General features: G+C 29.0%; 2 protein-coding genes across 4 annotated transcripts; both read left to right on the top strand.

Annotated features, from left to right (window-relative positions):
- The first annotated feature begins 3319 nt into the window (after nucleotides 1–3319).
- Nucleotides 3320–14948, top strand: LOC107450614 (uncharacterized). The gene is made up of 2 exons (XM_043055024.3): nucleotides 3320–3540; nucleotides 12734–14948. The coding sequence occupies exons 1-2, from the start codon at nucleotides 3510–3512 to the stop codon at nucleotides 14824–14826; spliced, it is 2124 nt and encodes a 707-aa protein (XP_042910958.2). The 5' UTR covers nucleotides 3320–3509; the 3' UTR covers nucleotides 14827–14948.
- A 12729-nt stretch (nucleotides 14949–27677) lies between these two features.
- rad50 (DNA repair protein rad50) lies at nucleotides 27678–132136 on the top strand. 3 transcript variants are annotated; one of them, XM_087169343.1, is made up of 38 exons: nucleotides 27678–27814; nucleotides 56042–56192; nucleotides 61336–61422; nucleotides 61510–61611; nucleotides 63835–63897; nucleotides 66917–66958; nucleotides 68053–68126; nucleotides 69418–69523; nucleotides 70892–70960; nucleotides 78456–78545; nucleotides 81560–81620; nucleotides 91229–91383; nucleotides 91545–91646; nucleotides 93675–93854; nucleotides 93942–94046; nucleotides 95862–95963; nucleotides 96849–96961; nucleotides 99158–99256; nucleotides 99463–99549; nucleotides 100520–100612; nucleotides 101269–101394; nucleotides 104163–104298; nucleotides 104424–104537; nucleotides 106711–106806; nucleotides 108019–108166; nucleotides 108252–108309; nucleotides 110119–110320; nucleotides 112221–112250; nucleotides 113053–113133; nucleotides 113732–113790; nucleotides 114314–114461; nucleotides 117984–118111; nucleotides 119968–120139; nucleotides 120537–120675; nucleotides 122216–122358; nucleotides 126077–126210; nucleotides 127984–128112; nucleotides 132003–132136. In XM_087169343.1, the coding sequence occupies exons 2-38, from the start codon at nucleotides 56064–56066 to the stop codon at nucleotides 132046–132048; spliced, it is 3948 nt and encodes a 1315-aa protein (XP_087025469.1). In that variant the 5' UTR covers nucleotides 27678–27814; nucleotides 56042–56063; the 3' UTR covers nucleotides 132049–132136. The 3 variants fall into 3 exon arrangements, with proteins under 3 accessions (XP_087025469.1, XP_087025470.1, XP_087025468.1); XM_087169342.1 differs by lacking the exon at nucleotides 27678–27814 and adding an exon at nucleotides 55745–55963; XM_087169344.1 differs by lacking the exon at nucleotides 56042–56192 and having other exon boundaries at nucleotides 27713–27814.
- Nucleotides 132137–134744: the final 2608 nt, after the last annotated feature.

Raw genomic sequence — 134744 nt, 5'->3', positions numbered from 1 at the left:
CAATAATAAAAGAAATTTCTACAAATTACCACACTTATAATCTTTTGCAACTCATAATGAAATTCACAAAAAAAAAGGTAGAAAATCTTCTTTAAAAAAAAGTATGTATTTTTGGAAACCTCCGGTTTATTTTAAAAAAAATAGCGGTATGGTTGTTCTTCGTACACTGTAAAAATGTAAATAATCAATAAACGGTATTAATCAACACTGCTTAACCATGCGCAGAAGTGAATACCATATACCGACACATTTATTGAAGATTAAATAATTTTATTTTTTCTTTAATTTTTATTTTATTAATTTTAATATATATTTACTCTTGGAGCTTCCCGGTGACTTAGCGTTATTATAAAAAGCAGAACCAGCTTTTAAAAATTCAATATAAATATTAACTATATTCAGTGTCATTTGACATTGTGCAGTTGCCGAAAGACTCACTCATCATTGTCAAAATTTACCACATTAAAGCAATTTTATCCTTTATCCCTTTAGAAAAGTCTTAAGAAGCTTATTATACTAAGCACTAATATAAGTAGATTTAGATCCCATTACCACACTGTAAGTAGCTCATATTACTAAAATTAATGAAGCAGCATTGGCAACAGTATTGGTGATTTTTGGGAATCCAAGAGTAAGTACGTTTTCTCTATGTTCGAGTTCTTGGCCAAAGGATACGCCTTTGTTCGCCAAGTTCGGGTTACTAAGCTGGAGAGTGATGTTTAATACGAAGGATGCCATTACGTTTGGACTATTAAAGGATTACATTTCTTGTTTATGATAACCCATGCAGAGGTTTTCTATCTTCTAGGAGGTATTGGAAGAACGCAACAAACTCTCACCAACACTTACTGGCGATATCAAAATGCGCCAATGTCAGTATTCTTAGATGCAAAAATAATTTAATGCATCTGGTAATAATTTGAAGCATCTCATTCAGCAGTACAATATCGAAATAAAACTTTTGCATTTTCTTTTCGATTGCTTACAAAAATATATCTTTCGCTTGACGGTTTCCAAATGTATGCCAAGTTTGGCGAAAATGTTTTACAAATGGTTTAAAAGCATCTCAGCTTGATGTAAGCTTAATTATTTATTGTACTTCACATTTAACTACTTGTATTAAGGTGTGTGCAAATACTCCATTCGGCATTACCTTGAAATAACAGACAATATTTCATAGTTTTTTAACTCATACGGATAGGTATTTTGTGAATTAATAACACTCAAATGGGTAAATAACATTCTAGAGTAATATTTTATTTGACTTTTTTAAATGTGTGAATCAGATATAAAAGAGCATAAAATCTATATCATGTTTATATTTCTCAATAAAAATGTACAATTGGGTGACACTTTTCGTGTTTTTTTTTTTCTGAAGTTGGTTTTTCTTTTCTTATGTTCGTATACGGAAAACAGGGAAAACTGTTTTAAATTGAGATTTTTTTAGTTTTCGAGAAATAGAGCAAAATAGAAGTTAGGAATTGTGAATAGAAATGACTGGAAAATGGCAGATTTAACATTCAGTATAAGCTTCAGATTGGAGTGCCCAATCCACAAGCGGTACCCAATTTTATACTCTGAGTTATTTTTCCCTCCGAATTTCTATTTGAACATTTCTTTATTTTTTATTTAATACAGTGGTGCACCAAAAGTTAAATTGGATCACCCATTTTAAAAAGAGAAGTTTTATTTAATTATCCATAAAGTTGTTTTTTCAATTTAAGACAAAAGTATGATTTATAAAATATGCTCAAACATTTTTTGTCAATTTTTTTTAATGCTTACGAAATTTTCTCAATCTTCATTAAATGTAGGTTTCAGGGAAAAATTTTGATCACTGTAAGGAAGTTTCATATCTTTTTAAAAATATTCTAGGTCCATATGAATAAATAATTAAAATTTTAAAAAAAATATTGAGAAGTATGTTTTTATACTTACGATTAGGTCGGGGATACTTTTCCCTTTCCTTTCTCCAATGATTCAAAAGAGCAAAACGATATAAATCGCTTTTATCCATAATTCTCACTTTTTAATTTCACAATAAACAACCAGCATTTGAGAAATCTCAAACAAGAATGAGTAAAAACACTTTTTTAACAGATGCATCTTTTGCAACAATGTGAACCATTGTTTAATTAATATAACGCATAAAATATTTTATATAACTCTATTAGTTTATTGTTGAAAAAGCTTCAATATTAAGTATTGTTGAAAATGTTTCTAAAAGTTGGTTACTCTAAACTAAATGCTGGAAAAAATAATATTAATGATCTATTTCAGAATTAAGTTTTAAAAAATTGATTTCTTCCATACACTTTTATTTATTTTAATGATACAAGTAACGTAGGAAAAATTATTTAAACTTTTCAAAACAGAAAGGAAATTATTATTTTCTTTATAAGAAATTCACTTTTTAAGAAATTGATTCTTTAAATGAAAGCCTTCTCAAGGAGTTTATCTATACTTAGGGCAAATATGTGGGTTCTACTTCTTCACTACACTATACTGATCTTACATAATTTTATATATTAATTTATTTCATTTATAAATTAATTTTATTTATAAATTAATTTTATCTATCGTTATTTTTATTCGGTGTTGCGAAATGAACTGACTCACTTATTCATGTACTTATTTAGTGGTTTTGAGAAAAAAATTAAAATATCAACTTTAGTAAAAATTTGAAAACCGATAGTAGACTGGTTAAAGCACTAAGCTGTCATTATCAAAGTCTGGGTTCAATCTCCGGCAGCAATTAAAAGTCTACACAGCTTCAAAACGATGGGTACAAGTTTGGTTGTGAAGTAAAGGTGGTCGATACGCAGTGCTGAACGCATTGCCGCTATTTTGGTGTTTGTCTAAAAATTGTGAAGCTTCAACCTTTTTGACATTCTATAACACGCAATGGGATGTTGCTGGAATGTTTAATGTTTTTGGTAAAAATTTAAAACCAATGGTCTCTATAGCAACGAAATACATTAAATGAAAACTAGTTAAAGTAGTACACCAAATATTTTTAAAATAACATAAGTGCAAAATAAAATGTACAATTGAAGCTTAAGATAAAAGCTAAATAACACATATATTCTCTCATTGCGTGTGTTGAATGTTTTTACTCTTCGCAAATCAATAGCCGCCATAGCATTAGATATCAACACAGTCTAATAATAATTTATTTTCTCAAAATTTGCCATAAAAAGATTCTTCTCAGTTACAGCGTCCATTTCTCAAAAGTAATCAAACTGAATGTGAATTTACTAGTAAGCAGGTATTGTTGTTTTAGAATGCAGCGATGGAAAAAGTAGATAAGAAACGATTCACTTGAGAGCCAGGTGTGGTTATTCAAGGAAGTGAACAATTCGCATTCGACATTGATGAATGGGCAACATATGCACTTAAGAATGAACTGCTCTGGAATGTATGGGGGTTAGTCCTATGAATGCAAGGTTCCTCAAAAACAGAAATATAGTTTAGTGTATTCAGACGAAAGTGAGTAGGAGTTTAAAATTATGAGTAGGTGTAATCCTATTGGATATTATGGTAAGTACTTACACCCACTCCATAAATAGTTAACTGAATTATAATAAAAAACTAATAAATAATTTTTAATGTGAAAATTTATTTTTGGAAATAAAATTAAATAAAATAACCTTTAAAGTTATATGTGTGAACACTAAGATGTATATATATATATATATATATATATATATATATATATATATATATATATATATATATATATATATATATATATATATATATATATATATATATATATATATATATATATATATATATATATATATATATATATATATATATATATATATATATATATATATATATATATATATATATAATTTTTATTATTTGCAACAAATTTTGGTAAAATAAATCATTGCTTTATTGCAATCGGGAATGCCAATTAATCTTTTAATGGTCTATGAATACATTGCAAATCTGCATTTGATGATTTATTCACACACGCCATCAATATTTTTATATATCAGCCATTGCTACTAGGTTTCAAAAAATTGTAAGAAATACAATTAGATTAATTGCACTGAAAGTAAATATATTATAATAATATTTCAATTTTTTAATAAGCGGTAAAAAGCAAACTACTTGATTGCCTTTAATTATTGGATATGAACCTAAAGTCAAAAATGATATTTTAGAATATCACATAAAAAAGATATAAGTCCAATTTCATAAGAATTATAATGTAAATAGTTTATAATTCTTGATTTGTGGATTTAATAACATTTCCATCATCAAGGTTTGAATATATCAGCGATTGCGACGAGTTTAGGAAAATAAAATAAAAACATTTCTCTAGAAAATCTAGTTTTAGGCACTTTTTTAAAAACTTCAAAACTTTTTTTCAAAAAAGAATAATTGTTGCACAAATTGCTCTAGCTTATCTTTTATTTTTATTAATTGCTATTTTTAAGGGCATTTTTTCTTTTTGCAAAACATGCTTTTTTGGAAAATATAAAAATTTATTACTTAAGAGCAATTATTATTGCATATTTTACAGCCTTTCGATTTTTTTTTCTTTGCTGTTTAAATAACTAAATGCCTAAAACAATTTTTTCAATCCTGAAACATCATCCGTGCGTAGTTTTTTAATAAAACATTTTTATTTTTTGTTAAACTTTCGACGCAGTTATCTTATGCTTCCAGTACTTGAGAAGAGAACTCAACATTTAAATTTAATATTTATTTTGAATAAAATAGCTTATGCAGGTGTGTAAGTATTAAAATATGTTTTTTTTTTCTCAGAACGCATGGTTACATTGGAAGAGTATAAAAGCAACACGTTATGTTATTTATATATTTTTATGCTATCACGTTGCTCGTGTTATGCATTTATATCTTACCTTTTCCTGTTACCAATCAAATTAAAGATACATTTAATTTCTTTTATGACATAAAAGAATTTTTAATCAAATGCCCCATGAATCCTCAGAACTTTTATTAATTACCGGAATGAATTATAATTTGTGACGTAAATTTATAATTAACTAATTAGTTTAAAAAACAAATGCGTATATTTTGTTAGTGATGTATACCAGGTGTTAGGTGTTAGTGATGTATACTGATACCAAAATATCAGTACACTAGTACTGATGGTTACTATATGTAATAAGAAAATGTGGTACAACTACTGCTAATAATATTAGACTAGGGGGCTCCGCCCCCTGCTCGCTACGCTCGCCAACCCCCAGAACTGCTTCGCAGTTCCATTGCATATTGCTTCGCAATCTTATAAAAACATTTTAACAAATTTAAATTTTTAAATAAAAATGCCAGATATTGAAATCAATTACTTAATGAAATTTATACACTTCTCTGCCCCCTTCACAATTTGATTATCTTTTCTTCATGTAGCTGAGAAATTTGGAGCTGTAGCAGAGAATATATCTCAATAAGAAATGCTTTCCCGTTTAGAATTCCGCCATTCATTTCTCTGACGTCTGCCAGAGATATTTCGACGCCTGATAGCAGGCATTTTATTTAGGCAGCAGGCACTAAATAAATAAAAATAGAACTAAATAACTAAGATATCGTTTTAAATCTCAAATCAAAATAATTGTTTGTTGAAAGTTTGTTTTGGTTTGAATAATCGCACGTTTGTTTTGGTTTGAATATTCGCACGATGCCATTGTCATTCTATTGTAACGAAACAAAAAATTTATCATGAAACTAAAAATTTATCAAAGGAACTAAAGATATTGAATTCTTTTTTTAAGAAATTCAGTTCCGTTTTTTTTTTTATCCACTCTTATTTTTGTTTATCAATCTATTAATTCAGAAATGCTTTAAATCAAACGATGCTTACGGAAACAATGCTTATGCGAACCACCCGAAAATCATTTGTTGAATTCTCATTGGTTGAAACTAAATTATTAATTTTATTAATTAATTAAAGGAAATTTTCATAATTTAAGACCTTATTGCACATCTACATAACAATACCTTTAAAACGACACTTTATTTGTTTAATTCTGTTGCGTAGTTTGGGAGTTTTTAGCGAGACAAAATATTGCTAGCCTATTAATATATAGATACCAATTCAGTAGCATAATAAGATCTCGATTCTACCAAAACCAAACGCTAGCTAGAGGTGCTAGTAAAAGAGCTACTAAAAAAAGTAGAGGTGCGTTCTTCGCGCTGAAAGCACTCCTAAATAAAAATTCAAAGCTAAATGGTGTCTCATTCTTTTCACCTAACCCATTTCAGACCTAAAAGGTAATTAGTGATGTGCGCCTGTGGCACCGAGGGTCCGTTTGTAGGGGGAGGGTACTGTATCCATAGAGGGATTTTATATAGGGGACAGAATCCTTTTCTCCAGGAAAACAACTTGAAAGGCTTCATGACGATTTCTTTGATAATGAAAAAAAAAAACAAAACTAAAGTAGTTTCTATCAAACTAAAGAGGAAAAATGAAAGATGTAAAAAAAAAGAAGTTATTTTCAGCAAATATTGAGCAAAAAAAGTTAATCCATCAAGTTTAAGTTAGTATTGATTTTTTAGTTACTAGTGGGTTAGTTACTACTTTTAGTTACTAGTCACCCCTGCTCGCTAACGCTCGCCAACTCCCGAAAATTGCTACGCAATCTTATATGGTTTGCTTCGTAAGCCAAGCTCATTTCGCTCGGTACATTGCAACTTAGGTACAATGCAAATGCACAAAATTCTAAGAATTCAAAACAATCAATCAAATTCATATAAAAACTTTTTTTTTTAATTGCATCTTTTTAGTAAATACTTAGTCATTAAAATAAATTTGAATTCAAATAAATGACATGTAATTTGCTAAACTTATTAGAAATGTGCTACAGTATAATTCATGATATAAATAAAAAATCATCAAATAAAATCGTAATATATAAATTCGTGAAAAAAAGCGCTTTCGACAAAATGCTAAAATAGAGATCTATCGACAAAGACTACTCACTTCTGTCTAGCTTAATAGTATGAGATTGCCGCAGCTGATGCTCTCTGGTTATTTCAGTTTCCGTTTTTGAAATGTATGTTGAGCCATCTCAGCTAGATTTGGCATGTGACATTTTTAGCGGCAATCACTGGTCGATTCGCCGTGTAAGAGAAATAGTAACGTAAACAAAACAAAGCAAACGTTGCCACTGGCAGAAGAGAAATACAGCAAAATTTGGGAGCCACGTAAGAGAATTATATATATTAGATAGTTACTCATCATTAATATAAAAGTGAAAATAAAAAAAACCTAAAATTGGAAATCATAATAAAATTTATAAATTTTTTAAACTATAAGAATTAATTGTCTCCTTAAGAGTGTTATACTTAAGTTAAAGATCAGTTTTATACTTAGAACAATTTAAACTTAATTTTATGATAGATTAAAAAACTGTTGAAGTGTCCTATACCAACTTAATGTTTGCATTGAATTTAACGAACCTTTTACAATAATTATGCCTAGAATTACTGTTAATCCATTGTATTCTTCGCAAATAAAAATAGTATATATTTTACATACTAAATAATGGTAAGTGCCATTACTAAGGATGTCTCGTAGACAAAATGCTTGAGGCATTTTTAATTAATATCAATTATGCAGAATTTATGTTTACATAACTTATCAGAAAAATATTAAGTAAATATAATTTAAGAAATGAGCCTAAATTTTTTTAATTAAATATTGTTTTTTTTTCCAAATTTTCAAAAAAATATTTGCATTTTAAATATTAATAGATAATTACATAAAATTTAGAGTAATGATGATAGAAACATTAATATTTGAAGTTATTGAAGTATCAATATATGGATGTTTGTATTTGCAATCATTTAATATAGGGTACTTTTAAAAAATTGAACTAATTTTAGTGAGTAGCTCATGAATGACAGATGGTTTAATAAAGTTTCATACCATATATTTTTTTTCTTCATATTCAGCAGATTATGAGCAGATTCTTCATATTCATTACAATTTTAAAATAAAAATTGTTAATTCATTATTAAACTATGCTTATTTTTTTCAGAAAGGAAAATAAGTAATAGAAAAAATTTAATGAAAAGAGAAGAAGATTATTAAAGAAATTTTAAAAAAATTGTATTTTAACACGGAATTTTTTATCATAAAACTAAAAATATAAATTTATGAAATTTGGACCAAACTGTACCTATTTATATAGGAAAATAATTAATAATTTTTTTTACCAAGTTAATAAAAATAAAGATTAAGTAATTACTAAGATTTCGTGCAAAACTACAAAAATTGCTTCACATTAAAAGTGAACGGTCCCGAAAACGCATTGCACACACGTGTGCAAATGCCTAATATGTGAATTCTGAGTCACGGTGGCTTAGAGGATAGAACATTCGCTTTCCAATGAGGAGAACTGGGTTCGAATCCCAGCACTGCCTGGTCGATATGAATTCTTCATCCGGCTTGCACTGATCACAGTGTTGACGTAAAATATCCTCAGTGGTAGACGGATCATGGATTAAAGTCCCCTTGTCGTCAGACTAACCTTGGATGGTTTTCGTGGTTTTCCAAGTCATGTAACGCAAATGCAGGTTAGTTCCACCAAAAAATCCTTCTCGAAGGCAAATTTCTCCAAATACTTTATCCAGGAATTCCCTTGTCTTCAGGTTTGGATTCAAAATTAATGAATTTTGTTACTTTAAGAAAGCTTTTATTATAAAAGTTTCGAAAAATCCTCTCTTTCAACGAAATAAACTCAAATTTTTACGTAAAATACGATTCATCATTTCAACTTGTAAATGTGTAATTATACAATGTGAAAAATAAAATTTCGTTTTGAAAAATAATGTATTAAAGTAAGCTGAAATATGAAAAATATACTATACATCAAATAGGTATTGAAGTTCGATTTCTTTCCTTGAAGTTGCAAATTTTTGTATTTTTTTGAAGCCCAAAAGTTTAATTAATAACAATTCTGCGTATTTTCGAAGTGAATATCAATGTGTTTATTTGTTTAAAGTATAATTAAATCTGGCAAAAATATTTTATATGTTAAACAAGTAATATATAACTTCGAATATTATCTTTCAACTTTTGAATTATGCCATGTTCAAAAGCGAAAGAAAAAAAAGTTAACAAGCAATGAAAATAATTATTAAAAGAAAGAAAGAAACATGAGAAAGAAAATTTTAAACAAATTTTGCTTACAATAGAGATGTTAAATATTTTCCAAAGATGCCTAGAAGTTTCTTTTTAAGTATAACATGTTTATAAATAAATAGATCCTCAATTGAATCAATTTTTGAAGTGTTCCAATGCAGATAAAAATCTTATTTTTTATACTTAACTCACTCTTTCCCTTCTCCTGTTTCCCCTATTACAAAAGGCAAGATTATTTTCTTACCTCTCGATTGTGATTTACTGGTCATAAATAAAGAGCTTTAAAAGTGATAACTAAAATTTGAAATTCACGCATCATAATTTTGTCGAAATAAAAATATTGGGATTTTTAAAATTTCGTTCGTCAGAAATTTGTTGTGATAACCACTGAAAAAAGCGATCGAAAAACTGCATTGAATTAGATTTGGCAGTGCAAAAATTCCAATACTTTTTTTACTTTCCAAAAAAAATTTATAATTTTTCGTATTATATTCTGGTGCTACCGTGGGCCGCAAATTGGACACTCCAATCATAGTTGTATATCCTTTCCGGATCTTCCCTTCAGTGGACTGATCGTTAAGACACGGTTCCCAGCAGATCACCGAAGTCATGCATCACTGGCTGCGGTCAGGGTGCGGGTGGGTGACCACTTGGATCAGTCTGCGTAGGGTCCGAGGGTGTGCGGTATTGGCCCTCGTTAAACTGTGGTACCGTAAAGTGCTCGACTTCGCTCGCAGGTCGTCGGGCCACCGAAGCGGGGGTGCCATCCCCTCCGCAGAGGATCAAAATTGTGATGGCATGTCTTCGGATCATCCTCAGGGATGTTTCCCAGACCGTCGCCAATAGCCCATTGTGCAGCTCTAGTGTGACGTAAATTAACAATAACAATTAATAATAATAACCTTTCTGGATCATACTCCCCCTCCCGCAACTCGGTGGATGCGGGTTTATTATCTACACTACTGTCTATAAACCTTAGATCAAGAGGCGTCCAGCGTGCAGTTTTTCTAGATTGCACACTGTATATAAAATTTAAAGCTCAATTTTATTAATAATTTGAATACTTAAACGTAATTTCTAAAATTTATCACTTCAATTTAGCTATGTTATTTTTTTTATATAATTAGAGATGATAGTTCTTAAAAATAATAATATTAGAAGAGATAACCATCGATAATAAGAGTTTTAATAAAAAGAACTAGAAAAATCACTAGTAAGAAGAGTAAAATAAAATAAAAAAAAAAAAGAAATTTATGAATGTATCATGTATTTAAAAACTAGACTTTACTTTTATATATATATATATATATATATATATATATATATATATATATATATATATATATATATATATATATATGTAATATGTATGTCAATAATTTTCCTTCATTTTTTGGAAAAATAGTATGCAAAAAAAAAAAAAAATCTACTGTTGCGCATCGAGTAATTTAAATGCAGCAGGATGTTTTTAAATTTCGTAACAAGTTTGATTACTCACAATTCTTAGCTTTCTTTTATTAAGAGGTTGATGATAATTTAAAAACAGCATTTCACTTAAAATAAAACCTGAATTAAAATATTAAAAAAATAGTATATTATTGAAAAAGTGATCTACGTGGTAGCGTATAAAATAAAGTTTTGAAAAAGGAAGAAATATAATTAATTATTTGGTAAAATGGTCGTGTGAGAAACGCTCTGCCCAGTTATTAAAAATTTTATTTTAAGATTAAGACGATATATAACATGCTGAGAAACTTTGAGATGTTTAAAAATCTTGGCATGATTCCGCAATTCTATTTCCTTAGTAGAAACATGGAATATCAAAATACGATTAAACATAATTTTCAATGATATTACATTTTTATCCGATATAACGATACGTTTTATAGCTCTTTTATTTTCATTTAAGTTGCAATTGCTTGATAATTATTAAATATTTTATTCCATATCAATTTATACTTATGTATATTAAAATTGTATCAATTATTCAATGAACTTATTAGAAATTTCTTTTAAAAGCAAGCAGATGTATAACCTCATTTTATCAGAAACATGATTTTATAAAACTCAACATTCGTTAAATATAATGTTTCATTCGAATGTCTTTGCTAAATTATGAGGAAATTTTCAGATGACTTAAAAAATAAGCATCGTATTTCATAATTTAAAAAAAATTAGCATTCGGCTCTTAGCGGAAAAAATATGAATTAAACTTTACGCTACGCATGCGTGCGTTAACCACATTTAAATATTAATCTCCCCATTTAAATATTTCTACATTGTCACCAAATCATTTTTTTAAAAAGTAATTAATTTTAATTTATCTCGGCTTCTACTAAATAAAGACAGTTTGAACTTTAATTTTGCTATAGCAAAATACGTGGGGTTATATAATATAAAAAAAATTTATACCTCATAATTCATCCACACCACAATTTTTTCATCCACAATTAAATTAATTAATAAATAATTATTAAAAATTATAGTTTTAGTGAAATAATCTTTCGGTAGATGGATTTTATAAGGGAGTGCAAGTTTTTTTTTTATATAAATTGCTCATTTAATTATTAAGATATGACTAGAAACACAACAAGATAAATTAACATTAAGGGGACCAAAATTTCACCCACTCTCCAGGCCTAACTATTAGGGTCACAATTTCCAGATCGGAGCTACCCCCTATATTTTACAGGTCAAGAATGCAAATATGTAAAAAAAAAATTATGTTTATTCATGTTTGAGATTACCCCTAGAAACCAAGATTGAAAACTTAGTTCGTGAAAATCCGACCATTTGAGAGAAAGTTATTCAGGTTTTTTTTCTTTTTTTCCTTACGTACTATGCAGTTCGTAAAAAAGAAGGTAAAACGAATCACACTGAATAACTTTTTAATAGTTCAAGGGAATGAACTTAAATATGCTAATCAATTTGTGCAGTCTATATTTATAGTAACGAAATCAGACACTAAAACGTATTTTCTCTGAATTTCGTACGAAAATTATGTACTTCTGAACACAAATGTGCATAGTTCATTGACTTCAATTTCTTTTTTTTTTTTAAATTATTAATAGCATTTAGTATAACTAAATACGACTAATAAAATTTCTTAATGCGTATCACTTTTTATGTAATGTCCATAGCTAAAAACTGAAATCTTTCATCATACTGCAAGTTCAAGCAAAATATAGACTCAATGATACTGTATATCTTACGTATATCAATATACGACCACTCATATTTTATGCTAGCCACCTGCAATTACCAGTTGATTGCACTACACGAAATTGCCACTGCGCGATACCGCAAAGAAGTAGTTAATAATTGGTATTCAGAAATGTATTCAGTAACTGATTTGTTAAAAATATCTTAATTTAAAAAACAGTATACGAATTTGCGTTTTAAAGCAAAAAAAGAAAGAAAATCATAAAATAGTAACTAAATTGCATTAGAAATAGCCTGAGTATCGTAAGCAATACTTGATTTCTTCTTAACCAGTAGATTAAATATATGACTTTGGATCGTGATAAATTATGTATGCATTATGTTCTTTCTTTCTATTCGAATCTTTATTTCAGAACTAAATTTAAAAATTGTATTTTGCAGATAGAGAGAGGTCTAGAAGCTACAATTTTTCTGAACCTCCTTCCCTGAAGCGTATGGCAGTAGTGTCGTTTGCAATTGGGCTATGGACGGCTCCTGATATAAGGAATGAAATGACATCTTCTTTCTTATCTTCTTTCTCAAACTATAGCGGAGATAATGCTGAGTTGGATAGAAGAATATTAAACAAATTGTCCGATAACTCTTTGCCCTCATCGCTGAAGACTGAAGTCTCATACGTTATTCGACCCATTAAGTTGCAGTTGTCGAAAGCGCTTCGTAGTTACTGTAGATGGACAGGATATCAAAGAAATCTCTGTGAGTATTACATGAAGCATGGTACAATTTATTGGACAGTTGAGGGGACTGTTGACAAAGTGAAATCCCTTAAGGAACTATTCGATAATGGAAGCTTAAGAAGCTTAGATATTTGTGATTTGTATGAGATAGCCTGCTCTCACTGTTTAGGGGAATATGCTTCAATTTTGTGGGAGAAAATTCCAGAACAATTTAGAAACAGCTTTAGAATGCGCAGGGATTATTTGATAACATATTGGACATGTGTCCTCGACAATAATTTAGGGAGTTTTTTAACTAGACTCATAGATTATGAAAACATATACGACAATAACTTTAGTATTGATGTAAATATGATTGCTGTATCGATTCGAATTGGCAACATAGTTGCCCTAAAGTATTTTTGGAAAAAATTGTCGGAGCAGGAGAAAAACGATCATTTGAGTAAGTGGCTTTTGCAAACTTCTCAGCGTATGAGAGTTCTAAGTGATATACCTTATCAGGATTCTTCAGAAATTTTAGATGTTTTATGTTTTCTATTATCTCATGTCAATCGTAAAAATCAAATAACCGAATTTTTTCGGAATCATTCTCGAGTATTAAAGCTTTTGTTCCAAAGTTGGCCATATCAAAGAATATTCCTGTCCACTATTTTGGAGCTATTGGATTTACTTCAAGAAGACATTTATTCGGGTATAATGCTGAATATTAGTCTTAATGGAAATAAAATGGGAAATGAAATGATGATTTTTAAGGAAATATGGAGTGCCAGTCCTTTAAGACTAAGACGATCATTTTTGAAATATGAATTTTGCGGCGTAGTGTTGTTGCGTTTGCTGGAATTAGAAAATCTAGACATGGCTGTTAGGATATTTAATGATGCTTCCAAAGAAGAGATTAAACTATTTATCTGCTTTATGTTTGGTCAGCCTGAATTTAAGCGTGCAATTTATTCAAGCAATCTGAATTCATTCCACCTCTTATTATCAAAATCTACCTTGCCACTAGAATGTTATCCCTATAAAATCACTTGCAACGAGATGATAATATCGTGGCTTAGTCGACTTAGCGATTGGCATATTTGTATTGAGTGGATATGCGATGGCAACATCCAAGCAGTTGAATCTTTCTTGAGATGGGCTTATCAATATGTGCGAATTGAAACATTTAAGAAAGCTATACGGTCTCGATATGTTATGTATTTGGCATTAATATTTATGTCCAACTATGAGTTCGTGGACCAGTTTATGAATTGGTATTTCGAGACGAGAGAGAAATTTCGACAATTTAAAGCAGACTTTTTACGAAGAGAGGATAATTATTTTTTCAAGCGATTCATAGACATGCCATTCATTGTATCAAAAAGAGAAGGGGATGTGTTACAAAAATTTATAAACTACAACTTGTCTTCTCTAGAAAACGTTGCAGAATTTCGACTTATTTGTCGTAATTGTATAGAGTATGCACTGAGTAAAGGTTTTCTTGAAAGTGCCACTTTGCTTTTGAATGCATCTTTTGATAATATCATTGAAGTAAAGCGATACAAAAACGAACTTATACTATCTGAGAAAGGAATTAAAAAGGATTTAATCTTAAAGCAATCACTAACTGATGCTGACTGGAATCATGTGAAAGAAATTGTATTGTGGTCTTCGCCTCTAACCTTAAATACAGTCACCAAATTAAAGTCACTAATTCTGGAGCAAAAGACTAGTCACTCTTTCCAAGATGAATTGAATCCACAGATTTCAGCTCTCCTTGATTTACTGGAGAATGTTGTTGAAAAAGATGATAGTTGAACATTTTTTTGCGATCAAAAACGAATTTAAATAAAATCATGTTCACCGTCAAAAGTAAAATCATGTTTACTGCACAATCACTGTCAAACTATAAATTGTCTTATAATAAATAGATGACTCCATTTTAGAGTGTTAGTTGTTTAATGTTAATTTCCTTTATATATTATTTGTCGCAACTTTAATAATTAATTTAATTGTCACTACTTTACTTTTTTTATTTTCGTTATATCTAAAGAAAAATCAACAACTTTAAGTGGTTTACTTTTCCTCACTATTCCCAAAAACCAGTCACTTGGAAAATATTTATATAAGGTAATAATGTATTGTACTGGGTGATTCAATGTTTATAATTAATAAAAAGACAAATTTTTTATACAACATTTTTTCCGATGATTTTTATCGAAATGAATACCATTTGTTGAATAATATTAATTTTTTAATTGAATATTTGAGCAGATTATTGGTTAGTCGAAAAATCTTTAACCACGGATACAGCTGAATATATATACACACACACATATATATATATATATATATATATATATATATATATATATATATATATATATATATATATATATATATATATATATATATATATATATATGTAGTATCTAAAATACTAGCTTTATAAAATTAAAAGGATCTTTTCAGACTAAACTCAAAAAGAATTATATCTATCTGCAAATAAGCTTATCTGGTCTCTGAGAACATTAAATTTCTCTTTCACATACTTAACTTGGCTCTTCGCGTATACATTTAGTCCCGTTGAATAGCGATGAAATCTTTATTTGTAAAATGAATCCACCCGCGCAATAAAATATCTCAAAGAAACCAAATTCCCATGAAAATGAAGACTGTTGAGATATTAGTTCATCTCCATCTGGTCTTAAGATCTTCCAGACACCGGCTCTAACAACTGGGTTATATAGATCACATGACATGAACATATGTTACGTTAAAGAAGGTACACTTATATTTTGGAAATGAAATGGTAAAGATGTGTCCCGGAGCCTCTGCTCCGTTTGTATATAATTTGTAAATAGATTTCCTTATCCTTTATTCAATAAATTCATGGAAAATGCATTATGTTGTCATCCTTATATACAGGATATTAAAAATAAAAAAATGACTGCGAAAATTGGAATCAACAAAATAATGATTCAAGAATGAAAGCGACTGCTAAAGAGTTTACGAGAAAGAACGAGAACGAGCACTACATATATATATATATATATATATATATTAGGATTGAACTTTTTTTCCGCTCCCTCTCTCTCTCTCTCTTGTACACACACAATTTTGAAAAAAAGTATACTACTCTATAAATGACATCAAATAAATTAAAAAATTATAATTCAAAATTCGTGAACAAAGAAGAATAGTCAAATGCTTCGAAAAATTGGCACATCCTTATCTTGACGCAAGACATAATTTTGAATGATAACCTTGTCCGCTGTGATAAGCAAAATGCAGTTTCACTTCCTCTCGTATGTGTAAACTTCCTCTTTTGTGCATCTGAGGTGATTCCTATAATTTATTTTGTTTATATTTCAATGTAGAAGGAATGTGTTTTCTCTCACTTACTTAATGCGCAAATTTACATACTGTATTCAGGTTAGGCGGACATATTTCTTTTATCTTTCATTTTCATGTTTTTATCAGTAAGTAGTCGTTTGGTAATTTTTAGTTTTTACTTCCTTTTGTTTAATTACTCCATTTGGTCTTTTCACTAACTCAACTTCAAAGTTGCAGTAACCATTTTTTTTATCTCAAAAATTAAAACCCGTACTTAAAACATTGTTATTAAATTGTTTTTGTCATACAACCTTTACATCATGGATATCGTCAAATGTTTGCTCCCGAGGGTGACATCAATAAACTCAAGAAATCGAGGGCCACATGTTGGCTCGACAATATAATGCTCAAAGGGAGGTAGCAGTTTATATTAGGGTAGGTTACAATTTTTTTTTTTTAGATTCTTCCTAGTATGTTGGAATTTAGTTAAAGTTTGGAATAAAATTTGGAAGATCCATTTTATTTTACAGAATTTTGTTAATGACTGAGATACTAAACAAATTGAGATACAAAACACTGAGATACTAAACATGTCTACTTGACGTACAGATCTACAAACGAATTTGTAAACAACTATATTTTATTTGAAATTGCTGTTAGTACGCGGGCTTTCTTATCGAACAATTGTTTTAAACTGAATTATATCCCAGACAGCAAAATAAAGTTTATTTTCACCCAGAAAAAAAAAACATTTTAATGTAAACCTAAAAAGGCTTGTCAAGCGGTTTACGTGCAAACCTTCCAACCTTGAAACGAGATCTGTGACAACCTGCTCTATTCTACGCATATTACCCTAATCCAGAACCATAGAAAACAACCTTCTATATAAAAACCTTAAATCGAGGTTGACTTAGGGTTTTCAAGCGTGAAAAAAGTCTTTTAAGGAAACTAGTCTCAAGGTGAAAATAACCTTATATCGAGGTAATTATAAGGTTTCTTTTCGCAAAGTCTTGTATGCTCAGCTAAGATACACCTTGTCATGAAATTTTAATGGAGAATGCAATTTGATTCTATTGCTAGCGTAACGTCATCATGAACCTGAGTAATCATTTTTCCTAAGTGACAATACTTTTTAAAAATAATTTTTGATCCTTTTAGTTCGAAACTGCAATATTTTTGCTTTATTGAAAAAGGATTTTTAGTACAAACATTTTCGTGACAATAAACAGATAATTCCGACGCAAGGTTGTCGTAAGGTTTACATGCTTTCTGGGATAATTCAACGGGACAGTTGTGATCATCAGAACATGCGTTGATGATACGGTACATGCAGTGCCTGGTTACAATATGGCACACACTGAAGATCTTTCGTTACATAATAATGAGGTGGCAAGAGAATGTGTTGAGCTGGGTAAGAAGATCTTTCATTGCATAATAATGAGGAGGCAAGAGAATGTGTTGAGCTGGGTAAGAAGATCTTTCGTTACATAATAATGAGGTGGCAAGAGAATGTGTTGAGCTGGGTAAGAAGATCCTTCGTTACATAATAATGAGGTGGCAAGAGAATGTGTTGAGCTGGGTAAGAAGATCTTTCGTTACATAATAATGAGGTGGCAAGAGAATGTGTTGAGCTAGGTAAGAAGATCTTTCGTTACATAATAATGAGGTGGCAAGAGAATGTGTTGAGCTGGGTAACTGCTATTTGAAGCAGCATAGAATAACAGACGCAATTGCTAAGTATGATGAGGCAATTGAATACCGTCCTTATTATTCGATTCCCCATTTTAATAAACGTATTGCAAAAAATTTGATGCAGAGCCTTGAAAAAGAAGTCGAGAGTAATGTTGTGACATTGAGTGGTAAAATGGAAAATTTAAATTTACAAAAAACTGATTGTAGTAATACTTATTTTGTTTGCAGTGTAATAGTTTATGTCCCAGATCATTCATCTAGCGATGATTCTTCGGATAAAGAAATTGAAGAGGAATTTTTCAAGTTATTTCAAAATGATGAATTCCCTTACACTACAAGTTCAGAAACAGCAAAAGAAAGAAAAAATCTACAAAGAATACATAGACTACATAAAACTAAGATTTGGGGACATACATTGGTCAATTTAGAACAACGAACAGAGGAAGAACGGAGTATACAGAGCATATTTTTAGATAAATTATCTAAAAATGGTTTTGAAGAACAAGATAAAAACAAACTATCTTCGATTGGTGTAAGTTTGTGCATGAATCGTATGCAATATTTAAGCAAGAGAAAAAATAATTCTTTAACTTTAGAATTAGAAATCCAGGAGAATAATAATAGTGGGGTTGAATGTGAAAAATTTGGTTGCTGTTGGACGTGTCCGTGGTACAGTTGCCGTGATGGTGAAATTGCTAATTATGAAAAAGTAAAAAAATTCTATAAACAACTAAAACGCAGTGATCCAATATTGGCAAAAAAAATTTTAACTGACGAAGAAGAGAAATTCGAAAAAAACTGCAATAATATACCTTTTCAAAGTATTCGTGAATATGCAAAAAATCATGCAAAAACACAGCATTTAGTAAATAAATTTCAAAAAGGTGGTGCAATAATATATCTTCATTTCTTTGATGCAGATATACATGATTTCAACGGTGTTTATAGTGCTTATCTGCGTATCCTGAGTGGTTGTTGTAAAAACCCCACTATTATGTCCACAGGATATGAGTATCCTAAAGATCCTAAGCCATTTTGTTTGTTAGGTCATTTGGAGAGAATGTGTAGGGTGATCACAACACATTTTATTCCTCTAGGAACTTATTATCCAGAACCAAATCTGTGCGTTTTAGTACCTCAGGACTGTAAAACAATACCTGAAAGTTTTAAGGATCCTAATCGAGGCAAAGGTAAAATTTATGAATCACCGATCTTATTGACAGCTATAAAAGAAAGGCGAAATGTTTCTGCCATTTTCAGTGAAGATAATCCTATTATTACTACAGTACCAGAAAGATGCAAATTGCAAAAAAACAATAAAAAACCGTTTGAATTCTAGCAGGAATTTAAAGAAGGTCCTTGCAGTCCGACAAAAAATGACATAAAACAAATGAATAATGTATGTCAATCACATACTAATCCACGTAATTGGGTCGATAGCTTAATTATCAATGGTGCGGTCAAATTCGATCCGGATTACAAAAAAGTAACGGAATACTTTTCAAGGATTATTTCCAATTTAATGCTTATAATTTAGGCCGAAAATTAATACATGACATTCGCAACAATAAAGGCGACGTGAAAAATAAAAAAAAACTATTGGGAAAACTAATAATTAATGATGATGATGATAATGATATTTTAAATAATATCGTAGATGCAATTGAAGCAATAAAAGCATGCAAAAATTTGTCTGATAACAAATATAAGAGAACAGAAGAAGAGCAAGAATTTAGTACTATTTCATATCGCTTTACAACACATGGTTTTAGCCCTCTGGTGGGAAAGACTTTAAAACAAAACTTACAACAGTTACTTTTCTCAATAACTGAAATTTAGAATAGTGTGATTAAGAAAAATATGCGAACGGTTTGCAATTTCAAATTAATATTGAAATGCACAGGTTTAGAATTTTCTACAGTGAAAAGATTTCGGAACTTCAGTGTTCAAAAAAGTATACAAAAGCTAGACGTTAAGAACGTATCCAATGAGCGAGCAAACCGAACATCGGATTGCGAAGCAATCCGAAATGAACTGCGAAAGCAGTTTCGGGGGTTGGCGAGTGCCAGCGAGCAGGGGAGAAGCCTCCTAGTCATTATGTATAATATCTTAAATACCAAAGAAAAAAAGAACAATGCAAGATGAAATAGAAGGTATTAAACAATATAAAATTGCCTAAATTATATGAATTTATATTTCCAATTTTCTGAGTTAAAGTGGATTTTTTGTTTCTTAAATCGCTTAGTTAAACTTCACATAATTTTTTTTTTGCTATTTTATTCCTTTTTTTTATTCCAACATTAATGTATTTTTAATGACTATATATATTAATTTTATTTTTAATGTAATAAAATTGATTTTTTTAAAAAAAAATATCATCTAATAATGAATTAACAGCAATTATTTTTTTATTTTAAAGTTAAAATGCTAGTCAATCCTACACAGTTTCTTCAAATCTATCAAAATGTAAAAATAATATACTACTATGAAACTTTGAGACATTTTACGCAATTTACCAAAATTAAGGAGTAATAATTTTTTTAAAAATAAGTACCCTATATTTAAAAATGCACTTTGAAACAACCATTTTTTTTTCTTCATAATAACAACTCCAAATATTAAAACTTCATAAATTTTTTAAAATTTTATGTAATTTTTTACTGCTTTTTCAAAAACAAATAATAATTCCTAAAAATTTGAAATTTGTAAAAAAAAAAATCAGAATTAACTATTCTTTGGTTTATTTCTGAAATTATATTTAATTAATATTTTTACGATAAGCTGGGAGAAAATAAAATCTGCATTAAAGATATCTATTTAAAATATCTCTAACATATTATCAATGAGTTATTTCCAGGTGTGATTATCTTACGTTAACTGTTTTAATTAAAGAAATTTATTTTATTTTGATTTTCAATTTTAGGTTTTTTATTTTCACTTTTTTTCTTTTAATATTTGCTTGATGGTTAGTTTTTTCATATAGAAAAAAATTTCCATGACTGATAATGGGTATATGAATTATTATGTCCTTATATTTAAAGGAGAAAGTTTTACAAATAACGTTGCAAGGAAATAAACAAATTGCAGTACCATAAATTATTCATGGCTTTACTACTTTTTTAAAAAAAAGTTTTCTATACAACGCTGGGAATAATTCCAAAACTTTCTGAATAAATCTATTTTATGTTGAATAAACGTTTGGAAAATTTGTAATTAAATTCCAGAGAGTTTTTTTTCAATGACTTTCATAAATTAACAAATTCTATTTTTAAATTTACTTGTAAAAATTATTATTTTATTGGTGTAAAAAAAAATATTCTTAAATTAACAATTTTCAACATGTTACTTTAGTTTAAAAACACTGTCTCTTGTTTATTGCCTTAGTCAAATAAGGGATTTTTTTCTTCAAATCTTCAGTTTGTTTCTATAATTAAATCAAATATAGGTAAAATCAAAATTATAAGACTCAAGTATGGACTTGGAATAGCCTCAGAGAACTCCGTCTCACACCTGCTTTTCAATTTGTTGTAAAACGTTTTCCTGCGAATTTTATGGAAATCCGGAGCATGGTTATGTGTCTCTATAGCTTTTCTCAAAAAACCATTTATTGTAGTGAGTTTCGCTGTGCAGTTTTTCTGTTCACATTTCCAATAACTAGTTTCATTTTTATATTTACTGTGCAAAGTAAACAAATAATTTTTATACAGTATCAAATAGCCCCCTCTTGAAGATTTTAAGTAGCTTATTTCCGACATTATTTAAAATGGCTAAAAAAAATGTCGTTGATTGAATATATGGTTAAGCGATAGTAAGAGGAAAATCTATTTTCCCTTTCAGGTTGATTTTCCCCAAAAAAGGAATCTGTATAAAATCCCTCTTTACCCTTTCCTCCAAACGGACCCCTGGAGAACTCCAGTGCCCACAGGTGCACATCATTAATTATCTTTTGGGTCAGCTTTCGTTTGGGTGAAGTTTCATATACACGACAAGAAGTGAGCTTCGCTAAAAATTCTGCAACAATTTGCAAAATCGCTCTTTTTAAAAACTGAAAGTTGTAGTGTATCTACCACTACAAAAATACAATTCCAATTCACTAGTATAAAAGAGAAGTTTACTCGATTCTATGTTGGGGCACCCTTTCATAGATGAAGGTTGACATTGTCAATAACTACTAACCCCACATTGGTGACCCAGACGTGATGTGAACACGCCTACCTTGACAGAAACTCCCACTTCATTTTGAAGACGCCTACTGCGATAGATGGTCCACATTGAACAATTGACCTGCTACTTGTGACTGAGACATTATCCAACTCCTCGCACTGTGGCTGCTCAGTCTCGATCGTACACAACGTCGACTTGTATGCACTCGACTGCTAACAGCAACAGAGGAACGACCACGATCGTGAATTTAATACAGCTCTCACGTTCAGGACTCAAAAGTACGGTGATCTTAATACAGCTCTCCCAGCTTCGCACAAAACAACAATGAATCAACTAGTGGTATCCCTTTCGTCGAATTCTATAACAGATAAAATTCTGATGGGGGAATACTGTAGTGTATCTACCACTACAAAAATGCAATTCCAATTCACTAGTATATAAGACATGTTAACTCGATTCTATGTTGGGGTACCTTTTCATAGGTTAAGGTAGACTTTGTCGATAACTACTATCCCCACAAAAGTATTAGTAATACTTTTATTAATTAATAACCCTTAAAGTTATGGACGGATGACCGTGTAAAGCCAAGCGCAGATGGCGCTACGTTCAGAACTTCCGGGCTACTACTTCCGACTGATTTTTACACCTGAACTTGAAAAAAAACGCACCATCCAATACTATTATATACTTGCAGTGTTTACAGTATAACGCATTCTTTCATTCAAACTTCCAACGAAGCAAACAACAAATGAATTGGGAAGACTCCGTAAGCTATTAATGATACTACCCAAAAAAAAAACCAACGGCGGATATTTTACACAAATATAGCCAAATAAAGGATAACACACAAAACGTGGCAACCCTTAAACTTTATTTATTCTGCGATATTAATTTTGTTAAATTTCTTTGAAGCTCATGAACTTTTAGAATTTACAAATTACAGAAAACTCTTGTGAATGGTAAAATTACGCGTAAATTTAAACACAAATCCCAATAATAAAACTTCCAGAATAGTAAGCCTGTTCACACATCTCCTCGTAATCATAACATAAGCGGAGGGATACACCTAAAGTATTCTAAATTTCTTCCGGTTGCTATTGTTTACATTCAGTCAACCGTCCATATATAGCTTGTCTAACATGAGAACTCCCCCAGCCATTCGACTATGGTAATAAGGTATAACTATTTCAAGTATAAGGTCACTTCAAGTATAAGGTCAAGTGTAAGGTCACTGTTTAGGACTTGTTTTGGCTCTGGTCGGCGAGAGAAAGGGAATATTCGATCTATTGTGTTAGTCCTAGAATGAAGAGAAGCTACACTCCCTAAAAAACGCGGTTCTTGTTTCTAAAGCAGCAGACAACCTCAAACTTTGCGTCGGAGGGAGTTTTTATCGTAGACAAACTATAAGAAACCATTAAGATGTTAGGAATTAAGAATTAAAAGTAGCATCCCATATAAATATAAGTGATGTTGACCCGGACAAACCACTGCAAAAATATAATTCTGGTGGGGGGAGTACTGTAGTGTATCTCCCACTTCGATATGAACACGACTAACTTGACAGTAACGCCCACTTCGATCTGAACACACCTACCTCGATGGATGGTCCACATTAAACAGTTGACTGCAACATCATCCACCTCCACACGGTGTCGCTACTCAGTCTCGATCACACACAACGTACACCGTATTCACTCGACTGCTAAAAGAAACACAGGAGAAACCACGACCCTGAACTTAATACAGCTCTCACGATCAGCAAAAGTACGGTGATCTTAATACAGCTCTCCCGGTCTCTCTCAAACCAGCAATGAATCAACTAGTGGTATCCGTTCATCGAACTCTATCACAGCTATAATTCTGGTGGGGGAGTACTGTAGTGTATCTACCACTTCGAATATACAATTCCATTTCACTAGTATGTAAGACATGTTAACTTGATTCTATGTTGGGGTACCTTTTCATAGATGAAGGTTGACATTGTCGATTCTACTCTCCCCACAATACAGTCTACGCTCTTTAGTATGACCTCCCATTGGTTCAACCCATAAATTACATTATGGTAAAATTGACCGTTACGTAAATAATAATGTCCTGTTTGCTATCCCACTGACCCCCTTTAGAACTTAACTGTTCATTCCAATAAAGAGATCGAAATTTTGTTTTCTTTTTTTTAATTCCCAGAAAAGTACTCCAAAAACATGAGATAAATATTTTTACACTTTCAAAATTGACATTTTAACATTGACATTAATTGTCATTAATAATATAATAAATGTCATCAATGTTTGAATGAATGTCAACTGACATTTATTCATTTAATAAACGCAGTACCATCGGGTAAATTGACATGATAATTGACAGATAACTTGACCTTTGTTACTTAAATTATTTCATCAAAGAAATAAATTATTTCATAATAGGCTTCACTATTAGTAACCTAGTATTTCTTTTATTACTGTATAATGTAATCCTAGTATTTGTAATCCTAGTAACTACTAATTCATTGTGCAATTTATATAAATGTTTGTAATAAATAAGAGAAAATTATGTTTTTATTTATTTAGAAGCGACGGGTTAGTTTAAAAGGAGGACGGGCGCATTGTTGGACAAGCCGTCCTCGGGGACGGGTAAAATTTCTGAGTTTTTTCGAGCCCTGACTTAGAGTAGAAACAACAATTTTGGAATGAAGTGGTTATTCGAGAAGCAAAATATCAAAATCTAGAAAAAGCACGAAATTATTGACTTTGCCAATTGCACTCCGATGTCCCCATGGAGGCATCATCAACAGTTAATTAAACATTAAATTAAATTAAACATTAAATTAACATTAAATTAATTGTGCATTTTAAATGCTGTAGTGCCGATATTAGATCAAACAGCTTTTAAAAGTGCTCGGAGTGCAAAGGGTTAAGTAGGGTAAACCAACCAGTGAAGGAACACTACCCAGTGAAGGAACATTTCATATATATTGATTAAAAATAAGAATTTGAAAGTTTTTATTTGGATTGATTGGTAACAATAGCTTACTGCCAAGCAATAGGAAGTCATCCAGCAATGTTTTGGATTACCTGGTCAGATAGACTTCTCTGGAAAAATTTTTGAACTTGTTATTATCTCTGCAACACCTTGTTTCTTTCAAAAAATTATAAGGTGGGTGTTTGTATTTATATGTTTGAAGTGGAATTAATTGCATGCAATAGTTTTAGTTTTCTCATTGTGAAAAGGAGAATTCAAAATATAGTTATTGAAGTTACGTTTTATTTTTTTTAAAGCATCATAGCATAATAAAGTACTGAGATAAGGGGGTGTTTATTCACTGGATCACCAAACGATGAAAAACCAGTGAAGGAACAAGTGTTACTTTACTGGGGTTTTTTTCTAAGTTAATGAAAATAAAAGATAAACTTTAATTTTCTTGAACCTTTAGTGATGTTCCGCATCAAAAGTATGTTAAAAATACGAAAAACAACTTCTAACCAGTGAGGGAACAGGCATGTTTCTTTACTGGGCATAGATTTCCCAGTGAATGAACAGTATGTGTTAATATGTTGACATTTTTAATTTTCAGTTCATGATTACAAAAAGAAGTTAAAATTTTTCAAGTATTTATATGCTATAATTTCAAGAATAGGCTTGTTTGTAAATATTTGTGTGGCTTATAAATTCATAAAGAGCATTAAAAAATAACCAAAATTAAACATTCCTTTAATGGGTGTTCATACACTGGTAAGAGCTGTTCCTTCACTTGGTCTTCTTACTACTTGTTATTTGAACCTCCAAAACTTTAATACAATATTATGTAAGTTCTCTACAATTTTTTTACATAATTTGCAATTTGTAACAAATATGCTGACACTGTCATTTAACTAAAATTACGAATTTTGAAATTAATGTGATTTTTTAAAAGGCAAGCGAAGCTTAAGTGTTCCTTCACTGGTTAGTTTACCCTATATGAGGAAATTAAAAGATGTCAGTTGAAAAAAATATAAAGGTATTTTTTACCTCTTATTAAATATTGCATTTACTTTATCGACATTAAAAAAAAACTATGTATTAGTGAGTTTCATAACTCTAATTGAATGTAGCATGTTTTTGCTAAAATAAATCCAGTATTTATGAGATAGAATAAATATTTGCACTAATTTCATGTAGTCGCGTTATAAAGTATCTTTTCGTTTGGACCACATCATGAAACTTTTTCTCACTTTTTCAGCAGATATGATTCAGATTTGTGAATTGAGGTTGAAGAGAGGGCATGATGAGTACGACGAAATTTTTTTTGGAGTTGTTCGATTTAAAATGTCTTTTTTTTTTTATTTATGAAAGATACGTTATTTTTAAAATAATTATTTGAAAAAGGGACTGAAACTATTTCTTGCATTATGAAAAGTTTTTCTCGCTATTTTAACAGATATGATTCTTATTCGCTAATTGAGGTAAAAGTAATGGGTTAGACCTTCACGGTCGAAACTTCGCCGGACAAAACTTCGCGAGGGCAAAACTCGCGCGAACATAACTTCAACTGGACACATTTTTAAGTAGAAAAATTCTGAAATTAATAATTAACATTAAATTAAATTATAAATGATTTATGCATTAATTCAAATAGGAAAAAAATTTATCTATTATATAATATTAATAAATTCAAATTCATAATTATATTAGAATGATCCCCATAAGTGACTAACATTAACCGTTATTTATGATTTGTTATTGAATTGGAACAATAATTATGATATATCTGTCTTTAATACGGTTAAAATATAAAATAAAGCAAAATTATTTATTGGATATTTCATCCTGTTCTTTTTCATCCTTTTTATTTTTCATTCTTCTTTTTTTTTGTTCGCTTTTTACTAGCAAATTTGGCGTCTATATAAATATTACTCGACTTTTTATATGTAATCAAATGCCAAATTATACTTTAATCAGTATTATTCTAATTATTGCAAATAGTTTTTGAATTAACTAGTTTTGATAACTATTAATGATTTTTTTCCCTTTAAGATTGAATAATAAATCACACAGTCAAATACTAAACTACTCATTAAGTAAAATATATTAAAATCAAATTCAATAGCAATTAATTAATTAGAATTAAATGAACTTTAACCTTAAAAGGAATCTTAATTTCTTCTTCAAAGTTAATTTTTTTGAATTCCATGATTTATTAATTAAATTATTTTACTATTTTTCTCGTGTTTAATTTGCAAAAAATGAATTTTCACAGTCAAATAGTAATTAATTATCTGAGAATTTGAAATGAAAAGATTATCCCCAGGTCCTCTTCTCAGAAGTATTCAGAATGAATGTGAATTTACTAGTAAGTAAGTATTGTTTTAAAATGCAGGGATAGAGAAGGTAGATATGAAACGATTCGCTTGAGAGTTAGTAAGGTGTGGTTATTCAAGGAAGTGAACAATTCGTAATCGACATTGATGAATGGGCAACCTATGCATTTAAGAATGAACTGCTCTGAAATGTACGGGGGTTAGCCTTATGAGTGCAAGGTTCCTCAAAAAAAAGAAATATAGTTAAGTGTATTCAGACGAAAGTGAGTAGGTGTTTAAGACTGTAAGGATGGGAAGTTATGCTATAGGAAATGATAATGGTAAGTACTTATACCCATTCTATTAATAGTTGACTGAATTATAATAAAATACTAGCAAATAATTTTCAATGTGAAGCTTTATTTTTAGTAATAAAATTTAATGAATTGTATTGCGAAATAGATAATGATTTCCTCATTAACTTTAGGAAAAAGAACTTTTTTTTATGTATATATAAATCGGAAATGTTGTTTCTTTCACACATATATATATATATATAATCCATATTTTCTAGCTATTGAGACCAGGTTAAGAAAAAAGGTAAGAAACGAAAGCAAAAATTTTTTATTAAAAAGTATAATGCAGGTTACATAATTATTTTACAACAAATTTTAGTAAAATGAGTCATTATTTTATTGCAATTGGGAATGCAAATTCATGTTTTAATGGTTTGGGAATACACTGCAAATATGCATTTGTTGATTTATTCACACACGTATACAGCATTTTTTTATATCAACCATTGCTACTAGATTTTAAAAAAAATGTAAGAAATACAGTTAGTTTAACTGCATTGTAAGTAAATATATTGTAGTAATATTTTAATTTTTTAGTAAGAAGTAAACATAATTGCATTTAATCATTGAATATGTCATAAATCACATATGTCAGAGTCATAAGTGATATTTTAAAATATTACGCAATATGAGGTATATAAGTCCAATTTTATTAGAATTATGATATAAATAGTTTATAATTCTTAATTTGTGGATTTAATAACAGCGATTGCGACGAGTTTAGGAAAATAAAAACAGTTTTTTTTTTAAATCTAGTTTTAAACACTATTTTAAAAAATTTTCCTTAAAAAAAAAGAAAAAAGAATTATTTCTGCACAGATTGCTCACGTTTATCATTTGTTTTTATTAACTGCTATTTTAAAAAACATTTTTTCTTTTTGCAAAGCATGTTTATTTGGAAAATATAAGAATGTTTACTTAAAAGCTACGATGATTGCATATTTTACAGTCTTTCAATTTTTTTTAGAGAATTTTTAGAAAATATTTCTGTTTAGAGAACTAAATGCCTAAAACAATTTCTTCAATCCTGAAACATCAGCCGTGTGCAGTTTTTTAATACAAACATTTTTATCTCTTGTTAAGCTTCCGATGCAGTTATTTTATACTTCTTGAGGAGAGAATTCAACATTTAAATTTAATATTTATAATCGAATGCCCCATCCTAAAAACTGGGATTAAATACCGGAATGAATTATAATTTGTGAAATAAATGTATAATTAAACTAATTAATTTACAAAAAAAATACGTATGTTTTGTTAGTGATATTTAGACCAGGTATTCATTAGAAATAAATTTCTTAAAATATCAGTACACTAGTACCTATATGTAATAAGAAAATGTGGTGTAACTACCACTAATAATATTGAATATCAATTCAGTAGTATATAACACTTGTTAACTTTATTCTATATTGAGATACTGTTTGATAGACGGAGGTTGACATAGTCGATCAAACCACAAAACTTTAACATTACATTAATTTCAACATCCTGAAAGCGATGTTGTTAGATGTACTAAAAATCCAGCTAGTTACAGAACCCCTTAATAGTTTTCTTTATTATCAATTCACAAAAAGGTATAGGTAATCTTTTCATATAATTTCATCAAATGAGTAAAATTCGAATAGTTAAACTAATGGCATAGTTAAACTAATGTTTAGGGCTGGCACCTGATCCCTATTGTTCTCTATGCATGAGCCAAGCTGTTTTGGATGGCAGCCACATCCTGTGCTGCAGGGCCCTCCGCGGGTCGTCGTCTACCGAGCGATATTGGGAAGCAAGAGCGCTCCTAAGGAAATGACTTTTTACTTTCTTGTTTTGTTCCTATGTTTTTGCTTTTTCATGTCAATTACCTCTGCCATTTGAAATAAATAAACTAATGGCATAAAAAATTTCTTCAGAACTTTTCTTAGTTAGAACTTAGAATAACTTTCCTAGACAGATTTGGTTTATTCCAGGGTTCGTGATAAGCAGTCGATGAGGTTGCAAAGATCTTACTTGCTTTTAATACATGAGATAAATACGGTTCTTGTTAACTTACTCGAGAGCTTGACAAATAGCCCTCGTAAGATCACCCATGACAACTAAACAGGTGGTCAACTTACTAGAGTGATTAATTTGATATATTTTACTGTACTGTACTATGTATGATAAAAAGTAAAAACAAAGCATCTTGAAACACAGTGTTTGTACAAATACATTTTTTTTAGATTCAGACTGTTCTACATGTTTTTCTTTAAAACTCTGACGGAGAAAAGCAAAATCATGTTAATTTTAAAATGTACATATATGCTTCTTATTTAAAGTCAACATATTAAAATCAAGTATTTTAAACATAACAGCCCTCATCGAGGTAAAAATGAAGATATAAACTTTGTTTTATTTACATTCTAATCATATTACATGTGGATCATTAGTTCATCATGTACTACGGATATGATGACGTACACCACTGAATTTTGTATTATTTGTACTCTATTCATACTTGCGTCGTCACCATTGTCTTTTATGAGCAATGGGATACCAGCAAGTGACGTAATGTGAGTGTCTTGATCCTGATTGGCTGTTCAAAAGTGGCATTTATGACTGGCAACTGTTCGTTACATTCTATTTCGAGAAAGCCTAGCCCGTCAAATATCAATTCTTTTAAGTGACACATTCTAAGTTCTTTCACTGTATAGTTACACAGAGACTTAACAAAAAGACAGGCACAAAGCTATGCGGAACATAAACAAACTAATTATGCAAAGAAGTTTGACAGGTACTCAAAACAAAAATATATCACGGTTAGAATAAAATACATAAACAAACAATAAATCTAAGTTAAGTAAAAAAAATAGACGAGAAAGAATTATATTTCAACTAATTCGATGTGCGATACAATTCTATATTTAATTAACTTAATGATAATTAACATTCTACCTTATGTATAGCGAAACTTAGCTCATCTTTAATACACCATTTTGTTGAGAAAAATTTGCTGAAGTTATAGGTCACATGTGTAGGTATGGGAAGTCTTCTTCCTCCTAAAGTGCAAGAACCCAATTGAAACACTGATAAACATTTGTAATTATTTATACAGGCAGAAGTTTAAAAATTACACCAAACCAATTAATATTGTACCAAATTAAAATAATTAGATTTTATATAGTGCAAAATAGAAGTATTATTACAATTTGATACACAAGACTTCTAACTATTGTAAAGATATATTTAATGATCACCCCGTTGCTGCCTGTTATGATAATGATAATGAATGTTCTGAAAAGGAATGGCCATTTGCTGCATTTATTTCATTTTTAGCACCAATTCTAACTTATGCTCATAGAGAAGTATGTATGATTGGATTTTGATCAAGCACACATTGATAAAATTTAAACTAAATGTATTTTTTAAAATTAATTTAAGAGGCTCCGATCTTCAATTCCCGTAGTTGTTTCTCCTTCATCATTGTTTTTCTTTTTTTTTGGGGGGGGGGGCTTAAAAGTCGATAAAAAGACCATTTGGTTCATAAACTATGTAATTATTATAATTTTATGCAAGCGCAGTTTATTAACATGTTAATTACAACGAAATGAGTAGATGGCTAGATTTAATAAAAAATAATCAACTGTACCTGTGAAAAAAATTATACTTTAAGAATACCGAACGATAAAAAGTAATAAATAAGAAGTAATTTTACTTGCTAAAAATATATAGCATGTGTACATAATAATATGTAACGATTACTCTAAATCACATAACAATTCAAGTAGGAAACTGTTTTTTGTGTCTGTTTTTGCAGAATAAAACAAAATGTAACTTATAGCAAAAAGAGCGAAAAATTAGAGAGAGAAAAAGACAATTGCAAAAACTTTCAATGAATTAGAATTTCGAAAATAAATAGATAAATTTTGCTCGTCAAATTTGTATTTTGCAGTTACATTCCCTTTTGTTTCAGAGTAACCAGCCTGGTATTTTTTACAAGTTTAGCAGTTCCTAAGGAATGTTCAATTGTTTTTTTTTTCCATTGTACACCTTGTACATATTTTTTTCATACCACTGTAATTTCAAAATCTTAGTTTATTTCTCAAGATCTAGCTCTAGAGGTCATGAATACTTATCACATTCTTGATAATGGACTTAACTACCAAGATCTTTGAGTCAAAATTTAAAAGCGCGTCTGCTTTGTCCGATGTAGCCCATGTTGGACTAGCAACGCATTCCCTGTTTCACTCTTGGCTACCGCGATTTTTCTAATTTTGTATCTCACTTTTATTTTTCATTTTTTCTTAAGATATTTTGCTGTTTTTTTTCCAGGTTATTTTTGCTTTCCTTATTCACGTCTGGCGAATCTTGAGAATGGGGCCCTATTTTAGAGTGCATGAAATATTTGCTTCAAACCGAAAATGGTAATAAAAGTTTACAGTTTTCGAGTGCTTAAAAATAAGCGCCCATTCTCCAGGCTTGCCATACAGGAATGACTTCGTGACGTGAGCACTTAGTACCAAAGTATATTAAAGTAAAATACTGAACGCGGTATTAAAATAAGTTATACCTAAGAAAACGGTTATAGCTTTTAGATTGAAAAAAAAAAATAACAAAATTAGTCAAAACTATCTAAAAAATCAATGCAAAAGTTTTTAACTGCTTATCTTAAAAATCAATTTTTTTAAGGATGTCAAACAATTAGGTTTACAATTGAAATTTCACTAAGTTGAATGAGACAGTAACTCTCGAAATCAAAGTTAAGTAGGTCAGTTATTTCGAACAAATTAACGTCTCCGTTTTACATGAAATCTTTTGAAAATGTATGTTTTATTATCGGTCCAAACTAAAATCTAATTTAATACTTCACAGCATATTTCAATGGAGTTTATTTTTTGCACCCTTTATGATTTTCATTTTTTGCTTACAATTACTAAAGTTATGTGATTTAGTGCATAAAAAGTACGGGGATTTTAAAAGTTACGGAGCCTAATAGTACTTTATTTAAATATAGAAATAGTACTTAATCTTAAGCTATAAAATGTAGAAAATAAGAACTAAAAAAATTAACAATTAATTTAGTTTTCAAGCGTGTACTTTGCGTCAAATGAACGGGGTATGAGAACTCCACTTTTGCGATCATATTGAAACAAAACAAAGTTTAGAGTTGAAACTTTACTACTTTATTTTAAGCAGTTTATTCATTATAAAATGAAAAAAGTTTAAGAACTAAAAAAAGGAAATATTAATTTAGCTTTCATGCGTGTACTTTGCATATTAAGTATGAGAACTCCACTTTTGCTATCATATTGAAACAAAACGTAGTTTAAAGTTGAAGCAAAGTTTAAAATAAAAAATGATTTTTGCGAAAATAAAATTTTTTTAATAGATATATTATATGGTAATTAGAAAGTGTAAATTGTTCGATCTGAGGCTTGTAAGAATTTTGTACTTCATGAACCACGCATATGACATTATAAATAGTTGTTTGCATTTCTTTCCGGAATATTCTTTATTGATGAATCCATACATTCATAAAATTCAATTACGTAGTTTAAATAAGAAAATTAAAATCCTCGCTCTACGATTGAAAATCAAAGATTTTCAATCATAGTTAAAATGAAAATCTTCGAGCCGCAGTAATTAACTATGTGAAAACTTCTATTTTTATTAAGCTCTCTTATGACATATTGTATTTAGAGCATTTTACACAGATATGAAATATGGTCGAAGAGGAATTTTTTGTTTCTGGAAAGTCATTTCTTGATGCTTATATGGTATTTTTTAGAAAGCTGGAACTCGAATTTATTACCTTTTAATTTTTCTAAAATACTGTTTTTCTAAAATAATATTTATGATTTTATATTTTTGTACTTGAGCATACATTCAAAGCATATGCCTGAATGAGATATATGTCATGTAGAAAAACCATTTAAAGTTCCTTAAACCTTGAAGATGTAAAAAAAAATTTTTTTTTAAAGCAACCAATAAAAGATACATAATAATGAAAATAACTCATACGTAATGTAAATTTTTTTATACATCTTTCTTCATTTATTTTATTTATTTTTCTATACTAAAATTTTGAGGAACCTTTTTTTCAATATGCATTCACATTTAAACGGTGTAGCCTAATATAGTTTCTGAAGACTTTCTTCTAAAGAGTTATGTTGTTGTTCTCATCCCCATGACCAGCGGAGCTAGATCGGGCCCATGAGCTCTCAAGAGTTATACTATCAATTATGATATTTATATAATTTAGGTGGTGTAGGGACTGTCCCTGATAATGATACATCAGATATTAACCAAGTTCTTTTTAATAACTCGAAAACAAATTTCAACAACAAATTTGTAGTTCGATGAGTAACAAATATGCTAAATATTTATTGAAAGCATCATTTTGGAATATTCTTCACTTTATTAGACTTAATGTATTTGAATAAAATCTTATGCACTTTAAAACCGTACAATTGCTTTTTTCTTCTTCCTTTTTTTCTCTTTTGGTCAGCATATTAATCGCTAAAATAGTGTCTATAAAATTATTTGTTTCGTAATTTTCTCATATTTCTATAAGACTAAAAGAAATTTTATTGTTTAACACATCCATTATGGTTAAAAACTATAAATTTGAATTTTAGATTAAAATTTTAAATTTTTGTACGGCTCCCGAAGACAAAAAGTGTTAATACAATAATGTAATATAATAGTCCCTTGTAAAAAGATAATAAGAATGATAAAAAAGCACTTCGGCCTAATTTAAAATGTAACCGAGACTTCAGCATTTAAAGTTTGTATCCAATAAGAGTGTGACATTTGACTTGCTTACAGTTCTATTTCATCAAGAAAAGAGTGCGCTATTGCACGTACTTTATTCGCTATGTCAGTGCAGTTTAAATAATCACCAAATAGTAATTGATAGTATTAAAACTATGCTCAGTTTTAATATCGATACTGTGGAAATAAGTATGACTAATGAAAGAGATTTATATATATATATATATATATATATATATATATATATATATATATATATATATATATATATATATATATATATATATATATATCAAAGAAATTTACTTGATAATAGTAAATTTCACCCCAAGTGATGTTAAATGTAGTTAATCTATACGAATTCCTCACCAAGCTCGCACCTACGACAGTGCAGACGTAAAATATCCTCAGTGGTAGAGGATCATGAGTTCTCTTGCCATCAGACTAAGCATGAGAGGATTTCGTGGTTTTCTACTCCATATAACGCAAATGCGGGAAAGTTTCATCAGAAAGTTTTCCACGATAGCTAGTTTATCCAGGAGCTCTTTTATTTTGTGTTGGGCTCAAAATTGCTAAGGTACGGAGCTGAATATTAGTAGGCGTAAACCTAAAAGTGCGTCGGCTGTTCAACGACGGTTATAAAATATGTTTAGATTAAAATGTAAGCAAAAAAAATTGTGCTTCATATACCTTACCCATATTGAGGCAACCAACTTCTTATTTTCCCTGATTCTTAAGTACCCCTAAGAATGTCACTTACCTGGTTCTTCCACTAAGCTCTTCAATAGTGTCAGTATTCGCGGTTCAGATTTGTGCATGATTTCGTAGTGTTGTTCAGTACTAATTGTTATTTTTTACTCAACTCGTACGAGGAAGGTGCAATTCAGCATAATTTAAGAGGTACAAGTTTCATAAGTAGTACAATTTTCTAAATTCAGAAAACGGAAATTTTGTGTAATAAATACCTTTGTTAAGATGTCAAATGTGGTTATAATGCATGCATTAAAAAGATAGGGATTTTAAAAGACACGTGAAAATCCGATAATAACCTCGTAAAACATGTCAAAAGTCAATTAGATTAACAATAAACTTGGCGCATATAGAGAGCTTTCGAAGTGATTACTAAAATTTGTATATGTAATTTGTATAACACGTATCATAATTTTGTCGAAATAAGAAAATTGGGATTTTTAAAAAGCGATCGAAAAATTGCATTAATTTACATTTGACTCGTTAAAAAATGACTTACTAACTAGAATACTTTGAAAAACTAGACTTTATTTCGAAATTACACACCTATATATATATATATATATATATATATATATATATATATATATATATATATATATATATATATATATATATATATATATATATATATATATATATATATATATATATATATATATATATATATATATATATATATATATATATATATATATATATATATATATAAAGTTCAAAATGAAGAATAAAACAAAGAAAAATTATAGACATATGAAAAAAGGGGGTGGGAAATAATAAGTAAAAAAATAACAAACAACATTTTATTTAAAAAAAAAAATATATGAAATGTTACCGGAAAAAAAAGATATAATCTTTTCTTCAGCCCACACGATTATATCCGCAAAACAGAGTGCTTTCTGATATTGTATCAATAAAGCCAAAGCAAAATATATTAATACAATAGTGTGAGGAGCACTCAAAAAATTTTTTTATAATATAACTACAAAAAAATAGATCATAAAAAGTAAAAATATCATGTAAAAACAAATAATAAAAAGTAAAAATATCATGTAAAAACAGATAATAAAATAAAATAAAGAGAAAAAACATTAAAAAGGGGGGACTATAAAGCGAGTAGCAAAATCATAACAACTTACATGGACGGATATTTTTCAAGAATGATTTAAAAATGTTTTTGCAGAAAGATTGCCAGATTACAAAATATGATACAATATCAGAAAGCACTCTGTTTTGCGGATATAATCGTGTGGGCTGAAGAAGAGATTATATCTTTTTTTTTAGGCTTTTTTTCCGGATACATTTCTTTTTTTTTTTTAATAAAATGTTGTTTGTTATTTTTTTACTCATTATTTCCCACCCCCTTTTTTTCATATGTCTATAATTTTTCTTTGTTTTATTCTTCATTTTGAACTTATCTAATGAGTACTGTTTACTTGCAGCTTAAGCGCAATAAATGATACTTATTGTTTTTCTTAACTTTCTTAGTGTTTTCTTGTATTTATTTATTATATATATATATATATATATATATATATATATATATATATATATATATATATATATATATATATATATATATATATATATATATATATATATATATATATATATATATATATTATATGTATATATATTTAATTTTATGTAATCGCTTGATAATTATTAAATATATTATTCCATATCAATTTATACTTATGTACATTAATATGTACATTGTGCCGGCCAGGTGGCCGATTGGTTAGCGCGCCTGCCTGCGAAGTCAATGGCTGCGGTTTCAAATCCCGCTCTGTGCATGGATGTTTCTCTCTTCTCTCATGTGTTGTCCTCTGTTGTGTGTGATGTGTGAATGTGGCCCACCCTATGAACAGGTTTGTGGCAGTGTGGCATGGGTAATGTTGCTCGCCTCCGTGACTTTGGTTCACAGGTTCCCACAACGTAAAATGAGTAACAATTACGGCATCTTCTTAGGCGAAGAATAAAGTTCAGTGCCTGCCATTTGAGAAAAAAAAATATTAAAATTGTATCAATTATTCAATGAACTTACTAGAAATGTTTTTTAAAAAAAAGCTGACCTCATTTTATCACAAACATAATTTTATAAAACTCAAAATTCATTAAATATATTTTAATCGAATCTCTTTGCTGAATTACGAATAAATTTTCAGATGACTACAAAAGAAGCAAAAGTATTTCATAATTAAAAAAAAGATTGACATTCGGCTATCAGCGGAAAAAATATGAATGAAATTTTTCGTGTGCGTAAATCAAGTTCCTCGCACTAAAAATTAATCGCCCCATTAAAATATTTCTACATTGTCTCCAAATTAATTTTTAAAAAATAATTACTTTTGATTTTTCTCAGCTTCTACTAAATAATAATAGTGTAAAGTTTGGATTTTGCAATAGAAGTATAAATGCGTAGAGCTATGTGGCCGAAACAAATTTATGCCTCATGAATCAAATTTTTTTCATTCACTTTCAAATTCTGTAATATGTAGTTATTAAAAATTTTTGTTTGAAGGGAATAGTCTTTGGGTTTCATGAGTTCCTTATTTTTAAACTGCTTATTCAGTTTTAAAGATATGACAAAAAACACAAAATGGGAAATTAACATTAAGGGGACCAAAATTTAACCCTCTCTACGGACCAATCTATTAGGGTCACAATTTCCAGATCGCAGCAACTCCCTATATTTTACAAGTCAAGAATCCAAATATGTAAAAAAAATTATATTTATTCATGTTTGTGGTTACCCCTAGAAACCATTAAGATTGAAACTTAGTTCGTGAAAATCCGACCATTAGAAAGAAAGTTATTCAGGTTTATTTTCGTTTGCGCATTATGCAGTGCGCAAAATAAAAGGTTAAACGAATCACACTGAATAACTTATCAATAGTTCAAGATAATGAACTCAAATATACTAATCAATTAGCGCAAGCTTTATCTGTAGTGACGAAATCAGACTCTAAAACTTATTTTCTCTGAACTTCTTACAAAAATTATTCACTTCTGAACATAGTTCATTGACTTCAACTTCTTTTTTTAAACTATAAAAATTTATTAATAACATTTAGTATAACTAAATACGATTAATAAGATTTCTTAATGCTTATCACTTTCTATGTAATGTACAAAGATTAAAACTGAAATCTTTCATCATACTGCAAGTTCAAACAAAATATAGAATCAATGATTACCAGTTGATTGAACTACACGAAATTGTGTATGCGCGTTCCACAAAGACATAGTTAATAATTGGTATTCAAAGATGTATTCAATAACCGATTTTTGAAAAATATCTTAAGTTAAAAAATAGTATACAAATTTGCGTTTAAAAGCAAAAAATTGCTAAATTGCATTAGTCATAGCCTTCATTTCTCCTTAACTAGTACTAACATGCATATTAAATGTATAACTTTGGATCGTGATCAATTATGTATGCATTATGTTCTTTCTTTTTATTCGAATCTTTAATTCAAAACTAAAGTTCGAATTGCGTTTTACAGATGGTGTCCGTAAAGAAAAAAGATCTGGAAGCTGGACACTCAAAATATCTGAAACAGAATCGACTGGAATCGACTTCATAAACAAATTTTCTGAACCTCCCTCCCTGCAGCGTATTGCAGTAGTGTCGATTGCAATTAGGCTATGTACGGTGCCTGATATAAGGAATGAAACGAGGTCTTATATCTTCCAATATCGGAGAGATGCGGCTGAGTTGGAGTGGAGAATATTAAAAAAATTGTCCAATAGCTCTTTGCCCTCATCGCTGAAGACCGAAATCTCATACGTTATTCGACCCATTGTTTTGCAGTTGTTGGAACCGTTTCCTAGTTACTGTAGAGTGACAGGATATGAAGGAAATCTCTGTAAGTATTACGCAAAGCCTGGAGCAATTTATTGGACAGTAGAGGGGACAGTTGACATAGTGAAATCCCTTACGGAACTATTCGAAAATGGAAATTCAGAAAAAGATATTTGCGATTTGTTTGAGATAGCCTGCTCTCATTGTTTAGGAGAATATGCTTCAATTATCTGGGAGAAAATTCCAGAAGAGATTAGAAACAGCTTTAGAATGCACCGGGATGATTTGATAACATATTGGACATGTGTCCTAGAGAATAATTTAGGGAGTTTTCTAACTAGACTCAACCATTATGAAAATACATACGATGATAACCTTAGCATTGATGTAAATATGATTTCTTATTCGATTCGAATTGGTAAGATAGTTGCTCTAAAGTATTTTTGGAAAAAATTGTCGGAGCAAGAGAAAAACGATCATTTGAGTAAGTGGCTTTTGCAAGCTACTCGACGTATGAGAGCACAAAATCATTTAGTTCCAAGTCATATATCTTATCAGTCTTCTTCAGAAACGTTAGATGTTTTATGTTTTTTATTATCTCATGTCAATCGTATATGTCAAATGACCGAATTTTTTCGGAATCATTCTCACATATTAGTGTTTTTGTTCGAAAGGTGGCCATATCAAAGGATATTCTTGTCCACTATTTTTGAACTATTGGACAATCTTCAAGAACACATTTATTTATGTATAATGGAGAATATTAGTTTTAACATGAGTAAAATGGGAAATGAAATGATGATTTTTGAAGAAATATGGAGAGCCAGTCCCTTAAGACTAAGACGATCATTTCTGAAAAATGAACTTCTTTGCAAGGAAGTGTTGCTGCATTTGCTGAAATTAAGAAATCTGAACATGGCTGTTAGGATATTAAATGATGCTTCCAAAGAAGAAATTGAACTATTTATCTGGTTTATGTTTGGTCGGCCAGAATTTAGCCGTTCCATTTACCAAAGCAATCTGAGTTCGCTTCACATGTTATTATCGAAATCTACCTTGCCACCGGAATGTTATCCCTATAAAATAAATCGCAAAGTGCTGATAAAATATTGGTTTTTTTTACTTAAAAATTGGCATATTTGTATTGAGTGGATGTGCGATAGAAACATCCAAGCAGCTGAATCTTTCTTGAGATGGGCCAATCAATCTGTGGGAATTGAAACATTTTATAAATCTATATCATCTCCATATGTTGCATATTTGACATTAATATTATTGTCCAACTATGAGCGTGTGGACCAGTTTCTGAATTGGTATTTCCAGACGGAAAAGGAAATTCAACAATTTAAAGCAAACTTTTTGCGAGAAAATGATAATTTCAAGCGATTCATAGATATGCCGTTCATTGTATCAAAAAGAGAAGGGGATGTGTTACAAAAATTTATAAACTACAACTTGTCTTCTCTTGAAAACGTAGCAGAATTTCGACTTATTTGTCGTAGTTGCATAGAGTATGCACTGAGTAAAGGTTTTCTTGAAAGTGCCACCTTGCTTTTGAATGCTTCTTTTGATAATATCAAAGAAGTGAAGCGATGCAAAAACGAACTTATACTATCTGAGAAAAGAATTGAAAAGGCTCTAATCTTAAATCAGTCACTAACTGATGCTGACTGGAATCACGTGAAAGAAATCGTAATGTGGTCGTCGCCTCTATCCCTAAATACAGTCACAGAGTTAAAGTCACGAATTCTGGAGAAGAAGACTAGTCACTCCTTCCAAGATGAATTGAATCCACAAATTTCTGCTCTCCTTGATTTACTGGAGAATGTTGTTGAAAAAGATGATAGTTGAACATTTTTTTGCGATCAAAAACGAATGTAAATAAAATCATGTTCACTGACAAAAGACAAATCAAGTTCACTGTATGGGTGCGGTGAGGTGGCGCTGTTGTCGATGTGTAGGGTGCAAAAAACAGTCGATTTGCTTAGAAGGGTAGTTGTTGCGTGGCGTTAAAGTGAGGAGTTTCGTTTCCATCGCTCTAAAGCATGTTGTGAAAAGGCTTAATGACGAAAAAAGACGAGGTGCTTGAATCCATCGTGCTACTGTCCTATATGGTAAATGATTTGCTCCAAAGGCTTTCACTAATCCTCGATAGCATTCTGTTGCATTTTTGCCACGGGCAACCTCGATTGTAAGCCACGACCGCTGATCACCTTTTGAAAACATGCTTTAGAGCGATGGAAACGAAACTCCTCACTTTAACGCCACACAACAACTACCCTTCTAAGCTAATCGACTTTTTTTTTGCACTCTACACATCTACAACAGCCCCACCTCACAGCTCCCATATCTAATTTGCGCATGCCCGTCCTTCTGTGAGTTCAGTGCTCATTCTAGGCAGAAAAAAGGGCAGGGTGCAAAAGTTTAAAAAAAGGGCATTATTATTCTAAAAAGGCAATAATTTCTTTCTATGGGCTTTACACGTTCTATTAAAAAGCATTGTCAATTATATATTTTTTTACTTTTCTAAAAGTAGCAAAGCAATCATATTAATTACTAATTTTTATTAATAAATTAATATATATATCGAGTTAATGAGCTAATTAGCTTAGTAATTTATTTAAAATGCATGCATATATTAATAAAATAGTAAATTTATGTTTTTAAGTGTCTGTAGTTATGATTTAATAATTAAAATGATGAATAATAATTATGATTTTATGATAGTGAAGTAACTGCAAACTTTCAAAGACGAGTGCAACAAGGGGGTGTGATGGCTATTTTTCCTTTCCCATATAAATCTATCTATTGACAACAATGACAAACTAAATAAAAAGAGTTAAAAATAACAAAAGTTTAAGAAATCCATTGTAGAGTTTGGGAAAAAAAATAAAGAAGGGTTGAGGAAAGAAAGGGCAAAAAGGGTATGGAATCTATTACATCAGGGCACTAATTTACTTCAGGGGCAACAGGGTGGATTCTTTTGACTAAAAGGGCAGCAGGGTGCTGCGCCCTGTTTACCCTGCCTAGAATGAGCTCTGTGTGAGTTTAAAGGTTAAGTTGCCACTATTTAATTTACAACCCTCGTATATATATATATATATATACACTGAGTGGCCAAATTATTATGACCACCCCTTCAGTCATGTTCTTCCATACCCTATACGGCGCAATGTGCGTCGAACAGTACGTTCAGAGACGTTCACAGTTGCTCCTTGATTAAGATCACTTGCAATTTGTCGCACTGTTGCGCTGCACAACCCTGGCCAGCCTTCTCTCTGATCGAGCATTCAGTACCCTGTGACGACCACAAGTCTGACGTTGAGATCCGGTTTTTTGCTTGATTGTCCATTCTTTGTACACATTAACAACTGCTGCTCTAGACCACTTCACAAGTGCAGCCGTTTTGCTGATGCTCGTTCCGACACATCTCGCACCCACAATCATTCCACGTTAAAATTCAGTTAAATCACTTTTCTTTCCCATATCTGAGCAAGCAACACAGTATGACTCACTTGTCCAGCATTCCCGTGTTATGGTTATCTTGCCCTCTAGCGGCAACGCTGTGACGCAATAACTCATTTGCATAAAACTCTGAGGTGGTCATAATAATTTGGCCACTCAGTGTATATATAACATTTTAGCACGATGATTTTTATCAAAATTTATTAAATTTTTTGAATAATATTTCATATTAATTAGTTAAATGAATATTTGAACAGATTATTGGTTAGTTAAAAAATCTTTAGCCCCGGATTTTAGTCGAATTGGTTTTGTTCATGAAAAATTATCAATATAAATAACTAAAATATTTTTATGTAAATGTATTAATTTTAATGCACAATTAACTCAATGATTATAGCTCAGTAACTCAAGATCTCTTTTTCACTCTCTTTCTCTATCTCTCTGTATAAGAGAGAGATCACTGGGGATTAAAAAAGATAGTTTTTTTAATAATATTAGAGATAATGCATGATTTAGAAAAGAAAAATATAGTGTGAGAAAAACAAAACTGTATACATATTTGGGCCGAAAAAAAAATCAAATATTTTGAAGTCATATTACTGTGGAAAAATTACGAATTGAGGAAGCTAAACTGCCGTAAAAAGACCCATTAAATAAAATCAATCAGCGGTGGTTCAGGGGATAGAGCACTCGTCTCCTTCTGAGGTGACCCATGTTCGAGTTCCAGCTGCGGTTGGTTGATACGAATTCTGCTCCCGGATCACACCAACCACAGTGCTGATGTAAAATATCTTCAGTGGTAGACAAATCAGAATCCCTTTCTGGCAAGGTATTCATGGTTTTCCTCTCCATGTAACGCAAATGTGGATTAGTTCCAAAGTCAGAAGGCTAAGAAGTTCAACAATAATAGTCGTAGACTCAGAATTGAATTGGCTGTTTAACGTGGTTATAAAATAAATTAATTATAAATTAGATTATATCGGTTCATTCTTCCGATCATGCACGTGCCCTAATTGGAAAAATTTACATTCCTATGATAATAAAACCTACCACTTTGAAAAAATTTGCAACATCACTCTTTTTAAAACTATCGTTACCAATAAACTTTAAAGCTATATGTATACATTAAGATATTAGGAGCTAGGTATTTAAAGTATTTTAATATTATATATATAGTCTACGCTCTTTAGTACGGCGCTCCCCTCCTTAATACTACAAACCTACAATTATAACGACCGATACATGCAATCCCATTTGCTCTTCTAAATACACATCGATTATTTTAAGAGCCGTTAGAACATGTGAACTGAACCTCACATTTCAAAATAACGACCGAATTTCATTTTTTTTTTCTGTTATCAGGAAACGACTAGAAAAAGGTGTTTAGCATTTTTGAGTTTCAAAAACTAACATTATTTCTGTGAGAGAGAGTCCATGAATGATAAAAACGTGGAGGAAATAGTCAAACTGCTATTACTTTCGGCTTTACCACTCAATAAACGTAAAACATGAATTCAATGGGAATAAAGAAATAGTGACAGAACTATCTATTATTACATAGGTTGTCCTAAGTGTATTTATGGGTATAAAAAGGTATAAATTGTTGAATATTTTCCATTATAGCGAATTGGAAGTGTTGGTGAAACCATTTCGGACTTTCCTGCATGTATTCGTGACTTTCGCAAATTTCTTTTTAAAGGGTTCAATAAATGCATGGATCCTGAGACTCTAATTTGAAAATTGCATTTTTTCTTTGTAAGGTAGTTTATTTTTGTGATTAAACATGTGGCATTCATGTACTTCTCAATTTTATAACGATTCAAAGATCAATTAGAATTAAAATAAAAGTAACATTTATAACGAAAGAAATTGAAAAAACCTTCTTATCATTTGTAGTTTCGAAGTTTTTGTATTCGTAATTGTATATTTTGCATTCAGATTTGTCAGGATCTGACGGAATTTCAACCCAAATGATTTTATTGTCTTCAACTGTCAATCTCCGTTCTCGAGCTTAATCTTCTACTGAACATACCTGTAAAAACAAATAAAATGAGGAGCTTAAATAAAATAAAAATACTTATTTACTTTTTGTAGAAAAAGCAAATCATGCATAAGTATCCTAAAAAAGGCGCATTTATAACGAAATAAATTAAAAAACTTTATTATCATTTGTAGTTTTAAAGTTTTTGTTTTCGTAATTGCGTATTTTGCAATCAGATTTGTCAGGATCTGATGGAATTTTAGCCTGCATAATTTTAAAATCTTTAACTGTCAGGCTCAGTTGCAGAGCTTAATCTTCTGCTGAACATGCCTGTCAAAACAAATAATTAATTACACACGATAAATACCGAAAAGTCCTGTCACTTATTGATTAAAAATAACCTTCAGTGAATATCGAAAAATGCCGATAACCATATAGTGACGCAAGGGGTAAAATGAAAGATGAAGTGAATATAAGAGAAGAAAGCCTTTTCTTTTGTTTCACAGTTCAAGGATATTGGCGACGGAGTTTTTTTTTGGAATATTAAGAAAAGAATTCAAAATATTTAAAGCGATTAAAAATATTACTTCCAGTGGAAAAACGCGCTAACAGCTAAGAATCGAAAAGGAATTAAAACAAAAGAAGCAATGAAATACTAAAAAATGAATATATATGGCTACCGAAGCTGACGTCTTCAGGGGGTACCAGCTCCGGAAGTCATAAAAGCAGAACCTTTTCTATCGTGAGGGCATGATAAATGTCTGAAATTGCTCTGTGTGTACCCCAAAGGCATTGCCAAAGTCCTGGAAGAGAATACAATACAAAATATAAGATACATAAAGCAAATACGGAAGTATAAAAACAAGGCAAATACATAAGAATAGTACACACAAAAGCTTACTTGAAACAAAAATCTAATCGCCAAATTACACTACTGACGGTGAGACACAACTAAACAGTAATAAACATAAAAAACAGCGACCCCTAATTTTCGATTAAAAAGAGACATAAAAAAAAAAGAAAGAGCTAGAAAATAGTGACATCATTAACAGAAATGCTTGACCGGGGCAACTCGATCAAGACTTGAATCTTGCCCTATTAAATGAGAAAACGAAACTAATAATTCTCAATCATTTTCTTAATTTTAAAATCAATATTACAAAAATTAAAAGGAAAACCATTATTTTCTAAATTTTTTAAAAAAATTACTTGTTGCCTCTTGAAAACTTTCAACACTATTACAAATTTTATTTATTCTAAACAATTGAGAAAAAACTAAATTTTTGAAAATTTTACTGCACAAATTAGTATTAAAATTACAGAAAAAAAAATAAGTTTAAATTTAAAAGTCTTTCTTTTATCACCAATTTTAATTTGTTTATCAACAATATCAATTTTAGAATCTAAATATTCAACATTTAAGCAATTTTCATTGGTCTTCTTCAAAACCTAATCTTTAGGATATATATTAAAAATAAAATCATAATTGTCACAATTAAATAAAATTAAATCCTCAATATATCTAAATGCTTTACAATTATTAAACTCGCTAAAATTAGCTTCAAAAAAATAGTAGCAAAAGCACCAGAAAAGGAATTACTTTGCGGATTCCCTATGTTTTGTTTATAAAAATTAAGACCATTAAAAAGTGCATTTTCAAGAAGATTAAACCTGCAAATATCCACCCAATAAGATTTATCAATATTTTCATTAAATAAATATTTATTAAAAATACCACTACAAATTTCAATTATTTGTGCATGTGGTATACTGGTGTACAGATTTTCAAAGTCAAAAGTATTGATATTAGAAACTACATTATTATTAATAAAATTCAAAACACCAACGTTACTATGAATAACAATATTTTTCTCTTCTTTAATCTTAAGTAAAATAATTTTGATAAAATAAAAAAACTTTTTACTAATACTAGAATTATAACAATTTGTACCACACGCAATAAATCTAAATTTTACTGGATTTTTCGGAAATTTAACTATAGGAAATAAGAATGGAAAAGTAATCCTATTCAATTTAAAATTTAATTTTTTACTAAAAGCAATAATCCTTTTTTCAATAACTTTTTTTATCTTCCTTTAATTTAAAGTAAATATTCTTCTTTATACGTTCCAGATCACGATGTGAGCGAAAGTCTTACGCTGTATAAGGGTATAGAATGGGATGGATCCAGTACATGCCTCAAAAAAGAGCTCGCTTTGGGACATTTATGTTATGCGAGACGGAATGCATTTTTTCCAGTATTATATGCACAGGAAAGGGCACAAAAAAATTGGTACTGACTTCTTGGAATGTCTGGTCAAGTGGTTATGTCACTGATGATAGGAAAATGATATTGTCTGATCACCGACAACTATTATACTTCTCCACAGTTGGCCGATATACTAATTCAACAGTGTTCGACTGACACATGCGGCACAGTACGTACAATTAAGTAGGAGTTGCCACCTAATTTCAAAAACAAAAAAAAAGAAACACAAAAAAAAATTAAGAAAGGTGACGTTCTATCGCTTGTCAACTTGAAAAAGTTATTGCTATAAAATGGCACGATGAAAAAGATGTTTACATGATTTCTTCAGTCGATATTGCAGAAATGATAGAATTTGAAGATAAGAAAAAAGAAAAGAAATTGAAACCAGAAGTAGTTCATGACTACAACAACACTATAGGAGGTGCTGATAAATTCGATCAACATCTTACAAGCTACCCAGTTGAAAGAAAACGAGGTAAAAAATATTACCAAAAGATATTTTCCTTCTCCTAGATCAGGCATTGTATAATTCCTTCATTATATATAATTCAGTAGGAGGTGCAAAAAAAAATATGAACTACAGAATAGTAATTGTCGCACAAAATAAACCTAATGTTCAGCTACCAGGACCAGGGCGTCCTAATGTAACCTTGCTGCTCCTCACAGGTTAACGCTTTCCAGAATACATTCCACCAACGTTAAAAAAATCTACTTCAACTAGACAGTGTTATATATGCTGTCGTAAAACCGATGAAAAAGGGAAGAGGATAAGACATGAGACACGATTTATTCCAAAGGGAGCGATATGGGCTTGTGTGTAGTACCGTATTTTAGGATATACCATACTGACTGTAAGAGATTTGCAAAATTTACGCACTGAAAATCATGATACTTTGTTTTTATATTATATTATGATAGTTATATCATATTTAACTTCAAAATTTTGTTTAATTTGCTCTAATTGAATAAGAAGTGTGTAATCCACTACTTTCTTAAGTGAATGTAAAAATTATAATTACAGTAGTTATTGCATTAAAAATTTAATTTTTGTAATAAAAAACCATTTTCTAACTTTTATAATAATACAAAAAACAAAATTAAACAGACAAAAAAATGTTCAATTTTTGGTCCATTTTTCTGAAATATATTTTGCACATTTCGCACTGTCACTGTTAAGGGATTAAAATTTGCGTATGGTCTTTTTTGTCAAAGTTAACTAAATACTCGCTAAAACTTTGTTATTTAGATCAATTTCAACCTAATAAAGAAATTACGTTCAATATATAAAAGTCCAAATCTGCTACATATTTTTTATTTTCTATCTCAACAAATTTATGAGTTTAAAAGTTGTCAAAAACTTTCAGCTGTTGTTGTTGTTAATTTACGTCGCACTAGAGCTGCACAATGGACTATTGGCGACGGTCTGGGCAGAGGCGTATCTATGGAAAGAAGCGCCTATGGCAAATCTCGCCCTTGCGCCCTTCCTAAAATATTCATAATGTCTTAAATAAAAGCATTGTTTGAAGTATTTAAGCCTTTTTGGCAATATTGCAAAAAGAGCCGTGGTGGCTCAAGGGATAGAGCATTCGCCTTCCAACGAGGTGAGCCGGGTTCGATTCCCTGCAATGATTGCTCGACACGAATTCCGTATCCGGCTTGCACCTACCACAGTGCTGACGTAAAATATCCTCCTTGACGGATCATTGGTTACCCTTGCCGTCAGACTAAGCGCGGGAAGCTTTCGTGATCCTCTTCTCCATGTAACGCAAATGCGAATTAGTTCAATCAAAAAATTCCTCCGCGAAGGCAAATTTCTCCAAAATGCTCGATACAGGAGTTCCCTTGTCTTCTGAATTGGGTTCAAAATTACAAGGCTGCGAAGTTGAACATTAGCAGTCGCAAATTCAAACAATTCGATCGGCTGTTCAACAACGGTTATAAAATTTTCCAAAAAGATTGCATTGCATTTTTTTAATAGATTAATAAATAAATAAAAATTAACTATAACAATAAAATTATCTCTTTTTAATTGTGATGCATTCACGTGTGTTCGAAATTAGCATTAGTTAGGAATAAAAAAAGTCTCCTTTATCATATTTAAAGAAGATTCTCTTGCGTTTCTTCAACTGTCAATAAAAATTCTAACAATTTGTTTAATTAAGCAACAAATATAATTAGGCAACAAAAATACTCACACGCAAGAAATGTCTCTGGGTTAAAGAAGAACTGTAACATAACCGGATTATTACCCATTATTTCCAAAATTTAAACTGAATGAAATTGATTGTTTTTAAACATAATCATGCTTTGATAATACCAAAACAATAAAATCATCTTGATATAATAAATTCATTAAAGATCACAGTGTAAATAATTGCGATTTGTTATGACAATTACAAATAAAATAGCTACAATCAAATTTTATAATTTGGTTAGTTTTTTATTTACAAAAAACCGATGCTCTTAATATAATTAAGTTGTACAAACATTATATAATAACCGATAATAAGAAAAAATATAAATATAATTAAATACAGAACTCTAGACAAAATAGCGACAATAATACATTCTTTAATGAGAAATAAATTAGAGGAAATTGTCGTCTTAGTTTAAGAATATCTAGAAATAATTGAAAAAAAAAAGGCAAAAAGTTAAGAAGTAGACCAAAAAAAAAATCAAATTATGAAAAATTCTCTTCGCATCAGAATGGAACAAATTAGAGAAAAAGCAGAAAAAAAATTAAACAGATTTGAATTATAAGTTTTAAGACGTTCAGTGCGCGAAAAAATAAAATAAATAAACGGACTACCCTGATAACTTTTGATATAATAATCAGATCTTCACGTTCTTCTCATGTCAATGGTTCAAGGAGGTGACTTAAAATATGCTAATTAATAAATGCAGGGACAATATTTCAAGTTACGAAATCAGACACTAAAACGTACTTCTTCTGAATAAACATGCCATTTTTTCTACTGATTTGGACTTCTGTACCCCTAAGTATTGGGGGTAGCCGCAATATGAGAACTAACTCGAAAGCTTTCCTATAGAATTTAAAAAGTTTCCCAGAATTATAAAGGTCGTTTGTTAAAAAATAACTTTTCGTAAATATTTATTATTTTATTTATAATCCTAAAAAAATTAAATTGTAAGGTATACATTTTTTACATCGTTTTAAAAAAAGGTAATTTAACAAGGAAAAATGTTATATTGTAGAAAAGGTAATTTTACAAGGAAAAATACTGTATTGTTTTAAAAACAGTATAACAGTTTTTTTCAAGTAATATAATATGTAGTGATACAAATATAATGTAAGTGATATGTATTGTAAAAGACTTATAAAATTTTTAAAAAATTCTTTAATCTCTTTTTTTTTTTTTTTTTAAAGGAAGAAAATTATAATCTGAAATAAAATGAAAGATATAGGGGAAAGTATAATGCATTAGTTTAAATATTTAGGAAATGATTACTTACAATCAAAGAAAATCCTTGTAGTACACGTTGTTCTTTTAAATCAATGAATCAACTATAAAAGCCCAGAAGCTGCATCAAAATAGATTATAAAAATTTAAAGACTTCAAATATTTGATTTTCTTGTCCTAAATTTTGAAACATTAACTAAAACGAGCAGCATTTTTTGTATGAGCGCCTAACTACTTATAACGCCTGTCCTTTATTTTTCAAAATAGTGGGGTGTATTCATTATTAAATCGTTTCATTGGTTTAAATTATTTGTTGAGCGAGGCAGAGGAACCTCCTATTTTCAGTATTTCACACTTTAGTGGAGGTGATTCCCACCATGGGTGGCAAAAATCTCCTGTTGTGGAAGGATTTACGCTAATTTATAGAAGGGGTTCTATTTGAAATCTATTCAGCAGATTCCGAAAACGTTTTTCAAAGAGATTTTAACCCCTGATAAAATTGAAGATTTACAAGCATTTCACTACAGAATAATTAGTCTAAGCTAGACTGGGACACCCCATGGTTTTCACATCTCTCAAGTCATCCCTCTGGTCATCTGGTTTTTCTGCCTGAAGGGGTTCCATCCATTTCCTCCCCAGAAATGGATGGCTCTCCTTTAGAACTTCCCAAGTTTCTTTCGTTCGCCTTTCATTTTTTTAGTCTGTTGTACTACTAATTTTTTTCATATAGATAAATATTTTAAATTTAAAGATTCAGCTTATATTACTATAATTTAATTTTACAGATAGCATTTTCAAATACATAAATAATATCAAATAACCTAAGTAGAAAAGCATTTTTTCCAAGTAAATTATTTTAAATTTAAATGAATGTCTAAGTAAACTAGTTTAAATAAACGAAATCAATAAATATTATTTTTAGGATTTGTTTTCTGTTCTTATTATAAAAAAGGACACGATTTTAAATAAATACGTTATGTATTGCCGAGGAAAAAGGCAGTGACTTATATCAATATATTTCTCAAGAGTTATAACATCATACATAAGTACTACAATACACATTCAACACAATTCTACAATATACATTCTTAATGCTAGTACATAATCTATACTTTTGTAATCTAAATTATGTTATTTAGTTAATTATTTTATTTTTTATATATAACCATGATTTTTTGTGGCTATTTTAGTGTTTTTTTTTTCATTTGTGCAATATTATAGTTTGACTCTGAGTTACAGTTTCAATAAAGTCTTGTAAATAAAAAACGGATCACGAAAAACGGATCTTTCACAAAATGTCTGGACAGACCCCTGGGTTAAAAGTCTTTTTGTCAAAGGATTTTGATGGACATTAAATGTGAATTGCTTAGGAAATTCTCTGATATTAAAAATATTTTTATTGGAGTATATCAAAAAGTTAGTAAAGAGAGTAAGAGTTGTAATTATTAAAAACTCTGCATTATTCTCTAAATTACGATATTATAATTAAAATTTTGCTTTTGCCGAAATCGTCGTAAATATAATAGTAGAAAAGAAAAAGCTACTTTTTATTACTGATTTATTTTAGTATTTATCGTGAATGTATTCATGAACATTAAAATTTTTTATTTATTGCGAATTGTTGCTTAACTTGAAAGTATAATGAAAGAAAGTGTCTAGTGAATGAATGCAGAAACGTGTATGAATTGTTATCACACAGACGTCAAGTCGTTCAAAAAGAGTTGGTATGTGGAATGTTTTTTTATTCTTATTTCCCCCATTTTTTTTAATGTTGAATATAATATAACAACCGAAGGAGATTTCTCGCGCTTTTCGAGTTATGCAAAAGAGCTGGAAACCTTGGCCCTGCTATTATCCCTAACTGAGGTGGTCTATGAGTTTTCAAACGAAGTTATGAAAAAAAATTAAAACAGTGGGAGACTAAAATTGTTTAACGCTCGTCACCTACTTTGTTTTTATTATTAGCGGTTCCCTTTCATACTTCACTCCCCCAGTTACAAAAAAGAGTTCCTCAAAAGATCTCGATGTCTTCTTTTCGAGCCCACGAGGAAAGGTTAAATGTTGTATGCTTTTTTTTTAATTCTGCCATAACTTGAAAAAAAAAAATTACTGAAATTTTTAATAAAAAAATAATCGTCGATGTTGATTGATTTTGCGCCTTTTCGAAATAATGCGCCCATGGCATTCGCCATACTTGCCATACCCTAGATACGCCACTGTCTGGGAAACATCCCGGAGGATGATCCGAAGACATGCCATCATAATTTTGATCCTCTGCTGAGGGGATGGCACCCCCGCTTCGGTAGGCCGACGACCTGCGCGCGAAGTCGAGCACTTTACGGTATCACAGTTTAACGAGGACCAGTACCGCACACCCTCGGTCCCTACGCAGACTGATCCAAGTGGTCACCCACCCGCACACTGACCGCAGCCAGTGATGCTTGACTTCGGTGATCTGCTGGGAATCGTGTCTTAACGATCAGTCCACTGCGGGACCAAAAAACTTGCAGCATAAATTTTCTTTTAAGCATTTTAAAGTGAGCTGTAACCCATCTTATTCACATGTCAATGGATGAGCACTGTATACTCTTACATTTAAATATTCCACAACATAGGCCAGCATTTCTTTGTCGTTTCTTGGTCAAATTAAAGAAGACAACCGAAATCTTGGAGACAGAACCCTCTTAGCGTTTATCAAAATCAAAGTATAGTCAAAATTTTGGATTAATATATAAGTGGCGTAGCGAGCTTAACTCGCGCCCGGGGTACAATACCCTTTTAGCGCCCCCCCCCCCCTCCCATTCGAAAACCATATAATATTATATGTAAAATATACTCGCAAATAAATAAATAAACAAAGTATAATAAATAAAGTCATAGACTCAAGCTAGGCTTTAAATTTGAGACAAAAAATGTAGTTGAGAGAACAAGACTAGATTTTGAAATGTATATGATCATCTAGAATTAGTTCAAAATTATTTATTTTACATATTTATAAAGAAATATTTTAGAAACACGCAGTTTTAAAACAATAAAAAAGTAAATATTTATTATCCCTAAGGAGATACATATATTTAATAATCATATGATTATAATACATTAATAAAACTAATTACTATGTCTAAATTTTCCGTGTTTTTGATGAAGAAATGCTAGGTCACTTAGGCGATCTGTCAAAATTAATTTTAATTTGCTGAATGAACTTTCGCAGCTAGCAATTGGTACTGAGATAGTCAAGAGTATTTGAAATGCCGCTCTCAGATTTGGAAAAACATATTCTCCATTCGAGATTGATTATAAAAGTAAGAAATTCTAATGGAGTTTTAGGTTTAATTTCTTTTCTACTGCGGAGTAACATTTTGCTGTCATATATTTTGATAAAAAGTTCTATTACATTGAAATATGTATTATAAAATTCACCCGGATTTTTACAATTTTTTTTCAATGTCGTTATCAACATTATCCTCGTTTAATAAATTTTCAACGTCTTGTAGAAATCCAAATTTGAAATTAAAGTCACTTAATCGTTTACACATTTCTTGATGGAGACGATCAAAAGTGCTTTCCTTCCATTACGCGGGGAAATTTCACTTTCTGCTGAATGACCACCATAGCCAATTCTCCAGGCACGTATTGTTGTATCCATATCCCATTTTTCACAAAGAGACTGCTTTTTCTATTGCCTCCTTACAGAGCTCGTCTCAAATTTCGGCTAGTTCAGTCGCTAATGATTCAGATCATGGAACACTTCTCTAAAATTCATTCTAGGATCTTGTAATCTGAGCTGCACACGATCAATCCTTCTTAAGATTTCGTACCAGAAATGAACTAAAGTTACAAAACTAAAGGTTAGTATATTTTACAACAGAATTGTAGCTTCACTTCTGTTGTCACTTGTAGTGGTAGTGTGCTCTGCTAATTTTTCTATTAGTTCTTTTATATTCTATAGCCCATAGATGATAACGATAACCGCTCCGGTGGCGCTCCATCGCGTTTCAGATGTGTGACCTGCCATCACGGCAGCATTATCGCAACATTGTGATCTGCAGTTTGTTAATGAAATTTCATCGTAATTTAATTTCTCGAAAATTGTATTTTCGATCGAGGCTGCATCTTTAGCATGTATTTCAATAAAACTCAAAAAAGATTCTTTGATGGAAACTTTCTTATTGATAAAATCAGCATCTACATACCTAGCGACTTGGGACATTTGTTCTCGATGAGAGATATCAGGAGTTGAATCAAACAAAAGTCCATAATATTTATTTCATTTGATATCGTTTATTAGTTGATTTCGAACTGTAGATGCCAGAAGATGATGTTGTTGTTGTAGTTCATTTACGTCGCGCTAGAGCTGCACAATGGGCTATTGGCGATGGTCTGCTGAGGATGATCCGAAGACATGCCATCACAATTTTGATCCTCTGCGGAGGGGATGGCACCCCCGCTTCGGTAGCCCAACGACCTGCACGCGAAGTCGAGCACTTTACGGTAGCACAGTTTAACGAGGACCAATACCGTACACCCTCGGTCCCTGCGCAGACTGACCCAAGTGGATCACCCACCCGCACACTGACCGCAGCAAGTGATGCTTGACATCGGTGATCTGCTGGGAACCGTGTCTTAACGATCAGTCCTCTGCGGGACGCCAGAAGATGAATGAATTCATTTGTGGTGACAAATATGAGAACAACAAATTTTCCTGTTAACAAATTTTTTCATACTCTATTCACTTAATAATAGAATCGTCGAATAGATGTAGTAGGTAATCTTATTTGATTTATTACTTACCAAGAATGCTTTGAACTTGAAAGGTAATAACATAGTGAAATAAACAATATAATTTATGCTGACATTAAACTTATATACAACATTTAATAACATTTCATTTTTATTCTAAGCAGAGCGCGATGACAAGGACGTGAATTAAGTATTGAAATATATTTAATATGAATTTAATATAATATAAATTAAATATTATGAATAATATTTATGAATTAACATTTATTATATTACACTGGCACTAATTTAAAATATATTTTCCAGAAATTAATTATAATTAAAAAAAATTATCCAGCAATTTTTTGTTTTGCGGACCATTTGGCGCCCCTTTGTGAGTAGCGCCCGGGGCATGATGCCCCCTCTTTCCCACCCCTCGCTACGCCATTGAATATGGGCGATCGAAATGGGATACTTGTGGCGTACAATAGAACTTACGCTTTCACCATTAGCGTGTGAAGAGGCATAGAAGAAAGAGGAACACTAGTTCCTGATTTCCAAATGGATTAAAAAAATTTTAATTTAGGAAACTGCAGGGATTGAAATCTTAATTGAGCATGGTTCTATCAGAAAGCATTGTGGAAATTTTACATGGAACCGGTCTTCTCCCCAGATGATGTAATCGAGCGCTGCAATCGCGAATGGTCAGCTAGCACAACACGAATGTAAAATCAGTTTTATTTTTTAATTTTCCGAACTTAACTGTCATTTTCACTCAACGCGCGAATCACATTTATTTTGTCGTCTGCTTTCTGATTCATAATTTTTAATTTTAAAATATTTAAGCTGTTAATTTTTGCTGTGTCAAATAAATGTACAATGATGCGAGAAATATATTCTTCTGTGTTGTAATAATTTGTGTTTAACTTTGTGATCTTCAAAGCTTTTTATCCATTGTTTTTAAAATTCAAGTCAACAGGTATATCACGTATTTAATACTCCCCACGTAAACTTAATATTTTGACATTTCAAGTGCATATTTTATTGTTTTTTTTAGAGAGTAAATTTGTATAATCACCATGTCAGTCATTGAGAAGATGTCTATCATGGGCATTCGAAGTTTCGGACCAGAAGATCATAATCGACAAATGGTCGAGTTTTTCAAACCTTTAACTTTGATTTTGGGACCTAATGGATCTGGTAAAACTGTGCGTATTTTTCTTGTATTTATTATGCCTTTTTTCCGGAGTTCTCGTTTTCTAAAATGACGCAATGCTTAAATTTTGGTGAAATCAGAAAATATCAGATCAACACCATTTAAAACACATGTATATGTTAATGCTGGGATGTAATGTTGTGGATAGGAAAATAAAATTAAGTTAGCTTCAGTTGTTAGCTTGTGGCTTATACACAATCGGTTTCTGAGGGGAGATTTTCATATCATGATCTGTAGCATAATAAGCGCCAAGTCTTTTCAACTTTCAGGCTATGGCCGGCGAGAAACTAAAAGAAAGAAAAAAATCACAGAAAGGTATAACTCGTTGCCACCCCGGGGCAGATGATATTTCTGTATCCTGTACTGCCGCATTAACTATAATCTCCAAGGTGCCAAATAGATTTTAAACTTGCAACTTTAAAAAAAAAAAAAAACATGTCGATGTTTGCCCGGGGATGGCTACAAGTTAGATCTTTCAAGTTTATCCATTTCTGCGATATTTATTTTTAGTTTTTCACAGATCGCTGCTCAGAAGTTGCCAAGACTTCGATTATTCTGCCACTGATCAGAATATGGAAATCTCTTTCCAGTTGTTATTTTTTAAAAGAAAATTTGCAAGTTTAAAATCTAGTTGGCGCGACATCACGATACAGAAATATCTCCTGTTTCGTCAAGAAACATAAGAAAACCTAATTAGACTCTTATATCTTAATAAACTCATATTTTTCAGATTAAGCCAACTATTAAGCAACCTGTTTTTTTTCATGTGAAAAGAGTAAGGAAAAGTTGTTATTATTAAAGGAAACGTTTTCATGTATTTGTATTTTTTTGTAACTTTGCATAATTTTTCATGCTCGTTCTTTCATGACAAATTAAATGTCATAAATCAGTTTATTTTCTCTTTATGTATCATCGGTTATGTTTTAAGAAATGGAGTCGAGTGTATAACATCAAAAAATGGTGTTTGACATGCTAAGCGTTAAAAACAGGTTAAAACTGAAATTTTAAAAAATTTAAGATAATACTCAGTAAATTGAAAAGCGGTTGAATTTTTTAAATTTATTTTTAAATCATAAGATATATAAGTGCATACAGGGCTGATTGTGTTCCGGAAAAAATCCGGATTTCCGGATTTTTCGCTAGCCGTGATCCGGTCAAAGGTGGAACTTGAAAACACAGTTTATTTTATTTGTTTGTAAGGGAGATCCTGATACTTTATAAGCTTATATTCATTTTTTATCAGTAAATAGTTATTATAATAAACTCAAGAAAGAAAGACATATTTGTAAATTTCAATTACTTCTCCAGGTTATCATAGGTATGTGTAAATGGTATAGGTATGTGTAAAATTTTAACTATATTTTATGTAAACTAAGAAATATTGAAAATAAGAAAAAAACCTTGTTTAAATTTTTTTCTAATTTTTCGATTTAAACTTTTTTTTTTTACTCAAGAAATTTTCCGGAATTTTGACTTGGGCTCACAATCACCCCTGTGTATGTTAATGTACCAATTTATGAATAGTATATCAATGCTTACTTGATAATACTTTAATTAGTTTTATTGTTTAATTTTATAATTTATTGTAGTAAAATAAATAAATACATTTTTGTATCAAATTTTAAAACTGTGAGTTTAACTCACTAATGAAATTTTACTTGCTTACAAGGAAGAAAAATACTTGTTTTTCTATGTAAGAAAATGATTGTTTCTAGATAATTATTTGAATATTTAAAGTTCTTTTTCTGTAATTAGAATGCATAGAAGTATGCTGCATAGAAGTAAAAGTTTTTCTTCTATGCAGCATAGATAACTTCCAACTATAGATAATTCACATCTTTTTTTTAAGATATTTTTTTTAAATGTATGTTAAATACAAGAAAATTGGAAATTTAATATTTGTCGTTATATGCAATATGATATTTAAAATATCACGAACAGTATTTATACCAAATAAATGTAATTATTTAGGTTCTTCTTGTGTATGTTTTATCCAAATTTAAAACTGTAAAAACATGATACAGTCAGACCTGTTTATCCCAAATCTCACGGGAAATGCAAAAAATTTGAGATAAAGAGGTTTCGAGTTATACTGGTACTATAAAAAAATTACATTTAATTAAGAAATTCTATTAAAAGTGCATTAATTGTTCTTAGAAAAATACTGGCATTTCAGTAAATTAATTATACCACATACATCTATTTACGTAAAAAAAATGTAACATACATTTAAAGATACTTTTAAAGATACATACTTTTTAAAGATAACCTTTGTTTCGATAATTCTTTTAAGGTTAGAAAGAGCAGCAAATCTCCCCATAGTCGATATTTTCTTAGGATTTCATATAGGTACTCAAGGCAACGAGGAGGCGGATCGAGCAGCTAAGAAAGCCACCGATCTCTGCCGGGTTGCCCTTGAGGTCCCAAGCTCCATCGCCCAAATTAAAACTCAGGTTAAATTATATAGCATGAAGCGCTGGGGGCTGGAATGGCGGAGTTCCGAGAAAGGGAGACAGACATTCAAATTTTTTAAAGACCCGAAATTAAATAGACTACAAGCAAACTTCTATCTCAATCAATTTTTAACAGGCCACGGAGTGTTTGGAGAACACCAATATAAATTATTCCACAAAACTCCAGAATGCAATTACTGTGGTGAATATCAATCTATTGATCACTTGTTAATAAATTGTTCTCAATTCCAGACAATCCGGGGCAATAACTTTAATAATATTGGCCAACATCAATGCTATGCTAACCTGACTTGTAGAAATATCATAAAAAAGATTATTAAACAAACTTTAGAGGATGTATTGGGGGACGGTCTTTAATGTCTCGGAACTTGTTCCTTCCAGCTTGGGTGTCTCATTTTTTTTACTATGTCTTTTATAAACTATTCTTCTTTTACTTGCTCCAATTTTATTGTTATTTACTTTTGTACTATTTAATTGGTTTTAATAGTAATGCTTTTAATTGTTTTACAATATTGTTCTCTTGTAATTTTTGCACGTGTATCTTTTAAATTGCTCTTTTAAATTATTCTTTTAATTGACACTTTTAATATATTGCTGTTTTAATGTTTAGCACCTTACATGATTTTAGCTGTTCTACGCCCGCCATGTTCATGGGCTGTTGCCATGTCTGATGTGTATTTTATGTAATTTATGTTTCTACTGTTCTCTGGATATTTTTTTTTTGGATTTTAATAAACATTTACCCGTATGCCCTAAATAAGGGCGGGTCGGGGTAAATTCTTCCATTTTCTTAGGATTCAAGAAAAGTTTGTAAGAGTTCTACAGCTTTTTCTGTTTCTTTTGCTCTCACTCCTGGTTCATTAATATGATTTTCAACTCTTTCATGTGATATTCCTTTAACATTATTTATGATTTTCGCATCTGTCAACGTTCCGCATGTTACCAGGCAGTTGTCCACTTGTAAAAATCTTCAAAATCAATTTCAACATTAAATCCCGATTTTATTGCATTTCATTCTTGCTAATCAGGCACTGTATTTTCAACAGTTTCTTCTTCATTACTGATGCCTTCAACCTCTTGTTCATCATCTTCACAGGCAGGACTCGAAAAACCGCCTGTCCGAGCGGATGGCCACTTTCCCGTTAATGTTCGTGATACATTTTCAATTTTTGTTATCTTACAGGAGTCTAGCGTCTCACTTCTAAAATGACCCTCTAATCTAGAAATCCTGTTAATTCCTTCGTCAGACCAAATGCGCGTTCTCACGTAATTGGTGAACAAAAGAAAAGTGGCTCTGTGCATGTGCATTTGGACTTCTAACGAAGGAATTAACAATTCTTCTGTTCAAGTTCCGTCCAGCTCTGTTCCACTGTTGACTTCTCCTTGTTGCCTCCAATTAGGGCCTTCAAATCCTGGCTCGCCGCTCCTCGCGTTACTCCTCTAAGTCACTCGTCTTCTCGAAAGTTCTTGTCTCCCTTTCCTACTTCTGAAAAAGCGAAAACAAATTCCCGACTCCGCTTGCATTACCGTTCTCGGCATATTTACGACAAAAAGTTTAAACGGCATCGAAGCATTAGTAATTATTTTGGTAGCGGAATCGGAAACGATACCATTAAAAAGGTGAAAACTATTACAGAAAAGAGTGGTCCATCTGACGTTATTGAAAAAAAATGAAAATCGTCATCAAATTTACGACAAAGAGAAGAAAAAGCGACCATTTCTAGAGATTTGTAAATAAGAATTTCCATGGTGTAACGGGTTAGCTTCAAAGGAAGACTGGTGCATTGTTGGACAAGCCGTCCTCAGGAACGGGTACAATTTCTGAGTTTTTTTTAGCCCTGTTCACAGCTATTTTTAAAACCAGCCATTTAAAAACCATTTTGGATAATTTTTAGAGACACATTTCTCCAAGCAGAACTGTCATGCTGATGGCATCGAACACATTTATTTTTGGAAGAGAGCTTTTTTCATCGATGGGATCTACAAGTTTGCGTACAAACTGTTTTCTATAATTCACTTTGAAACTCCTAATTATTCTTTGATCCATTGGCTGAAATTTTGAGGTGAAAATGAATTTTCTATTCCTAGCTTTCTTATGTATGCTGAAAAGCTAACCCCTGGTGGTCACTCCGTCCTACTTATCAACCCCTCACTTCCTGCCTGAATCATTGTATTCTTTTCAAGTTAACGAAGTGCAGGGACAGTGATCGAAATTCCAAGAAGCATCTCCAACCTGTTCATATCTACTTCCTGTGGATTCACAAAATTCATCTCAGTCTGCAAGTTCTACTGATAAAGAAAGTTATGTTGCTTGGACATTCGTGCTATATTATTAGAAATTCGAGAAACGGAAGTTTTGATAAAAGATGTTCGACATAAACATGGAAAATACATTGATTTTAGATAGTAAATGTAGGGAATTTAGAAATTTGAGATATAGTAGAGGTTTTCGTGATAAAGAGGTTCGAGATAAGCAAGTTCAACTGTATATATCCAAAACCTGTAAATTCTGATTTATCTACAATCTGTATTTTTTTTACCTCTGATAAGAAAAAATTAAATTTTAAAATTATTACATGTTTGTAGTATTATTTATAATATTGTTTTATGTTTTAATAAATCTTTAGTAATGCTTTTATTTGCGTAACTTTTTTTGTTTAGACCATCATTGAATGCCTACGTTACGTAACTACTGGTGAAGCTCCACCAAACAGTGATAGAGGAGGTTCTTTTGTTCATGATCCAAAAGTGAGCTATATTTCACTGCTATAAATAAAGGCTATTTCAGTATTTTATTTTAATTATAGTAATAAGTTATTTATTTTTTTTTTACAGCTTGCTGGTGAACATGAAGTAAAAGGTCAGGTTAAACTTCAATTCCGAGATGTTGTTGGACAGAAGGTCATAGTCACTCGATCTATAATGGTGTCTCAAGCCGTAGGTTTCATTTTAAGTTTTTCTTTAAGTCATTTTGCTTCTGAATTTATGTTTTAAAAAAAGCAAATTTTAAATTTTTTTGTTATTTTTTTATAAATATTATTTCCACACAGGGTGAAAGAAAGAACATTCCTGGAGTGAATTATCTTTCAAACTTCTGTGATTTCAGAATTTTTTTAAATTTATTTATTATTTTTATTTTTTATTTTATCAATTTAAAATTCTAGCTGAAGCAAGCCATTCATTGGTGAATTTTTCTTATTCTGAAATGAGAACAAAAAAGTCACTAGTATTTCTTTCCTTTCAGATGAACAAGAAACTTTAGAATATAATTCTGCAAAATATTTTTTTTTTTTTTTGTATTTTATTTTTTTTTAGCTATTTTATTGCTTCAACTCTTTCTTTACTCTGTTTTTTAAATTTAAAATCTATAAATATAAAGGTGCAGAGTATAACAGCTTTGGTTATACCTATCATTTCAATTAGTGTTATTATAATGCTTTTTTAAATTAATTGATGTGTTTTTGCCAGAGAAATTAGTAGCTTTGTTAAGTTATGAACAATTCTTGGAATTACCAGTCATGAAAAGTCATGGATTTGAAAATCTAAAATGTACACAATACATGTGCACAATATTTTTATTAATAACTTTGTATTTCTAACAATGCTTATAAAATCTAAGAAAAGTCAAATTAATTATTCACAAAATTAAATTTGCTTAACAAGGAATTTGAAGATAGGGGTAGAAATTAAGAAAATTTAGTCACTTGTCAAAAGGACAAGTATATAAAAGATTATATTAGTCTTTCCTTGTACATTTTCACTGACCTATTTACATGTCTCTATTAAATATTTTTTTTGTTCAAAAAATGGTTAATAAATTAAATTTAAATAAAAATTACTACACAGAGATTTGTTTGTTATTAATATCCAGGGTGCATAGCGTTTGTAAAAAGTACTTAAAGGTGCTTTTTTGGGGATTTCGTTTTTAAAAGCTTTTAAAGGTGCTTTTTTCAGCTGGCGTTTTTAAAAAATGCTTTTTTCCGAATAATTTTTTTTCTTCCCTTCAGTGATATCTGGTGGATCCCATGCATTTTACGAAAAATGGGGAGTTTGCTACGCAATCATTCACGCGAACTTCATGTCGTACCCACGTTATGACTTGCACATTCGCGCACTCTTGAAACCGAAACCCTTTTTGTTCTTGTTTATTTTATTTTACTTCTAACACTTTTTTTGACGTAGGGGGTAAGGGTACTTTTGTTCTGAGTTCAGGGTCAAGTTGAATTCACTCGGTGATGTGGGAAAGTACTGATTGTTTCGATTTACGCCCGTTTCTTTATGTGTTTTTTTTAATGCTAAAACTGTTTATAAAAAGTTTTTGTTTTTCAATAATATCATTGATTGAATATGAATTTTTTGAGTGCTTGAAAATTTTTGTAAAGTGCTTGAAAAGTTTTTAAAAAGTGCTTATTTTTGATTCAAAGATTTGGCTACGCACCCTGATATCATTTATGAAGTCAAAAAGAATTTTAAATTATTTATAGGGTAAAATAATTTTACAAATTATGTAAAAGTTGCCCTAGAAATTTTTAAGTGGAACATTTATTTTTAAAAATACCAATCAAAATACAAATAACTGATCACACAAACCAAACATACAATGTAATGCTGCCAAAACCTAACTGTCTTTGTTCGTTTTTCATTCTAAGGACGAAGTGTCTTTCTTAATATTTCTTTCTTTTTGGGAGTTCAGGTCTTTACTGTTGCTTTACTTCTATTTAAGTTTTAAACATTACTAATTTATAAATTATATATCATTATAGAAATATCTAAATTATTATTATAGATATGTATAAATTATTATAGAAATAAAATTATTTAAAAAGTATATTTAAAATAATTGAAAAAAAATTAAATATAAATTAATTAAAATAATTAAAAAAAATTTTTTTTATATAATTTATAAACATATTAGATTTGCTAAAATTATAGAAGTCTTAAAATATATGTTAGAATAATCTTACACTTCTTTCTGTGTTTTTTTTTTCTTCATTATTTGTATTTTGATTTACAAAAGTCCTTCTCCAAAGCATTGTTACTTTTTATTAATTAACATTTTGGTTTTATATGGTAAATTCTATAAAAATTATCTTTTTTATAGATTCTTTTTTAAATATTATTTGAACTATTTTTACCAATTTTTTTCAAATTTTTATCTAGCTCAAGAGGTTGACAATGAAAACACTGGAAGGCACAATAACTCGTTTTACTCCTAATGGCGAAGTAGGTATTAAGTTTTTTTTTGTTGACTTATTTTTAATTGAAGGCTTATAATTCATTAGTAGACATAAAACTTGAAATATTTGAGTTAACAGGTTCCAAACCATGAAATACCCAAATGAGTTCTACTGTTAATTAATGAAAGTTTGTTACACGCAGTTGTTAAATTTAATTTTGTAACATTTTATTTTTACATTAACTTCACCATTTTTTTTTCAATTGGAAAGCTTGGAATTGAAATTTTTTAACCATGCAAAATAAATGTCAGCTAAAATTGGCAAATAATATTAAAAAATTCATTTAAAAAAAAAAAGGAAATACTTAATCAAAATTTTTTTGTTTCATTGATATTACTAGTACTTAATTCATATTCTTTTGTTCTAAATAGTTAAAGTTCATATAATAAATTTGTGCAAGCTTCAAAATATCCTTGTTAAAATAAGTATACAGGAGTCTACAAAAGTGCTGTATTTCTAAGAGCCAAGATCAATTTTGAGGAGCTATTGTGTTAAGGAAGGGAAAGTAGTGTAATATTTTTTTATTTTCGTATTAAATCTCACTGAAATATTGTATGCCAGATATGATTTTTTGCATGCCATGGTGTTGGTGCTTGTTTGTAGACCCTTGTGTATATGCATATATATATATATATATACATACAGTAGAGAACCGATTATCCGGGACTATCGCTATTCCGTATAACTGATTCTTCCAGTTTTCCGAGTCACTGCAAAACGCCTTTCTTTAATTGTCAAACTAAAAAAAAAAAAAAAAATAAATAAAAAAAAAATTTTTACTTAGAAATAATTTCGAAAAGAAGAAAAAACGATAAAATAATACACATAAGTTTAATAAGATAAAAGGGAAAGAAAAAAAATGAAATTAAAATATATGCAGACTTAATATAAAATGATCAAAAAATTGAATAACTCCCCTTGCTTAAGGGCCAGATGATAAGAAAACAGGTGTTCAATAAGTCACACTTTCTCACTGAGCTATGATTGAAAAGAAACAACTATGTGGGGTGTGAGGAAGGGAATTGATGATATTTAGTACAAGACTCTTCTCTTGACAGTGTAGGGAATTGTTGATTATTTCTAAAATAATGGTAAAGTAAACATCATTTGAAACATAAAGAAAAATCCTAAAACCTTAAGAAATTTTTTTCTATTTTTTTATAAATGGCAGGAAAATTTAGCTAATTTTGTCCCAGTTTTCTGGTTTTTCGATTCCTGGATAAGAGGTTCTGTACTGTATATATATACACTATCTGGAAGAAAGTGACGGGACACCCCTCGAAAAGTAGAAAAGTCGACAATACAGCTGACACATGCGCAATAATAGGTATCACGTGTCAGCCATATCCTATAAATACTCTGTGGAGTCGACTAGATTTGTTTTTGTCAAGATGCCGCCACGGAAAGAGTTGTCTGAGTTCGAGAAAAGTGTGTTAGTTGGATTACATCTTGCCAATGTGTCAATTAGGGAGATATCCCGTCTCCGTAATTGCTCAAAATCAACTGTTTCACATGTTTTGTGTCGCTACAAGACTGAGGGACACTGTCAGAACAAACCCCGAAGTGGACGACCTACAGTTCTCACCAGCAGGGACCGGCGAGTGCTCGGCAGGGAGATTCGAAGTAACCGTCAAACATCCATGGATAACATCGCTAATGAGTTTAGACAAGCCACAGGTGTGGCCTTTTCAACCAAGACTCTTCGTATTGAGGCCCATAAGATAGGTTACACTGGACGTTCGGCGGCTCATAAGCCTTTGATTACGAAAACCAACAAGGGAGCGTGCCATCGATGGGTCAAAGAACACCGTACTTGGACACTTGATGACTGAAAACGCATCCTTTGGAGTGACGAGTCACGATTTACCCTTTTCCGATCCAATGGGCATGTTTGGGTATTGCGTTTACCAAGAGAACGCCTTTTGCCCGAGTGTGTCATCCCAACTGTAAAATTTAGTTGAGGAGGATTGATGGTATGGGCCTGTATCTCCTGGTATGGGGCTGGCCCACAGGTGAAGGTTGATGGTTTGATAAATGCCGCTGGATACTGTGATATTCTTGACAATCATGTCCTTCCTACCTTGTGGGCAATGTACGGTATGGATGATTGCTTGTATCAAGACGACAACGCAAGATCCCATGTTGCAAGGAGTACTCTTGATTGGTATGTGATCAACAACGTTAAACGCATGGAGTGGTCTGCGAAGAGCCCTGATCTTAACCCAATTGAACATCTCTGGGACGAATTGGACCGTAGGTTGAGGACCTGCACCCCACTCCCCAAAAGCAAGCATGAACTATGGAACTTCCTGTTAAACATTTGGAAGGAAATTCCTCTTGCCACTATGGCTAATTTAGTGGAAAGCATGCCCAAAAGGGTTGCAGCTGTGATCGCAGCCAAAGGAAGCCCTACCTCCTATTAATTTTAATAAATATGGGTTTATGTCGTTATAATGTCGTGTCCCATCACTTTCTTCCAAATAGTGTATATATATATATATATATATAAAAGATATTTTTTCCTTGAAAAAAGTTATTTGCTTTTCTCATTTTGATATACATACAAATTTTGGCGTAGGTGAGGGATGACCTGTTTCTTAAAGCTTTCATTACTTACTTTAAATTTTTTTTTGCTAATAAGAGAGAGGCTGCTTCTATACAGTTAAAATAGCCATGTTTCTTTACTATTGCCTATCTCTTGCATTGAATTTTACTGAGAATAATTTGATTGATTCGTAAAGTTCTTTCATAGATTTGACTTACATGATAAACAGTGAAGGCTTTTAGTTGTTGATATTTAAGTCTTCAAGTCAAGTAATTTACTTATGCTTATAATTTTGATTATTGTGTAGTTATTACTGCAAAAGCTTTGCTGTAGTTTCATTCTCTCCTTTTTTTTTGTAGAAAACGCTATTTTTATTTTAAAAAAATTGTTAAACTTTTCCATAAATTTTTGATATTTTTTTATTGAAATTAATTATTCAATATCTTTTTTCTTATTACAGAAAATTCAATTGAGCTCCAAATGTGCTGATATAGATGCTGAGGTATTAAATTTTTTTTTTCTTTCCAAATCAAATATTTTTAAAGGTATAAAAATATTTTGTCTGTCTTGTTGTATTCCTTTTTGATGTGTCTTTACTGTGTTATCAAGTTTGTTCAAAGCTTTTATGTAGTTAAATATTATAGATTGGGTTATACAGTTTTTTTTTTTTAAAGTTTATTTATTCATCACCCATTATGTGTCTATTTTAGAGTTGAAGAGGCATAGTATCTGTATTAATTTATAATCCGAGGAATAGAAGACCACCTTATGTGTCAGAATATGGTCGATTTCTAAACTTTTTTCGTATATCTCTTATAAATTACACTTAATCAATTTTGAAGCTTCGGAAAAGTATCATTTGATATTACCATGTAAGTGAAAAAAATAAAAAAGCAATGAAATTTTTGACAAATTGTAGCATTTCTAAATATTTGCAGAGTTTAGAAAATGCCTCAGTATTCTGCCGAAGCCATCGTAGAAATTCCTGCCACGACAAATTTGCAAATTAAAACTCTCTTAAAGACATTCCTTACAAATATGGATTTAAAATCATTAAATTCAGTTCATTCATCAAGTGGAACCAAAAGATTTTTTAAATTTTTGTATTTTTTTTAGAAGAGTATTACAAAAGCTGTCTATAACAGGTGTTTTTATCACTTTGATAAAATCCTTATATAAATAGTATGAGGGTATCCGATGGCCTTGTAAGAAGTTAGTTTTTTCTTGAATAGTTACTATAAAGGTGTGATATTCTTCATAATTAAAGTAATTTAGTTGCTAGTTAAAAAAAAATTATATTCGTTCTTAATATATAAATTGATGTCTTGATATCAATTTCTTCCACATAAAATTTTCAGGGTTTCTCACTTTGTGTCACAATTACATACTTTACACAAACTGAAAAAACATTGCAAGCTATTGTTTTTTGTTTTTATTGTTATTGAAAGTTTTTTTTTGCTATTTGTTTACAAAGAATTCTCTAAACTTTGTAGATAGGTTTATGCTTTTATTAAATGGCTGCTAATTTAAAAAACAATCATAGAAATCCCCCCTTTTTTTTAAAGTGACGTAACATTATTTTCTTTTCCTTTTTAGATGATTGGTGCATTAGGAGTTTCAAAAGCAATCCTGAATCACGTAATTTTTTGTCATCAAGAAGAATCAAATTGGTAAGGTTTAATTATAAAATATGAACTTTGTAAATGATATATCTAAAATGTTTAGAAACCATCTCTTTTAATTGAAATTCTGTAAAATATCTAAATAGGAAAATAATAAATCTTCTACCTATATCACACCATTAAGTGTGTATTTTCCCTCTTATTCGTATCTTGAAATATGAAGGTTTATTTTAATTACAACTCTTTTTATCTGATTTTTTTATAAGCTTAAAAGCTTATAAAAAGATGTTAATTATGAATTTTTTTTTATTTTATAAATTACAATAACAAACTTCAATAACCCTTCTAAGTGTTATTTTTGGCTTTTTCTGAACTTTCACTTACCGACTTTCCTATGTTGGAAAACAGTTCCCCCCCCCCCATTCTTTAATCGTAAAGTAATAGGAAGAATGAAAACTTCATTGTACTTTAAGCAAGGGACTTAGAGAGTTTAAGAACCTTAAGTTAATTAGGAAACATTTAGTTTTTCAGATTAAAATGTTTGAAGAACTGCGAATTCAAAAATGTTTAAGTCAGCACAATGTTATAGTTTTTTAAAAAATATCCGTTTAGTAAGCTAAGTGGTTTTATAATTTTCATAGCACACAACACCTATCATGTTTATCAGGTCTTGCATTATTTGCTTGAGTTATTTAAATGTTGTTGTTCTTCAAATGCTACTACAATTATATATATTCACAAAAACTTTCAGTCTTAAATGCCGGTGAAGTTGGCAGATTTCATTTGTATGTAAAAGTTTTCTCTGAAGGTTAACAATTTACAGTTATTATTTCATTAAATAGTTATCTAAACAAAATGTGAAGCATATATATTTTTAAAAAACTTTGTGTGAATGACTGCTACTGTAATTAAAATGTTTTTTTTTCAGAGTTGTATAAAAATTTGCTATTTTTGCAAACCAGGGCAAATATTTGAGAACAAGTAGTTTCATAATATTTTGATTTTCAGATTTTATCGAAAAAAAAATATTAAATTTTATTAACCTCCAGTTACAATACTACAATATTTTTTAGCTATCAAGATTTTACACTATAGTATTCTAAATATTAAGGGGACAATACGTATTTGATTTGTAGACCTGTTTTTCTATATATTAGTTATTCTGCTATTTTATAGCATGGGATATTATTTAACACATTAATTTAGTTATTTTATGTTTGCAGGCCCTTGAGTGAAGGTAGAGCCTTAAAGCAGAAGTTTTTCTATATATTAGTTATTCTGCTATTTTATAGCATGGGATATTATTTAACACATTACTTTAGTTATTTTATGTTTGCAGGCCCTTGAGTGAAGGTAGAGCCTTAAAGCAGAAGTTTGATGAAATTTTTGCTGCAACTCGTTATATTAAAGCTTTAGAAGAGATAAGAAAAATCAGAATGTCTAAAGTAATGATTATACTTTTTTTATTTTTATGTTGTAGTCAATTTTTATAACAAAATTTTATTTTTATTTATAATTTAAGTTAAATACTTGATTACATTATTTTGCTTAATTTACATGTATGTGTTTATCTGTGTAATTAATAACTCTTAATGAACATCAATGTTCTCTTCCTATATTTTGAATATTTTATTGAGTCCCGATCGTTCCGGATAATCGGTTCCCTACTGTATAATATACCCATAAAAATAAACTTTAATGCTCATTTACTCAAATTCACTAATTTATCACTGAGCCAGCTCTTCTACTATTCTCTTCATGTGTCTTAAGTAAAACCTGGAGAACCCGGTAAACCAGGGAAATTAACTTTTTTACCAGAAATTTTTTATTCTTAAATTTTTTAGACAAAAAATCTTAATTCCTTTCTTAAACCCATTCATATAATTTTCTAATGCATGAGAAGGAATGATAAAGATATGAAGTGTTTAAAAAAATTTTTTATTCTGCAATTATTACTTTAATGAATTTTATGTTTTGAACTAAAATTAAAAGTTAATCATTTTCTTTACATTGCAGGTGGTTAATGCTTAGCACTATTTTGTTTGAAATATTTTAAAAAGTTGGGAATTATTTTAACTCAATAGTTTGATTTTAGATGTATTTATATGCACTATAATATTGTATGATGCATACTGTATGTAAGTACAATAATAATTTTGTATTAATATTAGCATATGATTTAGTTTTTCACGCTTTTAAGATTTCATTGGTATTTTTTGTTGACTAATATCATATTTTCGTAAATAATGTATCGTGTTGTATTATTTTTTAAAATTAATGTTCTGGTTAATAAGGGAAAATTTTCTATCAGAAATTAAGTATGCACTTTGTTTTTATTTTTCAAAAACCTGGATTGCCTTATTGAAATTTTGCACTATTTTCATTTTTTGCATAACTAGTGCCTGTTATAGATGAGCAGAATTTAGAAACTTACAAATTATAGAAACTTGCTATTTTGTAAAATTCAGCATTTTTTAAGATGAAAGAGCCTTATGAAAGAGCCTTTTTAAGATGAAAGAATAAAGTGCTACTGTTTCATCTTTTTAAAAATGTTCTTTTGTCATTATTTTTATCTTTTAAAAAACCATCATTTCCCACTATATTATATATTATCATATATTTATGTTATCAAACTTACCACTTATACATACTACCACACTTTTATTATCATATATTTATGTGTGATATTTTTAAATTTAATTTACTGATATTCATTTCAAATAGCTAAATTAGTACTAATTATTATTTTATTGTTTTTATTATTATACATTGTTACTGTTAACATTGTTTTTATTTTTTCCTTTTTATTCTAGATGAGTGATATTAAAATATATGAAACAGAAGTTGGGTCATTACAAAGTAACAAGCGCAAAGCAGATGAAGTAAGTGTCAATAATTAAAGTATTTTTTTTAATTAGTTTGAAATACTATTTTTACTTATTAAGTAATTTATGACATAGGCAACTCTATAAGCTGTCTCGTTGCATTTTTTTTTATAACTTTTAGAAATGTCTATCTAGTTTCTTAAAAATATGAACAAAATATGAATAAATAATTCAAATCTGTCAATAATAATCACTGTGAATGCACATTTAATGTTTTATTAAATTTGTAATTGATTAATATGGCTGTTGCAGCTTTTTTCAATTCCTACTATTAGTTCAAACTTTCCCTATATCTTGTTCAAATTTTCAATTGTTAATAAAATACTTTTTATTCATCCACTCAAGTTCAAATACATTTCTGTTTATACTTGTAGTGGATGACACTTGATGTTAATACAGTTCTTCTTTCAATTCCTACTATTAGTTCACACTCTCCCTATATCTTGTTCAAATATTCAATCGTTAATAAAATACTTTTTATTCATCCACTCAAGTTCAAATACATTTCTGTTTATACTTGTAGTGGATGACACTTGATGTTAATACAGTTCTTCTTTCAATTCCTACTATTAGTTCACACTCTCCCTATATCTTGTTCAAATATTCAATCGTTAATAAAATACTTTTTATTCATCCACTCAAGTTCAAATACATTTCTGTTTATACTTGTAGTGGATGACACTTGATGTTAATACAGTTCTTCTTTCAATTCCTACTATTAGTTCACACTCTCCCTATATCTTGTTCAAATATTCAATCGTTAATAAAATACTTTTTATTCATCCACTCAAGTTCAAATACATTTCTGTTTATACTTGTAGTGGATGACACTTGATGTTAATACAGTTCTTCTTTCAATTCCTACTATTAGTTCACACTCTCCCTATATCTTGTTCAAATATTCAATCGATAATGAAATACTTTTTATTCATCCACTCAAGTTCAAATACATTTCTGTTTATACTTGTAGTGGATGACACTTGATGTTAATACAGTTCTTCTTTCAATTCCTACTATTAGTTCACACTCTCCCTATATCTTGTTCAAATATTCAATCGTTAATAAAATACTTTTTATTCATCCACTCAAGTTCAAATACATTTCTGTTTATACTTGTAGTGGATGACACTTGATGTTAATACAGTTCTTCTTTCAATTCCTACTATTAGTTCACACTCTCCCTATATCTTGTTCAAATATTCAATCGTTAATAAAATACTTTTTATTCATCCACTCAAGTTCAAATACATTTCTGTTTATACTTGTAGTGGATGACACTTGATGTTAATACAGTTCTTCTTTCAATTCCTACTATTAGTTCACACTCTCCCTATATCTTGTTCAAATATTCAATCGTTAATAAAATACTTTTTATTCATCCACTCAAGTTCAAATACATTTCTGTTTATACTTGTAGTGGATGACACTTGATGTTAATACAGTTCTTCTTTCAATTCCTACTATTAGTTCACACTCTCCCTATATCTTGTTCAAATATTCAATCGTTAATAAAATACTTTTTATTCATCCACTCAAGTTCAAATACATTTCTGTTTATACTTGTAGTGGATGACACTTGATGTTAATACAGTTCTTCTTTCAATTCCTACTATTAGTTCACACTCTCCCTATATCTTGTTCAAATATTCAATCGTTAATAAAATACTTTTTATTCATCCACTCAAGTTCAAATACATTTCTGTTTATACTTGTAGTGGATGACACTTGATGTTAATACAGTTCTTCTTTCAATTCCTACTATTAGTTCACACTCTCCCTATATCTTGTTCAAATATTCAATCGATAATGAAATACTTTTTATTCATCCACTCAAGTTCAAATACATTTCTGTTTATACTTGTAGTGGATGACACTTGATGTTAATACAGTTCTTCTTTCAATTCCTACTATTAGTTCACACTCTCCCTATATCTTGTTCAAATATTCAATCGTTAATAAAATACTTTTTATTCATCCACTCAAGTTCAAATACATTTCTGTTTATACTTGTAGTGGATGACACTTGATGTTAATACAGTTCTTCTTTCAATTCCTACTATTAGTTCACACTCTCCCTATATCTTGTTCAAATATTCAATCGTTAATAAAATACTTTTTATTCATCCACTCAAGTTCAAATACATTTCTGTTTATACTTGTAGTGGATGACACTTGATGTTAATACAGTTCTTCTTTCAATTCCTACTATTAGTTCACACTCTCCCTATATCTTGTTCAAATATTCAATCGTTAATAAAATACTTTTTATTCATCCACTCAAGTTCAAATACATTTCTGTTTATACTTGTAGTGGATGACACTTGATGTTAATACAGTTCTTCTTTCAATTCCTACTATTAGTTCACACTCTCCCTATATCTTGTTCAAATATTCAATCGTTAATAAAATACTTTTTATTCATCCACTCAAGTTCAAATACATTTCTGTTTATACTTGTAGTGGATGACACTTGATGTTAATACAGTTCTTCTTTCAATTCCTACTATTAGTTCACACTCTCCCTATATCTTGTTCAAATATTCAATCGTTAATAAAATACTTTTTATTCATCCACTCAAGTTCAAATACATTTCTGTTTATACTTGTAGTGGATGACACTTGATGTTAATACAGTTCTTCTTTCAATTCCTACTATTACTTCACACTCTCCCTATATCTTGTTCAAATATTCAATCGTTAATAAAATACTTTTTATTCATCCACTCAAGTTCAAATACATTTCTGTTTATACTTGTAGTGGATGACACTTGATGTTAATACAGTTCTTCTTTCAATTCCTACTATTAGTTCACACTCTCCCTATATCTTGTTCAAATATTCAATCGTTAATAAAATACTTTTTATTCATCCACTCAAGTTCAAATACATTTCTGTTTATACTTGTAGTGGATGACACTTGATGTTAATACAGTTCTTCTTTCAATTCCTACTATTAGTTCACACTCTCCCTATATCTTGTTCAAATATTCAATCGTTAATAAAATACTTTTTATTCATCCACTCAAGTTCAAATACATTTCTGTTTATACTTGTAGTGGATGACACTTGATGTTAATACAGTTCTTCTTTCAATTCCTACTATTAGTTCACACTCTCCCTATATCTTGTTCAAATATTCAATCGTTAATGAAATACTTTTTATTCATCCACTCAAGTTCAAATACATTTCTGTTTATACTTGTAGTGGATGACACTTGATGTTAATACAGTTCTTCTTTCAATTCCTACTATTAGTTCACACTCTCCCTATATCTTGTTCAAATATTCAATCGTTAATAAAATACTTTTTATTCATCCACTCAAGTTCAAATACATTTCTGTTTATACTTGTAGTGGATGACACTTGATGTTAATACAGTTCTTCTTTCAATTCCTACTATTAGTTCACACTCTCCCTATATCTTGTTCAAATATTCAATCGTTAATAAAATACTTTTTATTCATCCACTCAAGTTCAAATACATTTCTGTTTATACTTGTAGTGGATGACACTTGATGTTAATACAGTTCTTCTTTCAATTCCTACTATTAGTTCACACTCTCCCTATATCTTGTTCAAATATTCAATCGTTAATAAAATACTTTTTATTCATCCACTCAAGTTCAAATACATTTCTGTTTATACTTGTAGTGGATGACACTTGATGTTAATACAGTTCTTCTTTCAATTCCTACTATTAGTTCACACTCTCCCTATATCTTGTTCAAATATTCAATCGTTAATAAAATACTTTTTATTCATCCACTCAAGTTCAAATACATTTCTGTTTATACTTGTAGTGGATGACACTTGATGTTAATACAGTTCTTCTTTCAATTCCTACTATTAGTTCACACTCTCCCTATATCTTGTTCAAATATTCAATCGTTAATAAAATACTTTTTATTCATCCACTCAAGTTCAAATACATTTCTGTTTATACTTGTAGTGGATGACACTTGATGTTAATACAGTTCTTCTTTCAATTCCTACTATTAGTTCACACTCTCCCTATATCTTGTTCAAATATTCAATCGTTAATAAAATACTTTTTATTCATCCACTCAAGTTCAAATACATTTCTGTTTATACTTGTAGTGGATGACACTTGATGTTAATACAGTTCTTCTTTCAATTCCTACTATTAGTTCACACTCTCCCTATATGTTGTTCAAATATTCAATCGTTAATAAAATACTTTTTATTCATCCACTCAAGTTCAAATGCATTTTTTTGAACCTGTAATACACGCCACTTGATTTTAATACAGTTTTTTCAATTATTAATTCATTAATTAAATAGGGATGAGCAAAAAATGAAATGGAATTTTCTGATTGGAATTTTTCTTTGTTGACTAAGTAGGAATTGACTAAAAAAAAATTTTATTTTATATTTCTTGTTTATTAATAACTAAAACAGATACTTTTACTTTCTGGTAGAAGAATAAAAAATATAATTGAACAGCATTGGTTTTGAATTTTAAAATCAACATATGAAGAATTTCAAAACATAATTAACACGTAAATGGATGCAGTTTAAAACGTACAGCGAATTTGCAGTTGTTTAATCGTTCTATTATTTTATTTTAGGAGGTGCATACGTCTTACAAAAATGACCCGTGGCTGCTTTTGTAATCACATTAATTTTTACTTAAGTCTTAGTTCATTGAAGAAAAAAACAATTTGGCGACGATTGATATAGAGCAGGGATGGCGAACCAATGCAATGGCACACATGCCATTTATGGCACGCGACACAATATTTTGGGCACTCCACCGATCACAATTGTTTTTACACTATGAATTGTTATTACACTATGAAGCATATGCAACAATTAAATTAAAATTCACAAAAAACAAACAAAATAATAAACAATTATTAATAAAAAAATTAAAAATTAATGCTGAAAAAACAATTAATAATCGTAAAAAACAAGCTAACAGTAAATAACTAGCAAAAAAAAATCAACAGTCCTGCTTAAACTAACATCTTACAACCTAATATAAGTTATTGATCATCTAATCTGCAACAACAGAAGTCACACTGATATTAAAGTTGAATTACGTGTATAACTGAGATATTGCAAAATGTTTTTTTTTTTTTTCAATGTAAATAAAGAGTTTTGAGTTGATAGTAATTTAGTATTATTATTTTCCCAATAATCACGAAGTCAAAATTATTTGACGGCACGTCTATGGCCTCATTAAGCAATTTTTTTAGAAAAAATGGCACATTGGTGTATAAAGGTTCGCCACCCCTGATATAGAGTGTTTCATGTTCACTGTTTTTAATATATATATTCAGAAACCTTGTCAAAGAATGAAGCCAAAAAACTATAAACATAAAGAGTTAATAAACAAAGGAAATAACCAAAAATGCCATCGAAATCTAATGATTCACTACTGATGAAAGATGGACTGAAAGCATGAAAACTTGCTGATAAAATTATTAAATTTAATGAGCAAGTTTTTAGGCTATTACAGCTTTTTTTATTTATTTATATTACGTTATTTTAAGATTATCCCTCTTAGACAGGAGGCTTGAGTGTTTTTGTTTTGTTTTTGCCTTTTACAAATTTTTATTTTTTTAACGATACGTATATCATATCTAATGTCTTATGTTAGATTTAATAGTTATGAAACTACAGTAGAGAACCATTTATCCAGTATACAGAAAACTGGAAAGAATTTTGCTTGGTTTTCCTGCTATTTTGAAGTATAACGATTATTAAAAAAAGCTGAAATTTGACTCATCCTTGAAGTTGAGTAGAGGGAAAGGGGGGAATTCTTCTCATTTGCCCAGAGAAACTTTAATTTTTCCCCTGACCTTGAAGGTCGTTAGATCCAGAAAGTGACAAATGTTTTATTTTCTTTTGTGCATCAGTTGTTTTTCTGATAAGCTGCTGTCAATCAAACTTAAAGGAGTGGCATGCTGATTTCGTTTTCTCTTTGATTTTCGAGGGGGTGGGGAAAATGCATTGCAATCGCATATCAATGAATGTCTGAGTTAAGGAACTTGAAACTTCTGGCTAAGAGTATTGACATGTGAGATTTATTTTAAATCCATTTTAGTTGCTCAGCTTTTGTTATCCCTGATTTATTATGATGAATTGTTTTATTATTTCGGATAATGCGGACAAAACGTTTTTTAATCACCAGTTATATTCATCTATTTGACATGGATTAATAAAACAAGATATTTTTTTGTTGAATAAATTCTGATTTTTTAGAAATGTGGTATCATTAGCAAGTTTTTCTTGATGTGGAATCACATCTGCTTTTGTTAAAAATAGACTTTTTATAAAAAATGAAATAAAAGGAGAAGATTGTTTATTAATTTAGGCATATAATTATTTGTTAATAAAAGCAGACGATTATTTTATGAAGCTGATAGCAGTTTTCTTCTTTTAAATATTGATTCTGTTTTTCTTGATTCTTGAGTTTTTTTTTTTTTTTTCCTTTTTAAGATAAATTTCTTACTCAATAAATTCTTTTTATTCATATATTTTATCATTAAGTTTTTTTTTTTTTTTTTTTTTAATTCCGTTGATCTTATAATTGATCTGCCTTGTTCCAGGTTTTAATATTTATGTTAGTGCCTTTTTCAGATTTTCCGTTCGATAATTTTCAAGTGTTATTATCTATATTAATAAGTTTTCCTTTCATTGTCCCCCCCCCGCCCCATATAATTAGATATGAAATATATTGCGTTTTTTAACTATTGGTTTTATTTTATATAGTACAGAACCCGTTATCTGGAAATCAGAAAACCAAAAACCGGAACGAATTTCCCGACGTTTTTTTAAAAAAAATGCTTCTTTCCTCATAAGATTTTAAGATTTTTCTTTCTTATTTGAAAGATGTTTACCTTACCATCATTTTGGAAATAATCATTAGTGTATTACTTCATCGTTTTTTCTTCTTTTTAAGATTATTTCCAACTATTTTTATTTTTTTTTAGTTGGGTTTAACAATAAAAAAACGGCTTTTTGTATCGATTCAGAAAACTGGAAAAATCAGTTATCCGGAATAGCGATGGTCCCGATCGTTCCGGATAATCGGTTCCCTACTGTATTAGTTAATTTTGGGATTTTATTTATTATCAAAAAATAAATATGCGAATTTTGTATTTTTTAAACTTGTTTTTCTTGTCTAAACTTTCAAATGTTTTTATCCTTTTAAATGTTATTTTTCTACCATTTTTTTTTAATTTAGGAGATCTTTTCATTTTTTTCTTATTTTAAAATGTGTTTCACTTTTTCCTTGTAATTTTGGTTTCATAAAACATCGATTAACGACACTTTTGTCCGATCCAGAACACCGGGAAATTCAGACATCCGGGATATCGATGGTCTTGACCATCCTGGTTAACTGGTTTTCTACTGTATAATTACTTATCTAAAAGCATGAGAAAGTATCAATAAAAATCTTAAGAATTTTTCTTTTCCCACTGGTAGGAAATTAATGTTTTATCTGTTATCTTTCTTATTTAGTATCAAAAAGAATTAGAGAAAACTGAAACCAGACTATCTGCATGTAAAGATACCATTCAAAATATTGAAAGTAAATTGAAACCTTTGCATGTAAGTATAAAGGGATTTAGATATTGTTTGCAATATTCTGCGTAAATATTTTAACTTTTGTCTTTTAAGTGTTTAAATTTTTTTTCCTAAAATTTCTAATTTATCAATTTACCTCTATGTATTTGTAAAAGAAATCTCAACTTATAAAATCTCTTGTGTACACTATATTTTTGCTTTTTTTTTCAAATAGTAGGCAGAGAGTGAATTTCAGTGAAAATGTTTCTTTGATATCTCTAACATATTAAAAATTCTGATTTACCACACTGTTGTTGATTTGCCATGATTACAGATTTTAACTGTTATAACTTAATTATTTTGAGTTTTATTTACCCTCATTATATCCCATATTTAACATTTTTTATCATGTTTTTTTTTATCAAATTTATATTAGGTGTGTCCCTTTGAAATAAAGCTACCTTGATTTTTTGCCGTAACTGGACAGGTAGCAAACCAATGTGAGAAAAACATATGCACTAAAAAAACTCGTTTACAACTACTTATTTACATTGATTAACTCACTTTTTAAACCTTCAGGGCAGGAAAAATGGAATTTTTAAGAATATATTAATTTTTAAGAATATATAGATATTTTCAGAATATATAAAACGTTTGGCTGAAATATAACCACTATTGTCTATGGTCAATATATTTGTATATGACTTGAAATGATGTTGCATAAAATTTACCAATCCCTCGGATAGTAGCGTTAATATTATTCTAGGTTTCAAAGATGGCAGTCTACCACAGTGGGAAATCTACCACAGTGGGAAACTGCCTGGCATATACAGCCCTAGCAAGGATACCCTTTATTTTATTTTATAACCGTCGTTGAACAGCCGACCTAATTTAGGGTTTATGATTACTAATGTTCAACTCTGCAGACTTCTAATTTTGAACCCAATCCAGAAGACAAGAAAACTCCTGGACCAAATAGTGGGAGAAATTTGCCTGCTTGATGGAATTAAGCCGTATTTGCGTTACACAGAGAGGAAAACCATGAAGAACTCTCATGGTTAGCCTGATAGCAAGGGGACTCTAACCCATGATCCGTCTACCACTGAGGATATTTTATGTCAGCACTGTGGTTGGTGTATGTGGAGTGCAGGATTCTTTACGATACCTCTTCATGTTTTTTAAGTGATTGAAACTATGGCATACACCCTATTATTTAAACACTATTCTTATGTACTTTTTGCACGATAGACAGAGTGCTGAAAAATTCAACTTTGGCTACCAATTCTCTGTAAAAGGGTTTTTATCATTTTTTCACAATAGGTAATCTTCATACAGCCAGTGGAAAATGCTAGTTTAGGTTTACTACCATGCACCCAAAGCTTACCCACAAAATTAATGACCCTCCATTTCGCTATTGATTTATTCCATGCTTTTACTTCTTTCTTCATCTTCTGTTTAAATGTTTATATTGTACTAGCCATTTGCAATATCGAAGAATAAAATAGTAGCATATGTTGAAAGTTATCCACACTCAAAGGATAGTAGAATATAAAATATAAAAAATAATTTGTGAAAAATAACTTTTCACTCTATTGCCATGATATGAAAAAAGAAAGGAGGAATTTTTCTCCAATGCAAAATAAGATGGAGTCTCATAAATGTACGAAGACTTCAGCTAGGTTGGTGAACATAACCTAGTTTTTCCCTTAGGCTGTCTGTTACAAAGAAATCCTGTACTGTCTTGTAAGTTAAGAACAAAACCATTATCCCCATGGAGAAAGTCAGTTTGCATCAAAGTGCACGTCAAATGGATCCCAAGATCCCAGCCCGAACGTATATCAATATCGGCAATTCTTGAAACGTTACGCTACCTCCTTTTTGCTTGCTTTCTTATTAACAATAATAATCAATTAACAAATAAAAAGTATTTAAAAATTGTGACATGTATATCTTTCCATCTGCAATTAAAGAAACTGGTGAAAGAAAATATTCTTTCCTGTTTACTTCTACATTGAAACAAAAGTAAAAATTCTTTATTTCGCATTTGCTTGTTAAGAGCATGTCAGCATAAGACGCGCCATTTTTAGTTTTCTGATCAAATCCAATGCTCTTGCAACATCATATAGTTTTTCTTTTCCAAGAACATAAGTTCTCTTATTTATTGAAATATGTCGCCAAGTCTGATTTCCAGTAACGCTACAAAACTATAATTTAAAAAAAAAAAATATTCTATGATATATATCGAGGAATTATATTTCAATCTGATGTGTTTAAAAGCATTTAAAAGCTTTTATATTGTTTTGAAAGCACATTTGTATAATTCAATAATGAGATAAAACGGAATTATATTGACATGGTGCGTAGAGTTTTTAAAAAGTCTTAAAGGTGCTTATTTTTGATTTTCGTTATTTAAAAGCCTTTAAAGGTGCTTTTTTCATTGGGTGTTTTTAAAAAGTGCTTAAGTTTTCCTTTTCAAAAATGATATTTTTTTTGTTACCATGGTCATTTTCGCCACGTATCATGCAAAAGCATGCTTTTCACATTGTTCTATTCAACATTTTCATAATTCATTTCGTCGTACCATATGAAAGCGCCAATCATTTGACATGTTTGATGAAACACTTGCGAGTCCGTATGTGCGTCTACTGAGCTGGGTTCGGTGAGATTATTGCTTTCTCATCTGCAACTCTGCTGCATTTTGCAAGATGTCCTCTATTTCAGACTTCATTTTCCAACCTCTGACATCGAACCGAAAAATCTCGATTATTTTATAACGGCTATTATTAAATAAAATAATAATGAATATATATTGCAATTAAAGAGTGATCATTACTTTACTTTATGTAAATCATGCTAAATAACTAATTCTATAAAATTCTTTTAATTTTAATTTGGAATCCTTAGTTTTGTTTTCACTGTAAACAAGATATATTTTTCTTAAGAATATTTTATTTGAATTTATTATTATATTTTTCTTTCATTCTTATTAAATATATGTGTGTTTCAATCTTTAAAAAGTATTCAATATTATCAACTAAGTATGTTACTTTGGTTTTTAGGACAAGTTGCGTGATGGTCAAATAAAACAAAATGAATTTGGAAAACTTCAGGCAAATCTAGGTTTGTAGATTAATTATTTCATTTATTATCTAATACTTATTGTAATCATATGTAAATGTGACATAAAAGAGAGTCAAAGCATAATATAAAAGAGTCATATGTAACTTAAAAGGAGAGTCAAAAGTAATTTATAAACATTGAAAAATGCAACCTTAAAAATGCATTTTGATAAGCTTTTTTGGTATACAAAGGTGTTTTTTTTTTTTGTTCTTTGTACAGTCCGCAAAAAAAAAAAAACGAATCACCCTGAATAACTTTCGTTCTAATGATCAGATTTTCACGAACTAAGTGTCAATCTTAATGGTTCCTGGGGGTGACCTCAAATATGCTAATTAATTAGTGCTAACTATTAATTAAATTACGAAATCAGACACAAAAACGTACTTTCTCTGATTAAACATGCATTTTTTTTTACATATTTGGATTTCTTATCTTCAAAATATAGGGGGTAGCCGCAATCTGGGAAATGTGGTCCCCATAGTTTGGTCAGGAGAGCGATTCAAAGTTCGTACCCCTTAATGTTAATTTCGCTTTTTGCGTTTTCAGTCATATTTTCAAAACTAATGAAGCAATTCAAGAAAAATCGCACCCACTTATAAAACTCATTTACCCAAAGATAATTTCATGCAAAAAATAATTTTTAATAATTATTTATTATTTTTTATTATTTAATTAAAGTGATGATGAAAAAATATTAAATTATAAGGTATGAATTTTTTTATACCATATTAATCTACATATTTTTCAATTGAAAAATCTAAAGTTTCAACTGTTTTTATTTATTAGAAGCTGAGAAAAATTAAAATTAATTATTTTGAAAAAAATAATTTGGCGACAATAAAGAAATAACCAATTGGGGCGATTAATATTAAAATGTGATAAACTTGGGAGAAACTTGACTTCGCGCACGTAGCGTAAAATTTCATTCATATTTTTTTCGCTAATAATCGTTTGCTAATCTTTTTATTTTTATTTCTTTCACACTATAAAATACGATGTTTCTTTTTTAGTCATTTAATAATTTATTTGCAATTTAGTAAAGAATTTTGAATAAAAAACACTTTATTCAACAAATGTCTAGTTTTAAAAAAGCGTGCTTCTGATAGAATACACCAGATTGTGCTTATTTAATGTGATTATTTTTTCTTTTTTTTTATTTTGTTTTTCAATAACTGATACAATTTCAATAATATACATACGTATGCATAGATTTGGAATAATATATTTATCAATTTCTTGAATATATATTTTATAAATATTAATAAAAAGACGTAGTCAACATTTTTAAACATCTCTCACAACATCGCAAATTTCTCAACATCTTATAGGGTAAACTAAACAATGAAGGAACACTTAAGCTTAGCTTGCCTTTAAAAAAAATTCATAAAAATTTCAAAATTTGTAATATTAGCTAAATGATGGTTTCGACATATTTGTTATTAAATGCAAATTATGTAAAAAAAAGTTAGATAACTTACATAATATTGTTTTAAGCTTTTGGTGGTTTAAATAATAAGTAGTAAGATGACCAAGTGAAGGAACAGTTCTTACCAGTGAATAAACACTAAATTTTCCAGAGAATGAACACTTAATTTTAATAATGTTTGATGCTCGTTAGGAATCCATAGGCCACACAAATGTCTAAAAACAAGATTTTTCTTGGAATTACGACATATAACCATAGTTAATGTGGAAAATTTTACTTTTTTTTCAGTCATGGAATGGAAAGTAAAATATGTTTGAATACATAATTTTAAAAAAATGTTTTTCATTTTTTTCTCACAGTTTAATAGTCCGTTCTAAATTATGAATGTTTATCATTGTGTAATCTGATGATGTTTTTATTATTATTATAATTCGATCATTTTTTTGTTTAATCTTTTCCTCATATTTTTTAAGCTTTTTTTTAAATCTTTTTAAGTATTTTTTTTCTCTTCGTCATGAGTAATTTATTTCTTTTTCTTTTGATTTAACCTTCCTCTTTTTTCCAAATTTTTGGCCAATGTAAATGTATCTTCGAAATTTCTTTTGATTTTCCAGTTCCATTTCCAGAATTCCTCACTGGATAATAAATGAGAAAAAGGAGTTTCGAAGTTTGAGTAAAACCCATCTCTCATTGACTTATATCTAGTAGTTACTTATGAAACCAATCGTTTTTGCAACTAACAATGCCTCAAGAGGACTTATCTCAAAATCGGTTTTCAAGATACTTTCATTATTAATGTTAGTTGTCTCAGCTTCAGAGCCAAAATTTGATTATACAATTGTTCTTTTTGAAATAAATTCTTCAATATTGAGAAAAGCGCAGGCTATTGGATATTTGGGAGATTAAACTTTTCTGTCAATGTTCCTTCAAAAATTTGCAACATAACTTGTGAGATTTCCTTCTCAAGCTTCTGAAGAAATAGCGCATCGTTACTCTCGAAGCATGTGTTTTGTTGATAAGTTGTCTTGCTCATTAACTCTTGGTGTCTGTTTTGCATGCATTTGTTACAGTCAACGTTTTCTACATCGAATGAAAAAATATCGCATTTCATAAAAGCATTTTAACTTCATCAGTTGATGCCTCAAATCTTATTTAAAAATGGATGTAAAATTTTCTAGACATATAGTTTTACAATTCTTTTGTTTTCAAGATCTAACGAGATTTCCAAGAATTACGTAGAAAACTAAACCAGAAAATTTGTTTTGAGGAACAAAACTTGCTCAGTTTCAAATTGGTATGAGATTTATACCTATCCAGAAGAAGCAAAATTAGGAATTTGATTGCATTTTTAATTAGCCATGGGTAGAAACATTTGCAATATATTTGTAAAATGTTGCTGCGGTCATCGTTTCATTTCATGAATAGCTTTTTTCAATTAAATATGTAGCAGGGACTGATTCTGTAATATCTCTACGAATTCTTCTGTAAGGAAAAACTACCAATGGAGGTACTTTTTCTTTCCTAGGTACTTTAGAATATAAATCCTTATAATTTTTAAGGCCGCAGATTTTTCCCGTTTAAGGGCAGTATTCAACTCTTGTTTCATTCGCATTGTAAATGCAATCACTTTATAAAAGGATGCCAGGGCTACTTCCCTCCTAAAGATTCTCTGAAGTTCTTAAAACCAGTATTTCGAATATTATTCTTTAAGGGAAGTTTTGCCTTTTGAAATTATCTTCGCATTGCACTGAGTTATCGGTGGATGTCACCTTAAAAAAACTTCACCCATTTTTCACCTAAATAATTGTCTTTAAATGGATTTTTCCTACCTGTTCCCGTTAGGACATTAAAGACGACAATAGGATAATAATTTAGCTAATTATTGGCACAAAATCCTGCAAAGATTCCATTCAAGCTTTTATTATTATATTTAGTTAATAAACATAGTTTATTAAGGAGTCTAAGGTATGATGTAATAACTAATCACTACATTTATAAAGATAAATAATAAATTAATTATTATTATAATTCTTTAAATAAATTTAGCAATTAAATTTGCATATTTAAATGAAATAGTTATAGGAACTATTCATACAACATTTAACTGAATTTTAGGAGTCCTCTATGTCGCTGAACTACTAATTATTCAAGTAAAATCATATTTCACACATACTATTCATTCACTGGGAAATCTATTCTCAGTGAAGGAACATGCCTGTTCCTTCACTGGTTAGAAGTTGGTTTTTTTTTATTTTTAACATAATTTTGATTTATAATATGACAAAAGGTACAAGAAAATTAAATTTTTTCTTTTATTTTCATTAACTTGAAAAAATCCCAGTAAAGGAACACTTGTTTATACATTGGTTTTTCATCGTTCTGTAATCCAGTTAATAAACACCCCCTAATCTCAGTACTTGCTTATGTTATGATGCTTAAAATAAATAAAACGTAACTTCAATGACCATATTTTGAATTCTTTTTTTCACAATGAAAAGAAAAAGCATTATTATATGCAATTAATTGTAGTTTAAACGGTTAACAACAAACACTGACCTTATAATTTTGTCAAAGAAACAAGGCGTTGAACAGATACTAACAAATTCAAAACTTTTTCCAGAGAAGACTCAAAGACCAGATAACTAAATGCATTGTTAAAGGACTTCCTATTGTTAGGTAGTAAGCTACTCTTACCAATCAATCTAAATTAAAACGTTTAAAATCTTATTTCTAAGAAATATCTATGAAATGCTCCTTCATTTGTTGGTTTACCCTATATAATCCTAATCTTAAAAGAAATTTCCGGAAGTGTATCGCAGAACTATTTTACCAACTATTTAATAAAATTTTAACATTTTAAAATTCTTATTCTTTTCCATTTTACGTTTATTATTTCTTCATTAATATACTAATAATTTTTTTAGAACTTTAATTTAGATTTTCTTTAATTTAGGTTTCCTTTTCAAATTATAGTCAAGTTTTTTTTAAAGAATTATTGTCTGCTAGCTAAGAATAAAACCTTGTTAAGAAATTAAAAACATTCAGCTGTTTAAAATTATTTAATGCAAAACAGCTGATTATTTACTTAGCATACTATTTTTTTGAAAAAAGAATATAAATTATTGATTGTCTTCTTTTTTTTGTTTCTTGTGACTTCAACTTAGATTATCTAAAATAGTGTTGATGTTTTATAAGTCACTACAAAGTGGATAAAGATACTGAACATAAAAAGCTGTGGAATACGTAACCAATTTTTTTAGTGTCTTAAAATATCTCAGTATCTTAAATGTTGTCCTACTATCTTAGTTGTGAAATTAAATTTTTAATTATCTGACCACGTGTGATTCGCTAATTATTTCATTATATCTTTTACTCTTTATGATACCAAGTAGATTTTTTTTCTGATAATATACTAAACTATTTTGTTTAATTTTTTACTTTAGCATGATTTCCAAGATATTATTGTAGTTTAATTTGTTATCAGGAAAATGCCTTATTTTGTTAATCAGGAAATACTAAAAATTGAAATTTGTAAGGATTCCGAAGCTGTGCACACAATACACAATTTCCGAGCTTATTTTAATAAAAAAAATTTTAAAAAAAACGTGGCAAGTAGGCTAACATACTTTTTACAGAAACTGTGAAAACTAATTTTTCCTATATTTCGTCAAAAGAGGATAAGAATGATATTGCTCCAAGGGACCTACTCAATAATTTCGCTATTTCCAGAATGAAATCTGTTTGATCGAAACATATTATTCCTTGAAAATTACACGAGGGAAAAATTAACTTTTATTATTTATCTAAGCTTATTCCATTTATTTAATGATAGCGGTATTAAGGTTAAGGATATGCGTCGGAAGCTCCGTTTATTATTATACTATAAATGCATTAAATCATGTAGCTTGAATAATTTATTTTAAGTAAATTATGTAAAAATAAACTCGATCGAAATACTCCGAAAGTATACCCTGAAATATATGTAGAATAAACTTTGGAATCGATATATAAAAAATACCTTTTCAAACAACTTCGAGTAGGACAGAAACGCTAACTTGTTTAAAAAAGTTGTCCTTGTTAATATTTAATTTCGATTCCTGGTACTAGGGGACATTCCATTTTCACATTCGACTTTTGAAATTTCAATTGTAAACGGAATTTTTTTTTTACCTTAAACTAAAATGTTAAGGCTTGCAGCAAAAAAAAAAATTTTTTTTTTTACTGCATTAATTTTTTTACAAAGTAGTGAATTATTATTTTTTCAATCTAAGAACCTGTGCCTATAACATATGTAAAACTTATTTTAATATCGAGTGAAATAATTTAATATGTTGTGTAACTAAATGGATAATCCCAAGAAACTGAATCGAAAATATAAAAACTTCATTGATTTAAAAAAATAATAGATGATAATAAAAATAGACATGTTTTGAGCGTCCAATAATAAAAGTCACAAGTTATCCAAGTCTGACAAGTCTTGAGAATGGGCGATTATATTTGAAAACTCGAAACATGTCGACTTTTACTTCCCTCTTCATATGTTTTGAAGCCAGTTGAGTTTTTATCGTCAATTATACTGTTTTACATTTGGGTCTTGATCATTATTTTGATAAGGATTTTACACTAGTTAAAGTAAACATATGCATTTTAATATTTTATCAGGATTCATATGGTCTTTAAAAATGTAAGAACATCAATATTGTAAAAGTTATATTTAACTTAAAAATTAACATTTTGACACCAGATATTTTGAGTTAATTTATCTCTTAAGTTTTTGTGCCCCCATTTCAGTATCTTAACGATCTTACGAGCTCTGTTTAAAAAGAGATCATCAGATATATATAAGAAAGCAAAAATAACCATAGTAGCAGTATTTGGTGGTAAATGTAGCTTATCGAAATTGAAGAATATGCTGTGCGACATTTTATGGTGAATTAGCGAACGTATAAGTTTCAGAATGTATCGAAACATGAGGATGCTATTTGCTAATCATCTTTATCCAAAGGAAACGATGTAACCTAAATATCTAGTAGAATGAAGCGATTTTTTAAGCAAGGAATCCTACAATTTGCAACATATTATTTCAATATCTTATTCTTAAACATAACATATTTCAATCTTTTTAAAATGCCACTAAACATTCAGCAATTCCTTGAGTTATAGAAAAAAGAAATATCGTAAATTATAGAAAGCCTTGTGAATGTGCATTAGAATTATTATACAATCTACATTTTATTTTTCAAGCACTTTTTTTTTCTTCAAATTTTCTTGCCTAGAAGACTCGATTAAAACTGTAAAAATGATTATCCCTAAAATTTTGTATATAGCTATAATAAGTTATGCTCATTTTATTTTAGTATAAAATCCTCGAATAAATATAGTAAAAACAGTGTAATCTAAACAATATCAGATAAAAAGTTCATGTATTTAAATTCTAAAAACTATCATAAATAATTTATAAATCGATTCAAATTTACTTTTCAAAGGAGATTAAAATAATATTTTTTTTGCTTTTTGGACAGAAATCCCCTAAAAAATTGTTTATGGCCTGAAAACTTCGAGATATTTTCTATTAACAATAAATTAAGCCCCTCCGAGCAATCACTGAACATTATTTCAATTTTTTTACTATCAGAGTTTGGTTGCGTAGCAACCTAGTAAAATTAAGCACTCCTCTTTTGAATTAGTCAATGGGTTATCTTAAAATATTTATTTGCGCAGGCGACTTTTTTTGGCGGTTTTCTGGACTATCGCCAAATGTATAAACATTTATTGCAACCCAATTTACCACCCAATTTTTTTAAAATTTTGCCTACCCCCACTAATTCAAGGGTCTAGATTCCAAATATGTAAAAAAAATTATATGTTTATTCAGAGAAAGTACGTTTTTGTGTCTGATTTCGTAACTTAATTAATAGTTAGCACTAATTAATTAACATATTTGAGGTCACCCCCAGAAACCATTAAGATTGACACTTAGTTCGTGAAAATCCGATCATTAGAACGAAAGTTATTCAGGGTGATTCGTTTTTTTTTTTTTTGCGGACTGTACATAAAATTGTGACATTGTGCACATCTAAGTTAAGGAATGTAGGGAATGCAAATACAAAGTTCAAAAGTTTTAAGATTATAGCACTATAAATAATACATAACAGAATTTTAAGTTTAAAATTTTAAAAAAAATGAAAATTGTTTGGATTTACTCTCAATTTATTTGAAAATAAATATACAAAAATATGCTGAAAATAATGAAATTAAACTTAACCTAAGTAAGTGTTGTTATACTCGTAACTTGTTTCGTATTTTTAATTATTCATTATTTATCAGTTTATGCATTTAAAATTATATATTTTTACATAATCAAGAACGTTTATACTATACCTTTAAGTTAAAAAAAAAATTAAAAGAAATATTGAATATTTATAAATCAAGTAATAGAATATAATTGTTATAAATAGCCTTTCATTTTTAAAGTTAAAGTTAAGTCATTTAAGTCTATTGAAAGATAAAACAGCATTTATTCAGTGTAGGTTTTCTAATTTAGCATTGACATAAATCGATTAGCATTTCCAAACACTGGAAATCAAATTATTAGTTATCTGTAATATAATACAGAAAAATTTTTATCACAAGTTTAATACCTTTTTCTCTATTAATAATTATTAATTCTCAATTAATATCAATTTTAAATTTTTTAGAGTTATTCTAACTTATTACTGGTAAGAGTGAAATGTTTATGAGCCCCAGACACTTATTTTAAGTGTTTTTATTTTATGTTCTACATTATTTTTAATTTTCCCCCCAATAATTTCTATTACAAGAAGTAAATAGAAGAAAAACTGCTGCTTCAACTAGTTCTACTTCAATGCTGAAGCTCGCAGTATTTAGTTTATTGATGATTTTTATCGTAAAAATTTATTTAAATGTTTTCAAAATTTTAGAATAAATCATTCAAATGATGTTTTTTACAAATTTTAAAATCTTAAAAAAAAAAAAAAATATATGGTTAAAAATGTATTTAGACATAACAAGGCTATGCGAATTATAATTTTGTTTGTAATTACATTCCATCTTTTTTTTTATGTTCTTGGATTTCTGTAAAGTTGAATTATTCTATGTAAAAATTGTTCCTATTGTTTAATGTTTCACATGGGCCAGTTAGTTAGCATCACTAGTGATTCACTGTATTTGACTCATCCAATTATTACAATAATGCCCGATTTCATTATTGTGCGTAAAAAGTTTTATGGTTATACTAGAGAGCTACTCAATTATTTCAATAATAATGCCCAACTCTCTCTTTTGTATCTTTCTCTCTATGTAAGAGGATAATACATATATCTTTTGTATGTGTATCTTTGTCATGTTTTTACTAACAAGAAAGACTTCTTATTGATTACTTAATTAACTGCCTCTACAATTTTAATTAAAATTTAGTAAAATATCTGATTAATTTACAAATTTACATTGAGTTTTCATTACGATCTCTTGAAACATTTGTTTAATGCCCTAATTAATAAAAATTACAACTACTGCTAGTTTTATATTGTCCACTTTGATGCTAGAGAGTTTAATATTATAATTTCCAGGTTTATCAAAGGTATCAATCACAAAACCGGATGTGTCTATTATATTATTATTTTTTTTTTTAAATCTAGAAAAATGTAAATTTTGGACAAAGGATCACACAAGTAAAAAATAAATTTTGTGAAAACACTCTGGAAGAGGATGACGAAACAAAATAGGTCAATTGTGTTTGTGTGAAAATTACAATACTTCTCTATTTTCATTTAGCAATGTTACTATGTATGTATATATGTATGAAAAAATTAAATGTAAAAACAAAACTAGGCAATTATTTAAAATAATAATTAGCAAGTAGGGTTTATAGATTGTGTGAACCATATCTATTGAGGATGATAAATTAAAATTCTACCGATTTTAGAATACTTTATGGTTGAGGCAGTTTTCTGTCAATTCTTATAGCCAACTTAGAAACAATAATATCAGTTGTAATAAATTTATATGCAAAATCTAAGAAGTATTATGCATTATTTTTAACATTCATAATAAGAAAAGGCAAAAACTACAAATCAGTTCTAAAAAAATAATTCTAAATATGATTTGAATCTGAGAACAATGTATTTATAAATGTTGTGTATTTTTTATTTTTTTTCCTCAGATAACAATTCAGAACTCATAAAAAAGTATGAGAAGGATGAGCGAGATTTAAGGAACAGCATCACTAACTTCTTTGATGGTAACAAACAAGAACTTGAAAAAGAAATGAAAAATTTTGATGCTATTACATCAGAGAAAGAAAAAAAGTTATCTAAGGTAGGTTTAAGGTTTATATTAAACACTCTGTTTTTTCATAACTGTGAGGAAACATTTTTCTATTATTTCTTATCGTTGGATAGTAGAAGGAATATGGAAATAGTTATTCAAAACTTGGTATTTCAAGCACAATAACTATTGTTTATTTATTTCTTTTTTAGTTGAAAAAAGAAATTAACAGTTTGGAGAAAAATCTTAATTCTGATATGAAGATTAAAACTCGGTTGATAGAGGAACTGGGAAAACTAAAAGCTGATCATGAGGTGAGTTGTAGTTAATGTATGTATAAAATTTGATCCTAGAAAATTTTATTTAATAATTAAAGAAATTATATAGTAGAAACATGCATCAAAATGATTCGGTTTTATTGGTGTACTTTGTGAATCAAGTTTTATTAAACAAAGTGTGTTTTCACTAGATATTACATTGATTGCAGTTAAGAGGTCTAAAATAAATTGAGTTATGCTACTCTTTAAAATTTTTTGTGCTAATATTTATTTTTTTAATTCATGAATTAATAACCAGTTTGAGCATAATCTTGTATCTTTTTAGAATTTAAAAACTCCTTGAAAAAGTTTTTTGTAATAACAGGACCCTATTTGCACAAATTCACAAAAGCAGGACCCTGGTTGAAAGAACGTGACTTAACGTTTATTTTATATTCACAAATCACAAGTCATTTTTTCACAATTTTACAAAAACGAACCTTTCACAAAATGTCTGGACAGACCCCTGATAATAGATATGAAGTAAACAATTAATTGTAATTTTTATAATTTCTAAAGATTTTTTTAATAAATTGAGTTGAAAATATCATAACTGCCAGCTCTACTGGATGTCCTGGTAGGCTACTGGCTTTTGCTAATGTCTACTGGTTTAATAAAAAATTCTCCTGGTTTTTGTACATTTTAAAAAATTCCTTAAAGTTGAGTAAGTTTCCCAACAAAAATCCCTGTTGAAATAGAATGTTTGCACAAATTATTGCTTGCTCGAATATTTAAATAAGTACTATTAATATATAGTGAAGCGAGCCTCATTTATGGAAATCAGTTTAAAACTTTTCTTTTTGATCTAAAATGTTCAGTTTAATTTTATTCAGAACTCCCTTTTTGAATTAATTTTTTCATGAATGAAATAACTATTACTATTTAAAATTTTGAGTAAACGTAATGCACAACATTTCAAGCATATTTAATGACTGGAAAATATTGCAGTTTTTCTTTTTTGATGACTATAACAATCTCAAAAATTCCCTGTGTGTAAAATATTTAGTACATTATGCAACAATTATCATGAAATTTATGTTTGGTAAAATCTATTGGATTTTTTCCTATGTATGTCGGCAGCTATGTAATAGTCTGAGCTATAATTTGTTAATTTTTTTTTAATTAAAAAGTGGAAACTTAAGTTTTTTGGGGGGGTGAGTGTATGCTTTTTTTATTACTCATTTGCAAATTATTTTGCTTTTATTGTAAGCATTACACTGGAGCTAGACTTGTGAGCATTTAGTCAAGGTCTGAAATTCATTGAATGATGTACTAGTGACATGAATTGTAAACAGGCACACTATCATAATTAAGATGTTTGTAGTTTTCTATCTGTTTCGGACTCCACTACCACCTGCTTGAACTACTTCTGGCTCATTCACTATCCCTAGCTTAGATTCAAGACATGGCCTGAAAATATGCAGATCATTTTATCCATAGACCCATAGTTTTTAAAAATTATATCCCATAGTAAATATAAGTATAATATAGTTTTTAAATATTATATTTTTAATAGTTCAGATGGGATATTTGTCTAATTTTTGTTTTCAGACTTCGAGAAAAAATATATTAAATTAATGAACCTATTTTTGAAATAAAATTTCAAAATGTCTATTTTTTCCTCCTGTAGTAAATGTAGTAATTCCAAGGGTGTAGTAATTCCAAGTATAACCTTTATAATATTGATTCAGTAGTTTAATTATAAGTGTTCCACTATCTTTCTTAGGAGTTACATTAATACAGTAACTATTTTAACACATTTTATTTCTAGGTGATATTAATTTCTAGAAACACTCATTGTTTTCTGTGTCAAACCATTGTTAATGCAGTTTTTGTTCATTCTTTTATATTGCATTGTTAATCCAGTGTCTTATTTTTTTTTTTTTATCAACTCCAAACAATAGCTTTCTGAAGTGCTTGTTAAGTTATATTCTGACTATTTTAAAAAAATCTTTATAATTGTGTAAATCACTGTGTAAAAAAAAAAAAATTATTTGGTACCTATTAATGTGTTTTTTTCTTTAGCGTCATAAAGAACTTATATCCCAAAGGGACTCTAAATTGAGAATAATGCGGAAGAAACTTGGCATGGGAGATCTGGGTTTGGATGAAGATGAACCTTTGGAAAATTCCGAGGTGATGGGTATAATGCGAAACTTGAAGCAAAGGAACAGTACAACACAAAATGAGCTTCAAAATTGCAAGGTATGTTTCCTTTTCTTTTTTAGAATTTATTTCTAGAGCCAATAGTCTGCACAGAGTTGATTTAATGGTATGAATATTTTTTTTTAGATAAAGCATGAAGCAAATGAAAATAGAGTTCAAGCTGAAATTGATGAATCTAATTCTGAAAAAGCTAAAAAACAACAAAAGCTTTCTAGTTGCAATGAACAGATGGTAGGTTAACCTTACATTGCAAGAATTTTTTTTAAAAATGTTGTCTTTAAATAAAAACTGTCTTATTAGCCGATACAAAAAAATTTAAAATTGGAAATCTAACATGCTGTTTTTAATGTGAAAAAAAAAACATTCTTTAGAACATAAAAAATCCAGTATCAAATGCATGTGAACATGGTAAATATATCAATTACATTGAATAGTGCTTTAAGATTTTTCAACAAAATTAATTTAAAAGACTTTAAAAATACAAAAATTGGATAAGAAGGGTTTAGTTTTTTCAAAAAGATGAATAAAAGTGCATTTACCCAAGAGTATGAAAGGGAAAAAATTATTTAACTTATAGTATCTAGTGATCTTGCAAGACATTCGAAACTACAGATCTTTAGGTCATAGGGTTTCTGATTTTCAGGATTTTTCATTAAAAGTGGGTCCCTAGTTAAAATGTGAATTCTTTATCGGATATTAATGTGCACATTCATAATTATTTTATTTATTAATGAACAAAACAAAGAATTTCTAAACAAGAAAAGTCTTATATTTGAACAAACAAGACTTTTATTTAAGACTGAGTAAGTCCTGTATCTAGGAATGTCAACAAATGTAATATGATACTCAGAATAATTTTAATTTTCTCTTTCCGCTACCCATAAAGAAGAATAAGAAGTTATTTACATAAAACTTAGTTATAACTTCGCCTATGCACTTTATGTCTCTCAATACTGATCGTAAAGATAGTAACTGTGTAACACTGATCGTAAAGATGCTGTTTGCTGCAGAACACCAAAGTCAAGCATCACTGGCTGTGGCCAGTAAGCGTGTGGGTGACGACCTTGATCATCATGCGTAGGGCCAGAGGGTGCACGTTATCGGTCCCTGTTATTAAACTGTTCTACTGTCAAGTGCTCGACTTCACTCGCAAGTCGTCAGGCTACCAAAGCAGGGGAACCTTCCTCTTTGCAGAGGATCGAAATTGCAATGACTTGTCTTCGGATCATACTCAGGGATGCTTCCCAGACTGTATGCTAGTAATTCATTGTACAGCTCTATTGAGACAAAAATAAAGTAACTACCTATCTAAAGCACTTTATCTATGTTCTTTTTTTTTGCTGGAGAAATTTGTCTCTGGAATCATGTGATAGCTTATTTTTCAAACTGTCTGTGATTTTTGACACATTATATTCCATAAGCAACCAATCACTGGTCTAGTGGTTACTGTACTGAATAAGGGGGGCAGTGATTGTGGGTTCGTGGGAAGTAACTCTCTCTGTGTTCTATGTCGTTTCTTTTGTGTGAATGAAACCCACCCTATAAACGGGTTTGTGGCTGTATGACGTGGGCGACACTACTCCGCCTCCTACTAGCCATAGGTGCCCATTGAGTAATGATAAGAGAGTAGCAATTCTTGCATTTCTGTCCCAATAAATGGCGGGCACTAGATCCAAGTGCCCACCATTAAAAAAAAATATATATTCCATAAGTGGAATTACTGTGTGTCTTAAAATCAATCATGTTTAAAATTTGTTTGTTTTTTCACATTACTTCAGACTTCTTTATTAGTAGAGTTCTTTATGGATTTTTTAAATAATAGCTGTTGGTATGCAATAAAAGAAATTCAAATTATATGTTTCCCGAAACAGGATGCCATAAAAGAGTATTTATTTATAATGTAGACCCTCCTTAAATAAATTTACTTTTGCCAATATGTAATTGTTTTTAAGTAAAATATTATAGCTTTACTATGCATACAAGGGCATTATTTATGTTAGTAAATTTTATAGTGTTACTATTTATAAAATGACTTATTTATTATAGGCTAAAAATAAGTTGAATTCAAGAAATATTAGTGCTGAATTATCTCGATTAGACTCGCTGGCATCTCTTCAAGATAATGTTGAAAAAGATCTAAAAGATGCTGTAAGTACTATTATAAAATGAATACAGTAATTAATATATATATATATATATATATATTTATTTTATTTTATTTTATTTTTTTTTTTTTATTTATTTTTTTTTTCATCAATTAAGACTCATCAATTAAGACGTAAAACTTCAGTAAATTTTAATATAATTTTTTTTAAAAATATTTATGTCATAAGTTTGTTCAGCTTCTTTAGATCCATTGCTCTTCTAAGGTAAATCCTTTGAAACTCCACTAGAGGTGTTCACTAGTGAAAAAAATGTCTTATATATATTTTTTTTAGGTGAATGCTCCAAATGTTTTAATCCAAATTTTAGAAAAGAGAAAGAAAAAAAATATTGATAATTGTGAATGCTAATGAAGGCTCACAAGTCGTCTCCCACCTGGTTTATCTAGGACAAACTAATTCAAAAATGTCAAATATACAGGTATAGGTCAAAATAATAGGAATACCTGCACATAATACCACTATACGCAGGTGTTCCTATTATTTTGTCCTTATAGTGAATCAAAAGTAACATGTATTTTAAATAAATCACTCTTTTTTATATTATGGCAAAAGAGGTCTGTATCAATATCTTTCCAGTTAAACTTAGTATATATGCTCTCTAACTATTTTTTACATTATTTCACTAAACATTAATATAAATTGCATTCAATAGAAAGTACCAAATCTCTTAATTTAGGAATTTAAAGATACAGTGTAACAATAGTATATTATATCCTTTTGCAATTTAAATTCTGTGATTGAAAATAATTTTATGTCTTTTTAATAAATGTGTGCAGATAGTTTCATGATAATCAACAATCCTACTTTTTTGTTACTATACCTGTTTTTGTCAAAGGCATCAGCTACATTTACAAACGTTGTTTTGCAGGAAGATGATTTGACAGTTTTAGAAAATAGTGTGAATCTTGAAGAACTTCAGAAAGAATTAACCCTTAAGCAACGCAAGAAATCTGAAACCTCTCTCCAATTGTCTCAATTAAAGTAACGTAAACTTTGAACTTTTTATATAGAATTGAACACGATTCTAACTGTTATCGCCTAGACTTAATCGGATAATAGGTTGTTTAACGATTATTGAATTGTGTGTTTCTGTTTAAATGCAGTAGTCTCAATACTTACTTTTTTCTTTAACATTTACCATAATAATATAATAAATCAAACTATCAATGTTTACTTAATATTGATGGCTTTTGTGAGGGATATGATTATGTAAGGGATCTTAAAAAGGTAAAATAAAAACTTTTTTATTCATAACTTTTAAAAGTTTCTGAGTTTAATATGGTAGACTCAAGGAAAGCAACATGTTTACTGTATTTTATTAGTGGGATTATTCATTAGTTAATTTTTGTTTACATTTTAGTTTTTATCAATTAAACTTAAGTTTCTATTCTTTGTTATCAAAGTCTTTTATGTTTAGTATGGCAGCATTATATGGAATTAGAAAGCATATGCAACAATAAAGTTAGATAATGCTTCCAAGCAAATTCTGGAAAGTTGATAGGTCGACTGTCCACTTGGTTCTATTACAAGATCAGACCACATGATTTTTGTCAAAATTATTAATTGTCAAACAATTGAGCAAGAGAAATGCCACTGTGAATGATGTGACATCAGATTAATTGTTACTTATAAAAGTAAAATCAAATTTTATTTACATTCCCAATATCATATGAGCATTTTTTAAGTACTCTATTTTCCAAAAAGTTTATCTAGTAGTGATATGATATATCAACCATTGTTTAAAGTTTTAAAAAACATTCCAGCAAATTATTTATTTATAAATATAATTTTATTCCACTCCTTGAAGTTAATTTTTTTTTAAAAAAACATTTACTTTGCTCAATTTCTTATTTTTATTTCCAATTCATTTTTTTAATTTTTATTTTACATGTTTACCCCTCCCCACCATTTTGTGAAAAAGAGGGTACAGGGTGTAAAATAAAAATTTAAAGAATGCATTTTGAAAATTCTTTTGTTAATATGACTAGCAGTTGTTGTTCAGAATTTCAGAGCTATATTAGTTTAATATAAGATTGTTATTAACATCTTTCAGTTGAATAAAAGACTTAATAATTTATTCGATGTCGATATTAATGTTTACATATATTTTTTAAAATAAGAATTGTAGCAATAGGATTTAGGTAAAGGGAAAAATGTTATCAAAACTGATAAATCATTATTTTGGTCAATCAGAGGAAAGGAGCTATTTAAACAATAAAAAAAGATAGATTTTAATACTAAGACTAATCTATTTGAGGATGGATTTGAAAATACAGCTCATCATAATAAATGAATTCTCAATTAAATGTATTGCAATCTTTGATGTATAAGGTAGAAAATAACTTAAACACCTTTTTATGAGATTTTTAATGCTTATTAAAATATCACAAGCAAATATTTGAATGAACAATGAGAACATAATCACTTGTTTAGCATTCACAAGTTGATTTCTCTTATGCATACTTGAATATATGTAATTTATTAAATATATATGTATGTATGTGTAATGCATTAACTATGTGTAACATATTTTATAGACATTTCATGTTTATATAAATTTGTATATTTATGTACATGTATATACATGTACATGTTTCATATACATAGCTGTAAACTTGTAACAAAATTTAGAAAATTCTGTGGTGTGTTTATAACTTTGGTCTTAACGCTGAGCTGTAAACATGTCATAAACTTTTCTGCTCTTGAGTCGCAAGGAATTTTTCTTGAGTGCCAAAGCCTTTCAAGGTCTAGCACAAACTTTTATCTTCAAGATGGGTAAAACAAAAATTCTGATAAATTTAAGTTTGAATGATTAGTTGACCATTCTTATACTGTCAAAAGTAAAGAAAATGTAACACCAACACTATTTTTGAATGCCTTTAGCTCTGTGTGTTGGAGTTAAATCCTTTTGGAAGTTTTTTGTTTTCGAAGAATTTTTGTGACTTAAGAAACCTAATATCTTTTTAAATAAGTTAGCTGTGTCTTGTGACAGAAACATTTAGTCTTAAATATTGTTCCAGGCTTTTTTTCTTTTTGTATGTGCTATTTTAATAATTAGTTTATTCAAAACATCTTGTGTATTTTATAATTAGGAAAAATAGTATATTAAATCAGTTCAAAACAAACTCTCTTTTCAATTTATGCATGCAATATAAATAATGCGATGCTGTTTTTCAGCCAAGAAATGCAACACTTGCAAAAGGAAAGTAAAATCCGATCAGAAATTGACTTTGTAAATAAAGATATTTCTTCTAAACAGGAACTGGTGGATAAAATGTGAGTATAGATTATTGCTAATATATATATATATATTAAATCATCATTTCTTAATTTTTGCTTCTGTACACAATAATATTATAAAATAGAAGCATAATCAATTAACCATATTCTTTTAAATAACAATATCCTTTGTTCTGAATTTTGTTTTAAATGTTATTATTCGTGTTTTAAATTTTTTTTTAAAATAAATATTTTTATTTTAGTTTGAATCGTCAAAAGGAAACTTTAAAGCATCTTATTACTGAAATACCAGATCATGGAGTATATGATAAAGTTTCTAAATTAGCGAGGTATGTTTAATTTAATATTTTTTAAATAAATTCAGAAGTTAAATATTCTATTTTTTTTCATGCTTAAAACCTCCTCTTAGAGATTAGTTTAACTCAGGCTGAGAAACTTTTAATCTTGTCTTAAGCAGCAAAAATTTGCTTTCATGTTTGTATGAAATGATGCAATTTATTGTTTTTCAAGATAGCGTGATCGCAGAACTGTTTATTTAGAAGTACGAAATATCTTTCATTTAAGGAGCATGTGCTGGGTTTGAACTAGTTTTTCTTATTTTTCTAGTGTTAGCCATCTAGGCAAATTTTAGCAGAATTTGTTTTCTCGGTATATCTATATTCCATTGAATAATGTGTGAAGAAGATAAGCAGTGATAAGATAAGAAGATAAATTTGTGTTGAAGGCTTTTATCTTAATGAGGTTCGACTCTGTATGAAAAATACTATTAAGAACTTAAAAAATATCTTTCATTTAGGGAGCATGTGTTGTTCCTTCCTAGGTTTGGACTCAGTACAGTTCACTTCATTTTCTTAAATTTATTTAATTTTTCTTATTTTTCTAGAGTTAGCCATCTAGGCAAGTTTGAACAGAATTTGTTTTCTGTGTATATCTATTTTTCTTTAAATAATACATGAAGAAGATAAGCGAAAATATGTAAATTTATAACTAGAAAAGCAATCAGTTTAAGTCCAGATTTGCCTTTTTGTTGGGTAGTTTGTTCTTTTGATTTATTACATAATTTATGAAGCAAATTGAAAAAAAAATATTTGAGCAGTGTTAACTATTTGTACAGGATTTCTGAAATGCAAAAAAACATGGATAAATAAACATGCCATCTTAACATTTTTCATAGTTTATAAATAATCAATATATAATTGAAAATAAACAATTTAATTGCATTTGTGTTTGCATTTAAGAAATGTGTATGTTTTAAAGAGTGTTTCCTAGTATTTAAATTTATTCTTACTTTTTTTTTAGAGATTTAAATAAGAAAGCTCAAGAGATAGGAAAAGATATGGAAAAAGAACGTTCAAAATTATCTTCATTAGAAACTACTAAAAAATTTCACATGTAAGTTGACTGTAAAAATGTTTTTATCATTTTTTATTTATGTTAATTTTTCATTATTATTAATATGGATTCAACAATTTGTTATTATTATTATTTTTTATATAAATAATATTTTATTTTATTTTTATTTATAATTTTTTTCATTGAGCAATGAAATTTCAATATAAAATTTGTTTGGGAATCATTAAAAATATTATTTTTGAGGATATTTATGGATGCATTATTTTTTATAACCTAGAATTTTAATTATATGTTTTCTACAATTAAAATTATATGTTTTCTATAATTAAAATTACTGTACTCACTTAAGAAAAATAAACTTATCTTCATTTCATTTTTACTAAATGAACATCTTAAAATCACAATCATTGCAAAAGCAATAATGAATTTGTAAAAAAATAATTATCATTGTTAGAATTTCTAAGTGCTATTGGTATAAAGGGTTGATACAACTTGTCTTTTACAATTGTTTCATTTCATAAATTAAGGTATTATTAAGGAGATCTATATATGAATTAATATTGAAATATTTACGATATTCAAGTTTATTTAATAAACTTTCAAAATTTTATTATATAGTTCATTTTTTATGCAAATGTAGTGTCTTTATCGTTATTTTTTTCTGCTTGGTTATGTTTTTCTATTTTTATCTGCAGGAATCAGCTATCATCCAAGAAAGAAACCTTGAATGAAAATCAAAATAAAATTTTTGATGTGTGTGGTAGTCAAGATTTTGAATCTGGTTGTGATACTTTGAGAAGTAACATTAAAGAACTGCAAGAGTAATTTTCAGCTTTTTATTCATATTTTTTTAATGTTGGGCTTTCTGTTAATTATCATTAAAAAAGAATTTTATCATGTTTTTAAAACATTTCTAAATTTTTCAATTTCATGTCTTATTGCATTTTGTATGATTATTCTATTATAGTTAATTCATATCATATTTTTAAATTATTTTCTAAACATGTATCTAAATTTTCCAATGATTATTTGTTATGGGCTGTTTGTAAAACCTTTTTATAATGACATAAAAATTTTCTACCTTAAAATCCAAAATTTTTCAACAAAAAAAAATTATTAATATTTATTAAAAGCTATTTTTTGCATGGAATTATTATTATTATGCAATCAAGCCTCAATCCATCTTTCCACCATCTTTTGTTTTCCCATATGTATTGTCTTGTTTTAATGGTCCCGTCACTTCTGTTCTTATAATGTTAATCCCGTTCCCTGTTTCAGATTCCCTTTAGCAGATTCTTGTTTCTAACATTCAAAAATTTTACCGGCATTTTAAAAAAAATTTAAGTTAATTTGTTTTGAGAAATAAAACAGTAACTTATCCTGCTAGTGATGGAGAAAATGTGGATTTGTTACTTATAAGGTAAAATGCCTCAAGCAACAGGTTTGATATTTATGCATCCGTTGATAAAAATGTTGAAACTTGTGGCAGAAGCTGAAAAATTTATAACAATGGAGACCGAACTTAACTCAACCAATTAGAGCAAAAATTTGCAGTGCCTTTAAAAAGAAAACGAACACAAACTTTTAAAAAATGAATAGCAACTGTTACAATAAATGTCAAAAATTTTTGTTTGTGCTGAGAAAAAGAAAACAAATGTTTCCAAATAGTTTAAATAAATTTATTTATTTATCGTCCTTTTGCATCATAAAAATATTTGTAGGAAGTACTTAACTTTTTAAACTAAAAATTTTATACTTATTGTAAATTTATTTATTTTCATACATTTTTAATCATTATTTGATTTTTTAAGTTGACCCATATTCAACGTTTCCCATCTCTATCATATGTAATTGAGGAAGATTCTAGTGTATTTGATGAAATTAATTTTATGATTGTATGCAAGAGTTCTAGAAGTATGCCAAATTTTTCAAAAAATAAAATTAACATTAAGGGATCTAAACTTTGGACCACTTTCCTGATCAAACTACAGGGACCATATTTCCAAGATTAATGCTACCCACTATATTTTGGGAGTCTGAAATTAGAATCTGTCAAAAAAAATTATGTTTATTCAGAGAAAGTACGTTTTTGTCTGATTTTGTATTTTAATTAATTGTTAGCACTAGTTATTTAGCATATTTGAAGTCACCCTCTCGAACCATTAAGATTGAATCTGAGAATGTGAAAATCTGATCATTAGATCAAAAGTTAGTCAGGGTAGTCCGATTTTATTTTGCGCACTGTACACTAGATTCAGCTTAAAACCTGTTTAAAAGTTTATGGTCTTACAATATAAATATACTGTTGTTTATTTCTGTAATGAAAGTTGATTTTTCATAAAATTCATCAGGAAATCATTATTCTGTTCTATTTAAGATAAATATGTTATTAACAATATAAAAGTGTTATGATTATTTAAACTTAAGTACAGTACAGAACCCGTTATCCGGAAATCAGAAAACCAAAAAACCGGAACGAAATTCAATTAGTTTTCCCGCCATTTTTAGAAAAAATTATTTTTTTTCCTCATATGGATTTTTTGTTCTTTTTTGAAAGATGTTTACCTTACCATCATTTTGGAAATAATCGTTAGTGTATTACTTCATCGTTTTTTCTTCTTTTTAAGATTATTTTTAATTTTTTTTTTTTTTAGTTGGGTTTAACTATAAAAAAACGGCATTTTGTAGCGATTCAGAAAACCGGAAAAATCAGTTATCCGGAATATCGATGGTCCCGATCGTTCCGGATAATCGGTTCCCTACTGTACAATGCAGCAATGCACGATAGCTTTAAAATGCTTTCTATGTTATTTTCAAGCATTTAATGAAAATGTTGAAATTGAGGAAAGTTTTTAGCATATTTTTTACTTACAGTAGACTTTTTAGACTTGGTTGCACAGGTTCAAATTGCATTTGAAAGTTATTTTTCAAGTTAAAATTTCCACCATCAATCCAATTAAAACAAATAATATAACAGAGATGATCTTATAACAGCTCTGGAAAAAATCTGGTTTTCCTGATTTTTTGCTAATTGCGATCCGGAAGTTTCTGGAAAGCCAAGGTCCAGAAGTTTCAAGAAATCATCGATTACATTTATGTATAAAAGATCTTGTATATTTTATTTAGAAATACTTGAACTAGAATTTATACTTGGCGTATTTTTCATTTGTAAATATTTTTTCTGGTAGAATAATGAATATGATTAGAGAAAAAAGTAAACTTTATACATAATTATTTATTTAAATTATGCTGCATATAATTTATTTAGAATTTCATGTTTTGGAAATATCAATGACTTAAATTTATAAAGACATAAATTTTTTGAAATGCGTCATTAATGATTTTACTCAAGAAATTTTCAGGATTTTTGAGTTGGGCTCACAATCACCCCTTTTATAAACAGTTAATTTTTGTAGTATTAAATTCATCTTTATGATGTTAAGACCCAACATTTGATTGCAAATGTTTTGATAAAACAAAAAAAAAAGTCAATTTTTAATTTATTATTAAACAAACTTTTTTTATTAATCAAATTTTTATTTATTATTAAACAAACCATCAAATTTTTACAAAATACTTTTCTTTTAAGTGAAAAAGGAGCCTTAACAGGAAGTTTGTACCTTTTCAATAAATATATTGAAAAAGTTCGCAAGCCTCGTCCTAGTTGTCCTCTTTGTAAAAGATCTTTTCAAGCAGGGAATGAAGCAGAAGCTCTTATTTCAGATGTAAGATATGTCACTAATGGTTGGAAATTTCAGATTTGGTGATTTTGTTTAAATTTACTCAACTCTAACATTAACTTATTAAAACTTTGATTTGTTATGTTATAACTTTTTTTTTTTGTCTATAGCTTCAAAAGAAACTTCAAAATGTACCCTCTCATCTGGAAAATAAAACTCGCTTGATTGCAGAAAAAGAAAAACAGTTGAATAAAATGTTGGAACTGAAACCTATTAAAGAATCTGTAAGTGCTTATTAGTATTCAATAAATTTAATACTGCAATTAATTATAAGAAAGAAGTTATTTAGTTTTGTTAATACAGATTTCTCTGTTTAGAGCTTTTTATGCTTGGAAATAAATTTTTATATAAATTTGATCTTTATTTCTGTAAAAAAAAGTGTGTTGTAAATTAACTGAAATAAACTAGATAACTCTTAGATATTTAAGCAATTATGTAATTATGCTTGAAATATATATGATTGGAAAGTTATTAAATTAGCTAAATTTTCTTCGTGATTAAATTTGATAACTAAAAATTTTTAATTATTGAAGTGATGTTCTTCATAAATCTATTCTTCATAAATCTATTATCTAATCATATGTAGCGAAAAACTAAGTATGAAGTCGGTGAAATATTATTAAGAAGCTTCTTTCTCTTCATTTGAGAGAATGTGTTGCTTACTTTACTTTATTTAACAATAAGGAAAGTTATTACTTTTCTTCATTTGGCAAATTAAATAGTGTAAATTAATCCTATACTTAAGTAGTAAATTGTTTCAAATTGTGGTTTTCTTTAAAGAATGGTTTATTAATTTTATTTTTGTGACCATGCAAATATTACGTAAACACTCTGTGGGGTTTGCTAATTATGATGTGTAGCAATAAAGTTAAATTTTTTGCTATGTAGTGCCAGGTATGCATCTCTTAATATTGAATATGCCAAATAAATGTCACTGGAATGTTTAGCAAACCTGTTGAGGGGAGACCGAAGTCTTAAATGATATTATCATCGATAACTATTTTGTCAATTATTGACCCTAGCAAACTCCTTTTATTAACTTTTTTTAAACAGTTTCATTTTAATTTGCATTTCTTAAATATTAGTTTGAGGTTGCTTCGTTCTTCCTCACTTGCGATATCCGTGTTATGGAGTCTGTGTTATTTTTATAATTAAAGCGGTTGTTATTTCTTGCAAAAAAAAGGGAGGGTCTACCTTTATTCTTTTTTTTGGACGATTTACTTTCCCAGTTTGTCAATTACCGTTTCTAGCTGGTGCTATCAAAGACTCTTGGCCTGTGATCCAACAATCAAGAGGCAGTCGATTTTGTCAAGTGTTGAAGCTAATGCATTGAAAGGGAGCTTAAACTCTCTGTCGGTGTATGGCCCTCTGTGACATTCAATTTTCATACGAAAAAAGAAAAAAACTTTTCTATAAAAAAAACCCTATAAAAGTTGCCAAAAATGTTTAACAGCAATGGTAACATTGGAAAAAACAAGCCGAACCGGCTCAGTAGGGTGCTAGCTATGTCACGCATCCCAATCTTTCTGCTCCTATCTTACACCTGGTCAGAAGGGGAAGATAAAAGAGATTTTTAGAAATTATGGTATTTGTTTATGCTTAAAGTAGTTCTCAAAATAAAATATAGATGGCATCATAAAGTCACGTTATTAGTAAATGTTAATTTTTGTTTTATGTGTATGTAGTTTAGTTCTATGTGTTTTGTCTCAATAAAGTTGTGTAATTAAAACTGGCATGGTAATTTCTAAATGATTATTGTCCCCAAGAAGAATATCCTTTTACGTTGTTCTTTCAAAAAATGAAGGAAAGAACATCATTTCTAGAGCGAATTATTTTTAAAACTTCCTTGATTTCAGAATTTTTTAATCTATGTATTATTTTTCATTTTATCAATTTAAAATTCTAGTTAAGGCTTTTTATATAAAACTTACTTTTAAGAAGAAGTAAAACAGGCTTAAATAACTACATATATCTGACTGTATTTAGTTATTTGCTTTTGCTCTGTTATTATGCTCTATTTTGCTCTATCTATTGCTATTTTATTGCTTCAACTCTTTCTTTTCTCTGCTTTTTAAGTTTTAAATCAATAAATATGAAGATGCAAGGTATAAAAGTTTTGTTTATACCTGTCACTTCAATTAATGTTATTGTAATGCTTTTTTAAATTTATTGTTGTGTTTTTGTCAGAGAAAATAGTAACTTCGGTAAGTTATGAAAAATTCTTGGAATTATTCATGAAAAGTCATAGATTTGAAAATCCAAAATGTTAAATTTTTTCTTTTGTGAAGAAATCTTAAATAAGCATGGGGTAAATAATTCTAATAATCTCAAGAATGCGCTTCAAGGAAATAATGAATCTGCACATTCATGATCCTATAACCTTTTTGTTTCCTTTAGATGTCTATATTGGCAGAAAAGGAAATTCCAGAATTGGAATCAAAACTTGAAGCAGTGAGTGCAGATATAGGAAAGTCTTCTGCAAAAATTACAGAGGTATTTATGTTGTTTTTCATTCTTGTATTTTAAATCCTTGTTATCCTGATTTATGGCTTTGCAATTGGCAATTATTAATTGATCTAAACTAATTTTTTTCATATGAATCCTGTTTGTGTATATATTTGCAAATTATATATTTAATTACGATTGAATTTTTCGTTTTTTTCTCTCTACAGAACTGTTTCTGCTTAATTATTTAAAATTATAGTTGTGTATGTCTAGAAGAATATGCTAAGTAATTTCTTTAATTAACAGAACTCTGCTTTGCTTTATAAAGAAAAAGAATTATTTGACTTGTTATTCAAAATCTTTCTAAAGGAAATCACGTTACAACATTAATACTTAAATACTTAAAAGAAATTATGTATGTCTTAGTGTAGTAATAATAAGTTTAAATTAATGTACTATTATTAAAGAAATAAAGAAAGAAATTAAAATATATGAAAAGGGGAAATTTTTATGCAAATTTTGCAATGTCACGTCAAGGTTTCTATCAAACAGTTTGCTTTTTTGTGTTCGTTTATTTAAATAGTAATGAAATTTCAAATAATTAAAATAAAATGTAAATGTGTGATCACTGAATATTTAATTTATATTGTTTTTAATTTACCTTAGAGTCAACATTGCTTCTTTAAAAAAGTATCCACACATTAACTGTTAAGAAAAATATGAGTTTCTCCTTTATGAATTTTTTATACATTTAAAAATATGAGTAAATTATTGTTGTAGGAAAACATGTTGATCTCAATCTGAATAGAAATGAAGTGATTGTTTAAACACCTAGTAGTTTTCATATGTTATAATAAATATATGTTTTGATGATAGTTTTTAAATTAGTTTATTATATTATAAATACCTTCAGCGGTGCCCTGCTCCTATAATTTCACCTTTACTTTGTGATACACAAGCACTTGCACTCCAACTTGCAGTGACTCATTGTAAAAAAAGTTTCTACCAACGTACGATGCTACATATCAGTCTACCTCCTGCGCTGGTTGATGAAGCATGGCTGTCCCATAATGTCAATTTTATTTAACTTACTGTATTCATTATTTATAACTTCTAGTTAATTCATTATTTGTAACTTTTAATCATGTTTTAAGTGAATTTATTCTTTAAATCTTAATTGGTAATTTTTTTAATGTTAACAGAAACTTAATTTACCAAATAACTATTGATAAAAATTTAATGTGACTAAAAACTGTTCAGCTCGAAGAAACGTTAGATGGAATCTCCAGTGATAAAGAAACTGCTTCCATTTTATTACCAGACTTAATAAAAGTTGATCAACATCAGCAGGAAATAGAAAGCTTGAATAGGCGTTTATCTGCCTTAAAAACACGCATTGGTGGCAAAGGTAAGACACATGCCCTTTCTGCAACAATTTAATTTATCATAATTTGTTTCTCATGTTCATTAATTCCGTTTTATGTCCAATTTAGATATTTCTCGTAACATTCAGCAAGTTAGTGAAGATCAAAATGCTTGTCAAGAAAAATTGTAAGAATTAATCTTATAAGATAGTCATTTTATTTTTATTTAATTTTTTGTTTTCTGTTGTAACACATCACTCAATAAGTCTCCAGTCTGACTCTTATATCGCAACACTGTTGACAGTTTTATACATGGTGCATAGAGTTTTTAAAAAGTTCTTAAAGGTGCTTATTTTCGATTTTCGCTTTTGAAGGTGCTTTTTTCATTGGGTGTTTTTAAAAAGTGCTGAAATTTCTATTTTCGAAAATGAGAATTTTTTTCTTTACCATGTCTATTTTCGCCATGTATTATGCAAAAGCATGTTTTTCGCATTGTTCTGTTCAACGTTTTCACAATTCATTCAACCACAATCCATTTCCACATTCATTCAACTACAATGCTTCACATGCAAAAGAAAATAGTGTTGTTTCACTAAGACGATGCCCGATGTCACAAGTCAAGGAGAACAATGATTAAATTTAGTGAATTACATTTTGAAATGCTTGCCCACTTTCAGTGAGTACTGGCTTTTGCAATCATCAAGAAGATGCTTAAGGGAAAGAAAATTGCTTGAATGAGGAAGTGATTGCCAAAGCTGAGGCACATTTTGAGAGTAAAGACAAAAACGACGTTCTACAAAAAAGGCATCAAAATTTTATTGGTGTATTAGGATAGATGTATCACTCTTGAAGTAAAGTATATTGATGAAAAAAATTTAGTTATTAAAAATAAATTCAAAATAAAATAAAAATTCTTATAGACCAGAGATTTATTGAGTGATGTGTAAACTTATTTTCGTAATAATTACTTAGTTTAAAAAGGTATTAAAGTAAAAAGATTTCCCACTGATGTTTTCTCGAAAGCCTAATACTGCATGAAAATGGCATTTATTGAATGCAGAAATGCTAAATACTTGAGTCAAAAAGTTTGTTCTCTTCTGCAAATTAATTAAAATTTTTAAATTTAATTATTTATTGGCATATGCTTTTATTTCAGCAATATGATTGAATATTATTTATGTTTTATTAGTTCCACTTTTATTTTATTAACTTTCTTACTTTATAAATTTTTAAACTTTCAACCTAGCAGTTTAATCGCATCTTTTTAGTGCTTTCTTTGAACATTTTTATTAATTTATAAGGCTGGAATAAGCTTTAACACTCTTTTTAATGGCTTGCAAGGATACCAGCTAACATATTTATATTAGCCCTTTACTAATCATGGAAATCATATCGTAGCAGAAATTTAAACATTAAATATATTCTACCATCAAGTTTAGAGTGAATTTTTTATGTTAAATTTTTTATTTAAATTTTTTTTGTTAATTATGTTAAAAATATTTGTTCCTGCTTTTCCATGAACAAAAGCTTTCTTGATCATGTTTCAATGTTGGTCAAAACTAATGTTTTTTTAAAAATTTTTTACTGTAGTTAAATAAATTAATAAAAGTTCTTTGCAAGTTCACATTATATTTTAAAATTGTTAATTATTGTTAAATCAGCTTTCATAAGTGAAATGTTCCTTGCTTCAGATCAAACGGAGTTTGTTTTTATATATATAATTTTTTTTTTTAAGAATTCACGTAGCAGTTTCTAAGCATCTGGATTTCATTTAGTGAACAAAAGACATTGTTCTATGTTTCCTTCTACTTTCAGTAACAGATGTTAAATGGAAATTTTAGTAATCTTTTTGAGTACTTCTCACTAATTTATCGTGACCAACAAAGTGTGATTGTTCTAAAGTGATGAGTTCTATTTTCAATATTTATGATGATGCAATTAAATGTTTTCAGCATTAAGAATTAAAGTAACTATTGTCCCTGTGTTCTTTTCTTAGAAATTCTTTAAGTAGAGAAATCGATTCATTGCATCAACAAATTAATGAATACAAAGACCAACTTCAGCAGTTGCGTAGTCGAATCAATGACCTCAAAGCCGAGAAAAATAAAATGTGCAGTGATATGCAAAAGAAGTCATCATTGATTGAACAACTTGAGAATTTAGAAAAAGAAAATGTAAAGCTTGCAGAGACTGTTAGTGTAAGTAGACATTGTTAACACAGAAGGAACTAAAAAACATTTTAAAGATTAAAAGTTGTGGTCATTAACTGCTGTAGAACAAATTGTTGTTTATAATATTTTATTTATTCAAAAACTTATTCGCCTACTCAGTAGCATGCTAATTCAATCATCTGCACCTTTACTAACATGCCAATTTAATTGAACTATCTATTAACTATTTCACTGGTTGCTTAATTCTCTAACATGCTAATTCATTGATATACTACCTTTCTTATTTTTCTCTGTTTCAAGAATCATTTTAGTAACTGTAGCGATACATATAAACCTGTATTATTATGCTTTCAAAATTGAAAATAACAAATTTATAAACATTATTAAGTAAGGGCGTAAAAAATTGAAAACTTGAACTCATTTCTAATATGTTAACAAAAAGTTAATAATTATCATGGTTACAATAAATTTTAAATAATGCTTGCAAGTTTTCCTTGTTCTCCAAACCAACAAAAGTTTATTTATCTTAATATATATATATATATATATATATATATATGCATTAAAGTTGTATATATATGCATTAAATATGTATATATATGCATGTGTATATATATGCATTAAAGTTGGTTTGCGCATAGTTGTTTGATAATAGTATTTTTACTATTAGGTTTTTCTGTTCAACTTTATGTTTATTTTGCCTATTAATAAGTCAATCTTATGTTAAAAAACCGATTTTAGTTTATACGATGATATAGGGAATAAAGATAATGCCTTGCTGTTATTTCTTGTCCACAAGTTCCCAATTAGCAAAATCTTTAATCTTCATGTTCCTAACTTTAACATTTAAATTGTTCATGTGATATGATTCACACTCTTCTCATTTTAATTTGATATTAATTAAAATACTCGTTTACTGTTGCTAAATGCACTTTAAACCTTCTTTTCTAAAAACACTTAAACATTGCCACATATCTCTGGCCACTAAATCAAATTTTAATTTTACTTAGAAAATATAATCAATGTTTTGTAGTTACCTAAAACTCTAATCAGATTTTTTTCTCAGATAAGTCAATTTTTTTTCTTCTTTTAAAAATACGATTTGGAACTTCTTTCTCCAAGTTCTTCAGTTGCCTTGTAAGTTTCTCCTTAAGCTTTTGTTTTATTCATTGCTTTTTAAGCCTTTCGAGGGTAATGGAATAAAATTGTCCCACTTATTTTTGACAATGTTATAAATCTTTAAAATTGTAGTAGTTTTTATCTCATAAACTACTTGGTATATCTTATTTCGTAATCAGCATTGAACAGCCTATCAAATTGAATTTATGAATGATCAACATTCAGCTCCATAGCTTTGTAGTTTTGAGCCCAACTTAGAAGACAAGGGAGCTCCAGCATCGAGCATGAGGGCAAACTAGCATTCTTGGAGTTTTTTTTTTCCTTTTTTGATGGAATTACCCTCATCTGCATTACATGAAGAGGAAAACCTTCTACAGTTAGCCTGGCAACTAGGGGATTCTAACCCATGATTCGCCTTCCACTGAGGATATTTTACGTCAGCACTGTAGTCTGTGCAAGACACCGCTGTGATTCGAACCTGTGGAGAGGTGAATGCTCTATCCTTTGAGCCACCGCAACTCAAACTACTTTGTATAATCAACAACTTTAAATTTTGAAAGATTAAAACATGAAATAGATAGCTTTCTTTTAGAGGTACATATGTTGACCTCAGTTTCAATGGCCTTTCCTAGATAAAATTCTTAGGTTGAAAGTTTTCTTCCCCACAAAGGGTTGAGGGCTAAAAGTGATCTTCCCAAAAATAATAGTTATAAATATTTATTTCTTGATAACAATTTTTTAATATTTCAATTGCATTTGATTGTATTCTGACTTTTATAATGAATGCTTTATAAATTCTCTCTTCTAGGAGCTGAAAACAGAAATCTCTACATTGTTGGTAAGCTGAGTTTTCCAATTATTTTCATTGCTATATTTGGTTTCCTATTTGAATTTTTGTAGCAATTTTAAAATTACAACTTATGCAAATTTTAAAATAAAACCATCTAAGCTTATTGAGAATTGAATATTTTCTCATTTTGTTAATATATTTATGTTTTATATTCATTAGTAACAATATAAAATTATTTAAAAAAGATTTAAAAATAATGTAAAAATAATATTAAAATAAAATTGTGTGTTTACAGAGCAGCACTTTATCAGGGGACACACTGTCTGCAAACACACAGGAGCCTTTCTGTTGTTAGTGGCAAAGCCAAAATTAACAGTGACAACAAAGTGACAGCAAAGACAAAATTAACCCGAGGCCCCTAATGATAATACAAACATAAAGAATAATAATAATTACCACATTAAAAATCACATAAATTTGCAAGAGAATCACATTCAAATTAACAAATATAGAAAACACTACAATGAAATGCCCCCAAAGCACATTATAAATAATCAAAACTATAAACAGTTACTGTAATTGTTTATAGTTTTGATTATTAGTTTTGATTGTTTTTAAATAATTTTATATTGTTACTAGTTTGTATAATTTGAATTTGGTTTTAGCTGCCTTTTGCTCTGTTCCAATTTGAATTAGTGTTGTAATGGTTTTTTATTTTTCCTAACTCCTGTTTAATAATTTTGACTTAAGAATTTGAGTTTATATTTGGATTTATGTTTTATATTCACTCACATGAAAATGTTTATTTTGCGTAATTGAATAATGCTGTTGATGATTTGGTTTTCTGTAGGAAAAATCAAAAGAACTTAGTAATGCTAAAAGAACTGCTACCAGGATGAAAGATCAGGAATTGGAAAAAATAAGTAACAAAGTAAGAAAAATATATCTTCCAACCTTTTTAATGCCATATCAATTCAATATTCCATTTCATAATTTTATGTAAATTGTTCCCCACTGACAAATAGAAGTATTTATTTTGCGATAAATAGGCTCTTTGTTTAACTAAAAACTTAAAAATAACTTAACTTTATTGATTTTTTGTTTGTTTTTTAAAGACATTTTATGTTGTTTGAAGCTTCTTTCTTTCAAGAAAGTCACTATGAATTTCATACTAATTATGTTTAAAAGACTTTGTAATTCAAATCAACTTGCTTTTTGAGGAGTTTTGTTTTTGAAGTAATTTGAAAATTTGCTTATATCCTTGAAGTCTTATGATATAATTTGTACCTGAAAGCTTTTAAAATAAATTGCAGCACTTGTAATAGTCTTTTTATTGAAGAGTATTTATTAACTTACTAAATATGGTGAAAAGTTAAAAGCCTTTTTTTTTTAAATGCAAGGACTATAAAATGTGCTATCAATTTTTTTGCTTTGTTTTTTTCACCCAAAGCATTTTTTTTTACTGTTATCATAATTATATATTTTTATTGTTATCATAATTATGTATCTTAATTATAATTTTTTTCTAGATTCGAGAAGAAGAGAAGGAGTTAGATATCATAGAAATTATATCCAAAGAAATTGATGCGTAAGTACTGAATGTTGAATTCATTTAAAAGTTATTCTATACATGTGTTTAGAAGTATGAACTCAGTTAATATTTCTAAATCTATGTCTATCTAAAGATTTGACTTTTTATTGTGAGTTAAATTGTTTAGCTTTACTAGATACAATTATAAAATTTGCCTTCAAGGATGCTATTTAACATTAATAACAAAGGTGACTTTTTTTTTTATTTATTTATATTTAAAAAAATATTCATAAAATTTACTTTTTTTTTTTTTTTTTTTTTTTTTTTTTTTTTTTTTTTTTTGGCAAAAAATGCAGCAAAGCTTATTTTACTCCCAAATTAAGTTGTAAATCTGCCATTGAATTTTAAAAATAGGGGTGTGATACTATGAGTTATATTTACAATTGTCCAAACAAAACTACCTTTCCGTAGTGTACTTGCATATTATATCTTGTTAGCAATTTGTTAATTAAAATTAATTTATCTATTATGCTTCATCATTTTTAAGAATTACTTCATCTGAATATTCATTATTTTTTAGATATATTCGTGATGACAAAGAAAAAACACTAATTGATCAAGAAGATCGTATTAGTGGCCTCAACTCTCAAATAAGTGTGAAAAAAGAAGAACTTCATGAGCAAAAAGAGTATGATAAAGAGCTTACTGATGATATCAGATCACAAAATGTAGGTATTTAACTAAGCATTCAACATTATTTTCATGATGTTTAATCTAGTTAATAATTAATACATTCAATTAATTTTTAATTTTCTTTTCTTTTTGCTACCCAAAATTAAAATTGAATTTTAGGATAAAAATGCATGTTCAATTATTTTGAGATATTGTTCAAGATGTTCTGAAAACAATCTTGTAGAATCTTAATTATGACTACAGAATTACGGAAAGCTTTTAAAAACTCCTAATAGAGCTGAATTGCTTGCAATTTCAGACGTGCCAACTCTCCCGCATTTTGCGGGAGTCTCCCGAATTTTGAGTTATTCTCCCGCCCTCCGGAATTGATTTGAAAAACTCCCGAATTTTACTGCGATCGACGGCCAAACTCAAAATTACCTAATTTTTCCGCGAGTGCGAAGGTAAGTTTTTCTTTCAGCTTGAATTCCATCCCCTCTTATCAAACTACCATCTGCCTGAAGCGTAGCTGAACATGCTTTATTTTCCCCCCTCTTCAACGTTACCTCTAAAAACACTCCTATTTCACCCGCCCCCTTACACTGGGGGCGGGTGAAATCTTCCTCTTCTTTCGTGTGGAGTTGAATGCAATGACGTCACATGTCGTTATCGAGTGACGTCCGTTCAGGAGTGGGGAAACTCGTACTCTCGATAGTTGGAATTGATATTGTATCTTGCTGTTTTTATAGTTTTTAATGCGTATTTTTCCACGGTTGGCAACAAGCTCGTAAACTAGCAACGTGATATCAATTATTCGTTTAGTCTTCGTATATTTAAAAAAAAAAAAATTCAAGGATGTCTTAAGTCGAAACGGAAGTATGGATCAATTTCAACAAATCATGTACCAATGACTTTAGCAAGACTTAATTGTGGAGAGCTAAGTCTGCAACTCTTTTTTTCATGCATACAGTAGAGAACCATTTATCTGGTATCCAGATAATCCGGAAAAAAAATTTGCTCGGTTCTCCCGCCATTTTGAACTAAAACGATATGGAAAAAAAAAAGCGGAAACTGGACTAATCCTTGAAGTTGAGTAGAGGAAAATGTGAGGAAGGGAAGAATTTTTTTCCCCGTTTACCCAGAGAAACGTCATTTCTTCCGCGACCTTGAAGATTTTAGATCTTTATTCTCTTTTAGGTCGTTAAACTCAAAGGAGTGGCATGATGATTTCGTTTGCTAGTTTGATTTACGAGGGGGTGGGGAAAATGCATTGCACATGCATATCAGTGAACAGAAGATGAAAGAGAAAAATATATTTATCTATTTGACATCGATTAATAAAAATAAAATGTTTTTCTTTTGAATAAATTCTGATTATTTGGAAGTGCGGTATCATTCGCAAGTTTTTCTTGATGTGGAATCACACCTGCTTTAATTAAAAATCTCGTTTTTATAAAATAAAAAAAAAGGAGAATTGTTTATTAATTTAAGCATACAATTATTTTATGAAGCAGATTGCAGTTTCGTTTTTCTGATTCCACTACGTTTTTTTTTTCTTTTTCATGATAAATTTTGCACTCAATAAAATTATTTGTAATACCAAATTTTTTCATTAGTTTTTTTTTTTTTAAAGTCCGTTGATCTTGCCTTGTTCTAGGTTTTAATATTTATGCTAGTGCCGTTTTTTAACTATCGTTTCGGTTCGATAATTTTCAAGTGTTGTTTTTATTTAGATTAATAGGTTTTCCTTTTATTTTCGCCCCCCCCATGAAATATATTGCGTTATTTAATCATTGGTTTTGTTTATTAGTTGATTTAGGAATCGTAATTATTTTTTAAACTTGTTTTTCTTGTCTAAACTTGCAAATTTTTTTATTCTTTTAAATTTTATTTTTCTACAATTTTTTTCCTTTTTAGATTTAGGAGTGCTTTTCTTTTTTCTCTTACTTTAAAATGTGTTTACATTTTTTCCTTGTAATTTGGGTTTGATAAAACATCGATTAACGACACTTTTTTGTCGATCCAGGAAACCGGGAAATTAAGACATCCGGGATAGCGATGGTCCCGAGCATCCCGGATAATTGGTTCTTTATTGTACAGACATTAGTATTGAATTGGTTTTTTAAAATAAAATACTTATTCAATTTGTTTATTTTTTAAAAGTTTTTGTGTATTTTTATTACAGTGTCGGGTTTTTGAATAATGTTTTATTAAGGAAATGGTATTTATTTAAAGAGTATCTACCTAATATAGTTTTGTGTTGCTAAATCTGTGTTTAATTATTTTATTTCCATTTAATATTTTTAAACAATTATTGCTCTATTAGTGTGTAAAATTTCTTGCATTCTTATATTTAATAAATTTTTTAATTAAAATTCCTTAGAAGTGCCAAATGTTGCATACCATGCACCTTTTTTTACCCCTCCTGAAATCTCCTGAATTCTTGTTAGGGAAACTCCTGAATGTTAATTTTGCTAGGTTGGCACGTCTGCAATTTTTAAAAAAAAAAATTCTAGTACATTTTATTTTTATATTTATTTTCTATTTGGTGCAATTTATATATATATATCTAGTATACATCCCTGAGCCCTCGATGGCTCAGGGGGTAGATCTTTTGCCTTCCAATGAGGTGAGCCCAATGAGTTCAAATCCTAGCAATGGCTGGTTGATATGAATTCTGCATTTGTCTGCTACCGACCTCAGTGCTGACGTGAAATATCCTCAATGGTAGACGAATCATAGGTTAGAGTCCCTTTGTTATCAGGTCCTTGTGATCTTCCTCTCCATGTAACGCAAATTTGCCTTCATGGAGGACTTTTTGAAGGTTACTTCCATCAAAAAGTCCTCCACGAAGGCAAATTCCCCCTATACTTGTTCTAGGAGTTCCCCTGTCTTCTGGATTAGATTTAAAATTACGAGGCTACGTTGTTGAACATTAGTAGTCGTAAACCCAAAAATTGGGTCGTTTATTATAAAATAAAACATATATCTAGTTTCATGTATATATGTAGGATGATGTTGATGACCATTGATTAAGTCACTCAAAATCAATAATGATCATACTTATCCTTTAATAATTAACAAAACTTTCACATAAAATTATGAGTCATACTTCTCGAACTACACAGGTTAGTTTTACACTTCTTTAAACACAAGTCAATCAGACTCATATTTTAACCATCTGGGTTTGCTTTTTCATTTTCAACAACTACTCTTCCTTCCCATCAAAATAGTTCTCACAGTTTTATTTAGGAGATTTTGACATCTATCGGTCTTTATTCACACAGAGGCTGTTTCGTCTCGTTTTGTCACACACTCATATATATATATATATATATATATATATATATATATATATATATATTTTATTTTCTTCTGCGACTTTATTTCCCAGTTTTTAGAGAAATTTTAATTTAATTTACATGCTGGCTATCTGACTGAATTTTAAAAGTTATATTGTGTATATAATGTTATTTCAAAAACCTGTAAAGTCTGTTTTTTATGTATTAAATTTAAACATTTTTCTTGTTTCTCTTTACTCATTATAGGCTTTAAAAAAATCTGTTTCATTTCTGTAGGTGAAGAAGCGAGATTTGAAAGACAACATGAAACTTATTGATACGATTGAAGAGATTGGAAAATTGAATGCAGTTTGTCAAAACTTGAAAGACAAAATTGGTGGTTATAACATCCGATCACTATTAGCGTAAGAATATAAGCTTGTATTTTTATTGGTTATGTCTGCATGATTTCACTTAATTTTTACTTGGTGTTTTAAAAAGTATCTATTGCAGTATTTTTGTACAAAACTAACAGAACTAAAAGGATCACCTGAACCTTTATAAACATATTACTTTTCTAAGACATTTTAAATTCCAATTATCTTCGACATTCGAAAATAAAATTTGCTATTGATCCATTGTTAAAATTATATTTCGAAGTGTCTATTGCATTATTGTTTTCAAAGTATCTATTGCATTAATTTTATACAAAACTGACAGAGCTAAAAATAATATCCGAACCTCTATGAACATATTACTTTGCTGAGACATTTCAAGTTCCAATTCTTCTTTACTTTGAAGAAAAAAAATATATATATATATATTTTTTTTTTAAATTTAGGAATTAATGGTAAAGATTTTAATCAGGGTTGAGAAATTTATTCAAATTGAGATTTAGTTTTAATTTGTTTTTGTGTCAATAAATTGTCTGATGGCCGTAAAATCATTATTAAAGTGTAGATTTATATATTTTTTATTTCCTGTCTATTTGTACTCCCATAATTGCACTCATTCGAAGACATGGTATCTAATTTATTTTCTTCTTATGACAATGTAGTTTATGTACAAAAATTATTACTATTATTAATTTTTATTATTTGGATACCCTCTTTTATATATTCTGAGGTAAGCAAAGGAAACTAGGCAACAGAAAAAAAGTATACTCAGACTATTAATGTAATCACAGATACTATAAAGCTAATTTTATATTTATTTTTAACATTAACTATTTTATAACTTAGAAGTACAAATTTAGAGCTTTATCACTCATATAATGAACCCAACATTATTAACTTTATTAAACGACAAGGAATAAAATAGGCAGGCCACGTTATCACAGGGTTCCCACGTGTCAGGGAGAACAGGGAAAACCTGGAATTGTCGGGGAATTTTATTTCAACTCCAAAAATCAGGGAAAGTTGCAATTTTTTTACAAAAACCTGGAAAATTCCTTCATTATACCTGGAAAAAAAATAGTCTAAAAATCGTCAGTAACAGTACTCAATTGTTGAGATTAGAGTTAAATAATTCTAAGATCTATTACAATTATTTATTATAAAAGTTTCACATTTTAGACAAACTGAAATGCTTCCATCCTCATATAATGATATTTATTTTACATAGAAAATCTAATACTTGGCATTACAAGTAAAAGAATCAAAATTTTCTGATGAAAAATTTCGTAGTATTGAAGAAATATGGTATTGATTTTCATTGAAATTTACCTGGAAAAGTCAGGGAATTCTTTTTCTGAAATTGAGTGGGAACCCTGTTATCAGAATGGATGAAGACCGTCCCTCAAAAAGAGTTTTCAATGCCAGACCAGTTGGCACACGAAAAAGAGGCAGGCCTAATTTGAGATGGATAGATGGCCTAGAAAAAGACCTTTTGGTCTTAAAAACTAAAAACTGGAAAACACTAGCAGGAAAAAGGTTAGCCTGGAAAAAACTTTTTGAGAAGGCAAAATCCCACCCTGGGCTGTCGAGGCATTGATGATGATGCGTGTACTTTTTTAGTCCTTAAACTGAAGTGAAATTCTGTATATCTTTTTGTTCTTAATGGTGCACTAATTTCTATTTCCTAAGTTATTTTATGTTATTTATACTGTCATAACTGCTTGGTTGTTCAATATTTTGTAATCAAAATTTTTCTGTTGCTACTCAAAGTTCTTGTTCTCTTGTTCTATAATGATTGCTGAATCAAATGTATTTTTTCTTGTAAAAAAATGTCACATTCATTTTTATTCATTAACAAGGTTTATATGAACTTTTACCTATTTCAGTGAAATGGACAAGCTCTCTAAACAAATTCAAACTCTCACCAAGGAGAGAGATGAAACGATTGGTCGTGAGAGTGGTTTAAAAGAAAAGATCCGGGAGTGTAGGAATCAACTTCTAGATCCAATGTTTAAGGACGCTGAGAAAAAACATCGAAGCAAGTGCATAGAACTGAGAGTAAGTCATCTAAATAAACAAATTATTTAACTAGAATTATTAAAAATAACTATTTATTACTTAACTAGAAAATTATTTCATTGAAAATTCATATTTAGTTATAATACATTATGATTAAAAGCAAGGGGAAAAAAAAGAAAGGTTGAGGTGCAAAAGTGTTCTAGTTAAGTAATAAATAGTTATTTTATTCCTTTTATCTTTCCTTTTATCCTTTTTTTCTCATGGAAATAAGTATTCGTCTTATTATCATATGCAAGGTGATCTTTGTGTTTAATTTTGTGAGACTTTAAATATTTAATATTAATTGTTTCACTTATTTTATTTGTTAGCATTTTAAGACTCATCTACTCAGAATACATTTTTTATCTGATGTTTACTTTTATTTATCGAATTTTAGACTACACAGCTTGCTTGTGAAGATTTGAGCAAATATTATATGGCTCTAAATAAAGCAATAATCAACTATCATCAAATAAAAATGTCTGAAATTAACAAGATCATCAAAGATTTATGGAGGGATACATATGCTGGAAATGGTAGGTGTGCATCACTTGAATTGTACTTTTTGCATTTTATTACATTAGTTCTGTATTGTACTTTTTGCAGATATTGGTATGGTTTTTATCAAGGTCTTTCTTTTCTTTCTATGCTGGAATTATATTTGATGTGGGTTTAAATCAGTGGCAGGAAGTAGCACACTGCAAGTAGTGAAGCTACATTTATTACTAATTTTTCAAATTTGATGGGTACAAATCTTAGCTTTTCTTTCAATGGATGCAATGAAATTGACGATATAAAATTATGTACAAAAATTTCTTATTTAAAATCACATATAATTAATACTTAAAACGAACCATTATGTAAAATAGATAATTAATCACTTTCGTCACACTTTCACATATGTGTGCACATTCGTAAAACATTGATGTTATTTAAAAGTAAAGGAACATATTTTTGATATACACTAGCGTGCAAAAGTTTTTGGTCAACGCGTGAAAAGCATTTTAACCTTTCTATGTGGATTTATTTATTTATTTATTTTTTGTAAAGATGATTTCCATTTTATTTACTCAAGCTAACATATATATTGCACTTGATTTCAGAATTTTTACTTTTCTTGCAATTTAATGGAAAATTTAATCTTCTTTGGATTAAATTTAAATATTTGTACTCAGTTTAGTTGAATATTTCTTTTTGTCTCATAAGAACTAATTCTTCAAAAATAAATGTCAATATTAAATGAAAGTTAAAATCACGATTTTCCTAAATAAAATGCAAAACTTTTGCTTATTTGTTAAAATTGTATTTTCAACCAAAAAATTGTATCTTTCAATTGTATTTTCAACCAATTCTTAGATGTAAGAAAATCGCTTCATGAAAATCGAATACACGACTGATATAAAAATTGCATTTGATTTAAAATGACTTTCAAAGCGCTAACTTTACTTTCTGGTTGATAAGATATTGAGAATGTTTAGGAATAAAATTATACATTATTTATTACATTTCCAATCAACCATCTATATTGAGTTTGACCAAGACTTTTGCACACTAGGGTACTGAATTTCTCGGTGCTAAAAGAGCCTTTCTTAAATTAAATATTCGCTGTCGAAAAAGGCATAAAAAGTTGAAAGTTAAATTTAAAAAATTTTAAAAAAATGCTTTGCAATAACACACTTGTTCATGTAAACATGAATGAATATTTTTTTAATTATTCCCTAATATCTAATGTAAGCCAATTTCTTAGTCAAAACCATTATAATCATAGGTGTAAATTTAAGTTCTGCAACAAATTTTGTCTCCTTAAATTAGTGAAGTAGTTACTACAATTTCAAAGTACTTTGTAGTCACTTCACTTAAAAAAAAAAGTAATTGTAGTTAACTACATTTGTAACAAATAGTTGTAGTGGTAGTAAACTACAACAAAGAAGTAGTTTTCCCGACCACTGGTTAAATATGCTCTTACAGTTTCATTATTTGAGTTAAAAGACCATATTTTATGAATTTGTAACTTTTGTCCTAATATTTTCTTAGGCTTTAAGATAATGCTTTTTTTAAAAAAAATTTTTATTTAAGATATTGATTACATCGAAATCCAGTCCGATGGTGACACTGAGAGTGGTCTTGAAAAAAGTCGACGCACTTACAATTATCGAGTAGTCATGTTTAAAGGTGATACTCCTATTGATATGAGAGGAAGATGCAGTGCTGGACAAAAGGTGGGTCCAATTTTTCTTTTTACTTGTTTAATATTTATTTTAACAATTTCTAGTGTTTAAAATACGCCCAGCAAATTTTTCATTGAATAACTAGGAGGAAGAAGTTGCCTGAAAAATCAATCAGGTCCTTATCAAAATTTTTATAATTGGAAGATTAATATGATTGCTTTTACTTAAACATGGAGCAATTTTTTTATTCACTTTTTATTTTGATTTTTTAAGTTTTGCTTTCAGTAATTTAATGATTTGTTTCATAAAATGTTGTATTTTTAATGAGGTGCTATCTTATAACTTAAATTCATTTTTTATTCCTTGAAGATGTAACTAAGAACATTAGTTTTCAAAACAGAGGTTAGTAATAAAATCAGACTACAGTTAATAAAATAAAACTACTATACCCAAACTAATAAGTTTGTAATGAATTAAATTGAGTTTTTTTTCTTTTTTTTTTTTTTTGCTTTGATGAACTATGACACTATGTAGCTGTGTGTATATATATGTAACATTTTTCTTTTAGGGGGGGGGGGTAAATTTTAACTAATATAATTTGTAGAATCCTTCTACTAATCAACAAACAAATATTTACTTTGTATTTTTCTCTCCTCAAACTCTCTTTTGATTTAATGTATATTTAAATGAATATGTTAATTGTTATTAAATCATATATCAGGACAAATATCCAAGTCTGTCTATCAGGCTTGTCCAAATATATCAGGACAAAATATTGTTTTCCTGAAAAAAAATATTTTGTCCTGATATTTTGCTTTTTGTCCTGATATTCTTGATTTTTGTAAGTAATTAGAACATCCCATTTTGTTTTTACCTTGAAGTGAAATCACAGCAAATATGCCACTTAACATTTCAAGAACAAAAAATTTAATCCGTCTTTTTATTTTACTGAATTTTTCTAATAGAAATCGCAACATTTAATAGTTCCAATTTAGGGACTGTGTACCAATTATTATGGTTTAGGAATATAACTTTACCCACTTAGGTCTCTGTTTAAGCCTTTTTGAGAACGCAGTCAATCTATGAAAAGGAGACTATTAACAATATTAAATAATCAACTATTTACGGTGATCAATTCAGGTGTTATACATTTATTTATTATTTTAAGCAAATGCAGTAACAATTCTGGACTTTGGTACTTTTATAATTCTTAATTTGTCTCTTTCATGTAATTTTTAAAAATGATAGATTCTAATCAACATGTCATGGAATTTTATATGATGAATTGGGGATCATCCACTAAAATTACTTTTGTTAAAAAATGTTAAGTGGCATATTTGCTGTATTTTCGTTTCGAGATAATTGAAATCCCACTTTAAAAGTATTTGATTAAGAAAATCTCGAACTCAATTTCAAATGTTAATTATATATTGGTATGAAGAAAGGAAATATTAACTAATTGAAGTTAGTTATTTTTTTTAATGCAACAGTTCTATATAAACTCCCAGGCATTGATATAAAATAACTATTATGAGTTGTTATATTCAATATAAGGCAAACTTAGGAAATTCTCCTATTGGCCAGTGGCAGAATTTTTAAGTGTGGCCGCATTTTAAAATACATGGCTACTTCATACCCTCCAACTGCTACGGAATTTCCGTAGTTTCAGAAATCTTCTTTTCAGACTGTAGCAAAATTAATGTCTTAATATTTAAAAAAAATTAATTTTAGCGTAACTTGTCCACTATTACTTATAAAAGTGCAAGCCATATGGCTAGATTCTTAAGTTCTGATAAAAGTTTTATGAGAGATCCATTTGCTTTAAAAATTTCTACTTTGATTCGATACCACTAGAAAGAATTATTTTCAAAATCTTCATGAGTTGCAGGGTATGCTACTTTTTAAAATGAAGAAAATTTTATACAATTTAAAAAACTATTAAAAAAAATAATTTCTTTTGAAGCATTTCTTAACATAGGCATAACCATGTTCATTTTTAAAACATCGAAAAATTTGAGAAGCAAGCAGGAAATTATCAGAATATTAGTAATTTTCAGAATGATATATTCATATTAATTCTATATTTATGAAAATACTAATAATAAAAGGTGCACTTTTGACCAGCTGACAATTTTTTAATTGTCATTTGTTCTATTTAGTCATCTTGTAGCCAGTAGAGATCATTAGTTTGAACTAAATGATACAATATTGATAAAATTACTCTGAAAATTGGCTATTCTGAACAGTCATTCTGACATTAAAAAATATTTTATTTTGTTATTCTTTTATGATATAATTTGCATTTACGTAGAGCAAAATATGCTTTGGTTTTGCTTTGCCTTTTTTAAAAGTCATCTGGTATATGTATGATGTTTAAAAAAAAAGTCCTGATTTTGTTGTAATTTTTTTATTTATTTATATTATTTTTTTTCACAAATGTTGTCTTGATTTCTTTTTTAGGCTCACTACAAAGATTTCATTTATGTAGTTACTTACGTTTATAATTTTGTTTAATGACATTAACTATTAGTAACAATTATTTATTAACAGGAATTATTTTTGAACTATTTTCTCTGTAGAATTTTAGGTTTTTCTTTCAGTTTTTCATATTGAAATTAACATCAATACCAATTGGAAAAACTTATTTTTACCAATATATCATGTGTTAAATACATCAATCATATGTCACCCTCTTAAAAGGTAATGATACATATTGATATCTGCATATAACTCTTAAAAGTAAACTTACCGAACAAAACTTTTTAGTAACTTATAAATTTAAAACATGTGATTTTTCCAAAAAATATTAAATTTGGATGCAAAATCTTTATGTAATTATATATATATATATATATATATATATATATATATATATATATATATATATATATATATATATATATATATATATATATACACAAAATTCTCCCTAAGAATAAGAAAGGGCTAAGTGCTTCCTCACAGAAAAGGGCATTTTGAGCTGTTTTAAAAAGGCATCCCCAATTTTTAAACCACCCTCTTATACTATTATATGTGTATATTTTACAAAGTAATTCTCACTCATTACCAAAATAACAGAAAAATATGAAGCTTTCGAATAATAATTAATAGCAGGCGAAAAGACAAGTGTGAATTTTTTTTTAAAAAAATAAAAAGTAAACTAATAAATAAAGGATTAATTGAAAAACATCTATAAAGCTTTCTTTATATTTTAAACTGAAAATTATAAGAAAATAAATATTTAAAGGTGCATTTTTAAATAATAGTAAAATTTAATATGACTAAAATATTCATTAATATTAGCTCCACCCCTCCCCCAAAAAAATGAGATATGGATATTTCTGGGGCTGAATATCATACAAATTTTAACAATATAACTGGACAACATAAAAAAAAAATCTTATTAAAATGAAGGCAAAAAATTAAAAATTGATTTGAAGTTAAATAATTATCAATAACTAAATAAATAAAAAAGAGACTTTTCATTAAAACAGATGGTTAAGAAAACCATCTTTTCCTGAAGAAATAAAATTTAAAAAACAGTGTTTTTAAGGAATGGCGGCTTTTGTTCTACAAAAAGGATGAAGAGGGCAGATTAGGTGGGCTACCCTTTTAAAAATGCTTGTGGAGAACACTGTATATATTTGAATGAAAAATTGAATGCCTATTTCTTTTATAAAGTTAATGTTTGCATTCAGGAAAAATTTAAAGGTGGATGAATACTGGAAAAACTATTTATTAGTCATATATAAGCTATTTTCTATTTCAGGTGCTGGCGTCTTTAATAATTAGATTAGCTTTAGCAGAAACATTTTGTTTGAATTGTGGGATCCTGGCATTGGATGAACCAACAACTAACCTTGATCGTGAAAATATCTCTAAATTAGCTAAAGCACTTGTCGAGTATGTTCAACATTTCCTTTCAATCTACTGCTTCCCATAATGTCAATAATCATTTTCTTGACATTATACTTCTGTTGCAAGTTAAGAAAAAACCATTATCCCTATGGAAAAAGCCTTTTTGCATCTGAGTATATGCCAAATGGCTGCAAAGCTCGCAGCCCGAACATACCTCAACATTGCTGTATTGCCTCCTTTTGACTTGCTTTCTAATTAACTACAGTAATCAACACTTAATACAAATTAATAAAAATGATATCAAAAATCGCATATCAAAAATTTCTTTTCGCATATTAAGAAACTAATGAAGGAATAATAAATATTATTTCTTGCAGAAATTTTTTTTTACCGCAGAACAAAAGTAAAAATTTTTTATCTTGCATTTGATTTGCTAAGAACGTGTCAGCATAAGTCGCAAAATTTTTAGAGGTCCAATGAAATCTAATGCTCTTGCAATGTCATGTAGTTCTGTTTTTTCTTCAAGAACGAATGCTCTCCTTATTTATCGCAAAGTCTAGGATTCCAGCTAGACTACGAAACCATAACCTTTTTTTAAAATATATCTATGATATATAATGCAAGCAATAGCATGAATTATATTTCCAACTGACGTGTTTAACTTTTAAAAGCTTTTATATTGTTTTGAAAGCTTATTTTCGCCAATTACAGTCGCCAATTTTTACTTAAATCCTATACCGCAATGGCTTTTTCTTAACTTGCACCGGAGTATAGATTAACTTGCACCGGAGTCTATTTTATCAGAAATTTTCTTATACATTTTTTTTTTCAAATTGAGAACCATTAATGAAAAATCTGATCTGTGAAAAACTTTTGTTGATTATGAAAAACTTTGCTTTTGGGTAAATATTTTGATTGAATATTATTTATTAACTGTGCTTGATTTTTAAACTTTGCAGTTCTGAAAACTTAATCTATCACAAAGCCTTAAAGTATAATGATATTCCACAAGAGAAGGTGTTGAGTTCTCCCATTAACTTCTTTAACCATTTTTTTTTTATGTCAAAATTATATTTCAACATAAATCTAGACACATAATTAATTTTATGATAGTTTTAAAGAGTTCATGTAAAGCATTTATTAACAATTTGTTTGGAAATTAATACAGTGAAACCTGCACAGTTGTAGTGCTATATTTTACTTTAGTGGTTAAATAATAAATGAGATGGGATCAGAATCAACAAAAGATAAGCACAGAAATATCAGAAGTTTCTTTATTTAAAAATTTTTTTTATCAGGTTTTGAAATTTATATGAAAAGCCAATTATAAATTATTTTAATTTTATTAAATTGCTAAAAATGATAAGCAAAACCCACATAATCACTAGTATTTAGATACTTTTAAGCTATTTTTCACCTTACTCTATGGCTACTTATATTCTTATTAAATACATACCTGCCAACTTTTAATCCCTTCCATTATCATTTTCCCCTGTGGTATTAAAATGAAATTAAAACTTCAATTTTAAGCAAACAAATACGTTGCATTTGAAAAAACTTAAGTTGACAACCATGATGGTAACGCATATTGATATATGTGCTTAATTTTTGTAAGAATAGTGGTGATCAAAATCATTTAAAAATTAAGTTTATAAAAGAAAAAATAGTATATATTTACTACCACTTCAAATATGAAAATAAAATCTTCCGGAAAATCCGGAAGAGTTGGCAGGTATGTAAATATATTTGATTTAATGAAATTGGGAATTTGGTTATTTTAGTACTATTTTCATTATAATTTTATTATTGACTTTATAGGATTGTGAAAAGCAGGTCAGCACAACGTAATTTTCAATTGATTATAATTACTCACGATGAAGACTTTATAGAGCTGCTTGGGAGATCTGACAATGTGGACTATTTTTATAAAGTTTCGAAAGATAACTAGTAAGTTTCATCAGTCTTTATAAAGTGGTTTGTATAGACCTTTATAAATATAAACCTCTCATTTATAACTATAGGTTGCCAGTGTAATTTTCATCTCTGCTTTCATTTTATATGTGTACAGTGAAACCTCTCGGGAGCGACCACTCTTTCAGGGTGCATAGCGTTTTAAAAAAGTGCTTAAAGGTGCTTATTTTTGATTTTCGTTTTTTAAACGCCCTTAAAGGTGCCTTTTTCATTTGGTGTTTTTTAAATAAAAAAAGAGCTTAATTTTCCCTTTTCCGAAATGTGATATTTTTCTTTACCATGTTGATTTTCGCCACAAATTATGCAAAAAGACATTGTCCTAGTCAACGTTTTCGCAATTAATTCAACCTCAATCTATTCCGGTTTTCCTGTCTGTAGTGTATGAAAGCACCATTTGTTTTGCATTTTTGATGAAATACTTGCGGGACCGCACTTGTGTATACTGAGCTGGATTCAGTGTGTGGTAAGGATTTTTTACTCTCATGTGCAACCCTGCTGCATTATGCAAGAGATTCTCAATTTCAGACTTCATTTCCCACCCTCTGTAATAGAATCGAAAAATCTCTTGTATTTTTGCTGATTACAGGGACCAACTAAACATTAGTGATAGAAAATTTCATTTCTCATGTTAATTTCATTGTTTGTGACGCTCCATCGTCTTCGTCACTGTAAATGAAACCGGATAAAACCATAAATTGTCAAAAACTTGCCAACCCTGTCGAATTATAATATTTTTCAAAGCGCTTAAAAATATTTTCTGAGTGCTTAAAAGGTGCTTATTTTTTGTTGAAAAATTTGGCTATGCACCTTGTGTCTGTTCCACAGTAAAATGATCGTTAATGGTGATTGTTCTTTCTTAGAGGCTACCTCCATTGACTTCAAAATATTATTGAAGGTACATGATTTTTTTCGCAAACGATTTTAGTTTGTCATTTTCTTGGCACTTGTGTTGGCGTCATGAAAGCTGGATTGAATAAAATTTTGCTTCACTAAAAATTATCCCTTCTGATGTAATTATGTGTAAAAACAAATGTACCAATGAAGAAGGATAGAATTGTTTTAAATAAAAAAAAAATTTTTTTGTTTAAGTTTGCTTTTGATTTTATATCATAATCATAGTTCGATTTAAAAAATGCGATGAGCTTTGTTGGTTTGAGATACTTAGTTCTTTCGGAAGAAAACTTTTTTTTTCAAATTCAACTTTTGATTCTAAAATTAAATCAATGAATCAATCATAAAATTAAATCAATCAATCATATCATAAAATCATGAATCAATCATAAAATTAAATCAATCAATGAATTTGTCATTGTCTTTAATGCACTCTGACTGCAACATGAGATTGTAGATCTCTTTCAGAGATCGTCAAAAAGAGCTCTCTAAATAAGAACCTCATGCTAATATATTGAATAAATTTTAATCTACACATTTGTTTTGTTAATATTTTTTATTTTCATATTTTATCGTGTGTTCTTTTTTCTTTTTTTACTTCTTCCGCATTGGTGCAGAAGTTTGCCTGATCGTTGGAAGAAATTTTAATGGGTCTCTCTTAAAGCTTTTCTTCAACACAAAGTCTATGGCAAAAATTCTGCACCTCCCAAAAGCGGTCACAATACAGAGGTGGTCTTTTCTATTGATATCACTATGTACAAATATATAAAAATAAAACATATTGGTAAAATCAGATAATAAATCAATCTTTAAAGTTTTCTGATTATGGGTGGAGGGACACTTAAATAGAAAAAAAAAAGACTACTCTTTGTGATAAAAAAAATAAAATTTTTATTAGTAGTAGTACATGGCATGAGCATACTTTTAAGATATTGGGTAACTTTAAATTCAATGTCTAAAGATTATACTGAGGAAAGGGAATAAAATTAAATATGGTCTAGGCATAAAAGATATTGTTTTGACTGTACTTTTTAACCACTAATTTATAAGAAACCAAAGCAAGATCTATGTAGAATTATTGTGGTATTGTTTACCACATATGTTATATTAGCTATCACATAAATACATTTTTATTTTTAACCTTATTGTAGATTCAAGTACAATATGCTTTAATTAATTGATAAAAAACTGCATTCATGCAATCTTGTTACTTTTGGTATGGTATTAGTTTTTAATTAATTACTTTCATATGTTATTATACTTTAAATTAATTAATAATTTGAGTAGGATTATATTGAGTTAATTACTACACCCATGTGATCAATTATGAGTAATTTACTTCCCTCAACAATATTTTTATCTTCAAATGGAATAAAGGTTTTGAAGTACAAAGATATTTGTTTTGAATTTATACCTTTTTATATGTCTGTCATTGCCAAAGCAAATAAGGTATTGTTTTCTATGTATTTTTGACGGCTAAATCAGTTGCGTTGAAAACCAAGTGGATAAAACTAATAGTTTTGAAGTTGTAAAGATTTTATAAGTAAAAGGGTGAAACTCAAAAATTAAAATTTTCAGTCATAAAATCCTCATTACTTCCTAAGTTTTATTACTGATTCTGATTTTATAGTATTTACTGTAAAAATTTTCTTCAGGAACAATACATTATGTGTCAAGATGCTTTTGTAATACATCATAGCAAAACCAGATGTTTTATTAGATACTAATGCAAAACTACACAAAAAATATGATTTTGATACATAAAATTTTAAAACTATTGATTCTATTGATTTGTTTTGGTTTCATTCTATATAACATACAAAAAGCACAATTAAGAAGAAGTCGAACACTTGCCTAGATAAGAGTGTCAATTATGTAAATAGTATAAGTATGAAATTGTATTTTTTTTTTTTCTTATACGTTAAACCTAAGCAACTTGACCATCCTATAAATTAGAAATTAGTTTCCTGGCATCGGTGTAAAAAAAATAATTTAAGAAAAATAATTTTAAAAAAAATTACATTTGAAACAATATCTCAATTGTTTTGATTGAAATATATTTTCTCTCTTCTCTTCCCAGTATAAGTCTTCGATATGGAATATAAAGTTGTGCTTATATTTCTTTATAACAATGATAAAAATTTGAAGATTTAATTAAGAGTTTGCTTTACTATGTGACTTATTCGAAACAAGAATGATATTTAAAAGGAAGACAAATTATTTTCAGATAGATTATGTAGGAAAAACAACGTTGCTATAAAGTGTCCAAAATTTGCTTAATTTTTGAAACCTCCAAAAAGCTAATTATATCTTTTAATGTGTGTGAAAATGATATCAGAACTAGTTTACAAGGAAGAAATAAGAACATGTGATACAGAATTCTCATAAGTTTTGGAAATATGATTTTGGATAAAGAAGTGGGAAATGTTGCATGTTCTAGACAAAATTATTGATAAACCAAGGAAACTACCAGTCTTGAAATTTACATCAACATTAAGTAACTAATGAGGTTTGAATTAAATAAATTTAACATCTATTGCAATTTTTTTAAATTCTACTGCAACATGGGTTTCATTTTTTTTTTTTTAATTCTTGCAATAATTTATTGTTTCAAGTGTTTTTAAATCTAATCATATTAGTACTTCGATGATACTATTCTCCAGACTAAGAGCAATTAATGCAAATAATAATAAGTAAGTTTTATTGCTTATTGGATTAACGAAATAACATGTTTCTGATGTAATATTGCAACTCATAGATAAACGTCTTGAATTTTGTTGACACCTGGTGAAAATTAAAATAGTTGAGAAATTTTTTTTTTTTTTGGATACTTTTAAAATTATTCCGTAATCTATATAATTACCATTTTCCTTTATTTCTTATTTTTTTGAAGTTCTTTTTCTTTATATTTTTAATAAAGCTCTTTTGTAAAGTGAAACAAACTTAAGTTCTGATTGATTTACTTTCTTTTCTAGTGCTTTCTCAAAAGTGTCGAAGCTCTACATCTCAGATATGGCGTAACTGTGTTAAACTCTGTGATCACACATTCTATGTTATGTATATTAGTAACTGTATGTTTTGTTAAATATATAATTTTATACCATTTTAAGTTGTTATTTGTAATTAATTTTTATACATAACTTAGCCTAAACTATGCATTGGTTTTGGTTACTCAGTTTTCATCTATACCATCCTAGTTTAAAATACTTCTTGAACCAAGACAGCGTTACAGAGTAAATCCATTGTCATAAGCTAGTGTGAAAACTCGTTGGAAACAAATGATTTTAAATACAAAAATAATAATTTTAATAATAAAAAAAAAATAATAATTTTAATAATAAAAACAAAAATAATTTTAATAATAAAAACAAAAATAATTTTAATAATAAAAACAAAAATAATAATTTTAACCCACACAAAGCTTGTACTACCAAACAAGTTTTAGACTATAATGTTGTCACTTTACATTAATTTGTAACATTCAAATGATTCTTCAAGTTTAAACTCTTTTTTTTTGTCCAACACATTTGGTTTTGTGAGTTATGAATTCTGTAACTTAACCCAGCGGTTCCTAAATGGTGTTCTGCAGAACCCTAGGGAAAAAGTGAAAGGGATTTTGTGAGTTTGTTCTTTTTATTACCAGTGATGAGTTTGAATCCTCTGATTATGATACAACTTTTAATTCATAATTTATTTAATCTTTTGGTTGCATTTAGTAGATTATTTCAAATACAAAAATAATGATTTTAATTACAAAAATAATAATTTTAATAATGAAAACTAAAATAATTATTTTAACCCACACAAAGCTTGTACTACCGAAGAAGTTTTTAGACTGTAATGTTGCCACATTACACCTTACATTAATTTGTAACATTCAAATGATTCTTCAAGTTTAAACTCTATTTCTTGCTCAGCTTTAGAAATTAAGTAAAATTTCTTGTCCAGCTTTTTTAGTTTTGTGAGTTTAAGATTCTGTAATTTTACCCAGCGGTTCCCAAATGGTGTTCTGCGAGGAACCCTAGGGAAAAAAAGTGGAAGGGGTTTTGCGAGTTAATATTTTTTATCACCAGTGAAGAGTTTTGATCCTCTGATTGCATTTAGCTACAACCTGTAACTCATAATTTATTTAATCTTTCGGTTGCCGTTATGAAATTATTTAAAATAAAATGCCAATGAAAAAGAAATGGCATTTTTGAAGCAATATATTGAACAAATTATGAAAAGAACAGGCATATTATAAAATATTGCATTACTATTTTCGATCACGCTTTTGAAATAAAAATAAAATAATCCTTTAATCAAGAAATGATTCCCCAATAACCATTTTCATCAACAGTTTTCACATTGAAGTAAACCATAATTCATTTTATTTTATTCATTTATGTATATATGCCAAAACATTCATAAGACTGCATATAGAGCAAGAACTGCAAATTTAATTGTCGAACCTAATTTAATCAAACTAATTTAAGATTATTAATGATAAAGCGTTAAAAAATCTTCAATCCTTTATTTAAATATTTTAAAAATAGTTTTTTGAAGGTTATAACGTACACAATTGCATTATTAAACTTTAATTATGAAGTCTGGATTCGATGGCAGACATCATTTTGACGATTTTGCTAAGACACGAAACCGCATAGATTTTAGCTGAAATTTTAATACAATCCCCACTGGCACACCTAGGGTAAAATTATTGGAATGACTGATATTTAAGTAATATGCAGATCTGATTTAATTTCTTACATTCAGTAATTTATAAGACGAGCCGTGATGGATCAGGGGATAGAGCTTTCGCCTTCCAATGAGGCGAACCGAGTTCGAATCCCAGCAATAGCTGGTCGATACCAGGGTGGGTAGCGTTTTTAATAAGTGCTTCAAGGTGCTTATTTCCTTTTTTTAAAAGCCCTTAAAGGTACTTTTTTTCATTGGATGTTTTTAAAAAGTGCTTACTTTTCCCTTTTTCAAAATGAGATTTTTCTTTTACTATGTTGATTTTCGTTTCAAATTATGCAAAAAGACGCAGTTCACATTGTTCTATTCAACTTTTTCACATTTAATTCAACGCCAATCTATTCCGGCATATTGTCAGTCCGTGATGTATAAAAACGCCATTCGTTCTACATGATTAAAAATTTCCTGAATTTTTGACAATTGTCAAAAACAACGCCGAAAGTTTTTTTTTTTTTTACATGACGATTAAAACAAGATAAAACCGTTAATTGTCAAAAACTTTTCAACCCTGCCGAATTATGACATTTTTTTAAAGTGCTTAAAAATATTTTTCAGTGCTTAAAAGGTGCCTATTTTTTTTTGAATAATTTGGCTACGTGCCCTGGATACGAATTCTGTATCCGGCTTGCACTGACCACAATGCTGGCATAAAATATCCTCAGTGGTACATGGATCATGGGTTAGAGTCCTCTTGCCGTTAGGCTAACCGTGGGAAGTTTTGTGGTTTTCCTCTCCATGTAACGCAAATGCGGCTTAGTTCCATCAAAAAGTCCTCCACGAAAGCAAATTTCTCAAAATACTTGATCCAGAAGTTCCCTTGTCTTCTGAATTGAGTTCAAAATTACAAGGCTATGGAGTTGAACATTAGTAGTTGAAAGCCAAAAAACAAAATTCTGTCTGCTGTTCAACGCCGGCTATGAAAAATAAAATTTATAAGACTATTATTTACGTATATTTACACTTTGAGGGTGTGCTAACTC

Source organism: Parasteatoda tepidariorum, chromosome 8 (genome assembly GCF_982258835.1).
Source record: "Parasteatoda tepidariorum strain Cologne lab strain chromosome 8, Ptep-v5.0, whole genome shotgun sequence".
NCBI lineage: Eukaryota > Metazoa > Arthropoda > Arachnida > Araneae > Theridiidae > Parasteatoda > Parasteatoda tepidariorum.
This window is presented reverse-complemented; position numbering and strand designations above follow the sequence as displayed.

Coding starts and splice junctions, on each gene's coding strand:
- rad50 (XM_087169343.1), top strand. CDS start 56,064: ATGTCAGTCATTGAGAAGATGTCTATCATGGGCATTCGAAGTTTCGGA. Junction 113,791..114,313: donor ATATCCAAAGAAATTGATGC/GTAAGTACTGAA, acceptor ATTATTTTTTAG/ATATATTCGTGATGACAAAG. Junction 122,359..126,076: donor GATGCAGTGCTGGACAAAAG/GTGGGTCCAATT, acceptor TTTCTATTTCAG/GTGCTGGCGTCTTTAATAAT.
- LOC107450614 (XM_043055024.3), top strand. CDS start 3,510: ATGAGTAGGTGTAATCCTATTGGATATTATG. Junction 3,541..12,733: donor TAATCCTATTGGATATTATG/GTAAGTACTTAC, acceptor TGTATTTTGCAG/ATAGAGAGAGGTCTAGAAGC.